This window comes from Aethalodelphis obliquidens, unplaced genomic scaffold (genome assembly GCF_003676395.1).
Source record: "Aethalodelphis obliquidens isolate GAN/ISIS:26980383/991018 unplaced genomic scaffold, ASM367639v1 scaffold43, whole genome shotgun sequence".
In the NCBI taxonomy this organism is placed as follows: domain Eukaryota; kingdom Metazoa; phylum Chordata; class Mammalia; order Artiodactyla; family Delphinidae; genus Aethalodelphis; species Aethalodelphis obliquidens.
Genome location: NW_020837987.1, coordinates 6,963,833 through 7,080,719, shown reverse-complemented (window position 1 = coordinate 7,080,719; position 116,887 = coordinate 6,963,833). Strand labels below are relative to the sequence as shown.

At 37.7% G+C, this 116,887-nt stretch overlaps 2 protein-coding genes across 13 annotated transcripts; both read left to right on the top strand.

Moving 5' to 3' along the window:
• The first annotated feature begins 3,043 nt into the window (after positions 1-3,043).
• LOC113605509 (zinc finger protein 345) lies at positions 3,044-55,227 on the top strand. Of its 7 annotated transcripts, none has more exons than XM_027078894.1 (6): positions 45,068-45,305; positions 47,034-47,090; positions 48,699-48,825; positions 49,109-49,204; positions 52,470-53,741; positions 54,683-55,227. In XM_027078894.1, exons 2-6 carry the CDS (start codon positions 47,082-47,084, stop codon positions 54,691-54,693), a joined length of 1,515 nt encoding a protein of 504 aa, XP_026934695.1. In that variant the 5' UTR covers positions 45,068-45,305; positions 47,034-47,081; the 3' UTR covers positions 54,694-55,227. The 7 variants fall into 7 exon arrangements, with proteins under 7 accessions (XP_026934697.1, XP_026934698.1, XP_026934699.1 ...); XM_027078893.1 differs by having other exon boundaries at positions 52,470-54,077; XM_027078892.1 differs by having other exon boundaries at positions 52,470-55,227.
• Positions 55,228-73,343: 18,116 nt separating this feature from the next.
• Positions 73,344-111,591, top strand: LOC113605507 (zinc finger protein 420). 6 transcript variants are annotated; one of them, XR_003427256.1, is made up of 7 exons: positions 73,399-73,650; positions 75,214-75,264; positions 83,661-83,749; positions 85,018-85,144; positions 97,124-98,650; positions 105,687-105,813; positions 110,786-111,591. XR_003427256.1 is itself a non-coding variant. In XM_027078891.1 (6 exons), the coding sequence occupies exons 3-6, from the start codon at positions 83,741-83,743 to the stop codon at positions 105,707-105,709; spliced, it is 1,686 nt and encodes a 561-aa protein (XP_026934692.1). In that variant the 5' UTR covers positions 73,399-73,650; positions 75,214-75,264; positions 83,661-83,740; the 3' UTR covers positions 105,710-107,893. The 6 variants fall into 6 exon arrangements, 5 of the variants coding, with proteins under 5 accessions (XP_026934688.1, XP_026934692.1, XP_026934689.1 ...); XM_027078891.1 differs by lacking the exon at positions 110,786-111,591 and having other exon boundaries at positions 105,687-107,893; XM_027078887.1 differs by lacking the exons at positions 105,687-105,813; positions 110,786-111,591 and having other exon boundaries at positions 73,344-73,650; positions 97,124-100,161.
• Positions 111,592-116,887: the final 5,296 nt, after the last annotated feature.

Sequence of the window (116,887 nt, the reverse complement as noted above, 5' to 3'; positions counted from 1 at the left end):
ATGTCTTTTAAATATAAGATCATGTCACTCTTCTGTTCAAAACCCACTATTGCTTTGACATCTTGCTAAGACTAACCAAACTTCTTAAAATATTCTCCAAGGCCTTACATAATTTGTCCTCTCATTAGCTCTTTCACCTCATCTACTACTCTCTACTTTGTCATGCTGGCCTACTTACTGCTCCTTGGATACACCAGGTTTGTATCTAACTTATGGCATTTATGTTTAGCTGTTTTCTCTGCTTATAATGCTCTTTATCCAAATATCTTCAAATGTCACTGCTTCTTCCTTTTGTTTTTGATCAAATATTTTCTTCTTAGGAAGGCTTTTCCTAACCATTCTATTTAAAATCACAACTCCCTTGTCACTCACTATCTTATTTTCAAGCTTCCACATAAAGGAAGCTTGACCCAGATAAAGGAACACTATATACTTTATCTGGAACACTATATACTTCATTTACACGTTCACTGGTCACTTTCCCAGACTAGAATGTAAACTCCTTGAGGACAGGAAATTTGGACCGTTTTGTTCACGGATGCTTTCCTAGGGCTTAGAACAGCACCTGGCACAGATAAAGGGCTCCATAAATATCTGCTGAATGAAGAAATACATTTTGACAGCAACAGGAAATAGGCACTTTCATAAATTTTTTGGTGGAAATGGAAAGTGATTCATCTTTTGTGGACTGCAAATACTTATACATAACCTCTGACCCAGCACTTAGAAGAAATCGAAAGATGCACATGCACATCTGTGCAAAGCTGAATATATAAGGATTTCATTCCAAAATTGCATAAATCTGAAAACATCCTAAAAATTCACTAACATAGTATTAGTTAAAGTATGACATTTCCCCAACCATAAAGCATTATACCACCATAAGAAAAAGGAATATATATTAATATGGAATGTCTTCTAAGAAATAATAGTGAGTAAAAAACAAGGTGCTTTATACTATACTAACATTTGTGAAAAATAAAGATATTATATATACAGATATGTTGGTATAATCATAGAATAACTCAAAGTAGTTAACATAAGAAACTAGTCACTGTAGATACATGTGGAGAAGAGAAATACCGAAAGGGAGACTTCTTTTTTCACTATAACCTTATTTAAATTTTTAAAATCGATGAGATGATTCCTTTAAAAACAATTATGAAGTAAAAAACTTGGCAGAGAGGGGAGCTAAGAGGAAAGTAGCAATGATTTCTAAGCTAGCAGCTTCTCGTGGTAAAGGAGATTGCTGAAATATGACTGTGGGAAGTCAATGACAATGGTAAACTATAACCCTGAAGCTTTTAGCAATGGAAAGATAGAAAATGGAATGTAATAAGAAGAAACAGCAGCATGAAACATAAGAGTTTTAAAAGATTACAGATGTATGAAGGACTGACTGCATATGTAGGCTATGAAAATGAAGAGAATATGGTCCTCTAGGATCTGCTTAAATAAAGAGGGCACTGATAGAGGAAGAATGATGAGTGAAGGATTCACATCAACTAAAACTCAAGAAAAGTAGGGTCTATATAGCAAAACCTGGAAAACATTTTATGGTGTAAATTGCCTCACTGAACACCTATCTGTGCTCTCCCTTGTCCCAGGCACATCTGCCTGGTTCCCACTCATTCACTTGTACAGAAAAGGCTCCCACTCCTTTTCATTTCTTCTACTCACCACCTATGGCCTATTTTCTTGTCCTAACTTGAAGATTTCATGCAGTTTGGTGATGTGAGAGCCTGTATATAGGAAAATCACAAAAGGCTTGAATTGAAGCACCATCTCCAAACTCAGACTGACCTTGGGCCTTTAAGGAAATTACCATATAAAGAGGAACAAAGTAAATAACCTTTTGCCTTAAAGGTTGAGCATATACAATCATGTCACAGAGGGCTTGAGAATATCTGAAGCCTACATCTGAAAGCTGAACCCATTATGCCATGTAAAGATTCTAAATATATCAGAGATGTCACTTTACTTTCAAAAGTTGGATTATACGGAGAAGTTATCCATACATAATGTGGCTATGTTGCTCTAGTTCTCCAGCATCATATACCTATACAATTTCCTCTAAACATCTTTTAATTGTGGCTGAGCCTCCTGGTTGAACTGAACAATCACATCTCTGAATATTTACCTCATCAATGTCTCCCAAGGAACAGAGAAGAGAAAAACGTCTGGGGATAAGTTTGTGGACATAACCCAAAACAGGCACCCCCATAATAAAATACACCCTATTTAAAAAGCCATACTGATTCAGTATTCTATTTCAGAACAAAATGTTTGGAATCTTAAGTGGTTATATTAAAATGGTATAAGTTATTTATTATATCAACAGGGAGCTTTTTCTCCTTAAAATTGAATCTACAGGAAGACGTATCCTATTATCTCAGTTTGAAGAGGAAATGAGGCTGAGAGGATTCAGATTCCTCCACTATCTCAGCCACCCATGCAGTGGCCCACAATCACGTGATGACACACATATTTCCATACACACACAATCTTGCCCTACCACGTGCACACACACACAATTACTCCCAACCACACAAGCCCACAATATGACCCTCCATCCTCACAAAGCCACTTATAATCTTGATCCCACCTCTCTCTCACACTCATCAATTTTACCTGCATGCAGTCTCTCTTCCATTCAACTAACCCCTAAATGTAGTCACACACGCAATCTCATCACGGTCTCACACTCGGGCCCTCCTTCACCCACTCTCGCATACGTGACTGGGCCTGTGGATTTCTCCCCTTCAAACTCCCTAGGCTGCTTTGGTCCCAGACACTCACGTCCTGCATTCGGGTTCGCTCTTCTGGCTCCCCGACACTTTCCGCAGCAGCTTGCCTCTAGGCATCTGCGCGCTCCCAGGGCAAAGCGTAATTCCTACCAGCCTCCTGGGCATTTAACTGAGGCCAAGTGCCGCCTCAGCGCCTAGGGAACGCAGTCTATCTTGGCCGGGTCCACTCCGCCGCTGGCAAAGTCCTGGACTACATTTCCCAGCAGGCCGTGAGGCCCAGGATGTTGCAGGGTGAGCGCCAAAACCTGAAAGAACCGAAACTTGAGGCTGGGATGTGTCAAAGAAGTTGCACCACACAAGGTAAACAGATAAGGAAGGCTTATTATAAAGACTATCGCAGTAGGGAAGAGAGATTGAACTCAACTGGGTATGTAACAGTAGCTGGGGATTTATAGCCACTGGGCAGGGTGATGGAGTCAGTGCGGTCGACTTGACTAAAGTTTGGTCGAGGGAGTTCTTGTCAGCTGAAACTCGCGGAAGCCTCAGGTGCGCTGCCGGATCCAGGCTTCCGCGGCCAGGGGGCATCAGGATGAAGAGGAGATAGCTTTTGGTAGCCTGTCGCTTTCTGGACTACATCTCCCAGAGGCCTCTAGGCCTAGTGCTCCTTCCCGCGAGAACTAGACCTTCTCCTGAGGAGTGGACGGGATTTTCTGACGGGTTGGGGCAAACGGCCTCAGGGTGCTGTGCGAGGTGCTGGACTCTATTTGTTTCAAGTAGAGTGGAGCGGTGCTGACCAGACCGGAGGAGTCGTAGGTGAGATGGCCTGGAGCCCGGGGTTGGAGCCGGGAGTGTCTGGAACCTCCGGCCTCTACGGGAGCCAGCTGGGAAGGGGCGATCGTGAGGAGTGTGTGTCTGATTGTGGTTGTGTCTCTGTGTCTGTGTGACCTTGTACCAAACTGTGAGGGCGGGAGACGGGCTTGATTGTGGATTTGATTGTGCAGGTGTGTTGGGGGTTTAATTGTGTGACCGGGTGTGGCACTGTTTGCGAGTGTGAGGTTCCTTGACCGCCGTTGTAAAACTGTGTATACACTTGGGATTTGTGTGTGTGTATTTATGATCATTTGCTGAGCCGTGGGTGTGGGATGGCTTAACTGTGAGATTTGTGTCTGTTTCTCCTTGGGATGTGTGTGTGTGTGTGTGTGTGTGTGTGAGTGTGTGATATTGTTGGTGGTAGGGTGCGTGTGAATTTGTCATTGTGTCCCCATGATGTATGTCACTGGGAATGTGAGTACGTGGGGATGCCTATGACTGCGATTGTGACTGACTGTCCCCGGGGTGTGTATGATTGCGTGGCCGTCTGCAGCCCATTTTGTTGAGGTTTGGGGTGCCTGTGTGCCCGTGGTGTGAGTTCCTATGATTATGTATCCATATAGCACTGTAGGTGTGGGGCGCCTTTGTCTGTGCCTTTGTGACTCCAGCGCTCTTTTACCAGGAGACCTCTGTGAGCTCAGGGACACATTCTGCCCAGAACTGCAAATGACCGTGCTTGTCTGTAATGCTGGTATTGAGCAGGACGCCCAAGACTTGTCTGACCTAATATCTGTAGGTGGTGGGTGGTAGGTTGACTTGGGCTCCCAGAGAGCCTGGTTTTTCCTGACTCCTTTCTCTCTCTCCAACTCTTCTCTGCTTGCAGAGTCTTCCAGAGTGGAGCAAAGAATGGCTGTTGAACATCCACAAGGCACCTGCAAGGTAGCTTGTTGTTTCCCCTTGTTTCCTGAAATCCTCTTTTCTATGTCAGGATATGAATTGGTTTCCTTCTCTTGAAAATTCTTGCCTGTCAGGTGACCTGATCTATGGAATTTTTCCTTTGAGAAATGTGATTTGCTCCCAAACCCAACCCACACACGTGACTTTCTCTTCCTAATTTGACAAATGGTTTAATTTTTCTTTATGCTCTCTTAAAAAAATATATTTTTTTATTATAAAATGAAATTATCTTAAATAATTTCAAAAGTACAATTCCCAATGAAGAAAATTTAAATTCCCAGTTAAAACCAATGCTAACTTTTTGATAATTGCTTCCCAGTATGTTTTATGTACATATATAAAGTGTGATATTTAAAAATTGATTTTACTCAGCATTTACCGTTTTATAGCCTACACTTTCACATAAAATTATATTTAAGTATTTCCCCACGATTTAATATTGGAAACATTTTTAGAGGTGCATATTTATTTGAATATGTCTTTTTTTTTCTTTCAAATTAGATACAGAAATGGCATTTAACACCCATTTGTGCAAATAATTATAAAGACCGATGTAAGGAATACCCAGGTCAAGAAAAAGAATACAGCCATCTCTAAAGCAGCCTCTGATGTACCCCTCCACAATCACAAACAATTATGCTCTTCTGGTGATAACCACTGTGATCATTTCTTTGTCTTTCATTAGAGCTTTGATATGAATTCCAAAACCACATAGATTTAGTTTTTGTCTGTTTTCTATCTTTGTATGAATAGACATTCTTTTGTGTCTTTTTTCATGAAAAATGTTTGTGAGCTTCATTCATATTTCCTATAACTACAGTTCATTTTTTTCCATTGCTCTCTATATACTGTCTTGTATAATAGTATCAGTTTACTACTTATCTATTCTACTCTTCATGGACATTTGACTTGCTTCTAGTTTTTGGCTGCTATAAGCAATGTGACTACAAATGTTTTGTGCACATATTTTGGTACACATGTGCTTGTATTTCTTTAATATATATACTAAAATTGTAATTAAATTGTTGAGGGTTTGGGTTTCACATCTTCAATTTTACTAGACAGTGCCGGACTGTTCTCTAAATATACTATGCAAGTTTTTTACTTGAATCAGCAGTTTAAAAAGGCTCCTTTTGTTTCACAGTCATGCCAGCTCTTGGCATTGTCACACTTTAAAATTTTTGCCAATTTGGTAGATACCTAGTGTTATCACATTTAATTGATATACCTGTATTATCAATGAAATTGAACACTAATTCTTGCCCGCCTGGATATCCTCTTTTGTGAAATGCTTGTTCAAATTTGCCAATTTTTAACTGGGTTGTTTTTCTCTAACTGATTTATAGCAGTTGAATATATATATAAAAAATATATACATAATATGTATCTTCTATATTTTAGTTTACTGTCAGTTGCACATGTGACAAATATTATCTTCTACTCTGACTTGGTTTTTCACTCTGGTGTCTTCAGGTGAATAGAGGTTTTGGATTTCAATGTGATGAAATCTTTTTCAATAGTGCTTGTTTAAGAAATTTTCTGCTACCTCAAGGTAATGAAGATTTTCTTGTGTTCTCTTCTAAAAGCTTCCTTGTTTTTAGCTTTAACATGTATGTTTCTACACTACCTGGAATTGATTTGTGTAGGGTAGGGATTCAATTTCATTTTATCCCCCATGTGAGTATCCAGTTGCTCCAGTATCATTTATTGAAAAGTTCATCTTTTCTACACTGAGCTGCAGTGCCATTGTAGCCAAAAATCAAGTGACCATTATGGCCACATCTGTTTCTGGACTTTATGTTTTGTTCCATTGCTCTGTTTGTCTCCCCTTGCAGCAATACTCTGCTATCTTATTCACTGTGACTTTATAATATTTGGAACAAGTCCTCTTACCTTCTTGTTCCTCAAGAATGTCTTGGCTGTTTGTGTTTCTTTGCATATTCCATACACATTTTTGAAATAGTTTGGTTCCACTCAAACATCTTTTGGGATTTTGATCGAATTGCATTGTGTCTATAATTATGTGAGTAGAAATTTGGGGAATCTTCTAATAACATGAATCTCTCAATTGATATTACATTTTCTGCATGTTTCTCATCAAAGTCTTGATTATCTCCTGTAAATAGTCTTTGGCAGGGACTTCCCTGGCAGTCCAGTGGTTAAGACTCCGAGCTCCTGATGCAGGGGGTGCAGGTTCGATCCCTGGTCAGGGAAGTAAGATCCCACATACGGCAAGGCGCTGCCAGAAAAAAAAAAATAGTCCTGGCAAATAGGAATAATTTAATCCATCGTATATAGTATTTCCCTTTTGCGTTGACTGCCAGGAATTTGAGCACTTCAGAAATGATCAATTGTAGTAATAATCTTAGCCTGGGTTTTTGACATTGAATACCTATGATGTATGACCTTTGTGTATGATTAAAATTTTTTCTTTATTCTTAGCCTCCTCAAATACATTTTTGGAAGCGGGGGATATAAAAATGAGATATAGACTTAGATACAGATGTAGGTATTTATTGTCTAATATTTTTATTTTAATAACATTCTTGTCTAATCAAGTCAGATTTGTGTGGTACCTTTTGCTGTTCTCCCTATATTATATTTCTTTGTTAACTACTCTTTCCACTTCTCTTCCCCAGCCCCCTCAACCCCCTCCCCCACACTCTTCTCCATCAGGCAGTGTCTGCCTCTACCTCTTTGCCATCTATTCTCACTAACACTTTAGTTTAAATGTTGGCTCCCTCAGAAAAAAAAAAAAAACAAATCATCCCTCGGGTTATTTTACCTACACTACTAGTCTCTGTAACATGGTATAAAAATTAGGGATTCTAGTATCAAATGTGACATCTGATCTCAGCTACACCACCTACGAGCTGTTTAACCTGTAAACAAGAGGTTCTCATTCTCAGTGTTGTTGAGAATGAAATAAGATATGTAGAACACTTGGTACACATCAGAAATTCAATAAATGTTAGCTCCCCTCTCCTTTATTTCCCATTCTTGGGACCTCTAAATCAATTATGGTATAAAGTGGTTGCCTAAAAGTCTTTTGGTGGGTCCCAAAGTCTTTTGGTGGGTCCCAAAAGATCTTTTTTTTTTTTTAAATTGCTGAGGTATAATCGACATATAACATTATATTTGTTTCAGGTGTACAACGTAATGATTCAATATTTGTACATACAGTTGACCGTTAATGTGGAGGTTAGGAGCGCTGACTCTGCACAGTCAAAAATCTTCATATCACTTACAGTCGGTCCTCCATATCCATAGTTCCTCTGTATCTGCATTCTCGGATTTAACCAACCACAGATCCTGTAGTACTATAGTATTTACTACTGAAATAAATCTGCTTATAAGTAAAACTACTCAGTTCAAACCCATGTTGTTCAAGGGTCAACTGTATTGCAAAATGATCACCACAGTAAGTCTAGTTAACATCCATCACCATACACAGTTACAATTTTTTTTCTTATGAATTTTAAGATTTACTCTCTTCATAACTTTCAAATGCAATACAGTATTATTAAGTCTACACCATGCTGTACATTATATCCCCAAGCTTTATTTATTTTATAACCGGAAGTTTGTACCTTTTGACCCCCTTTACCCATTTCACCCAACCCCACCCCCTCACCCCCTGTCTCTGGCAACCAACAATCTGTTCTCTGTATCTATGAGCTTGGTTTTTGTTTGCTTATTTGTTTAAATTCCACATGTAAGTGAGATCATAGGGTATTTTTCTTTGTCTGTCTTACTTCACTTAGCATAATACCCTCATGGTCCATCCACATGGTTGCAAATGGCAAGATTTCATTATTTTTCATGGCTGACTAGTATTCCATTGTGCATTGCCTACCTATTGTTATATTATTTGAATAGTTTGTATTATGTATTTGAATTTTTAAATTTTATGTCTCTGTGCTTGTACCTGTGCCATGTTGAGATCATTTCTTTTTTAAAATCTTTGAATACTTGGTCAAATATGTCACTTTTCTGAAGATAGCTGTATACCTTATTTCTTTCATTACAAAAAAATTATTTATTACAACAAATTTGTAAAACACAGAGAAGCACAAATAAGTAACAAAAGTTATCTATAATCCTGTCAGTTAAAGACAACTGCTGTCAATACTGAGAATTCATTTCTAAATGTGATCATACTATGGCTATTGACCTGTAACCTGCCTTTATCATGCCAAAATATCAATACATTGTGAACAACTGTCCATGTCTCTACACATTTATCTTTACCATGAGTTGTAATGGCCTTATCATGTTACCATTTTACCAAGCCCCCTTTTTTGAACATGGTTTGCTTACAAATTATTGCCATTATAAACAATGAGCATCTCCTTAGACCAAATGCTAGTGCTTTCCTTTTTAAATTTTATTTTTAGTTAAATTATATTTAGTTAATAATCATAATTTTGTTATAAAAATAATTTGTATGTTATGAAGGGGTTCAGGTCTGATGTAACTACAATCCCCAATCCAAGGTACTCAAAGTACCCAAAGGTAGCCACTGTTATCAGTTAATTATTTATCCTTTTAAAATATCCTTTTACATGCATACACATGTAAATGTGTATGTGGTACTGTTTTGTCACTTAAAAATATTTCTATATAAAAACGATTATAAGTGTATCCTGCAAAATGTGGAAAGTAAATGAATTATAGAGTGGATCCAAGGATTGAGTTGGTTCACATAAAACACTTAAAAGAGGACCTGCCCATTTACTTAGTGTCAGTTAGTTATTGTTACTGTTTGTGCTTTTTATTCTGTGTGGAGAATTGTTCACTTAAATGTAGAGCTCATTTTAATTGCTTCATGTAAGGCCATATTTTATAATATGAAATCATAGAGATAATAGAGTACACATATTCTAAACTTCAGTAAACACTTCCAGTACACCCAGCTCTCTCTGCTAGAACCTGTGTTTCCACTGCCATTAGGTTACTTTTGGCTGCATAAGGCAGAAAAACACAACTGCAACAAATAGAACAAAGAGTTAATTATTTCATTTAATTTAAGCTGGTTATTCTTAACATTGGTTACTGATGTCTGGGTCCCACTCCCAGCGATTCTGATTTAATTGGTCTGGGATATAACCTGGACATCATCATTTTTAAAAGATCACCAGGTAATTCTAGTGTGCTGCCACAGTTGAGAATTAATGACTTAAAGTCATACAAGATGACAAGAAAAACATTAAGAGTTAATTGGTCTGGAGTGGGGTTCAAGCTTTAGAATTTTTTAAAAAGCTACCTAATTGATTCTAATAGCAATCAATTCAGAACCACTGGCCTAGGCAAATCATGATTCATTTTCTGGAGCTGATGAAAAAAAGCTATGGAAAAAAATTCTTGTAGCAAGGAAGTAGAGGAGGGATGATTTTGAGGGGGGCAGTCAGTAGTATCTGTCATACCTGTGCCCTTACCAGCAATTAACAATAGGAAAATATCACCGTTTGGTCATTTTAGTGGTGTTTTGGGATAAACCCTAAAGGAGATGGTATACATACATGTTTAATCAGCAGTCTTCATTTTTTTTCAAAAGCAAGGTTTGACTTTTGTGAATCTTACATATTTTAAATCTTCATTAATTTTTTTCTGCTTTTTTTTTGAGATTCTTTTGTTGCAGTATTGAATTCAAATCAGTTTTATTTTTTAAAAGGAGTTTAATGTTATTAAATTTTCTTTTTGGGGGGGTAATTTTCTTTCCTATGTCGAGGTGTTTTACATGTATTGATCTCCTTTTCACTTCATTTCTAGGTATTTTATATTTCTATTTAGTTTCATATTTAACATGAGAATTATTTAGGAATATGTCTTGTTTTGGGTAACTTTTAAATTTTGATTAAGTTTCAAACTTGCAGGAAAGTTACAAGAATAGTACCAAGTATTCTTGGGTACTCTTTGCTCAGATTCACCAATTGTTTACATTTTGCCCCATTTGTATTATCATTCCTGTGTGCACTTGCAATTGTTCTGCGTATCTATATATGCATGTGAGGACACACACACATACACAATACACACATTTTATCTGCACCATTTAAGAATAAGTTGCAGACATTTGCCTCTTTACCCTTAAACACTTCAGTGTGTTATTTCCTAAGAACAAGAGTATTCTCTTACATAACCACAGTACAGTCACTAAAATAAGAAATTTAAACAACAGTGCAATACTGTTATGTAACAGTCCATATGCAAAATTTTTTGCTAGTCTCAATAATATTCTTTGTAGCAATTCATCCTACTTACACCACACCCTCTCTCCCTGACTTGCTATCCAGGATACAGTCTAGGATCACACACTGAATTTAGTTATCATGTCTCTTTTTAGTCTTTTTTTTTTAAGATTTAATTTTATTTATTTTTGGCTACCTTGGGTCTTCGTTGCTGCAGGCTCAGTAGTTGTGGCACGTGGGCTTAATTGCACCGCAGTATGTGGGATCTTCCCGGACGAGGGCTCAAACCCGTATCCCCTGCATTGACAGGTGGATTCTTAACCACTGTACCACCAGGGAAGCCCCTTGGACTCATTTTTTAATCTGCTCCTTATTGTGGTTACGTTATTAATTTCAAATACTTCTAGGTTCATTTATTCCCTTTGTATTCTGTTTGATTTTTTAATTAATATTAATCCATTCTTGTTTATTTGATTGTATGAACATGGTTCCAAACATTAAAACTATACAAAAAGATACAGTTAGTGTCACTGCGCTCCCATAACCTTCGTTTTAGTGAATATTGTGCACTGAATTGTGTCCCCCCACCAAATTCATATGTTGAAGCTCTAACCCCCCAGTACTTTACAATATGACTATATTTGGAGACAGGGTTTTAAAAGAGATGATTAAAACGAGGCTGTTAGGGTGAATCCTAAACCAATCTGACCGGTATCCTTATATGAGAGGAAATTTAGACACACACAGAGACACCAGGGATGCTCACACAGAGGAAAGACCATGTGAGAACACAGTGAGAAAGTAACCATCTGCAAGCCAAGGAGAGAGGCCTCAAAAGAAAACAAACTTGCTGACACCTTGATCTTGGACTTCTAATCTCCAGAACTGTAAGCAAATAAGTTTCTGTTGTTTATATCATCCAGTCTGTGGTATTTTGGTTTGGCAGCCCTTGCAAACTAATAGTAAGTTACTTCCTCCTGGCTCATAGTATCTACTTGTTCCTCAGGAACATGCTGAGGTTGGACCCTTGTTACAGGTCTAGTGGCAACAGAATGGTTCTGGTGGGTCATGAGGAGAATTAGCATGCCTTTTCAGGTACTGCTCCAGGTGATGTTATTATAGGGTTTTCAGTCAGAGGAAAGTTAGTCTCCCAGACACTGGATTGCAAGCTTCCTCCACTGGTAAGAGAGGCCCAAAGCAAGTTGGAGGTTAAAGATTGTCAGTTTCATCTGGGTCCCAACCAGATGTCCCAGTTCCATATTTAAGGATATTATTCTTTCCCAATCAAGTCTCTACCTTTCACATGGAAATCATGGCAAGACTATGAATTCCTATTTATTTCCTTCCTGTTTCTTGGTTTACTCCAACAAAACTCCAGATATCAAAATGGGTTTTTGATGTAGATGGTATGTAAGAAGAGATAAATGTGTTAAATTTGTTGTGAGTTCTAGCATATCTGAAAGGGCTGTTTCAACCAGTGCATTGGTTCTTTGGCAGGGCATGGGATTCTAATTATTATTTTCTCTCAGAAATTTGAACTTAGGACTTCTGGCTTAGAATATTTTTGAGAACTCCAAAACTATTTTCGTTCCTGGTCTTTTATTTATGCACTGTGTTTTTACTGTTTGGATTCTTTTAGGGTATTTTCCTTGTTCCTACTGTCCTGGAACCTAATGAAATTATATCTTAGTGTGAATAATTTTTATTTTTTATACTAGGTACCAAGCAAGCCCATTTAATGTGGAGATTTGTGTCCTTCAGTTCTGGAAAATCTTCTTAAATGCTACTTTTAAAAACAATCTGTTTCTGTTTTCTTTCAAAGTTTTCCAACATACAGAAAATTAGAAATAATATTCAGTTCTTTGCCCCATATAGCCATCAGCTAAAATCACCAATTGTTAACATCTTACCACATTTGCTTTATTTTTCTAAATACACACACACGCGTGCGTGTGCATGCGTGTCCATTTTTTTCCCCTGAATCATTTGAAAATAAGTTGGGGACATCCTGACATTTTACCCTTAATACTTTTAGCGTGCATCTCCTAAGTATAAGGACATTTTCCAAACAATAACAATGACATATCAGATCTTTGAAAATTAATATAAACTCACTAGTACCACCTCAAACATTTCATGTTCAAATCTCTCCAGTGGTTCCCCCAAATGTCTTTTTTTAGCTTATGTTATGTTTTTGTTTATTTACTTGGTTGTTTGTTTGCTTGATCTCAGATCCAATCAGGATTCATGTATTATTTTGGTTGTTGGGCTTCATTGGTCTCTTTTAATCTAGAACAGCCTCTCATTTTTGTTTGTTTTATATGACACTGAATTCAAGACAGTTGCCTTATAGAATGTCTCACAACCTCCATTTGTCTGATGGTTTTCTTATGGAAATAGGAGGCTTAGATTCAGCTTACCTATTTTGACAAAGGTAGTATGGTGTATTCTATTGCATTACATCAGAAGGCAGAGTGTCAGGTTGTTCCACTGTTGATGATACCAAGTTTCATCATTTAAGGTTAAATGATGGTACTGAGTACCAAACCTTTCCAGTATAAAGGTACATGTTTCCCTTTTTAATTAGTAAATCATATGTGGATTGATGCTAAGAGACTAAGTGAATATCTGTTATCTTGACCATTCACTTTCTGATTTTAGAATCCATTGAGAATCCTTGCCTGAATCAATTATTAGATTGGTGATTTCAAAATGGCAATTTTCAGATTCCTTCATTCCTTCTAACTCCTGCCTGATACTTGGCAGATGCTTAGCACACTTTCAAGAATGATCTCCCATTAGATGTTGACCTGGCTTGCATGACCTTCCAATGTCTTTCCTATTTTCTGTTCTTTTTTTAATTGAAGTATAGTTGATTTATAATATTGTGATAGTTTCAGGTGTACAGCAAAGTGATTCAGTTATATATATTTATATATATATACACACACATATGTATATATTTCAGATTATTTTCCATTATAGGTTATATAGGAATATACTTCCCTGTGTTATACATTTTCTATTTCCATATTTTTGTACTCTTTAAAGAGATTTTTCATTTATCCTTTAACTCTTCTAATGATATGTTTTTATTCCCACTTTATATTTTCATTTTCTAAGTATTCTTTTTTGCCTCTTATTCCTTTTATGTTATCCTATGCTTTTATCATGTGAAATGGCTTCTCATATCCCTCTGAAGATATTAGTGGTGGCTTCTGGAATTTTGTTTTCCTATGTGGTTTCTCTTCTAAGTTCCTTTGGGCTTTGTTTAATCTCTTTTATGTTATAGGATTTCCTCAAATGATGATATTTGTATCAGTATTATAGAGTACCAGTATTATAGAGTGGACACTGAGAAGCTGATTTAACTTTTTGTATGCCAGTTAGTAGACCTTCTTAAGTATGTAATGCTCCCATTTCTTAAGCCTTTCTGGGGTTTGCAGCATAAATCATCCCCTTCTGGGTTTTCCTTACTTTTGGGTTAGGTTTCATCTTTCTTTGTTAAGTTGTTCGTCATTTCTCTTCATGCTTTCCAGCTTCAAAAGTTTTGTTGCTATTTCCTCTTCAATTTTCTTTGACTTTGTGGGTTCCTTTTGTTAAAAAACCAGTTCATTCCTTTTAGTGAGATTTTTTTGAAGGACAGGAATAACCACATGTGATTCACTTTCACTGTTTGAGAGAAAGTATATCCTTTTCTAGAGAAATATTGTTTTTAGAAGTTTATTTTTAAGAATTATGAATTTTGAGACTAATTTATTATATTAGCCATTCAGTAAATGTATTTTGATCTTTTTGTGTGTGCCAGGGTTCAAGCTGACTAAAGTAACAGACATTACCCTTGCCTTCCTCAATCTTGGCTCTGTGGTAGCAGACAGACATTAAGCAAACATTCAAAAAAATATGAAATTTGCTGGGAACTTCCTGGCGGTCCAGTGGTTAAGACTTCACCTTCCCATACAGGGGTTGCGGTTTGATCCCTGGTCGGGGAGTTAAGATCCCACGTGCCTTGGGGACAAAAAACCAAAACTAAAACAGAAGCAATATTGTAACAAATTCAATAAAGGCTTTAAAAAATATAGAAAATTTTCAATTGTAGGGGATAAATGTGTAATCATTCATTACCAAACACTAAACACAAAGACAGGAACAAAAAAAGAAAAATTAAAAAAGTGCTTTGAGAAATAATGGCGAGATGTGCAAAATTAAGACTGAGTATTCAGAAAAGATATTTATTAGGGTATGCTAGTTAGCAGAGATCTGAACAATGACCAGGAACTTGCAGGTGAAGAGTGGGGGCAGTGGGAAGGGAGGTATGGAAGAATATTTCAAGCAGATTAAATTGTTGGGGGAGGGGCATGTTACAGTTTAGTGCATTTGAAGAACGAAGTAAGGCCAGTGTAACTATGGCTTATTGCTGATAGGAGAGAGGTATCATCTTGAAGAGGCAGGCAGTAGGCAGGTCTCTGAGGAATTTTAAAGACCAAGTTAAGGAGTGTGGATCTTATCCGAGGGACAGTGGGAAACCATTGAAGCATTCTGAGCAGAACAGTGCCAGACTGAATGAATATCACTCTGGCTGTTAAGGGTGCAAAACTGGAAATGCAAGCAGCTAGATAAAATACTGCTTTCATATCCAAGTAAAAGATAATTTTGACTAGAATTATCTACTGACAGTGGGAATGGAAAGAACAATTTCAAGACATTTTTAGGCTGAGCCTAAACAAGCTTGCTGTTTGAGTATTATAGGAAGAGAATGGAGCTGAAATGTTTTCACCTTTTGTGGCTTGAGTTATTTATTTGTTCAGGGTCTTAATTGATGTCTCTGAATCCTTTTATTTTCCTGGTCACTTTTATGGCATATAAGCCTTCCAAAATAATAGCTACCAAACACTGTGGCGTTACTTTATACAACGGTGTAAATATCAATACATTAATGTGATTTCAGAATTATTTCAATAATCATCAGAGCTGGGGTTCAGAGTACTCATCTATCTGCATCCTCCTTGTAATTTTCCAGAAGTATCACATTACCTCCTATCTTCTTGTCCCTTTTCTCTGATTTTAAAACTACATTCTCAATTACTCTGCTTTTGGCCTTTGCTAAGTCCCCTTTTTTGTTCTCCCAAGGTTCTCCCAAGGTTAGCCTCAAGACTTTGGATTTTACCAAATGGCATAAACAAACTATATTCTAACCACAACAGAATCTTCACTCTCTATTGCTCATTCCAGACTTACTCAGTTCATTAATATATATAGATAGATAGATATAGATATCTATTTATCTATCTATCTATATATATTTTTTGTGTGTGTGTGGTACGTGGGCCTCTCACGCTTGTGGCCTCTCCCGTTGTGGAGCACAGGCTCCGGACGCGCAGGCTCAGCGGCCATGGCTTATGGGCCTAGCCGCTCTGCGGCATGTGGGATCTTCCCAGACTGGGGCACGAACCTGTGTCCCCTGCATCAGCAGGTGGACTCTCAACCACTGTGCCACCAGGGAAGCCCCTCATTAATCTTTCATCAAGATACTGCTACATCTGAAGTAACTTTCTCTTCTATCTCCATCAGATTATATGCAATTTATGACCATCTAGCCTAGATTTTTCCGTGCTGGTGTAGTTACTTAAAGCTCCAAACAACCCTAAGAAATGGGTTAAATGATAATTATACTCATTTTTAAATGTATATGACACTAGTTAACAAAATTGAGTTGGGGCCTGGACATCTTTATATTTATTGAGCTCCCCATGTCTTTAGGGTATTTTTATCTAAATCACTATTTAGGAACAATTGACTTAATCTATTTTCCTAAATAACTCCTTCACCTTCTAGTGTTTCTTCTCATTCTGTTTCCTTATCTGTTTGTCAAAATGCCCAATCATATATGAGAACTGTATAAGCCACTCTATATGAAAATGAGTTTCAGTTAAGTCTTTTCCTATCTATTATAAAAGTTTCATTTCTCCCAGAACACAAAAAAAGTGAATGTTTTTATATTTTCTTTCAGACTGTGAATCAATGTTGAGACCAAGAATTATTTCTGAAAAAGGATATTTATGGAATAGAATCATCCTGATGGGAGATAATGGAAAGACTTATAAAAAACAGCATTGAGTGTTCAAGTTTCAGAGGTGATTGGGAATGTAAAAGCCAGTTTGAGAGAAAACAGGAATCTCAGGAAGGACATTTCAGTCAAATGATATTTACTCCTGAAGACATACCCACTTTCAATATCCAGCATCAGAAAATTCATACTGATGAGAAACTCCTTGAATGTAAGGAATGTGGGAAGGATTTTAGTTTTGTATCAGTCCTTATTCGACATCAGCGAATTCATACTGGTGAGAAACCTTATGAATGTAAAGAATGTGGCAAGGCCTTTGGTAGTGGTGCAAACCTTGCTTACCATCAAAGAATTCATACGGGTGAAAAACCTTATGAATGTAATGAATGTGGGAAGGCCTTTGGTAGTGGCTCAAACCTTACTCACCATCAGCGAATTCACACTGGTGAGAAACCATATGAATGTAAGGAATGCGGGAAAGCCTTTAGTTTTGGATCAGGCCTTATTCGACATCAGATAATTCACAGTGGTGAAAAGCCTTATGAGTGTAAGGAATGTGGGAAGTCCTTTAGTTTTGAATCAGCCCTTACTCGGCATCACAGAATTCACACAGGTGAGAAACCTTATGAATGTAAGGATTGTGGGAAAGCCTTTGGCAGTGGTTCAAACCTTACTCAGCATCGAAGAATTCATACTGGTGAGAAACCTTATGAATGTAAAGCATGTGGAATGGCCTTTAGTAGTGGTTCAGCTCTTACGCGGCATCAAAGAATTCATACTGGTGAGAAACCATATATATGTAACAAATGTGGGAAGGCTTTTAGTTTTGGATCAGCCCTTACTCGACATCAAAGAATTCATACCGGTGAGAAACCTTATGTGTGTAAGGAATGTGGGAAGGCTTTCAATAGTGGCTCGGATCTCACTCAACATCAGAGAATTCACACTGGTGAGAAACCCTATGAGTGTAAGGAATGTGAGAAAGCCTTTAGAAGTGGTTCAAAACTTATTCAACATCAAAGAATGCACACTGGTGAGAAACCCTATGAGTGTAAGGAATGTGGGAAGGCCTTTAGTAGTGGTTCAGACCTCACTCAACATCAGAGAATTCATACTGGTGAGAAACCCTATGAATGTAAGGAATGTGGGAAGGCTTTTGCTAGTGGCTCAAAACTTATTCAACACCAGCTAATTCACACAGGTGAAAAACCCTATGAATGTAAAGAATGTAGAAAGTCCTTTAGTAGTGGTTCAGCCCTTAATCGGCACCAGAGGATACACACTGGTCAGAAACCCTATGAATGTAAGGAATGTGGGAAGACTTTTGGTACTGGCTTGAGCCGTACTCAACATCAGAGAATACATATTGGTGAGAAACTTTATGAATGTAAGGGCTGTGGGAAGGCTTTGGAGAGGGGTTCAGAAATTCAGCAACATAAGAAAAGTCATGCTGGTAAGAAGCTCTGTGAATGAGAAACTCTATAAACTGGAACTACATAATTAAGGAACCACACAATAAAGAGAATTCATACTAGTGAGAGTCCCTACAAATGTAATTAAGATACATATACTTATACTTTACCAGTTAGTTAGTCTGAGAAAATTCATACAGAAAATAAACACTCTGAATAAAATATTTGAATATTTTTATCTAAATTCATTACTTTCAGAAAATTCATACTTGTGAATATTATAAGTTGAAAAACCTTTTTATTGTATATTGCATTTATTTTAAGCATCAAAATTTATTTGGGGGCTAACCCTGCTACTTTCTTTTTAATGTTCTTAATTTTTTGTGAAGTATACAGAATTACTGATGCATTTTAAAATTATTTTAAATTATTGAGGGTCTAATTTACCCTTTTTCCCCTCCCCCATTTCTCATACTAACACCATTTATTTAATAACCATATCTATTTTTATATATTTTTATTGCATGTTTGATGGTAAGTTTATTTTTATACATATAAAGCTTCGATATCAGGTCAGTCTTTGTTTTAAAAATTTGCATATCTGTCTATGTATCTGTGTGTCACCCTGTTTGTGTTAAGTTACTGTTACTTTTACATATCCTTTAGTATCTTATGGATATGTACCTTTTGGAAGATTGTTTTATTTTCCCTTTAGAAACTTATACTATTCTTTTTGCAGAACAATTTTCCTCCATAAAAATGTAGATATGAGTAAAAAAAAAGTAGCTACAGTTATCTGTAATCTTACCAGTCATAGACAATCACTGTCAAATTTTTGGAGCAAATCCTGTAAGATTACATTTGGCATTGATTTTGAGAGAAAGTGTGATTATGCTATAACCAGCCTTTAATATTCTTTGTCTGTGAATATATTGTTACTATTCCATTGGCTTAAAAGTATTTACCTGTTTTTATCAAACACCCATTTTGTCAAATACTGAAATTTTTGCCATTATAAAGAGTTACCTTGTTGGCCCCTTTTGAATGTGTCTGCTTTATTTATTTGTTGTCCATTTTAGAGATAATATGTGGCTCTCTTCTGCTTTTACTGATTTATACATTATAGGTAAAATTGTACTTCCCTTTGACTAACATCCCGACCTTAGTTACTTCCCCAACATAACCAACTTACTTATTCTTCCAGATCCTTTTGTATGCATATATGATGTGTTTATGGTAATGTGGGCCTAATTAGTGTACTTCAGAGGTTGGTTATGGGGATTCTACAGTTGTGCCCATCACATAATAAATACTTGGTTAGTTTAGCCATCATCATTGTTATCTTCTCAGTCTTTGTTATTTATGGAAAAACTTTTAACTGTGATCTATACCTTATTCAACATCAAAGACATTATCATGGAAAAAAGACATCTATGTAAGTGAATATAGGAAAAGTTTGATTAACATTTATTCCTTATTGAACAAGGAATAATTCATCTTAAAGAAAAATAAAGACTGTAAACTGTAAGAAGGAAAAATACCTCATGAAACTTAATGCTTCTAAAACTTAAAAAATAGAATAGATCCTTCATAAACATCTGAACACTGAAGAATAACATCAGCCTCATGGTGGCATAAGATGCCCATCAATTTTGCACACACATCCCCTCTTAACAACTAAAACTTGGCATACATCCACAACTTGCCTCTGTGGGTGTTGTGGGATCCAACACTGTATACCAATGGACCTGGGAGGAGTCTCAACAACCTGTGTATCAAGTAATAGGGGACAGTCCTTGGTATGGGCTGTTAAACAAGCAGGAGTCTGTGAACCAGCCCTAGTCCCTCTTGGCTGCAATTAAGGTAAACCTGGAGACTGCTGATTTGAGCAGACACCCACAGATGAGAGAGCCTTTTAGAAGTCCAGGTTTCCTGAGGAGAGATTCCAGCACTCTGTTGAAGCAGTAAAAAGAAAGTTTGAATGCATTGGAAAGAGTAAGATGAACTTTGCCAGCACTCAGGGCTGCATCTGAACAGAGCAAGGGAAGCAACTGCTGGTGTCTGCCTGGGCAGCACATTGGAGACAGCTCAGACCTCTGTCTATAGCTGACATGGGCTGAGCGCCCATGCAGGCCCCCCCCCCTCTTGCTTCAGCGCCCCCGACCTGGGGCAAGGGGCCTGGTGCTGGGAGAGGGGAAAGCACACACCTAAAGAAAACAGAGCCAGCTTGGGCCTGACCCTCAGGACTTCTGCTCCAACAACTTGGAATCAGACCCTGCCCCCAATAGGGCAGTGACAGCTACTAAGCAGAGAAGTCCCACCTCACTCCTAGCTCCAGCTCTAGCCCCTCCATCTCCAGCCCCACCTCCCACCAAAGTGATAGCTGCCAGCGCACACTGAGGAAAGATGTGATTGTGTCCACAACAAATCCAGCTCTCCCACCAAAGGCACTGGGCACCTGCAGTCTGTATAGGGACACTCCCACATAAGAACATCCCTTTAGGACTGCAATAGGTAACTTTCATCTAAGTTTACAGAGGCAGAGAAAGTTAAGCAAAATGAAAAGTCAGAGGGACTTCCCTGGCAGTCCAGTGGTTAAGACTCCATGCTTCCACTGCAGGGGTCATGGGTTAGATCCTGGTCAGGGAACTAAGATCCCACATGCCATGTGGCGCAGCCAAAAAAAAGAAAGAAAGAAAGAAAAAGTGGGATTGGAGGGATTGGTCTCAACTGAAAGAGCAAAAGAAAGCTCCTGAAAAAATAATGAAACAGAAATAATTAACCAGATAAAGAATTCAAAGCACTGGAAATAAGAATGTTAACTGAATTAGGGAAAAGAATAGATGAACACAGTGAGAATTTTAACAAGGAACTGAAAATATTAAAAAAAAACAGAATTGAAGAATTAAGTAGCTGAAATAAACACACTAGAAGGAAGAAATAGCGACTAAATGACAAAGAAGAATGCATAAGGGATCTGGAAGATAGACTAATGAAAATCACCCAATCAGAACAGCAAAAGTGTCTACAGCCATACCACCCTGAATGTGCCTGATTTCAGAAGCTAAGCAGGGTCAGGCCTGGTTAGTACTTGAATGAGAGACTGCCTGGAAATACTGGGTGCTGTAGGCTTAAAAAAACACACACACAGCAAAAGAAAAAGAAAAATTTAAAAATGATAACCTTTATGTGATCTTTTTAAAAAAATATTTATTTATGTATTTATTTATTCATTTATTTAAGGCTGCGTTGTGTCTTCGTTGCTGTGTGCAGGCCTTCTCTAGTTGCAGCAAGAGGGGGCTACTCTTCACTATGGTGTGCAGGCTTCTCATCACAGTGGCTTCTCTTGTGGAGCACAGGCTCTAGGCACGCAGGCTTCAGTAGTTGTGGCATGCAGGCTTCAGTAGTTGTGGCACATGGGCTCAGTAGTTGTGGCACACAGGCTCTAGAGTGCAGGCTCAGTAGTTGTGGTGCACGGGCTTAGTTGCTCCGTGGCATGTGGGATCTTCCCGGACCAGGGCTTGAACCCGTGTACTCTGCATTGGCAGGCGAATTCTTAACCACTGCGCCACCAGGGAAGTCCCCATTTATGTGATTTTTGGGATAACATTAAGCATACCAACATTTGAATTATACAGGTCCCAGAAGAAGGGAGAGAGATAGGGATTGAACATGTATTTGAGGGGCTTCCCTGGTGGCGCAGTTGTTAAGAATCCGCCTGCCAATGCAGGGGACATGGGTTTGAACCCTTGTCCAGGAAGATGCCACATGCCACGGAGCAACAAGGCCCATGTGCCACAACTACTGAGCCTGCGCTCTAGAGCCCACGAGCCACAACTACTGAGCCCACGTGCCACAAGTACTGAAGCCCACATGTCTAAAGCCTGTGCTCTGCAGCAAGAGAAGCCACCGCAATGAGAAGCCCGTGCACCACAATGAAGAGTAGCCCCTGCTCGCCGCAACTAGAGAAAGCCCACATGTGGCAACAAAGACCCAACACAGCCGAAAATAAATAAATAAAATAAATAAACTTTTTAAAAAAATAAATAAAACTTTTAAAAAAAGAAAGAAAATATATTTGAGGAAATTATGGCTGAAAATTTCCCAAACTTGAAGAAACATATCCAAATAAAGGAAACACAGAGGGTCTCAAGATGAACCCAAACAGGCCCACATAAAGGCATAAAATTAAAATGATAAAAGTTAAAGACAGAGGGACTTCCCTGGCAATACAGTTGTTAAGACCCTGTGCTTCCACTGCAGGGGACATGGGTTCCATCACTGATCAGGGAACTAAGATCCCACATGCCTTGGGTCATGGCCAAAAACAAACAAACAAACAAAAAAAGGATAAAGACAGGATTCTGAAGGGAGCAAGAGAAAAACAAGGGTCATGTATAAGGGAATCCACATAAGGCTAGCAGCCAATTTTTCTGCAGAAACTTTGCAGATCTAAAGGGAGTGGCATAACATATTCAAAGTGCTGAAAGGGAAAAACATGTAACCTAGTATACTCTACCCAGCAAGATTATCATTTAGAATCGAAGGAGAGATAAAGAACTTCTCAGGAAAGCAAAAAGTAAGAGTTCATCAATACTAAATCTACCATAAGAGAAATGTTAGAAGGACTTCTCTAAGTGGAAAAGAAGTAAGAATCTATAGGAAAGGGGAAATCCCACTAGGAAAAACAAATATATAGTAAGGACTGAGGGTCAACTACTTAACTAAGCCAAAATGAAGATTAAAAGACAAAAAATTGTTAAAGCAAATATAACTACAATAAACAGTTAAAAGATAAACCTGGAGATGTTAAATATGTCATTAAAAATACAAAATCGGGGGCTTCCCTGGTGGCACAGTGGTTGAGAGTCCACCTGCTGATGCAGGGGACACGGGTTCGTGCCCCAGTCTGGGAGGATCCCACATGCCGCGGAGCGGCTGGGCCCACGAGCCATGGCCGCTGAGCCTGTGCGTCCGGAGCCTATGCTCCACAACGGGAGAGGCCACAGCAGTGAGAGGCCCACGTATAGCAAAAAAAAAAAAAAAAAGAATACAAAATGGGGACTTCTCTGGTGGCTCAGTGGATAAGGCTCTGCACTCCCAATGCAGGGGGCCCGGGTTCGATCCCTGGTCAGGGAACAAGGTCCCACATGCATGCTGCAACTAAGAGCTTGCATGCCACAACTAAGGAACTCATGTGCCACAACTAAGGAGCTAGCAAGCCGCCAGTAAGGACCCCCACCTGCCGCAACTAAGGAGCCCACCTGCTGCAACTGAGGAGCTGGTGAGCCACAACTAAGGAACCTACAAGCCACAACTAAGACCCAATGCAACCAAATAAATAAATAAATATATTTTTAAAAATACAAAATGTGGGTAGGGGAGTAAAAAGTGTAGATCTTTTTAGAATGTGTTTGAATTTAAATGACTCCATTTAAAATAAGTAGATATAGGTCAACATATATGAACCCCATGGTAAGCACAAATCAAAAACCTACAACAGATACACAAAAACTAAAAAGAAAGAAACACAAGCATACTACTAAATAAAATCATCAAATCACAAGAAACAAAATGAAGAAATGAACAGAGAACTACATAAACAACCAGAAAACAAGTAATAAAATGGCAATAAGTACATACCTATCAATAATTACCTTAAATGTCAATGAACTAAGTGTTCCAATCAAAAGACAGGGTGGTTGATTGGATAAAAAACAAGACCCATCTATATGCTGCCTACAAGAGACTCATTTCAGAGCTAAACACACACACACAGACTGAAAGTGAGGGGTTGGGAAAAGATATTTCATGCAAACGGAAATGACAAGAAAGTGGGAGCGGCAATTCTCATATCACAAAAAACACTTTAAAACAAAGTCTATACCAAAAGACAAATAAGGGCATTATATAATGATAAAGGGATCAATCAGAAGAGGATATTACACTCGTTAACATATATGTCCCCAATACAGGAGCACCTAAATATATAAAGCGAACACTAACAGACAGAAAGCGAGAAACTGGTAATAATATAATAATAGTAGCGGACTTTAACACCCCACTTACATCAATGGGCAGATCATCCAGACAGAAAATCAATAGGGAAGCAGTCGTCTTAAATGACACAATAGACCAATTGGATTTAATAGATATCTACAGGACATTACATCCAAAATCCGCAGAATACACATTCTTTTCAAGTGCACATGTAACATTCTCCAAGATAGATCTCATGATGAGCCACAAAACAAGTCTCAATAAATTTAAGAGGATAGAAATTATATCAAGCATTTTCTTTGACCACAACAGTATAAAACTAGAAATCAACAGAAAAATGGGAAAAGAACAAATATGTAGAGACTAAACAACATGCTACCATAAAACCAATGGATCAATGAAGAAATCAAAGAGGAAATCAGATAATACCTCAAGACAAATGAAAATGGAAACACAAGTCTCCAAAATCTATGGGATGCAGAAAAAGCAGTTCTAAGAGGGATGTTTATAGTGATACAGGTCTTCCACAAGAAACAAGAAAAATCTCAAATAATCAACCTAACCAACTATCTAAAGGAATTAGAAAAGGAACAAACAAACCCCAAAGTGAGCAGAAAGAAGGAAATAATAAAGACCAGAGGGGAAATAGATAAAATAGAAACAACACAACAACAACAAAATAACAGAAAAGATCAATGAAACCAAGAGGTGGCTTTTTAAAAAGTTAAACAAAATTGATAAACCTTTAGCAAGGCTCACCAAGAAGAGAGAGGGCCTAAATAAATAAGACATGAAAGAGGAAAAATAGCAACTGATACCTCACAAAGAAACAAAAAATCATAAGAGAATACTACAAAGAATTATATGCCAACAAATTGGACAACATAGAAGAAACAAATTTCTAAAAACACAAACCTGCCAAGGCTGAATCAAGAAGAAACAGACAATTTGATCAAATTGATCACTTGTAGTGAAATTGAATTTGTAATAATAAAACTCCCAGTAAACAGAAGTCTAGGACCAGACAATTTCACAGGGGAATTCTACAAAACATGTAAAGAAGAGCTAATATACCTATCCTCCTCAAACTATTCAAAAAAATTGAAGAGGATGGAACACTCTCAAATTCATTCTATGAGGCCATCATTACCCTGATACTGAAATCAAACAAAGACACTACAGAAAAAGAAAATTACAGGCCAATATCTTTGATGAATATAGATGCAAAAATCCTCAATAAAATATTAGCAAACTGAATCCAACAGTATATAAAAAGGATCATAACACCATGATCAAGTGGGATTTATTCCAGAAATGCAAGGCTGGTTCAGTATTCACAAATCAATCAATATGATACACCACATTAAAAAAAGGATTGTGTCAGTAGATGCAGAGAAACTGTTAGACAAAATTCACATTCACTCATGATAAAAACACTCATCAAAGTTGGTATAGAGGGAACCTATCTCAATAAAGGCCATTTAGCACAAGCCCACAGCTAACATCATACTCAACAGTGAAAGGCTGGAAGATTTCCCTCTAAATTCAGGAACAAGACAAGGATGCATATTCTCATCACTTCTATTTAACATAGTATTGGATGTCCTAGTCATAGCAGTCAGACAAGGAAAAGAAATAAAAAGCATTCACATTGGAAGGGAAGAGGTAAAACTGTCACTATTTGCAGATGACATACTTTGGGTATGTAGAAAACTCTAAAGTCTCCACCAAACTTTAAACTTCAAGTATTGTCATGTAGTTTCAGCCCTATTCCCAAAAGGCACTTACCCTCAACTAATGGCATTTGCTCCCATATTTCCAATTATTTTCACGTTGTAACTTATGAAGCAATTGAATATATATTTGAATATATATTTTTCTTTCTGCACCATTTTCATCACCAATTTTTCAACCTTATTGGGGCTCCTTGTTATCTTATAAGCTTTAAAATAAATAGCACACATACAAACTGCCTTAAGGCAAAATACAGGGTAAGCATGACAGTGTGTTGAAACAGTACATATGCATAACATTCCAAAGAGTGCTGGACAACACTCTCTCTTCACTCTTCTCACCTGCCAAAGTATGCAACAGAATAGTTGAAGTTCATCCAAATGTCACAACATTGTAAATGTGTTCCATATGATGTTCTCTAACTGAAAATGGTTGTATAGAATAAATTGATGTTTGACTTTGTCTAAAACCATACAATGTTCTCATATCAGTTCTTATAATGTATTTATTTAGTATATTTTGGAGTAAAAGTCACTATTTAGAAAGAAGAAAAGCATCATTGTAGAAAAAGTGCTTTAACTTTTGGAAGCTTTTGAATCAAAAAGTCATTACTAAATAGTCATCTTGTGAGATGTTTGTATAAATTTTCATTTTTTTCTGAAGTTAATTTTCTGGGTGTATTTTTTAATTTTTATTTTTTGCCTAGCTTTCTAGTAAGTATTGTTCAAAATATAACAATGTTCCTAATATAATATATTATTAATATTTATATATAATATATTAATAGCATTTTATATTTATGTTAATATATATTATGTGTTATATATTATTATTTTAAAAAAATTTTTAATTGAAGCATAGTTGATTTACAATGTTGTGTCAGTTTTTCTTTTTTTTTTTTTGGTTGCATTGGGTCTTTGTTGCTGCGCGCGGGCTTTCTATAGTTGCAGTGAGCAGGGGCTACTCTTTGTTGCAGTGTGTGGGCTTCTCATTGCGATGGCTTCTCTTGTCACAGAGCATGGGCTCTAGGTACATGGGCCTCAGTAGTTGTGGCACGTGGGTCAGTAGTTGTGGCTTGCAGGCTCTAGAGTGCAGGCTCAGTAGTTGTGGCGCCCAGGCTTAGTTGCTCCACATCATGTGAGATCTTCCTGGACCAGGGCTTGAACCCGTGTCCCCTGCATTGGCAGGCAGATTCTTAACCATTGCACCACTAGGGAAGTCCCTATGTTATATATTATTAATATGTAATATATATTAATAGCAATTTTCACATAGTCAAACATTATTTCCTGGAGAGTCTCTCATGGTCTTCCATGTGCCCACTGCTTCCATCTGGACAGATTTTTCTTTACCTCTGTTTCCTAGCTGTTGTCCTAGTTTTCCTGGTTTATATTTACACTGAGACCTTCTCTTGCCCCTCGGCCATGTTGCTTTTTTCCCCCTGATTCCTTGTGTAACTCTTTGCTCTTTTAGTACTTGATCTTAATATAACACAACCTCTACTACTCTCTTAGAAAAAAGAAGTCCACAGAAAAGACTGAAAGAAAGTATTTCCCTCCCAAAGCCATTCAGTAAAGACTGGAGGAAGAGACTCCTTCAGATGTGAACATGATGTAAGACTTCAAGGAACACACACAAAAACTCAAGGAAACATGATACCACCAAAGGAATACAATAATCTTCCAGTAACCATCCCCAAAGAAATGGAGATCTGCAATTTGCCTGATAAAGAATTCAAAATATTTAGGAAGTTTGGTGAGAAAAAAGAAAACACAGAAACACAATTCAATGAAATAAAAAAACAATGTACAAAAAGTTTAACAAAGAGATAGAAATCATAAAAAAGAACCAAACAAATTTTCGAGCTGAAGCAAGCAATGAATGAAATGAAAAATGCAATAGAGAGCATTCACAGCAGACTTAATCCAGCAGAAGAATGAATCTGTGAGGTCATAGATAGGTCATTTGAAATAACTCAGAGGGGAACAAAGAAAAAAGAATGAAAAAAAGTGAAGAAAATATAAGGTCTGAAACCATAAAACTATTAGAAGAAACTATTAGAAAAAATCATAGGGAATAGCTTCTTGACACTGGTCTGGGCAATGATTTTTTGGATATGACACCAAAAGCACAGACAACAAAAACAAAAATAAACACGTGGGACTACACTTAACTAAAAAGCTTTTGCACAGCAATGGAAACAGTTATCAAAATGAAAAGGCAACATACAGAAGGAGAGAAGATATTTGCAAACCACATGTCTGATAAAGCTATTAATATCCATGATATATAAAGATTTATACAACTCAACAGCAAAAACAAACAAAAAGTGAATAACCTCATTAAAAAATGGGGAAAGGACCTGATTAGATGTTTTTCCAAAGAAGATATATTAATGGCCATCTGGTACATAAAAGGGCTCAACATCACCAATCATTAGGGAAAAGCAAATCAAAACCACATTGAGATATCACCTCATACCTGTTAGGATGGCTTCTATCAAAAAGACAACATAGCACAGGGAACTCTACTCAATACTCTGTAATGACCTATATGGGAAAAGAATCTAAAAAAATGTGGATATATGTATAACTGATTCACGTAGCTGTACAGCAAGAACTAACACAACATTGTAAATCAACTCTACTCCAATGAAAGTTAGTTTAAAAAAATGCAACAGGGACTTACCTTGTGGTCCAGTGGGTAAGACTCTGCACTCCCAATGCAGGGGGCCAGGGTTCGATCCTTGGTTGGGGAGCTAGATCCCGCATGTGTATCACAACTAAGAGTCCACATGCCGCAAATTAAGAAGCCCATGTGCCACAACTAAGACCTAGGGCAGCCTAAAAAAAATAATAAATAAATATTTTTTAAAAAGACAAAAGTTAAGTGTTGGTGAGAATGTGGAGAAAAGGAAATCTTTGTACACTGTTATTTGGAATGAAAATTGGTAAAGCCTTTATGGAATACAGTATGGAGGTTCCTCAAAAAATTAAAAATAGAACTATTATATAATCCAACAGTCCCATTTCTGGGTATATATACAAAGGAAACAAAATCAGTGTCTTGAAAAGTTATCTGCACTCCCATGTTCATTTTTATTGCAGCATTATTCACAGTAAGATATGGAAACAACCTAAGTGTACATTGATGGATGAACAGATAAAATGGATATGAGATATTCGTCACTCACTGGGACCTTCTTTTGCCACTCTGCTGTGTTGATTTTTTTTCTTTTTCTATTGATAGATAGTTAGATATACATACATATAATGGAATATTATTCAGCTATGAGAAGGAAGGAAATTCTGCCATTTGCAACAACATGGATGTATCTAGAGTACATTATGCCAAGTGAAATTGGCCAAAGACAAATACTATATGGTTTAATTTATGTGTATATCTAAAAAAAAAAGAAAAGGTCCAACTCATAGAAGCCGAATAGAATGGTGTGGTTATTAGGGGCTGGAGGGTGGAGGAGATAGGGATATGCTGGTCAAAGGGTACAAGCCTTCATTTATAAGATGCTCTGGGAATCTAATGTACATTGTGGCGACTATACTGTACTTGAAATTTTCTAAGAGAGTAGACCTTAAGTATTCTCACCCCCCCACCTCCAAAAAAAGAGAGGTAAGTATTTGAGGCAATGGATATGTTAAATAACCTTGTTGTGGTAATCATTTCACAAAGTATACGTATGTCAAATCATCACCTTGTATATTTTAAATATGTACAATTTATTTGTCAATTATATCTCATTAAAGCTGAAAAATCTGTTTTAAATAAAAGGAAAAACAATAAAAGAGGAAAAAGAAAGAAAAAGCGTTCATAGGAGATACATATTTGAGCCATTGCTTATCTAGAAACGTCCTATACAACCCTCGCATTAGTGTGAATTTTGGCTGGATAAATAACTCTAGTCAAGAACTCATTTCTCTCTTATTATTGAAAAATTCATCACTTTTTTTGGTTTATTTTCTTTTGTTCACTTGTTTTTTCATTTCAGGGTACTATTGAGCAGGCCATTGTGTTTCTGTTTCCTGGTGCCTTCATGTGACCTGTTTTCGGATTGTTGAAAATGTTTGGGTCTTCTTTATATTCATATTATTGTAAAATTTTATCCTTTGATACCCTGCCAAGGGGCTACCAGTTATTTATAACTTGAGTTTTCAGGGGAGAGGAGGAAGCAGGAGGGTACTCCTCTTTATTGAGAATATACTATATGCCTGTTGGCTTTTTAATTGCGATATTTGTCTTAAATGAATTTAGTATACTTTTAAATTAGAAAGGATCTCAGAATCCTCACTGTGCACAGGAGCTTTTGTCTGAAAGAACTGGGTTGTGTGAGACCTGCTCACTGATTAACACTAACTCGCTATTCTTCACTCACATCACAGGCATTGACCCCAACCTGTTTGCTCTCCATTTCTCTTCTTTCCTGTAAAATTCTCCTGTACTTCCTCTACTTTTATCTTTTTTTTGTCTTTCCTTCCATCTTGAAATCATTTATTTTCATTACACAAGCTTTCATTTCAGGAATTTGTGATATTCAAGGATGTGTCCATAGACTTCTCTCAGGAGGAGTGAGAATGCCTGGACTCAACTCAAAGGAATTTGTACAGATATGTAATGTTGGAGAATTATAGCAACCTGGTCTCAGTCGGTAAGCACAACTATCTCCAAAAAGTCTTAGTTTGCCCTCTGGATTATGTGCTTCCCCCAAGAAGAATTTTTCAATGCTTTTCATATATCCTATGCATTTCTTCTCCCTATTCCTAAAGAAATGGCTTGAGCTTTGCAGAGTCTGGGAAGCATCGTTGGGCCTAAGGCCAAAGTTCCATCTTCTGTGCTTTTTGTGGCCCTTGCAATAGTGACATCCTCCTTTATTTGCTGATCACAGGACAGGATTTGAGTGCTGGAACATCTACAACATAAAAATCTTTCTTCTCTCATGAGTAGGACTTTCCATTCCCAAGCCAGAAGTGATCTCTTTATTGGAGCAAGGGAAGGAGCCTTGGGGTGTTTTTGACAGTGAGCTGACAAGGGGCCTGTATCTAGGTAAGCAACTGATGGTCATGCAAGAGGAGAGAAGTGCAGGATGTAACTTAGTTGTTCAATGAGGAGACCATGTCTTTGAGATATTTTGGGAAATATCCCCTCAGAGGTCCACAACTATATAGAAACGTAAACCTCACTATGAGCTTCCATATGCCCACACCTCCACCTCCAAGATAACCCTATCTCTGCTTCTTTTCTCTCATTTTTCCCTCCTATTCATAGCAGGTGATTCTGATGACAAGCTTCTACCTTTATTTGGGATCTTATTCCTTCTTATTGGTTCACTCTCTTTTATCTTTTGGGTTATATATGTGTCACTCCCTTGGAACGTTTTGGTATTTAGTATATTTAGTTTTTGGATTAATTATTTATGTATTCATTCTTTCAGCCAACACTCCCTTATATTCTATGTGTGGAGGATATTTTTCTAGGAGACATAGAGGTTATAAAATAATATGAACTATTAAGAAATGCATAGCCTGAGGACTGGGAAAGTATCTTTTCAAATCATTCAAAAAGTACAATTAATTGTAAGAGGAGTTCACGTATTGCAACCAGAAGAAATGGCTAAGATTGAAATATGGAAAAGCCTCACAGAGCTATAATAGTTGGAGCCTTGGGAGTGATTGCAGTCACCTAGGTAGAGAGTTTTGGGTGTAAAGGTTATGTACTTGTAATGGGAAGGCAAAGACTGCAGACGAGAAAAGACTGAGGTAAAGGTCAATGATCAAGCAATCGCATTAATGCATGCAATCAACATAAAAGGGTGGGAGTGAAGGATGATTTAAGGCAGAGGGCACAGTAACTACAAAAGTCCTGAGGCAGGCAGGCTCATTGTGTATGAGAAGCACCAAGGGCTAATCTGTCTAAGACAGAGTAAACAAGGAAAGGAGTATGAGATGTGATCAGAGAGGTGTATGTTGGAAAGAGTCAGTTTATGGTGACCTTGTAAATTGTGGTTGAACTTTTTCTGAGTAAAATGGGACATAAATAGAATATTTTAAGTGGAGGCTGTTCCTTTCTGAAGTCAGCAGCTCTTGGAAGGTTTCTGATTAGGACTGTTTGTTGGTCAACAGTTATGTTGACGTGATGGTGACAGTTTGGGATAAACTGGCCAGGTGTTGGACAGGGATAAGAGTTGAGAGAGATTAATGGTCCCTCCCTCTACCCTCACCTCAAAAGGTCTAAGAGTTCTATACCCAATGATCAGGGTTGTTCCTCTTCTACAGCCATATGATCAGTCTCCAACCAGTCCCTGCAGCAATCACTTCATTCTTTTTCCAATATCCCCCATGTCTTATTCATACCATATGGCATAACTCATCCCTAGATGCCTTAGCAGTTTCTTACTATACCTGTGCTATCCTAGAACCTCCTCCACTCCTGTTGTGTGGACCATGCCAGCACCACCTTAAGAGTCATCAGCTCGTGGTGATCATTTTGTAATGTATAGTATATTGAATCACTATGTTGTGCACCAGTAACTAACATAGTGTTGTAGGTCTATTATACTTCAATGACAACAAAAGACAAACAAACAAACTCATAGAAAAAGAGATCAGATTTGTGGTCACCCCAGGCAGTGGGTAGGAGGAGGGGGAATTGGATGAAGGTCGTCAAGAGGTACAATCTTCCAGTTATAAGATAAATAAGGACTAGAGATGTAATATACAACATGATTAATATAATTAATACTGCTGTATGTTACATACAAAAGTCGTTAAGGGAATAAATACTAAGAGTTTTCATCACAAGGAAAAATTAATTTTTTCTTTTTCTTTTGTATCTATATGAGATGATGGATGTTCACTGAACTTATTGTGGTAATCATTTCATGATGTATGTAAGTCAAATATTATGCTGTATACCTTAAACTTATACAGTACTGTATGTCAATTATAGCTCAATGAAACTGGAAGAAAGAAAAGTTAGATGAGGGAAGGGATGGGACAAGGGGAACCCTGAAGGAGTCTAGCTTGCCCCTGCCCCGATGTGAGGAGCAGAGTTACAACTGGTCTCAGCACACAATTTTGCCCCAGCCAAGGGCCCAAGTCCAAAAAACAGGAAGGGCTGAGAAGCTGTGGGAGACAGTTAGTACTGACTGCTGGACATTTACTTCATGTCAGATTTCACGTTATCCTCACAAGCACTCTTAGAGAAAGGTGCTATTAGTCTATTTAAAAATAAAAACTTAGGGAGGGAGAAATGGGGAGGTAATAGTAAAATGGTTCAAGTTTCAGACATACAAGATGAGTAAGTTCTAGAGTTTACTGTACAGCCTAGGGCCTATAGTTAATAATATTGTATTGTATACTTGAGCATTTGCCAGGAGGGAAGATCTGACAGTCTGTGTTCTTATCACACAAAAAATAATAATAAATAAAGAGGGTGGGAGGAGACTTTTGGAGGTGATGGATATGTTTATGGCATTGATTCTGGTGATCATGATCATGATATGTACTTATCTCCAAACTCATCAAATTAATGCATTATCAGTTTTTTTGTATTATATCAATCGTACTTAATAAAGTGGATTTTTTTGGGGGGGGTTAAATATTTATTTGGCTGCACTGGGTCTTAGTTGCGGCATGCAGGATCTTCGTTGTGGCACACAGGAACTTCATTGCGGCATGCGGGCTCTTTTAGTTGTAGCATGCAGGCTCTTAGTTGCGGTGTGCAGGATCTAGTTCCCTGACCAGGGATTGCACCTGGGTCCCCTGCATTGGGAGTGTGGAGTCTTAACCACTGGACCACCAGGGAAGTCCCAATAAAGTGGGTTTTTTTGTTTTTTAAAGATATTAATGTAGGCAGAGCACAGGCTCTGAACTCAAGAGAGAACTGGTTTTGAATCTCAGTCCTTGCCTTAGCTAACATGAATAAAATTTAAAATTCCTCCACTTTGAGGATTTTGGGGGGTTACAAAACATAGAATTTGGGCAAGCATATAGGTGATAAAAGGTGATAAACATTATTTTTCCCCTCAAAAATAAAACAAAAATTTAAAACATCACCTCATATTCATGATCATTATCATCAATATCCATAATTGCTAAATTCAGCAAGTACAGCCAGGAGACAAAAGAAGTACTAGGTTAGAGTTTCCCAGCCCCCTTTTCTCCAGGGGTATGTGTGGAAGGCAAAAAGGTAGAGTGAGAAGTTAATTATGTGGATTGGGTTTCTGACAGCAGTCTGGGCCTCTTCCATCCTCTCCAACCTCATAATTAAACATTCTATTTACATAGAAGGTAACATTTTGGGAGAATTGCCACATTTAGTGCCCAAACTGCCTGTCTTAATTATGTGCTCCACTGGGAGCTGTCTCAGTTGTCCAATTATCTTTTCAGTTTCTCCATCTTTCCATTTTCCATCTTTCAATGGCACCTGCTGCCTGCATATGATACAGGGCATGAAAGGTCCAGTGAATATCCCACGTAGCTGCCTGTTGCAGCATATGTTTTGGTTATAAGGTGGCACTATTGTCTGATTGGATATGTTCAGGGAATCCAAGTAGATAACAATGTAACACATCTATGGCTTAGATGACCATACTATTCCATCTAAGAGTCCTTGCAAAGTATGGCCCCCATCTGCTGTGTGGACAGGTTGGCAGTGCTATACACTGAAAGGGTGTCTATTGCAGTCAATTCCCACCAGTACCTTTGGGTGGAACAGAGAGAGCCTATATGGTCTATTTTCCAGGACTGGCCAGGTCTGGTACCCCTGGCTGTGTGTCCAAGAGTTCTCTTTGCTACTCAACTGCATAGCTGACAGTCTAGGCATGTTTGCTGGGCTTTCCTGACCTCTTATGTTGGAATCGCTATATCTCATTTTGGGGCTCAGTCCTGAATTATAGATGAATTATCTATACACGTGTGTTTGTGAATCCAGGTGGCCATGGCCCTTACCTGGGTCCTTATCTGATGATCTGATAGATTCCATTCCAATAAATTTCTGTTGTTTTAATCCACCTAGTTTGTGGCACTTTGTTGTAGTAGCCCTAGGAAACTAATATACTGGTTGACAGTGTCAGAAATGTGCTGTGTCCAAAACCCAAGGGGATGTCATTGCCTAGTGGACACATTTTTTGCTATAGGCTCCAGTCTGCGTATTGTCAGTTGCTGACACTTGGTCCTCATAAAACCCTTTTCAATGGGCATCCACATGGTTACAACCAAGGGATGTGGGTCTTGTGCAATCTCTTGCCATAATACTTCATCCTCACAGAGGCGGAAACTTAATTATCCAGTTGTCCCACCGCCAGGTACAACACCACATCGCCAGTGCATTGGCTCCTGCCCATGAGTCAGTGAAAATGTAACAAGGTACATTTTGAGGGGTATTTTCCAGGGGAAGCATCACAGCCTGCAGTTCCTCCCATTAAGCAGAGTTCTCTTTTCCATGCACAACTTTAAGCATTTTTCTTTGAGGCTGCACAGCAGCAGTGGTCTAGTACATCCCATCTGTTTTTAACTTAGCTGATATGTTCATGAACCAGGCCCAGGAATACTCAGGAATCTTAGTGTATTGAAGCTCCCTAGAAGCTCAAGGTGCTGGAACAGACACTGCATCTGACATAACTGCATCTGGAGAATGACTAGTCACTTATTCATGTAGATGTGAAATGCCATGAATGACCAGTTTGCTTCTTTTCTGGATATTCCACTTCCACTTAATAATGAATGCTGTTGTACAATATTCACTTTGTTGGTATTCACATTTCTAACCCAGGATAGGGATGTTTGTGTAACACAACCTGTTATTGGTTTGTTAGTCTTCAGTATCCAGTGACTAATAATGAGCCAGTAATTGTCTCCGAAACGGGGTATTTTGTTGTACTGGCTTGAATAGTGTCCCCTCCAAATTCATGGCTACCTGGAACCCATAAATGTGACTTACTTATTTGGGAATACAGTCTTTGCAGATATAATCAAGTTAAGATGAGGTTACACTGGATTAGGGTGGGCCCTAAATGCAATATGACTGGTGTCCTTATTTTTATAAAAGGCAAATTTGGACACAGTGACACAGCCATACAAAGAGAACGCCATGTGATAACAGAGCCAGAGATTGGAGTGATATGTCTACAGGCTAAGGAATGCCAAGAATTGCCAGAAACCACCAGAAATAAGGAAAAAACAAGGAAAGATTCTCCCCTAGAGCCTTCAGAGAGGCCAACACCTTGATTTCAGACTTCTGGCCTTCAGAACTGTGAGACAATAAATTTCTGTTGAGGTACTAGTTTGTGGTAGTAGGTACCAGCTAGTTTGAGGTACTTTGTTGTGGCAGTCCTAGGAAATTAATAATACTCGTTGATGGTGTCAGACACGTGCATGTCCAAAACCCAAGGGAATGCCATTGCCTAGTGACCACATCTTTTTGCCACAGGCTCCAGTCTGCATAAATGTCAGTTGCTGACACTTGCACCTCAAAAGCCTTGTTATGGCTGACTGGCCAGAATGGAAGGGCAGCCTGTACAGCTTGTTGGATAGTTTCTAAGGCCTGTTATTGGACAGTGCCCCTTTTGAGTGATCTTATATAGTGAGTTAGGAGGATCCTCACGTGAGGTATGAAGTGCCTCCAACACCCAAACGTGCCTATCACATGTTGTGCCTCATTTTGTTTGCTGAAGCTTTTAAGGCCAACAATTTTTCTTTAAAAAGCTCAGGGCTTTTTCTCTGGGCAGCCCACCTGGTTTCCAAGAATCTTCCTTCAGTGTTTAGCCCCTGTATCTTATTGGGATCTTAATCTTCCAGCCCTGGTTCAGATAATTGACTCATCTTATGAAAGGCAGTCTATATGCTGTGCTTAGCCCTTCCAATCGGAATAATGCCATCAATGTAATGGTAACAGGACATCTCTGGTGATATTTCAGCCTTTTTAGATCTTGGCCTATTCATTAATGATGAATTGTGAAGAGTTTAGGTAGCCTGTGGCAACATGATAAAATAAAGGTAATTAGAAACTTGTGAAGGCAAATTGGCACTGATTTGCAGAATGCAACAGGATGCTGAGAAGGTATTAGCAATGTCCACCAACCATGGCAAGACAGACTCCTTCAGTCTGCATTACAGACTCTGTGATTGTTAATACTGGAACTGCACGTGTGAGAGAGACTACTGCCACGCTGAGCTTCTGGTAGTTCACAGTCCAGAGCCAGATAACATTGTATTTTTCACTGGCCACTGAGGGCCATTATGTGACATAGTTTCTTTAAGCACCTCTTCCTCCACTAGCTCCTTGATCAGTATAGTGACCTCTGACGTCTTCTACTCCCTCTGTCCTCCTTCCCCAGCACCCTATACTACTTCACAGTAACTACATGACTATACTGAAGAAGTCTAGTAGGCTCCAGGTTGGGTACTTGTGTCACTACCACTGTTCTAATTGTGGCATTTCCCCATTGGGAACATCCCTAATGGTCAAGAGAATTATTACCTATATTTAACACATCTATTACCACAACACATTCAGCAGTATCAGTTACAACCACTTGAATGGGTATTGCTCCAAAAGAGTCCACCTGTAAAGTTATACCAGTCTATTGATCAATCTGGAAATTACTTTCCAAATTATTTCTGGAAGTTATTATCAACTGCTTCAAGTAATTTTTGTTTTTTATTTTTATTTTTTATTTTTTGCGGTATGCGGGCCTCGCACTGTTGTGGCCTCTCCTGTTGCGGAGCACAGGCTCCAGACGCGCAGGCTCAGCGGCCATGGCTCACGGGCCCAGCCGCTCCGCGGCATGTGGGATCTTCCCGGACCGGTGCACGAACCCGTGTCCCCTGCATCGGCAGGCGGACTCTCAACCACTGCGCCACCAGGGAAGCCCAACTTCAAGTAATTTTTTTGACCACACCCAAGGGTGCTTTCTACCACCGCAGTAACTTATGTCCCAATGTCCAAAAGGGCTTAAAATGTTTGGCAACCTTGGTCACTGTCAAGTCCCCAACATACCTTGACCAGTGCAGGTGGCCTTGGGTCCCTCTTAGGGAAGGATGGACCTTTGCCTTTACTCCAGTCCTATTTGTTCTTAAAGGCAGTAAGGAAAGAGAGGCACTATTGAAGGCACTGGATCAACACCAATCTAAACAGTACAGAACTCTACAAGAGGATCCAGATTCTCTTGGTCCTCTTCCTGTTTGCCCAAATTAATACTAAAGCTAGCAGGTATCTTCCCCTGTTACAGAAGATATACAAATGGACACATCAGGTAAATTCAAATGAAAACCACCATGCACCCACCAGAAAGGTTAAAAAGGAAACACATAAAGTGTGTGTTAGGTATACAGAGCAACTGGAACTATAATACATAGCTGCAATCGGAAAACCACTTTGGAAAACCGTTTGGCAATGTATTACTATAGTTAAACATATGCATAACCTATGACCCAGCAATTCCCCTCCAAGATGCACACATATACGCAGCAAAATACACAAATGAGACTGTTCAAAAGCACTATTCCTAGTAGCCCCAAGCTAAAAACAAGCCAAATACCATCAACAATGAGAGTAAGCGAACTTTATCAATTAATCTCACAAACTGAATATTTGGCAAAAGAAGTCAGACCAAAGGGGTTAGAAAGTGTGCATACAATATGACTGCATTTATGTTCAGTTCAAAATCAGGCAAAACTAATCTGTAATATTGTAAGTCATGTGATGGATATCTTTACAGGAGACCAGTAGGGGACTTCTGGGGTGCTAGTTATGAAACTGATCAGAACCCAGTGGGGGCCTCCTGGGCACAAAAACCTTTCTGTGTCCCCAGTTTCTTATTTGCAGGATAAAGGCTTCAGCCTCCTAGACCTTCCTGAATACCAAAGAGCAGATTCAAACAGTTACTAATCAAGGAAGTAAGGGAATGCAGAAACCAAGAATGAGCAGTCAAGAAACTATAGTGCATGGGACTTCCCTGGTGGTCCAGTGGTTAAGGCTCCATGCTCCCAATGCAGGGGGCATGGGTTCAACCCCTGGTCCGGGAACTAAGATCCCACATGCTGAGTGGCATGGCCAAAAAAAAAAAAAAAAAAGAAAAAAGAAACCGTAATGTAACCATTAAAGCAGAATCCTGGTTCCTCCTCAAGGGATATACATAATCATATCTTTGCGTTCTTCTGCAGGAACTAAGGCTCCCACCTAGGTGGAGGAAGGTAACTTCAGGCTGAGCACAAGAGTCCTGGAACACTGCCCTATTACCTCACCACCAGTCAGAAGAAAGTCACACACCCTGAAGCCCTCACCCCAAATTTTGCCTGTTAAAACCAGCAGGGAGTTTGGGGGTTTTGAGCACAAGCCACCTGTTCTCCTTACTTGGACCTGCAATAAACCTTTCTCTGCTCCAAACTCCAACACCTCAGTTTGGCCTCACTGTGCTTCAGGCACACGAACTTGTATTCAGTAACAGTTACTCTAAGTTCGAGCAATTTATGAAAAATCACCCATCTTTAACGATTTGGGCACTTTTTGGCATGTTACATTCAGAAAGTGGACTTTAAACACTTTATTTATTTATTTTTAATCATAAAAACTGTATCAGGAACAGCTGCACAACCACACCCCCAAGGTCACAAACTGAAGCAAATGCACTCACGAGCAGTAAAGGGTCACTCTCCTTACGTCCTCCTCCACAGGCCAGGCTGCAGTAACGGCCTGGAGATTCATCTCCTTTAGCCTCCTCCTCGGAATCCGCTCTATCTTCCCTTCCACCTGCCAGAGCCCTCAGACTCTGTGGCGGTATCCAGCGCCAACCCGTGGTAAGCTGAGGCTGAGAGAACAGGACGACCCCTTTTGGCCCTCTGGGACTCCTAGTCCACACTACATGTCCCCGAAATCCCCGCGGCCGGAAATAAGCTTCCCGTCAGAGCGCGACCGTTGGTGCCAGAGCGCGACCGGAGGTGCCAGAGCGCGACCGACCGGAGGTGCCACGTCACAGCTGGGACGGCAGACGCGCGGAGTGATTTGCGGAGTCGGCGGAGGACCCGCCGCTCGCGGCTTGTGCTTTTGGGACGAGTACGGTTCTGAGAGGGGCTCGGAAGGTTTGGGTTGCTGGCTCTCTCGGATCTTTTGGGTACTGGACTACATTTTCCAGAAGCCTGCGGGTGTAACGTTACTTCCTACTAGGTTGTCAGCGCTGTTAATGCTGGAACGAGCTGAGCTGCGCAGCGGCTGTGGGAGCGCGGACTGTTGATGTGGACCGGTCCGCTGGGACCCGGCAGGACGCCGGAGAAGCAGAAGGTGAGGCGTTTTCTGAGCCCCGGGACAAAGACCGGCCGTGTCTAGAGCCTCAGGCCTTAGCACGCCACTGTGTGTGTGTGTGTGTGTGTGTGTGTGTGTGTGTCTGTGTAACGTGATGTGCCTGTGGGACTGCATGATTTTGTGTGACCACTTGAGAGAGTGGTAATTGTGTCTTCAGACGTGAGAGCGGTTGTGTTAAGCTGCGAGAATGACCAGATAAAGAAGCTTGTCTCCAAGTCACAGACCTGATGTCAGAATGAGAATTTTAGAGCCAGAAACAGCCTCACGTTCGGGGGGCTGAGAAGAGAGGAGGCAAAAATCGAGGTAGTAAGATTCCAGTTTCCCCTCAGGAATCCACCTGGGGAGCCCTATGCGGATTCTCGACTTCCACTCTGGTTCCCAAAGAGGGAGGGCATCATTGCTCAGGTCAGTCGCTGAGCTTCGGCTGAGTGTCTACTTTAACTCGTGGGGTGGGGGCCGTGGGGTGGGGCAGGGAGAGTAGAAGATGTTTGGTTCTAACAAATAAGTCTGCGCTCAAAGGAAGGCTTGGTGTCTCAAGATTATTTAACTCTTACCAACTTCTCTGACACAGGTGACCAGAGAACAAGGGAAGAGTAGCTGTTGGACAACTAAGATTTTTATCCAAGGTAAGTTGTTTTTCTCTTTTTTGTCTCTGAATTGCTTTCTGGATTTTCAGGATATATCTTTCTGTCCTCGAAAATCTATAGCAAGAACCCTTTTAGTGATCTGGTTCTTGGGCGTTGCTATTCCAAAGAATAATGGGGATGGGGGGAAGTTAGAGGAATGGACCCAAAGAAGATGTTCCACTCCATTTCTCTTTTTAACCTGAGGTACACATATTCGTGTGCCAAATATTTTAATGCCGCCTGTATACTTAGTCCTTTTCTAAGATTTTTGAAGGAATAGAATAAATCCCACAGAGTGAAATTTGAAGCCTTTCTTTTAGTATTTTCTTCTCAATTTTATTGTTTAAGAGATGATATTGTAAGTATTTAAAAGGTTCAAAAGAGCATTCAGCAAATTCTCCCTCCCAGCTCTGCCGTTAGTCATGGAGTTTTCCCACTTCAGAGGGCAACCAGTGCGACTAGTTTCTTGAGTACTTCCAGGGGGATTCTATGCATATATTAGTACATGACGGGCTTATTCATTTTTAATAGCTGAACTGTATTCCATACTTCTTCCATGTTTAAAAACTGACCCTTACTAACTTTCAGATGGCTATCAGTCTTTTACTATTGTAAACGGTGGTGGGATAAATATAGATGCTCATTTGATGAGTTTATTAGTAGGATGAATGCTACTTTCTGGGCCAACTTACGTGTGGACTTTAAATTTTAATACTTCTTGCTATATTTTCCCTCAGAGAGGCTGTATCGTTACTTTACTAATCACTATTTTTTGATTTTATGTTTTATCCAAGGTACTTTGCTAGTTGTTGGAAAGCTTAAGAAAATTATTAATATGCTATTGTAGAGTTTTCAAACTATGGTGTTGTTACCTTATTTTTTTTGTGTTTGGTAAAATCAATTCACTGAGCCATGATCAGCATTTTTTTAAACTTTTTATTATGAAAAATTCAAACTGTACAAAAATAGACAAAATAGTAATGAACCTCTATGTACCATCCTTTGTTCAGCTTCAATAATGATTAACTCATAGCTAGTCTTGTTTGATCTATACCTCTGCCCACCCCAGAATTATTTTGTAGCAAATGCCAGATGTTGTTGTATTACTTCATCCATAAACATTTCAGTGTGTATGTGAATGATGAGTCTTTTAAAAAACTTAATCACAATACCATTATTTTCTCTCAAACAATATTTCTTTAATATCAGATATCCAGTTAGAGTTTAGACTGCCTCTCCGGGCATATCTTTTTTAAATTTTAAAATTTCTTTGAATCTGGGTCCAAATAAGACCTATGTGTTGCGATTGGTTTATAATGTATTTGTTGAAGAAACTGGGTGATTTGTTCTGTATAGTTTCCCACAGTCTGGTATCATTAACATGTTTTTCTGTATTTCCTATAGATAAAGAGCCTTAGCCTACATGCACCAATTTGAATTTCCTGGATGGGATCAGAAGGAGATCCCAGATTAATTTTAACACTTTATAATCCAAATTTTGGAGAAGGTTTCCTGGGTAGGGAAAGTTCAGGCTCAAATGGACCACATACCAGGTGGACAGTTGCTTCTCCCATTGGACAATCTATGGTTAATGGGTCTGAGGAGAGTATGTGCCTTCAATCTGACCTACAGCCCTTATGAAATGGCAGCAGGATTGAAAATCCATAAAGTTAGAGGGAGACATTATTATTAAAAGACCTCATATGTGATGAGTCTTCATGTGCATGGAGGGTGAGACATGCTCCCTCTAAATATAGGAAATAGTGATAAGGAGGTTTCCTAAAGTTTCTTTGAGATGTGAGTCAGACAGGAGGCCTTAAATTAAGAGAGATTAAGGCTTGAGGCAAGAGAGAGACACATGTAGGTGTCCTTTTGCCACACTGCCATTTATTTATTTTTCACATCTTTATTGGTGTATAAATGCTTTATAATATTGTGTTAGTTTATGGTGTACAACAAAGTGAATCAGCTATATGTATACATATATCCCCATACACACTGCCACTTAAAAAAGGGAGCTGTTTAGGGGCTTCCCTGGTGGCACAGTGGTTGAGAGTCCACCTGCTGATGCAGGGGACACGGGTTCGTGCCCTGGTCTGGGAAGATCCCACATGCCATGGAGCGGCTGGGCCCGTGAGCCATGGCCGCTGAGCCTGCGCATCCGGAGCCTGTGCTCTGCAACGGGAGAGGCCACAACAGTGAGATGCCTGCATACCGCAAAAAAAAAGGGAGCTGTTTAAAGAGACCATTGTGTCTCTTAATTAAGCCAGCTGCCTGGGACCTATTGGGAGATGAAAGTTCCATTGAATGCCTTTCGCAAGAGCCCAACATTGTGTGTTTTGAGAAGTGAAATGTATGCCTTGGTCACTACTAGTAATGTCTTGAACTCCGAAGGGAATAAGGATTGTCCTGGTGAGTCCTTGTGTATGTAGAGACGAGTGACTTTGATTTATATTTGAGTATCTGTAAGGCAAGAGATTCCCAGATTTCTTTACCCTTAAAGGGACAACTCTTAGGCAATGGCCCAAGAGTTTGTAAAAATGTGCAGATGGGACCATTTGTTTGTCAGGACATTTGTGCAGAGATGACTTCCTAAAGTTTGACCACTTGTTCTGATCCTTGGATCCTGTCCTTTATGGAGGACATCCTAGTTAAGGAATGGAAAGCAGCAACATTCCACTTAGCTCCATCACCTATGATGGAGGCAGTGCTATTCATAAAGTCTGTGGGCTCACATTGCTGTTTACTTAGTTAAATCCCAGGAGGATTCCTAGTCAAGGGCTCTGAGGGAGGGGTGACCTCCTCTAGCACCATGGCATCTGGCAAGGGACTAAGGACAGGGAAGACCACTCCCTCCTGTAGGTGGAACATTCCAGAGGGCTCAGGCTTGGCTGAGCCTATGGGATGTACCTGTGCTGAGTTTGTGGGGGTGCTGCCTCCATGATCCAAGGCATAGTAGGCATCTGGGTTCAGAGAGTCCCAGGCTTAGGGTCTTTGAAAGCCTTTATCTCCAAGAGATCTTAGTATATAGCCAGCAGTTGTCACTCTAGTGGTGTATAGCATAGGGCCAAAAGGGGCACTTTCTTGCATCTTAAGCCTGTAGGCACCTGGTGGCCATCAGAGGGGGTTCAGAGGCATGAGAGGAGGTTGCTGCAGCCTCTGCAGAGGAGTCTCTGAGGGCACTAACAGGAGTGACTGCTGATTTTAATTTGAACAGATTCTGGAGCCTTTTATTGGCAGGGTTCCTTTCCAAGGTGGGATGATTTGTAAGTAACGGCATCAGTGAGATTAACTAAAATTTGTAAGTAAGGAATATGTTGCTTCCAGACCCAAATACGACTGAAAGACATTATGGGTGCTGAGAGATTTTACTGTAGTTTCTTGACAGTGTCAGGCATAGAGTTGCCCTGTTTTACCAATACTTTTCAGGAATTTAATGAAGGTGTCAGGGCTTTGCATTATGTGTGAGGCAGTGGCCTATGTCTTTTTTTGTGAGCTCTTTTGTGAATATTTTTATGTCCTTAATGAGCATGTTAAATGAATCTCCTCAGAGGAGGACGTCGTCCATATAATGTCATACCTGTGCTCCTGGAAAAAGGTGGATGCAGTTAAGACTATGTACAATGGCAAGGCTACTGAGGTATCCGTGGGTAGCCTGGCAAAGGTACATTGTGTTAGACCTTGATAAGAGAGGTATTTAGGGTGTGGGTTTAGCAAACTTCCTGTGAAGAGGAATTGAGAGTTTTTAGCCATGACATCAACATTGGGTCAAGACAGCACTTGTGAAATATTTTATCACAGGCTCGTACCTCATGCCACACACAAAAATTTACTCAAACTGCACCATCGACCTAAATGTAAGAGTACAAGCAGCCAAAGGGGGAAAATATACATAAATTGGATTTCCTCAAAATTAAACTTTCAAGCTTCAAGGGACACCACCAAGAAAGTGAAGATACAGCCCACAAAGTGGGACCCGAAATTTGAAAATCACAAGTTCAGGAAGGGAATTGTATTTTGGAATATATGAGGAATTATTACAACTGAAATAAAAAGACAAATAACCAAAATTTTTTTATTCCTTTTTCCTTTTGGCCACGCCACGACACATTCCCCAACCAGGGATCGAACCCATGTCCCCTGCAGTGGAAGCACGGAGTCTGAACCACTTGGACCTCCAGGGAAGTACCACCAAATTTTTTAAATGAACAAAGAATTGGAATATACATTTCTCCAAAGAAAATACACAAATGACAAATAAGCACATAAAGATGTTCAACATCATTGTGGAAATGCAAATCAAAATCATGACATACCACTTCAGACCCACTAGAATGAATTTAATGCAAAAGATGGCGAAGATGTGGAAAAAATGGAACTTTGATATATTGGTGGAACTGTAAGATGATGCAGCTGCTTTGAAAAAGAGTTGGCAGTTCCTCAAAAAGGTAAACATGGAGTTACCATATGATCCAGCAATTCTATTCCTAGGTGTTTATATCTAAGAGAAATGAAACATATGTCCTCACAAAAACATGTACATGAATGTTCTTAGTAGCATTATTCTTAGTAACAATAAGTGAAAACAATGCAAATGTCCATCAACTGATGAATGGGAAAAATGTGGTGTATCCATACAATGGAACATTATTTAGCAATATGTATAAAGGCAAAGGTACTAATCTATGCTGCAGCATATGCTAACCTTGAAACATTATGCTATGTGAGAGAAGCCCATCACAAAGACCACATATTGTATGATTACATTTATATGAAATGACTAGAATAAGCATATGTGTAGATACAAAGAGTGGATTAGCAGTTGCCAGGGTCTGAGGGAACAAGAGTGGGAAGTGACTGCTAAGGGGTATGGGGTTTTGGATAATGAGAATATTCTAAAATTAGATGGTTGTGCATCTCTGTGAGTATACTAAAAACCACTCAGTTGTATTTTTAAAAGGATGAATTTATGGAATGTTGAGTTATATGTCAGTGAAGCTGTTACGAAAAGAAAGAAGTATAAGGAAGATTCTATAGCCAGTGGGGGCAGAGAGTGGTTAAATTCACAGACCTGTTTGCTGATCACGTAAGTGTTAATTGTATAAAGAATCTAGCGCATAGTATGTGCTCTATGGAAATTATTTGTTGTACAGCCACTTTCTCAAGTCATCCCCAGCCTTACATTTAGAGGCAGAATGATGTTCAGCAGGATAACAAGGGAGTGCTGCCTCCAGAATTCCTGAGTTCAGCTGAGGCCATGATTGGATGCAGCAGGCAGCCTTCTTCTTATTTTGTTTTTAATTTTTTGGCAACGCCACGTGGCATGCGGGATCTTAGTTCCCCAACCAGGGATTGAACCTGCGCCCCTTGCAGTGGAAGCGAGGAGTCTTAACCACTGGACCGCCAGGGAAGTCCCCCTTAAAGGATGTTTTGGGGAATTCCCTGGCGGTCCAGTGGTTAGGACTCTGTGCTTTCACTGCCGAGGGCCCAGGTTCAGTCCCTGGTTGGGGAACTAAGATACCACAAGCCATGCAGCCAAAAAATAAATTAATTAAATAAAACTTTAAAAAATTAATTAAAAACAAAAAGAATGCTTTGGATTTGTTCCTTGGTTACTTGATGAGTCTAGTGTGACTTCGTGTGGCCTGGATGAAGCCTACAATTTGTTCTCAAAATGCTTCTTGCACCTTGGAATGTGAGAACGAGCCAGGGAGGCACCCTGAGCTATTTATATTTAGTGTGTTGAGTCTGGGGGAAAAAGGCAGATCTTAGTTGTGGGAAGTGTTTGTTCCAAGATTTGGCCTACATGGATACAGAGCACTTCTAGGCCTGAGGGCCCCATCAATGTCCTTGAAGCAGGTATGACTTGGATACATTTTGGATCAGAGGCCCCTAGTCTGAAAATATTAACCACTCAGGACAGGTCAGAGAACCCTACGTACATCATAGGAATTGGGTACTGCTTTAGCATAAATTAATTCTTCTGTATCTATGTTTTTTTGGGATTGGGGAAGGGATTTGATTGTTTGTATTTCTGCAAATCTCAGTATATATGTTGGGGCATGGAAGGGACCAGGTGCCATGAAAAGGGAAGGAAATATTTATCTTAACTTAGTCATTTAGAAGGAAGCCTATTCTCATAGTTTCCTTTTTCTTTCCTGACTCTGTATTCTCAGGACTCAGCACTTCTCCAGAGGAGGACTAATAATTTTCCCTTCTAAGCCATGCCCCATGTGAGTTGGTGTTTTTTCTTCTCCTCATCAAATAGTCATTGCTTTCTAGGATATGAATGCTCAATATTCTTATCTCCAGATTTTCTGCCTCACTAAGCCCCACCCCTCTCTTCTCTAGCCATATTTAGGGATCCATTCTGCAAATCAGGAAATGTATTAAGGAAAGAGTAGAACCTCTTATGTCAGAATGTGGTTTAATGAGATGGGACTACACATGCAAAATTCATTCTTTCTCACTGACTTCCATTTTCTGGTTGATGAGGATAGAAAATTGCTGTTTATCTCAGAATGTGGTGAAATCTTTGGTCTGTGAGGCTTTTAAGATTGGAAATGTGATCAAATGTAGGATTGAGAACAGAGAGAGAGCATGTCATGTCAGTGAGTACCTCAGAGGCGAATACCAGTGACAAGGTCCATTTCAAATTTGAATAGAATGTGTAAGTCAGGGGCCACATCTGTGTGAGTTTAGCTCATCTTTCATTGGTTTTCTGTTGCTCAGAATAAGCAAAGTGTACAGTGAGCAATGATGAGTGGTAAAATGATCATCCAGAGGGTTAGATATTTGCGAATTTTAGAAACAGAGCTGATGTTAGAGAAGGAAAACAAACTAAATACTGGAAAATAAGAAAATGATTACAGGGAATTCCCTGGTGGTCCAGTGGTTAGGACTCTGTGCTTTCACTGCCAAGGGCTGGGGTTCAATCCCTGGTGGGGGCACTAAGATCCCACAAGCTGCGCTGTGCAGCAAAAGAAAAAAGAAAAAGATTATAATTATAATATGGAATATTATATACCTTATAAAAATGATGTCTATGAAAGGATTTGCCAGGACAAGGAAGAATATTATTGCTAAGTTATTCTGAGACTTGAGTTGGAAATAAATTCTTAAATTATATAGAAATCTTATTTTCTAAAATAAACATTTTTTTTTTTTTTTGTGGTACGCGGGCCTCTCACTGCTGTGGCCTCTCCCATTGTGGAGCACAGGCTCCGGACGCGCAGGCTCAGCGGCCATGGCTTACGGGCCCAGCTGCTCCGCGGCATGTGGGATCTTCCCGGACCAGGGCACGAACTCGCGTCCCCTGCATCGGCAGGCAGACTCCCAACCACTGCGCCACCAGGGAAGCCCTAAGATAAACATTTTAAAAGATATTTGGAATGGGCCCATCAGTTTTGTTTTTTTCTCTTTTTTCTCCCTCCCTTCCTCCTCCCATCCTCTCTTTCTTCCCTCCCTTCCTTCCTTCCTTTTTCTTATTTTCAATTCTTTAAAGGGAAGAGGGGAGGAAGGAATTTGCAACTTATTTGAGAATTTGCATATGTTATGTGCTTGCACACAGTATTTCATTTAATCAGAGAACTCCACTTACCTGGCTTTTGTTCATTCTTGTAACTGTTCACAAGAAGCTATGACAGAGTAATAGGAATGTTTAGAAACTATTTAGGTGCTCTGCATTTATCACACTCTCTTCCTTTCTGTTACTTAGACATATTGCAAGCTTCCAGCTTCAACATATTTCTGTTTTGGCCACTTTATGTAATACTTTTCTTCTCTCATTACTTCTAAAAAATATTTCTTTATTTACCATTAACCGTGGGTTGTCATTTCAGAGTTTGGTGTCATTCAAGGATGTGGCCATAGACTTCTCACAGGAAGAGTGGGAGTGCCTGGACTTGCAACAGAAGGATTTGTACAGAGACGTGATGTTGGAGAACTACAGCAACCTGGTCTCACTGGGTAATTTTGTCTGTTCCTAATAATTCAGCTTCAGTCTTTGTGAAATTTAGAAAAGTTTCCAAGTGCCTAGCTGAATTTCAGACCCCTAGTCCCAAATAAATTTTTTGTGCTTTATAAACTTTGAAATGGACAGCTCCATTGGGCACTTTTATCTACTCCCTTCTTCAGATATCCTTTCTCTGAATCTTTCTGTAATTGACCTTCTTACTTGATGAACAGTGGACTCAATTTTAATTCTGGACAAACAGAGTGTAACCGTATCTATTTCCATTCTTATAAGCAGGATTTTCCATTTCTAAGCCAGATGTGCTCTCCTTATTGGAGCAAGGGAAGGGCCCTTGGAAGGTTGTACGGGATGTGACAAGAGGTCTGAGCCCAGGTGAGTAAGAGATGATCAGGCAAAGGGAGGCTGTTGTTAAATTCCTTCATAAGTTGGCCACACCTTTGAGTTATTAGCTCCAAAGTTCTCCTCACAGACCCAACCAAGGTCTTTTACTCCTAGGCCTGTAGAGTAAAATCCTGAGCCCTGGAGGACAAAATTGTTTTAGCATCAGTTACCTAAGGAATCCCCTTCTTTGCTCCATTTACCACTTCCCTTGTTTTCTTTCATGTTCCCCTGTATTTTCAAACAGGGAATAGCCCTCCTTTTTCGGTGATAACCATTTTAACATTTTATATTTTTGACCCAGTGAAACCTGTATGAGTCTTTATCCAACAAATATTTTTAAATACCCTCTATATTATAAGTATTGAGAATATAACAGTAAACAAGAAAAATTCCGTATCCCCATTGATCTTTCCTAGCAGAAGAAATAGTAACAAATAGAAATATACAAAGAGTGATGAGTGTTATGAAGCAAAACAAAAAGCATAGAGAATCACAAAGTAATGGGGGGAGGTGTTCTTATAGAAAGAGTGGTTAAGGATGGCTCTCTGAGGTGCTCGCATTTGAGGGGAGACATGAATAGAGTAAGCCATGCAAATTCTGGGAGAAGAGCAGGTTTTTGTTTTTTAGGGTTTTTTGTTTGTTTTTTGGCCACCCTGCATGGCTTGTGGGATCTTAGTTCCCCAACCAGAGATCAAACCCAGGCCCTCGGTAGTGAAAGCTCAGAGTCCTAACCACTGGACTGCCAGGGAATTCCCAAGAAGAGCAGTTAAGGCGGAGGGACTAGCAGTTGCAGAGGAACTGAGGTAGCAGTGAGTTTGATCCTTTTGAGGATCAACAGATAAGTGTGGCTAGGGTGAATCAGGGAGAACAGAAATAGAAGAAAATAATGTATCAATATAGACTCATCAGTTTTAACAAATGTACTGCACCAATGCAAGATATTAAGTTATTACTGATCAGGGAACCTGGAGGGGAAGGAAAAGGGAGCATGTGGGAACTCTCTGGACTTAATTCAGTTTTTCTGTAAACCTAAAACTACTCTTAAGAAATAAAGTCTTAATTAAAAAACATAAGATAAACTATAGCATGGGTTCATAGCAATTCAATTCAGATTCTGAATTATAGGCTTTTTATTTAACCCTTTTTAAGATCTTACAGCTGCATCTATTTTCTCCCATGCCAGGAGTCCCAGTTATCAAGGACACTAAGAATGATGCAATTAGAATATCATATAATTACATATTTTATCCCACATTATACAAGAAGCCTCTAAAATAAGAAGATCAACACTACAACTAACAATATGATTACTCAAAACAGTTTGAGATAATTGTTTTCGCAGTTTTTTGTTCCCTTCATAGGGTATATCACAGTCAAATTACTATGTTTGAAAGTTACTTGAAGTAGTTTCCTTGTATGGTTATGCCACCAATTGTAAATATTGGTTCTTTTTTTTTTCTTTCAATTTTTAAGCTGTGCTTTCTTGTAATTTAATTTTGTTTTATAATTATTTAATATATTTATATACCACCAAAGTCAAATGTACAAAACAAGTTATATTCAAAGAAATCTGACCTCTATTCCTGGCTCCTCCACCTGTTCCTTCCCTACCCTGTAACTATGGGGTTTATTCCTCTCCCTTTTTAAAATAAAAGCAAATGTGTATTATACATTTATACTTCCTCTACCTCCTCTCCTTCCTAAGATAAAAAAGAGCATAACTATACATACTTTTGTTGACATTTCTTTTTTTTTTTCTTAATTAATTAATTTATTTTTGGCTGCATTGGGTCTTCGCTGCTGTGTGTGGGCTTTCTCTAGTTGCGGTGAGTGGGGGCTACTCTTCATTGCGGTGTGCGGGCCTCTTATTGCGGTGGCCTCTCTTACTGCTGAGCATGGGCTCTAGGCACACGGGCTTAGTTGCTCCATGGCATGTGGGATCCTCCTGGACCAGGGCTTGAACCCCTGTCCCCTGCATTGGCAGGTGGATTCTTAACCACTGCGCCCCCAGGGAAGCTCAACATTTCTTTTACAATTAATAGTGTATTTCAATCAGCACTTCATATTAATATAAAGAGATATCCCTTTTTAACTGCTTCATAGTACTCCATGATGTGGATATACCATGATTATTTCAACCAGCCACCTACTGATGGACAATTAGGTTATTAATCTTTTTCTGTAACAAATTATGCTTCAGTGAAAACTTTCTGCATCAAAAATTTTGAAATTTGCTGGTACAATTAAAAAATTTTTTTTTATTGCTTTATTTTTTTGTTTGTTTTTTGGCCATGCCACACAGCATGTGGGATCTTGGTTCCCTGACCAGGGATCGAACCTGTGCCCCCTGCAGTGGAAGCGCAGAGTCTTAACCACTGGACCACCAGGGAAGTCCCGCTAGTGCAATTTTGAGATAGAGTTCACATAAGTATAGATATTTATACATATCTATTTTTTCCCAGCTTGTCCTTTTACTTTCCTTAATGTGTTTTTGACATGCTAACCTTTTCTTTTGTTTTTTACTATAACATGGTCATTTTTTAAAATTTTACTTCTTCTACATAGATAATTAATCCAACATCATTTTTTTTTTGGCCCCACCACACGGCATGTGGGATCTTAGTTCCCCGACCAGGGATTGAACCCTGCAGTGGAAGCATGGAGTCTTAACTACTGGATGTGGGAAGTCCCAATGTGGTCATTTTTATCAAGTTGTGATTTGGAAAAATCTCCCCATTCCTAAGTTACACAAGAAGTCACCCAAGTTTTATTCTAGTTATTTCTGTGTTTTCATTTCTCTGAGTAAGGGTATCTGATCCATTTGGAATTTATCCTACTGTAAGCTCTAAGGTACTAATGCAATTTCATCTTTTTTTCTCTATGTTTATCCTTATGTCGTGTTTTTTTTTTGTTTTTGTTTTTTTAAGGGAGAAGGAAGGTTTCATTATTTGCAGCAAGTAAGGAGAGCACTGGGGATCTTTCCCAAAGCAGTGTCTCCTATGTTTATCCTTATGTTTATCACTTTCATTTATTAAAAAAGAGTCCATCTTTTTCCTACTTGTTTTAGCTGCTACTGTTACTGTATGCTAAATTTGCACTTATAATTGTGTCTATTTATGGATTTTTCTTTTCTGTTCCATTGGTTGCACTGACATCTTATGAGTATGATATTCAGTTTGAGTCCACCATTTCTATCTTAGAAGTTTCATTTTTCCAGGAATATGAAAATAGCATTTGTTTACTTGTTATCTTACAGACTGGGAATCCAGGTGTGAAACCAAGAAGCTATCATCAAAAAGAGAAATTTATGAACTAGAATCATCTCAATGGGAGATAGTAGAACAACTTACAAGCCGTAAGTGTGAGTGCAAAAGTTTTCAAGATGATAAGGAATGCAGAGACCAGTTTGAAAGCCATTTAGGAAATAAAGAGGGACTTTTTAGGCAACTAGTAGTCTATGAAGAAATGCCTAATTTTAGTCAAACCACATCCCTTACCTTACAACAGAGAATTCATTCTACTGAGAAATTCTATGAATGTAAAGCGTGCAGAAAATATTTTATCCCTGGCTTTCAACAGACTGAACATCAGAAAAATCATTCTGATGAAAAATTCTATGAATGTAAAGAATGTGGAAAGGCCTTTATTTGGGACTCACAACTTACTTACCATCAGAGAGTTCATGTTGCTAAGAAACCCTATGAATGTAAGGAATGTAGAAAAGCTTTTATCTGTGCCTCGCAACTTATTTGTCATCAAAGAATTCATACTGGAGAGAAACCTTATGAATGTAAAGAGTGTGGGAAGGCCTTTATTCGTAGCTCTCATCTTACTCAACATCAAATAATTCATACTGGTGAAAGACCCTATGAATGTAATGCATGTGGGAAGGCCTTTTTTCGTGGCTCACAACTTACTTACCATCAGAGAGTTCATACTGCAGAGAAACCCTATCAATGTAAGGAATGTGGAAAGGCCTTTATTCGTGGCTCTCAACTTACTGAACATCAGAGAATTCATACTGGTGAGAAACCCTATGAATGTAAGAAATGTGGGAAAGCCTTTAGTTATGGTTCACAGCTTACTCTACATTATAGACTCCATACTGGTGAAAAGCCTTATAAATGTAAAGATTGTGAGATGTCCTTTATTCGTGGCTCACAACTTACTGAACATCAGAGGATCCATACAGGTAAGAAACCACACGAATGTAAACAGTGTGGAAAGGCCTTTAACTATGGCTCACAGCTTATTCGACATCAGAGGATTCATACTGGCGAGAAACCATATGAATGTCAAGAATGTGGGAAATCATTTATTCGTGGCTCACAACTTACTGAACATCAAAAAATTCACACTGGTGAAAAACCCTTTGAATGTAAGGAATGTAGGAAAGCCTTTATTCGTGGCTCACATCTTACTCAGCATCAGAGAATTCATACTGGTGAAAAGCCCTATGAATGTAAAGAATGTGGAAAGGCCTTTATTTATGGCTCACAACTGTCTCAACATCAGAAAATTCATACAGGTGAGAATCCCTATGAATGTAAGCAGTGTGGGAAGATCTTCATTTGTGCCTCACAACTTAATCTACATCAGATTTTTCATACTGGTAGGAAACCATATGAATGTAAGGAATGTGGTAAGACTTTTATTCGTAGCTCACAGCTAACTTACCATCAGAGAGTTCATACTGGTGAGAAGCCCTATGAATGTAATGAATGTGGGAAGGCCTTTATTCGCGGTTCACATCTGACTCAGCATCAGAGAATTCATACTGGTGAGAAACCATACAAATGTAACGAATGTGGAAAGGCCTTTAATCGTGGATCACAACTTACTCAACATCAGAGAATTCATTCTGGCGAGAAGCCTTATAAATGTAATGCATGTGGTAAGGACTTTAGACGTCATTCACACCTTACTCAACATCAGAAACTTCATAATGGAGAAAAACTGTATGAAAAAATTAATTTAGTAAATCCTTTACCTGTTTGTCCATGACATTCACCTTTGGGATATCAGAAAATTCAGATTATGAATGTGAGAATCCTTTTTTACTTAAACTCATAAGTAACTCACCTTCAGAGAATTCACATTTAAGAAAGGCTAGATTAATATAAGTGCAGAATTACTTTCCATCATATTTCAATCCTAGTTAGACATTAGTGAATTCATATGAGAGCTCAACCCTAAAATGTAGGGTTCTCTTGTACAGTATCACCTGAGCTCCACCATTTAGTATGTGGGTGTTCCTTTGCAAAAGTTACTTAACCCCTGTTTGTTTTAGTTTCCATTAATATCACATATTTCATCATAGTGTTCTGCAATTTAAAGAAGTAAATACATATACCGTAAAGCCTTAAAGCAATGTGTGCTACATAGTTAATGCTTAATAAATGTTAACTATTATTGTAAATGTTACTTTTATTTAGTGTTTTAATCATTACTTTTAATCTTACTTTACAGAATTCAAATGAGAAGGAAACTTTACAAATACAGTACATATGGTAAATCTTTCATCACTCTTACTAAGCCTCAGGTAAATCATTTTGGAACAAAACATTCTAATATTATTAATGTGAGGTTATACCTGATTCTGAATCAAAATTCTTACTAAAAGGAAACCCTAAGGGGAAAAAAGTGTTTTGCCCTTACAAATAAAGCTGCTTGTGAACATGTTTGTATAAATTTGTGCGTGAACATAAACTTCCATTTCTCTGGTCTAAAGTTTAAGAGAGTAGTTTCTGGGTTAAATAGTAAATGAACGTTTCTCTTATAAGAAATGGACAAATCATTTTCCAAAGTGGCTTTTCCATTTTATATTCACACCAGGAACATGAGTGACAGTTTCTCTGTATCTCTACCAGCATTTGGTTTTTTCACCATTTTTTAATCTTAGCCATTCTGATAGGTGTGTAATGATATCTCTTTGTGGTTATAATTTCCATTTCCCTAGGGGCTAATGATGGTGTGCTTATTTGCCATCCCTGTATCCATTGTGGTGAAATGACTGCTTCATTTTTGAATTGTATCTTTTTTTTTAACTGTTGGATTGTGAGAGAGTGCTTTCTTTATTCTAGACAATACTAGTCCTTTGTTTGATATGTAGTTTGCAAAAATTTTCCCCAGTGCGTAGCTTTTCATCCTTTTAGCAGTGTTTTTTGAAAAGCAAAACTTTTTAATTTTGATAAGGTCTAGCTTATTACTTTTTCCTTTTACGGATTTAGCTTTTGGTGTTAAGTCTAAGGACTTGGGCTTCCCTGGTGGCGCAGTGGTTGGGAGTCCGCCTGCTGATGCAGGCAACATGGGTTCGTGCCCTGGTCCGGGAAGATCCCACATGCCGCGGAGTGGCTGGGCCCGTGAGCCATGGCGGCTGAGCCTGCACGTCCGGAGCCTGTGCTCCACAGTGGGAGAGGCCACAACAGTGAGAGGCCCGCGTACGGTAAAAAACAGAAAACAAAAAAAACATATATATATATATATATATATATATATATATATATATATATGGACTCCTTTTCTAGCTCCAGATCCCAAAGATATTCTCCTACATTTTTGCCTGAAGTTTTCATGGTTTTATGTTTTGCATTTAAGTCTGTGATCCATTTTGAGTTAATATTTGCATACATTATAAACTTTAGCTTCATGTTATTTCTTTGTTTTTATTGCCTTATGGGTGTCCAGTTGTTCTAGTACCATTTGTTGAAAAGACTACCTTCAATAAATTGATTTTGTGCCTTTATATTTGTGTATGTCTATTTCTGTATTTTCTCTGCACACGTCTGAGTGTGCCTATCCCTCTGCCAGTACCACCCTGTCTTGGTTACTGTCACTCTATAGGATTTCTTAATATTGGGTAGAGTGATTCCTCCCACTTTACCTTTTTAAAATTGACTTAACTATTCTAGATCTTTTGCCATTTCATATAAATTCTAGAATAAAGTAACCTATATCTACAAAAAAAAGAGTTTGCTGAGTTGTAATAGAATTTCAATTTGGGGATAATTGACATCTTTACGCTCTGAGTCTTCCAATCCATGAACATGATATGTATCTTCATTTTTAGGTCTTTATTATGGGTTTAATTGTGTTCCCCAAAATATTCAAGTCCTAACTCTCAGTACCTGTGAATGTGACCTTATTTGGAAATACAGACTTTGCAGATGTAATCAAATTAAGGTGAGGTCATATTGGATTAGAGTAAGCACTACTCTAATGACTAGTATCCTTAAAAGAAGAGGGAAATATGGACACAGACACATAAGGAAAGCCATGTGAAATCAGAGGCAAGGTTGGAATGATGCATCTACAAGCCAAGGAACACTAAGGCTTATTAATAACTACCAGAAACCGGAAAGGGCAAGAAAGAATCATCCCCTAGCACCTTTAGAGAAAGCATGGCCCTGCCAGTACCTTGATTTTGGACTTCTAGCCCCCAGAACTGTAAGAAAATTAAGTTGTTGTTTTAAACTAAGTTTGTGGTAATTTGTTATGGCAGCCCTAGAAAACTAATATAGTCTTTGATTTCTCTTATTAGGATTTGTAATTTTTGGCATACAGATCACATACATGATTTATAAGTGTATATCTAAGTGTTTCATTTTCTTTGGAAAAGTTGTAAATGGTGTGTTTTTCCTTTTAGCTATTAATCACTAGTATACACAAATTATGTACATATACATATATACAAATCAATATACAAATTATATAATTGGTGAGTTCTACAGCAAAGCCATAGACTAATATCAATATAATTTGTATATGGGTTACAAATAACTTGTATATTGATCTTGTAATCTATTATCTTGCTGCAGAACTCACTAATTAGTTCTGGAAGTTTTTGTTTTGTACATTCCTTGGGATTTTCTACATAGATAATCATGTCAGCTATAAACAGGGACAGTTTTTTTTCTTCTAGTCTGTCTTTTGTTTTTCTTCCCTTATGGTGACTATTACTTCCAGTGTTATGTTGAGTAAGAGTGGTACAAGCATATATCCTTGCCTTGTTTCTGATCTTAGGGGGAAACTCTCAGTCTTTCACTATTAAGTATTATGTTAGCTATAGGTTTTGTGTAGGTGCTCTTTTTTATTTTTTTTATCTTTTTTATTTAACATCTTTATTGGAGTGTAATTGCTTTACAATGTTGTGTTAGTTTCTGCTGTGTAACATAGTGAATCAGCTATATGCATATGTATATCCCCACATCCCCTCCCACTTGCGTCTCCCTCCCACCCTCCTTATCCCACCCCTCTAGGTGGTCACAAAGCACCGAGCAGATTTCCCTGTGCCATGCAGCTACTTCCCACTACCTATTTTATGTTTGGTAGTGTATATATGTCAATGCTATTCTCTCACCTCGTCCCAGCTTACCCTTCCCCCTCCCTGTGTCCTCAAGTCCATTATCTACATCTGTGCCTTTATTCCTGTCCTGCCCCTAGGTTCATGAGAACCTTTTTTCCTTGTTTTTAGATTCCATATATATGTGTCAGCATACAGTATTTTTTTTTCTCTTTCTGACTTACTTCACTCTGTATGACAGTCTCTAGGTCCATCCACCTCACTACAAATAACTCAATTTCGTTTCTTTTTATGGATGACTAATATTCCATTGTATGTATGTGCCACATCTTCTTTATCCATTCATCTGTCGATGGACGCTTAGGTTTCTTCCATGTCCTGGCTATTGTAAATAGTGCTGCAATGAACATTGTGGTACATTGTCTCTTTTTGAATTATGGTTTTCTCAGGGTATATGCCCAGTAGTGGGATTGCTGTGTCATATGGTCATTCTATTTTTAGTTTTTTAAGGAACCTCCATACTGTTCTCCATAGTGGCTGTATCAATTTACATTCCCACCAACAGTGCAAGAGGGTTCCTTTTCTCCACACTCTCTCCAGCATTTATTATTTGTAGATTTTGTGATGATGGCCATTCTGACCAGTGTGAGGTGACATCTCATGGCAGTTTTGACTTGCTCTTCTCTAATAATGACGTGCATTTTTTCATGTGTTTGTCAGCAATCTATATCTTCTTTGGAGAAATGTCTATTTAGGTCTTCTGCCCATTTTTGGACTGCATTGTTTGTTTTTTTCATACTGAGCTGCATAACCTGCTTCTATATTTTGGAGGTTAATCCTTTGACAGTTGCTTCATTTGCAAATAGTTTTTCCCATTCTGAGGGTTGTCTTTTCATCTTGTTTATGGTTTCCTTTGCTGTGCAAAATCTTTTGAATTTAATTAGGTCACATTTGTTTATTTTTTGTTTTTATTTTCATTACTCTAGGAGGTGGGTCAAAAAAGATCTTGCTGCAATTTATGTCATAGAGTGTTCTGCCTATATTTTCCTCTAAGAGTTTAATAGTGTCTGGCCTTACATTTAGACCTTTAATCCATTTTGAGTTTATTTTTGTTTATGGTGTTAGAGAGTGTTCTAATTTCATTCTTTTACATGTAGCTGTCCAGTTTTACCAGCACCACTTATTGAAGAGTATGTCTTTGCTCCATTGTATATTCTGGCCTCCTTTGTCATAGATTAGGTGACCGTAGATGCATGGGTTTATCTCTGGGCTTTCTATCCTGTTCCATTGATCTATATTTCTGTTTTTGTGCCAGTAACATACTGACTTGACTACTGTAGCTATGTAGTATAGTCTGAAGTCTGGGAGCCTGATTCCTCCAGCTCCATTATTTTTCTCAAGATTGTTCTGGCTATTCGGAGTCTCTTGTGTTTTCATACAAATTGAGCAATTTTTTGTTCTAGTTCTTTGAAAAATGCCATTAGTAGTTTGAAAGGGATTACATTGAATCTGTAGATTGCTTTGCGTAGTATAGTCACTTTCACACTGTTGATTCTTCTAATCCAAGAACATAGTATATCTCTCCATATGTTTGTATCATCTTTAATTTCTTTCATCAGTGTCTTATAGTTTTCTGCATATAGGTCTTTTGTCTCCTTAGGTAGGTTTATTCCTAGGTATTTTATTCTTTTTGTTGCAATGGTAAGTGGGACTGTTTCCTTAATTTCTCTTTCAGATATTTCATCATTAGTGTATAGGAATGCAAGACATTTCTGTGCATTAGTTTTTTATCCTGCTACTCTACCAAATTCATTGATTAGCTCTAGTAGTTTTCTAATAGCATCTTTAGGATTCTCTATGTATAGTATCATGTCATCTGCAAACAGTGACAGTTTTACTTCCTTTCCGATTTGCATTCCTTTTATTTCTTTTTCTTCTCTGATTGCTGTGGCTAAAACTTCCAGAGCTATGTTGAATGATAGTGGTGAGAGTGGGCAACCTTGTCTTGTTTCTGATCTTAAAGGAAATGGTTTCAGTTTTTCACCATTGAGAATGATGTTGGCTGTGGGTTTGTCATCTATGGCCTTTATTATGTTGAGGTAGATTCCCTCTATGCCTACTTTCTGGAGAGTTTTTATCATAAATGGGTGTTGAATTTTGTCGAAAGCTTTTTCTGCATCTATTGAGATGATCATATGGGTTTTCTCCTTCAATTTGTTAATATGTTTTATCACATTGATTGATTTGTGTATATTGAAGAATCCGTGCATTCCTGGAATAAACCCCACTTGATCATGGTGTATGATCCTTTTAATGTCCTGTTGGATTCTGTTTGCTAGTATTTTTTTTTTTTTTTTTTTTTGTTTGCTAGTATTTTGTCAAGGATATTTGCATCTATGTTCATCAGAGATATTGGCCTGTAGTTTTCTTTTTTTGTGACATCTTTGTCTGGTTTTGGTATCAGAGTGATGGTGGCCTCGTAGAAGGAGTTTGAATGTGTTCCTCTCTCTGCTATATTTTGGAAGAGTTTGAGAAGGGGAGGTGTTAGCTCTTCTCTAAATGTTTGATAGAATTCGCCTGTGAAGCCATCTGGTCCTGGGCTTTTGTTTGTTGGAAGATTTTTAATCACATTTTCAGTTTCAGTGCTTGTGATTGGTCTGTTTATATTTTCTCTTCCTGGTTCAGTCTCAGAAGGTTGTGCTCTTCTAAGATTTTGTCCATTTTTCCAGGTTATCCATTTCATTGTCATATAGTTGCTTGTAGTAATCTCTCATGATCCTTCGTATTTCTGCAGTGTCAGTTGTTACTTCTCCTTTTTCATTTCTAATTCTGTTGATTTGAGTCTTCTCCCTTTTTTTCTTGATGAGTCTGGCTAATAGTCTATCAATTTTGTTTATCTTCTCAAAGAACCAGCTTTTAGGTTTATTGACCTTTGCTATTGTTTCCTTCATTTCTTTTTCATTTATTTCTGATCTGATCTTTATGATTTCTTTCCTTCTGCTAACTTTGGGGTTTATTTTTTTTGTTCTTTCTCTAATTGCTTTAGATGTAAGGTTAGGTTGTTTATTTGAGATTTTTCTTGTTTCTTTAGGTAGGGTTGTATTGCTATAAACTTCCCTCTTAGAACTGCTTTTGCTGCATCCCATAGGTTTTGGGTCGTCGTGTTTTCATTGTCATTTGTTTCTAGGTATATTTTATTTCCTCTTTGATTTCTTCAGTGATCTCTTGTTTATTTAGTAGCATATTGTTTAGCCTCCATGTGTTTGTATTTTTTACAGTTTTTTCCTATAATTGATACCTAGTCTCATAGCGTTGCGATCAGAAAAGATACTTGATACGATTTCAGTTTTTTTAAATTTACCAAGGCTTGATTTGTGACCCAGGATATGGTCTATCCTGGAGAACGTTCCATGAGCACTTGAGAAGAAAGTGTATTCTGTTGTTTTTGAATGGAATGTCCTATAAATATCACTTAAGTACATCTTGTTTAATGTGTCATTTAAAGCTTGTGTTTCCTTATTTATTTTCATTTTGGATGATATGTCCATTGGTGAAAGTGGGGTGTTAAAGTCCCCTACTGTCATTGTGTTACTGTTGATTTCTCCTTTTATGGCTGTTAGCATTTGCCTTATGTATTGAGGTGTTCCTATGTTGGGTGCATAAATATTTACAATTGTTATACCTTCTTCTTGGTTGATCCCTTGATCATTATATAGTGTCCTTCTTTATCTCTTATAATAGTCTTTATTTTGAAGTCTATTTTGTCTGACATGAGAATTGCTACTCCAGCTTTCTTTGATTTCCATTTGTGTGGAATATCCTTTTTCCATCCCCTCTCTTTCAGTCTGTATGTGTCCCTAGGTCCAAAGTGGGTCTCTTGTAGACAGCATATATACGGGTCTTGTTTTTGTACCCATTCAGCCAGTCTATGTCTTTTGGTTGGCGCATTTAATCCATTTACATTTAAGGTAGTTATCAATATGTATGTTTCTCTTACCATTTTCTTAATTGTTTTGGGTTTGTTATTGTAGGTCTTTTCCTTCTCATGTGTTTCCTGCCTAGAGGAGTTCCTTTAGCATTTGTTGTAAAGCTGGTTGGTGGTGTTGAATTCTCTTAACTTTTGCTTATCTTTAAAGCAAATCCTTGCTGGGTAGAGTAATCTTGGTTATAGGTTTTTCCCTTTCATCACTTTAAATATGTCCTGCCTCTCCCTTCTGGCTTGTAGAGTTTTTGCTGAAAAATCAGCTGTTAACCTTATGGGAATTCCCTTGTATGTTATTTCCCTTGCTGCTTTTAATATTTTTTCTTTGTATTTAATGTTTGATAGTTTGATTAATATGTGTCTTGATGTGTTTCTCTTTGGGTTTATCCTGTATGGTACTCTCTGTGCTTCCTGGACTTCATTGACTATTTCCTGTGTCAGGGAGATTTTATACTATAATCTCTTCAAATATTTTCTCAGACCATTTCTTTTTCTCTTCTTCTTCTGGGACCCCTATACTTTGAAGGTTGGTGCGTTTAATGGGCGGAGTTTAGGAAGGGGTGGAACTTAGGCAAGGGAGGGGTTTAGGGTGGGTGGGGCCTAGGCGGGGTGGGGGTGACGTTTGAGTGTGGAGTGGGGAGTGGTGGGGCAAAGTTCAAGTGTAGGGTGGGGCCTCTGCTTAAGACCTGCACAAAGGGGGAGAGGCAGCACGTCTAATGCAGGGTCTCTGCAGTGTGGGGTTTTGGAGTTTGGAGGTAGAGCCCTGAGTGATGGAGTGTGGGTGGGGTTTAGGCCCAGCTTGTTGCAGGGGGTCTCTGAGTGTAGAGGTAGGGTGCTGGGTGGCGGTGTAAGGGCAGGGCTTTGGTTCTGCATGGCAGGAGAGGCTCCAAGGGCAGAGGATTAGGCCTGGGAGCCCAACAGTCTCCCTGGTGCCTAAGTGGACAGGGAAAGCACTGGCTCTGTTCCCTTCTGTTCCTTTGTGCCCCTCCCCACTGTCTCCCACAGGGTCTCCCTTGTTGCCACTGGACCCCTAACCGTGAGTGGGCCCCACTGGGTGTAGGAACGCCTTGCCTCCCCTAGCCACCCCTCAAGTGTGCTGATCCCAGAGGTCTGGCCTTTACTTTTGCTCCCCCATCCCTCCCTCCCACTCCCTCAGGACGCACGTGGCTGGAGGGGGCCTAGGTGGGCAGAGGATCAGGCCCAGGATCTCAGCAGGTTTCTGGGGGCCCAAGTGGGCAGGGGAAAGCTGGCCATGCTCCCTTTTGATCCTCTGCCTTCCCAGTGGTTCCCCAATTTCCCCCTTCGGGCATGGGTTCCCTTCCCCTCCCCCAGCCGTCCCTCAGGGTCGCCAGTCCCATCCCACCTCCACTTCTCCTTCTGCTTCTCTCCCCTCATGCCCCACGTCCTACCCAGTTGCTGGGGGTTTCTCCCATACCCTTTGGTACCATGGTCCCCCACTGGTGCCTGGTAGGTGCCCTAGTTGTGAAGAGGTGTAAATTCCATGTACTAGTAGCCATTTTGACTCCACCCTGCCGGTGCTCTTTTTAAAATTGAAATTGTTCCCCTCTGTTCCTAACCTCTTAAGGTTTTTTTTTTTTTTAAATCATGAATGGATGCTGGATATTATAGAATGCTCTTTCTGCAGCAATTAAAATTTTTCTGAAGCAGTTGATCATAGGATTTTTCTTCTTTAACATGTTGATATGGTGGATTACATTGATTTTTTTTAAATGTCAAATCTGTCTTATATACCTGTAATAAATCCCACTCAGTATGTTGTATAATTTCCTTGTTGGATTTGATTTGCTAACATTTTGTTGAGGATTTTTGTGTCTAAAATTATGATGGGTTTTTTTTCCCCCCAAGTCTTTGTCTCACTTGGGGATCAGTGTAGTACTGGTCTCATAAAATGAGTTGGGAAGTGTTTCTTCTATTTTCTGGAAGAAGTTGTGTAAGATCTGTGTTCATTCTTCAAATGTTTGTAATAAACTGCCAGTGGAGACACCTGGGCCCCAGGATTTCTTTTTGGGGAGCTTTACAGTATAAATTCAGTTTCTATATGGTTATCTGTTTATTTGGGATATCTGCTTTATCTCAGTTGAGATTTAGTAGTTTGTAGGGTTTTGTTTTTATTTTTATTTTTAGCCATGCTGCACAGCTTGCGGGATCTCAGTTCCCCAACCAGGAACTGAACCCGGGCCATGGCAGTGAAAGTGCTGAATCCTAACCACTAGACCACCTCCCTAGTAGTTTGTGTTTTATGAGAAATCTAGAACAATTAGTTCTACACTTGAAATTTTTCAAAACCCCTCCCCTAATAAAATTTTTGAAGCTCATTCTGTGAGGCTAGTACCATAGCCCTAGTTTCAAAATCAAACAAGAGCAGATAATAATAGATAAATGCTGTAAATGATAATAGATATAAATACTCTACATAAAACATAAATAACATCTAACATACAATTAAAAGAATGCAAAGGAATACCACTTATCCAGAATGTCTGATTTACCTTTTCTAGGTTAATTATAATTCCAGAGATTAGAAATTATATTTCTAAGACTTGTTTATGATGGAAAGATAACTTGACACAGCCTCAAGTCATTTTCGTTCCCTTAGTATATGGTTTTAGAAAATGATGTGTTTCTCAAGCTTCTTTGAGCGTGACCCAAATGAAGAAATACATTTGAAATGTATTTCCAGTACGTAAAGCAATTTAAATTAAAATTTCATATAATACTGTTCCTTGGAGAAGTTCATTGAAACCACATTTTGACTGAATGCTTAATAGCTAAGTTTTAAAATTAATATTTGGCTTAAGACAAATGCACCAAAATAAAAACAATTCTGGTATACAAAAAATAATCTGAAATTTTTTTTCTTGTTTGATAGATTGTGTTAAATGGTTTCAAGTTTTTATTCCATCATGAAATTTTGAGAGTTTTTTCCTTGAGGTAGGAAATCTTTTTTTTTTTTTCTTTTTAGGTATAGATGACATAAACATTATTTTAGTTTCAGGTGTACATGATTTTTCCATATTTACATACATTGCAAAATGATCACCACAGTAAGGCTAGTTAACATCTGCCACCAGATGGAGAGGGTGTGGAAAAAAGGGAACTCTACTACATATAACATAATTTATGACCGTCAATAATAGGGGAAAAGATAGCCTTTTCATATTTTGGGACATTTGCTGCGCATGCACATATAAATTACACTCCTTTATTTTACAGAAAGAGATTGATTCCAAAAGATTTTTTTTTAAGTATTATTTATTTATTTATTTATTTATTTATTTATTTTTGGCTGCATTGGTCTTCATCACTGCGCATGAGCTTTCTCTAGTTGCGGCCAGCGGGGGCTACTCTTCATTGCAGTGAGTGGGCTTCTCATAGCGGTGGCTTGTCTTTGTTGCGGAGCACAGGCTCTAGGCATGCGGGCTTCAATAGTTGTGGCACGCAGGGCTCAGTAGTTGTGACTCACGAGCTCTAGAGCACAGGGCTTAGTTGCTCCATGGCATGTGGGATCTTCCCAGACCAGGGCTTGAACCTGTGTCACCTGCATTGGCAGCCGGATTCTTAACCACTGTGCCATGAGGGAAATCCCCCAAAAGATTTTATAACAACCAAAAATGTGGAAGACAAAACTATAAACCCCAAAAAAAAAAAAAAAAACTATAAACCCTTAAGATAATGTAGGAGGCTAAATTTATGACCTTAGTGTAAGATAATGATTTCTTAAAACACAAAAAAAGAACATTCTTTAAAAAATTTTAATAAATCTGACATTGAACTTCTATTTATTAAAAGATTCCCTAGAGAATGAAAAGACAAGCTATAAACTGGGAGAAGATATTTTCAACACATATGACTAACACAAAAACATCCAAAATATTTTTTATAAAGTTCTATAATTAACAATGACAACCCAAGAAAAAAATGAGCACAGAACTTTAAGAGGCATTTCATGTTAGACAAATGGCCAATAAACATATGTTTCAAAACAAAAAAACTTAACCTTAATCAGGGAAATGCAAATTAAAACCAAAATGAGATTTCATTTCATATCCATATACCAGATTGGCCTAAACTTAAAATTTTCAGAATTTCAAATGTTAGTAAAGAATAAAAATTGAAAAATCTCCTTTGGAAAATATTGCACATTGTCTAGTAAAGCTGAAGATATTTGCATGCTCCAAATACCCTATGTTTAGTGATACCACATTCATAATATATATCCTAGAATAGAGGCTGGCAAACTATGGCCCACTGGCTAAATCCTGCCACTGCCTGTTTTTGTAAATAAAGTTTTATTGGAACACAGCCACACTCATTCTTTTACATATTGTCCATTGCTGCTGTCATGCTACAATGGCAGAACTGATGAGTTGTAATAGAGGCTATTGGACCTGCAAAGTCTAAAGTATTTCCTGTATGTCTTTATATGGAAAAAGTTTGCACACCTCTGCGCTAGAGCAACCTCTGCATATCCATCAGTAAACATGTACAAGAATGTTTATAGCAGCACTGTAATATCAAATTTTGAAACAATCTACATTGCTATTTATAGAAAATGGATTTAAAAACATGATATACTCACTCAATAGAATACCATACAGCAGTGAAAATGAATTATAGCTACATGGCTAAATCTCACACTAATATGTTGACAAAGAAAGCAAGTCATAGGGACTTCCCTGGTGGTCCAGTGGGTAAGACTCCATGCTCCCAATGCAGGGGGCCCAGTTTCGATCCCTGGTCGGGGAACTAGATCCCACATGCCACAACTAAGAGTTCACATGCTGCAACTAAGAGCCTGCATGCCACAACTAAGAAGTCCCCCTGCCGCAAATAAGAAGCCCGCATGCTGCAACTAAGAGCCTGCATGCCCCAACTAAAGATCCTGCGTGCCGCAATGAAGATCCAGTGTGCTGCAACTAAGGCACTTAGCAGCCAAAATAAATAAATATTTTTAAAAAGCAAATCATAGAATGTATATTTATATAAAACTAAAATATATGCATAGATAACATAGTTTTGGAGTACATGGTTCAAACTATAAAGAAAAGCAACAGAATTATGAACACAAAATTCAGGATAACTATTATGGTTGTGGGGAGAGGAAAGGGAGTAGATATGTAGGGGTCTTCAAAGTTAGTAGTAATATCCTCTTTCTTAAAATAGGTAGTTGGTACACAGGTTTTGCTGTATTGTGAGTCATTACACCTTAAATATATTTAATAAATATTCTTTTATATATACCCAAATTTAATAGAAACTATCTTTGAAAGCTACCAGTTAACAGAGGGGATGAAAATTAAATTCTTTTGCTAGGTCATACTGAAGTGGACTTAATTTTAATTTCCCCCATTGTACTGTAGCTTCTAAGGCAACTTTTCAAATAACATTGTAATAATTCCTGTTAACTGGAAAACTGAACTTTATTAGGTAATGGTTTCACCTTGTGTGATTTCTCCTCACTCACCTAGACTTTTGTCGCTTGTCCTTTAACTACGTTTATCTCATGATTCAATAAGGACATTATAATGAGATTAGAACCTAACCATCTTACATATAGCAAAAGATAAGGAACAGGCCAGGCTCTGGCTGTTCAATAACTGAACCCCAATTCCATGGTTATCAGGAAAGCAAGGCCATCCTAGAAAGACCTAGAAAAAAGTGTGAACAGTGGGAAAATATAGCTATGGGCAGAGTTGTCTTTGCACAACTCTGCAAAGCTCTATTTTCTGAGAACATGAACCAAAAATTCAGGCAAGCACTTGGAAAAAACACAAAGGGACAAACAAGCTCCAGATGATAGATTTAAAATTTTGGTAAGAAGATGTCCTTCTCTAGCCAGATGAGATCCCTCTAGTTTTCCAGCACAGAGTTCAATGATCTCTGCTCCTCTTAGGAGAAGTCTTGAAAGTCACTAGCCCTGCAATGACAAATTCCTAATCACCCAAAGCCAAGATCAAGATCTAGGAGATGGCCATCATGAATGAGGAACTATTCAGATATGTTCCAGCATTCTGACAAGTGTAGAATGATTAAAAGAAATTATGATGCTCAACATATTCCATGTAATCTTTAATATACATGTCACAATAAAACATATACCATATTAACAAGTTTTAATAACTCAGTCATAAATACTCAAAATGTATTCCATCATTACTTCAAAACACTAATGGTCTGTTTTTAAATATTATGAACATTTGAAAGTTATATGAATTTCAATGCAATATTTTATGTTTCAAAACACGGAAAAGGCAGATTATTAAACAGTATATAGTATATGACATCATTTTCTGTGACTATATAAATATATAAATGGCACTTGGTAAGATAAACCTAGAATGTGGTTATCTCTTGGCTATGAGATTATCAGGGATTAAGTTTTTTTTCTTTTTAAGTTTATTTCTAAAGTTTTCAATAATGACCATTTATTATGCTCAAGAACATGTATATTTTTCTAACATTTTTATACTTGGTTAAATAGAAGCTGTTTTCAAATAATAAAAAAAATAGAGACTCTGGATAATTTTTAAACTATTGCTATGTTTTTCCTAATTGGAGTTTATTGTGAGTTCTTGAAATTTGAATGAGTGTTTTGTTTGTGAAATATACAGTTGTGTGTTCAATTCCTGCCTAAAACATAATTACTGGAAGTTATTTAAACCTTTTGCTAAAGGTTTAAATACCTTTAATAGTGCTAGTACCTAAAATAGTGCTAGTCTATTTAACTTTACTTCTGAACCAGCCCAATTGGGCCAAACTATCCCAAACAGCTATCAAGTTGCCTTATTCAACTATCTTCAGTTTTGATTTAATAAGGTCATCAAAAGAAAAACTGCAAGTAAAGCTGACCTCACAAAATCCATTACTATCAAGAGATTCTGGGCTTCCCTGGTGGCGCAGTGGTTGGGAGTCCGCCTGCCGATGCAGGGGGCGCGGGTTCGTGCCCCAGTCTGGGAGAATCCCACGTGCCGCGGAGCGGCTGGGCCCGTGGGCCATGGCCGCTGGGCCTGCACGTCCGGGGCCTGTGCTCCGCGGCGGGAGAGGCCACAGCAGTGAGAGGCCGGCGTGCCGCAAAAAAAAAAAAAAAAAAAAAGTCCTTTATATTTTGTACATGAGATAACAGTAGTCCCTGTGGGAAGAATATATCCCTCCACTGAACTTCCAGAACATGTATTTGTAACTTGGAAATGACTTTTATATACTCTTAGAATTACTTCAGTACAGCTTTTATCTTCTTTGCTAGGCTAAAATAACTTTTCATCTTTGTATCTTTCTTAAGTACCTAATACCTTTTATATTATAATGCTTGATAAATATCCTCATCTTTAACCTAACTCTTCATTTTTATTGATTTCTCAGAAGTAACAATCTGACAGGTGCCCATAAGTGAATGCAAAAGAGTGCTGATGGGAGTATCATTTATTATGTTGAAAAAAATGGCAACATAATGTTCATCATAGGGATTTAAATAAATTGTGGTAAATCTAAACAATAGAATAGGACTATCTATCCAGCCATTCACATATATTATATAGCACATTAATAATGAACATGGGTAGATATCACCAATATAATACTGAATTAAATATTTAAGATTCATTCTTGTTAATTTAAAATTTATTATCTTTATAAATCCAAGTTTATTGGATGCATAACATTCCATTGCATGTGTACCACAAATAACTATATCTTTGTTAAGTATATATATTTGAAAAGATCATCTCAAAAAATCTCCTCAGAAAGTGGCTAACTCCAGGCCTGGGACAGAGAATGTACAATATAAGTCTTGAATACCTGTGTCAAAAAGTAAGGAATTGCTCAATGACAAATGGGGATTACAGGAGCCAGCTTGAGAGGCCAAATTTGTACAATTTGAGCAAAACAAAGAATGATGGTAATAAATGGACTAAAATACTTTGTTCCTTGTGCTAAAATACTTCAAATGACAAAAAAAATCCATCAGTCAGAGATAATCAAAATAAAAAACCCAGATATAGAGAAGAAAAGGGGGGAAAGGCAAAGCTTTTATATAAGAGAATGATAAAATTAAAAATCACCACTGCAAGCCCTAATTTTATAACTTATTTAGGCAAGAATCATCAACGGATGCTAAAAACATTAGGCAAAATGTTATATGTGAAATGGTCTCAAAATATTCCTGTCAGATTACTTCTTGACTTACAAAGAAAAAAAGCAACGTTTATTATGGAGAAATCAGGTACACACACTACTCAAATCAAAGTGATCAACTTTAGTATTACCAATAATGGATCAAACTTAAATTATGTGCTTCTTGATGTGATACAATAGGAAGTATACAGCACCACCCCTAGTATTCTTGTAAAATATATTTAAACTTAACCTAATCATGACAAAACAAACAAATCCAGAATGTTAGGCACTGTACAAGACAAACGTTCTAGATTCTTCGACTCTTTAAAATGTCATTGTGAAACACAAAACAGGTAAGGAGAATACTGCTCTACATTAAAAAGATATGACCTCTCTCCACCATGTGAGAAAACGGTGAGATGGTTACCCAGGAAGGGCTCTCACCAGGAACCAAATCTGCCTGTACCTTGATCTTGGAGTTCCCAGCCTCCAGAACTGTGAAATATAAATATTGTTTTTTTTAAAAAGGGCCCATCCAATGCAATATGTGACCTTGATTTGGATTGTGTATTAATTTTTTTTTTTTTTTTTTGTGTATTAATTTTTAAAATAAATTTATTTATTTTATTTTTGACTGTGCTGGGTCTTTGTTGCCGCACGCGGGCTTTCTCTAGTTGTGGTGAGCGAGGGCTACTCTTTGTTGCGGTGCGCAGGCTTCTCACTGTGGTCGGTTCTTTTGTTGCAGAGCACGGGCTCTAGGCGCACGGGCTTCAGTAGTTGCAGCGAGTGGGCTCGGTAGTTGTGGCTCACGGGATCTAGAGCGCAGGCTCAGTAGTTGTGGCACAGGGGCTTAGTTGCTCCGTGGTATGTGGGATCTTCCTGGACCAGGGCTCGAACCTGCATCCGCTGCATTGGCAAGCAGATTCTTAACTACTGCGCCACCAGGGAAGTCCCTGTATCAATTTTTTTTAAATGCACATATAGGATATCAGGGAAACAACAAAGGCAATTTAAATACAGATTATATATTAGATATTATGAATCAATGTTAAATTTCTTACGTGTTTTCTTGATAATGAATACTCATAATGTTGCACGTACTCATAAATAGAGCAAAAAACAAACAAAAATATGTAAATAGGTGTAGACAGAGATTAAGAAAATGGTGAAAAATGTTAAAAACTGGTGAATGTATGTAAAGGATATAGAGTGTACATCATTATAATATTCTCTTGCTTTTCCTATAGCTTAAATTTTTTTTAATAAAAACTTAGTGAAAAATAATTATAAAAACACTAGAGTACCTTAAATACTTTCCTGAGATCACTGATTAAATGTCTGACTCATATGTGCTGGTATAAACCCCAATCTATTGGCAGAAGGTCAAAATCATTGGCCAGCATTGATAAAGATTCTCAAAGAAAATGATCCAATGCCAGGAAAAAGAATATACTCACCAGTGCTGTTCATGGGTAACCACTACCACAGGGCTCTAGTTGCTGGGTTGAAGCAGTACGTAATCCTTAAGGGTCTACAAGGTCAAAATAGGCCATAACATAAATCTGAAACTGCCAGCTGATAAACAATAAGGCACCTGGGGCCTATGAAAAATTATTGCCTGAGTTTCCTTCCTCTCTGCAGTCTTTTGCATGTTTTTCTGGATTTTGTCTGCTTCCACAGAGTTTAGGATTCTTGACTCACTTTCTTGTTCCAAAATCTTCAACGTCTCCATTTTTTTTGAATTTTAAAATTAAAATTTAAATACATGAGTAATATGTTTTCCTTGTAAGGAAAAAATAGATTATCAGTAATGCTTAAAGTCCTCTTTGTCACTTCTTCCCCTTTACTGTAAGTCCTCTCTTCTAGCCTCAAAGGTTACCATTGACAGGAGCCATATCCTTCCAAAAAATATATACTATTTTTTATATTAAGTATATTGCATGGTATGCTAAAAAAAAAGTCCTCCTCAGCTCCTGCAGTCTGTATTTCTAAAGGTCTTCACTTTTTTGGGTCAAAGTACCTCTGTCAATCTGATAAAGCTGCCTATACTTTCTCTGAAAAGAAAAATCACATTTATCTATACATACAAAATGTCACAAGTTTAACATACAATAAGAAGCCCATCCACATGGAACCTATTCATCTCAGGTTAATAATTCCTGTTTTTTACTTTAAACAATAGCCTCCTTTCTCTTGCAAGAAATCATCACAACTACTCAAAAGCCAAATGAGATAACCCAGAATCAAACAGAGATAGCTTGAGATCAATGCATGCTGTCCAATTTGAAACCAGAATGTGTATCTCTTAAAAAAAAACAAAAAACAAAAAACCAATCTACGTCTCCCATGTATACAATGACAAAATTTTTGCTCCACTTTAACACTTCGACTCCCTCTAAGTCAGTGCAATTTGACCATCTTTATTTCACATAGCTATACTGGATCAAGCACACAGGTTCATTCATTCAACAATCTTGGTCACCAAACTTGCTACTCCATTCACATTATTTGGAAGAGATCAAAGTATTTGGTAAATGGTCCTGAAAATCAGACAAGCTTTATTAGCTTTCCCCTCCGAAGGAGTGGTGAAATGACAGCTCCATCTCCTTTGTGTTGGAAATTCACAAGTTTGTGATTATTTTTTTTTAAAAGGCCATGAGGTCTTGACGCAAGCGAAGGCAAGTCCAGGCTTGCCAACAGACCTACAGCCCTAAGTTCTTTGCTCTCTGTGAGCCAAGGTATGTTCAAAAGAAAATGGGGACAAGGGCTTGATCTAGAATTCAGGAAATCTGACTAATGCTGGACTCTAATGAAATTCACTCTTCTTATGCATAAAGTTATTTTATTGTTTTATTAGTTGGATGGCCTCTCAAACTTACCCAATAATATCCGCTTAATAGTAGAAAAGAAAGAATGTCTACTTTGAAGGGCTGTGGCAGAGGAAAAAGCGGTTACCCTAGGGCTACCTTTGAAATTATCTTTCTTAAAAAATAAAACAAAACCCAACTATGTTGATTTTATGCTCTTCCCCATAATATATTTATTTGATCCAATAGAAAAATCATGTCTAAATTATCTGCCAAGTGAATAACCTTTTCCAGATCATCAAGTTAGTGTTCAAGGAAGAAATAATTTGACCAGCCATCGTTTTCTCACAGTCACATATATGCTCTTTTGCTAGTCAAACTCCTAACATTCTGAAGATATAGGCACAAGAAAAGTACCTTTATATTGACACAAATCATCACCAGTCACACAACCACACTCAATTATGGCACAAAACAAACTACAAAAGTAGAAGTCCCTTAATATGTCAGACAATCCCACACAGTTATAAAATGCTATTACCGCGCAGCTTCAAGTACAAATAACCTCACACCCGACAGCATGTAGAATCACGCACAGGCAGCAATAACCATACACTCGGCCACTGAGGGACTCCCAGTCCACCCGAAAATATCTCGCGTTGTCTCACAAATATTCACAAGCACCAAAGGGCCTAACAAGGCACACAGAGGGTCTCATGCCAGTCTGACGCTCAGGCTGGTCCCCTGCACCTGCCCCACCGGCGGGTCCCACTTTCTCCTGACGTGTATAAGACCCCGAGCCCACTCAACACTCGCCGCGGTCTCAGGGGCCAACTGCCCGAGGCGAGCGCGCCCCACGCCTGCGCACTCAGCGCAGGCGGGCTCTCCCAGAAATCCCCGGGGCGCGGCAGTTGGGGCGAGTTAGTTCTAGCAGCGGGGGTCCTCGAACCCAGCGGAGAGTTTGTGGGCTGGGTCTCTTAACGTTCTCGCTGGCCAGCCACAGCCTGCCCGGAGTTGGACTACATTTCCCAGAGCCACCGCGTCCCAAACGCGGCTTCATTTCCGTTTGTTCGCGCGACTTGGGGACCTCGCGTGGGGAGAGGGCTGCGTCTGAGGGAGAGTTTGGCCTGGCTCCTGCAGGGCGGGCGAACCCGAAACCGGGCTGGGATCCCGGGCACCAGGTCCTGGACCCTGAACTGCACCCTCTGTCGAGGTGAGTATGTCCGGAATGCCAGGGTGGAAACGCTCGGAGGAAGCGTCACTGGAATTACGTGGGTGGCCGTGTCTCCTGGTGTTTTGTGTGTGTGTGTGTGTCTGTGTGTGTCTGTGTGTCTGTGTGTGCGCGCGTGTGTGCGTACGCGCGCTCGCGACAGCCAGCCTGGTATTGGTGACTGTATGGGCGAATGGTCGTGTGCTACTGTGGTTTTGTGTGTAAGCGTTTGTGTGAGTGTGAGTTGTTTTGACTCTGAGGCTGTGATAGTACTGCTATGACTTTGTGACCGCGTGCTTCCTTGACTGGAAATATGCTTATGTGACAGTGTAATTGCCTGTGGACTGCGTGCTTATGACTCTGAGGTGTGCGACAGTGTTGTTGTGACAGGGTGTTTGGAAGTGCTTGTGTTACTTTGAGGTTTTGTATGTGTGTTACTAGGGTTTGCCTGTGAGTTCGAAGTGCTACGACACTGTTTCTGTGACACGAGGTTTGTGATTGCTTGTTTCCTTGACCTGGTACTTGGTTGTGTTTTTCAGACTATGTGATTGGATGACTGTGTGCCGTTTTCATGACTGTATGAAGAGAGTAAAAGTGCTGTTGTGAAAGGTTATTTTGGGCTGTGTGTGTCCCCAACAGGGTGCTTGTGTATGCTTGAGTGATTGTGTGTATGCTCTGTGTATGATTGGGTTTTAAGACGAGGTGGTCAGACAGTGTAGCATTAACTTGGTGATTGTGACTCTGGCTGTGTAACTGTGGAAATGTGATTGTGTGTCACTTTGTGAGTCATTTGTATATTTTATAGTCTGTGATCTTATGGGAGTTTAGTGGGGTACAGAGGTAAAATTGCATTTTGGTAATTTCTGGGGTTCATTCTGTGGCTGAGCCAGCCTATGGATTAAGAATCCCTTGTGGCTTTGTCCTTCTCTGAGGACTTGACTTATTTCTCTTTTGATCACAGTGATTACCACCCCCTACCCCCCACCCCCCATTTCACACATTGCCTGTAGTGCTTCATTTTTCATATCCATCCTTAGTTTGCCCTGGGATTGTAGATGCAGCTTCCCTGCTGCTTGCTGGTGCTCTCTCACCTTATAGCATTAAGGGTTTTGGATGCAGAGAAGTGACAGGGAGGAAGAAGTCAGAAATTTGAACCCCTGAATGAAGAGTATTAGTTATTTCTAAGGCACAGATCTGGACTTGAGATGAGAATTTTAGAGCTGATAGCACCTTCAAGACAGGTCACTTGGAAATGTAATGGGATTCCAGGAGTGGGAATACTTCCAGAGAGTGTGCTAGAGGAGTCAGCCATACACTTGAGAACCTGTAGCACTCCCCTTCAGGACTCCATCTCCAGCAGACAGCCTTGAATTGAGAAGCAAATTCTAGCCCAAGATGGCTGTGAACTTGGCCCTTCTTTCTAATACAGAAAGTGCAGAACTGTTCTAGTCTCCTTTTGACTTTCCTCTATGTTAAATGAGGGGTAGATTGGTGGCGTTCTAATTTAGAGTATACCCTAAGAAAGGCCCAGTATCTCATGATTCCTTTTTCTTTCCCTGAGAATAGCGCCCAGAGGAAGAAAGAATGGCTGTTATACAATCAGAAGCAAGCTCCAAGGTGCGTAGATGTTTTCTCTTTGTTTCGTGAAATGCCTTTGTTTTTTCAGGACATAGGAATCTTTGGGTTTTTGGGGTTTTTTTTTTTTGTTTCTTTATTTATTTTTGGCAGCGTTGGGTCCTCGTTGCTGTGCGCGGGCTTTCTCTAGTTGCCGCGAATGGGGGCTACTCTTCCTTGCGGTGTACGGGCTTCTCATTGCAGTGGCTTCTCTCATTGCGGAGCAGGGCTCTAGGCGTGCAGGTTTCAGTAGTTGTGGCATGTGGGCTCAGTAGTTGTGGCTCAGCTCTAGAGTACAGGCTCAGTAGCTGTGGCTCACAGGCTTAGTTGCTCTGCGGCATGTGGGATCTTCCCCGACCAGGGCTCGAACCCGTGTCCCCTGCATTGGCAGGCAGATTCTTAACCACTCTGCCGCCAGGGAAGTCCTGAATCATTGCTTCTTTTTGCAATTTCCTAGGTAAGCCTTCTCAAATGATGGAGGGGCAAGGCAATTTTCTGTAGATTGAGAGCAAGGAATATGTGCAGTTAATTGTGATAGATGCTTCCCAATAGCGGTTAAATTAAGGAAGAATGGATTTGAGTTCCATAAATTTAAAAATGAAGAGCTCTTTTGTGTTATTTCTGACATAGCAGCATTCTGTTTTTTTAACTTTTTTAAATGTTTGTTAATTTTCAGAGGTACACAGAAGTGTACCTCTGTACTATCATATGCCCAACTTAAAAGTTATCACTTGCCAATCTTATTTCAGTTATTCTGCCTTCAATTCAAAATACCTCCTAATTTGCCTTTTTATTTCTTCTTTGTCTTATGAGTTATTTAGTAACATGTTATTTAGTTTTCAAACATTTTAAGGATCTTCCAGAGGTCTTTCTGGTACTGATTTCTATTTTCATTGCATTTTATTCAGAGAATATACTTTGTATGACTTGAATTCTTTTAAATTTATTAAGATTTATTTTATGACCCAGAATGTGTGGTCTATCCTAGTACATGTTTGGTGTGCACTTGAAAAGACTGTGTTCTGCCACTGTTGGGTGGAATGTTCTATACATATCTGCTAGGTCAGATGGATTGGTAGTGTTTAAATCTTCTGTACCTGTATTGAATTTGTTGGATTTACCTCTTTCTCTTTGTACAGTAGTTTCTATCAGTTTCTGCTTCATTTATTTTGAAGCTCTGTTATTAGGTACATAAATGTTTCAGATTATATGTCCTAATGTTGAATTGACTCCTTTATCATTATGAAATGGTCTTGTAATATTCTTTGCTCTGAACATTTACTTTATCTGATATTTAATATAGCCACTTCAGCTTTCTTTTCATTAGTGTTAGCATGGTATATCTTTTTCTCTACTTTTACTTTTAACCTATTTGTGTTCTGATAAAGTACATTTCTTGTAGGCAGCATTTAGTTGGATCTTGTGTTTTTATCCAGTTTAACAATACCTGTCTTTTAATTGGAGTGTTTTTACCATTTATATTTAGTGTGATTATTGGTATACTTTGGGTCAAATCTGTCATCTTTCCATTTATATTTGTTCCATCTCTTCTTTATTTCTTTTTCCATATTTTCTGCTTCCTTTTGGATTGAGAGAAAGAGTTTCAAAATAACAATACCAAAGTTTTTACTAATCTTATGAATATAGAAAACAACCAAGACTTCTTGGAGTTCAATGGGATATAACCCACTAAGGATCTATAATCAAATTACTGTGTTTTTAAAGTCACCTATAATAACACCTTTCATATAGTTAAGTCATCAACTTGAGAGACACAGGCTTATTTGTTTCACCTTGCTTTCTACTTTTAGGGATTGTTTTCCCACCACTTTGATTTAATTTTGTTTTAAAATTAAATAAGATATTTACATATTTCTAAAATAAAAATTGTAGATCAAGGTGAATTTAGAGAAGTCTAGCATCCATTCCTGTCTCTTCCACCTTGTTTTTCTTCCCTCTGTAGATAACTACCTGTGCTTCTCTTTGGTTTATTCTTCTATTTTTCTTTCAAATGAGATATATATATATATATATATATATATATATATATATGTGTGTGTGTGTGTGTGTTTGTATGTATATGTATTTTTTATCATCTTCATTCTTAGTCAAAAAGGAGCATTCCTTGTATGCTGTTCTGCACTTTCCTTTTTTTTCCTCACATATTTAATGTATCCCAGAGATCACTTCATAAGCAGCCTATAGAGATCCTCCTCATTCTTTTTAATAGCTTCATTTTATGTTGTGTGGGTATACTGCTTTATTCAGCCAGTCTCCTACAGGTGGGCATTGGTGGTTTTTTCCCCAATGTTTTGTTGATAATTGTGTATATTGTTTCTATGGTTTATCTTTGGAGCAAATTTCTAGAAGTAGCCTACTTTTAGTTTATTTTAATGCTTTTGACATAAATTCTACCCAAATCACAACCTTGAGGAATAATAAAATTGGCCCATTTCCTCATTTTTCCCCTTTCTTACTTTTTTCTCCATTACCCAAATTTTCAAAAAAAAGTCTTAGAGTCTGTCTTTATACTGTTAAATATTCTTTTTTCTCTGAATTTATTAAGAATTTCTCTTTTTCACCATAACATGCCCTTGTTTTAAATTTCAGGAAGCTATTATTTCCTAGTTTTATGACATCAAAATAGTACATGTTTGTTGGAATGATTTAGAAAATACAAAAGGAAACAAATAAGGAAGAAAATAAAAATTACTCAGAAACCCTCCTTTGGAATGAATCATAGTTCATATTTGGAATCTATCCTTCAAGTCTTTCTTTTTTACTTCTTATTATGGAAAAATTCAAACATATACAAAGCTAAAAGTACAGTGTAAGGCACCCCTGTGTACTCTACCCATCACTCAGCTTCAACAAATATCAGTTTAAGGCTAAACATGTTTCATCTATGGTTCTACTACTCTCTCCCCCGACCCAAAAAAGCATGGATTATTTTGAAGTAAATTCCAGATATATAATTTCATTCACAAGTATTTTAGTGGGTGTTTCTAAAATATAAGGACTTTTTATTTTACAAACAAAACCACAATGTCATTACTATTAAAAAGAATTCAGTACTCTCTTAATGTCATAAAATAGCCAGTTAGTGTTGTTTTCCCCGTTGCCCATAAATATTTTTTTATGGTTTGTTAGAATCAAGATCCAAACAATGAGCTCGGTGCTTGTGATGACCTAGATGGGTGGAATGGGGGGTGGGGGTGGGGGGTGGGGGGTGGGAGGGAGGTCCAAGAGGGAGGGAATGTAGGTATACATACAGCTAATTCACTTCATTGTACAGCAGAAACTAACACATTGTACAGCAGAAACTAACACAACACTGTAAAGCAATTATACTTCAATAAAAAAAAACCTGTCCAAAACCAAGATCCAAAGAATGTCCGTTTAATGTAATAAGAAGATATATTTCTTAAATCTTTCTTTTTCTCTTTTCTTTCAGTTTTATTTGTTCCAGAAACAGAGTTTCTTACAGAGTTACCCATATTCTGGATTTTGTTGATTGCATATATGTGGTGTTATTTAACATGTTCCTTTAACCCTGTATTTCTTGTAAACTGGCATTTGTAGAGGCTTGATCAGGTTCAGGTTTTTTATGTTTTTGCTTGTTTGTTTTACGCTAATCCTTCATACATAATCATATATACATCTATGAAGTAGTGAATATTTGTTTTCCTTTATGTGATGTTAGCAGTGATTGATAATCTTTATTTGGAATCCATTATTTTATCAGAAGTCACAAAATATTATTTAATTCTATCATTTCTTCTGCATTTATTAGCTGGGATACTTCTGTAAAGGGACAGCCATCCTCTCATCAATGTCTTGGTTACTCTGAAGTATAGCTTATGCAAAAAAAGTAGAATAAAAGCTTGATTTTACTCTCATTTTTCAGCATCTTCCAAAGTTTATCGTGTGTTTTCCTTTTAAATTATCATTATGAACTTGTAGATTCAAATATATTTGCTATGTTTCAGTCTATAGCAGTTATTCTTATTAATACTCAAACTGTCCATCTGTTGCCAGTGGGATCCTCTTTACTACCTCCGATTTGGCTCCTTTTGAATTCCTTTTGATTACTGTTGGAATTTGTGGTAGATTCCAAACTTTCTGGTGTGACAAGATGTTCTAGGCCCATCTTGTCCATTTTCCTATGTTAAACATGAAATCAGCCACTTCTCTGTGGAGCCCTGGTTCCTTTTAGTGAGAAGTGATTTTAAGAAGCCACAATTAGGATAGTTGGAGTTCTCATTGCTTCTGGTTGTTATTGCTTGTAGGTCTTTACAGAGTTGGTTAAATATGTATTTTTTAGAAGGAGAAAAATACATCCTGAGTTTATAATGATATTTCCAATTGAATTTAAAGGTTATAGAGTTTTTCTTGATTTTTACATTTGTATTTCTTTTTGTACTCTGAAAATCTTTATTCTTAATAACGTTAAGATAATTACATACTTGCTTTATTCTCATTGATGTATGTGTGTGTAATCATTTCAGAATTGTCTGTTTTAGAATAACAATGCCAATATTATTAACAATTTCTTTTATTTTATAAAACTTTTGTTAACATTTAATAAATTTATTATTTATTAATATTAATAATACTATAGTTACTGAAAAACAGCTATTTGGTTATCTGTTATTAGTTATTTGGTCTGTAGGTTATATTGCACTAGGAATCTAATGTCAAATGTACATATTTGAAAATTCCTTGAAATAACCACTTCCTTTCTGTGTTTACCCTGCTAGTATTTTGAACAGGTAAGTTTGTTTCACTTTGCTTTCGGTTCTTAGGGATTTTTTTCCAGTTTGATTTAATTTTGTCTTACAGTTATACAAAACATACTCACAGTTCCAAAGTCAAATGGATTCTATTTGATACCACCTTATAATATTTTGTGTGTGTTCACGAGAGATATTGAGCTAAAATTTTTTTCTTGCAATATTTTTGTCAGGTTTTGATATTATGGGTTTTTTGCCTCAAAATGTAAAAGAGATTGTCTACTCCTTTTCTTATTTTCTGAAAAAGTTTGTGAAGGAATAGTATTATATCTGCCTGGTAGAACTTACTGGTGAAGCCATCTGGGTCTTCTCTGTAGACAGGGTGTTTTATTTTGTTTTACTAAAAATTCGATTTCTGTAATATCTATGGGGCAGTTTATATTTTCTATTTCTTCTTGTGTGACTTTTGATAATTTGTGTTTTAAGGAATTTGTCCATATCGTTCATATTGTCAAATTTATTGGCATAGGGTTGCATTATCCTTTTAATGCCTGTAAGATCAGTATTCTCTTCTCCATATTGGTAATTTTTTTTCTTCATAGACTTGCTAGGAGCTTATCAACTCTATTAATCTTTTGAAAGAACAAGTTTTTTGCTTTGTTGATTCTCTGTTAAAATCCATTTTGGATCAATTGTGGATTTTGTGTTTATTTCTATTATTTCTTTTCCTCTTACTTTGGGCTTCATTTGTTCTTTAGCCAGCTCCTTAAGGTGGGAACTGATGGTACACATTCCTTTTTTCCTACATTTAAAGCTATAAATTTTCCTTTAAATACTGTTTTTGCTGCAGCCCACAAAATTTGGTAAGTTGTGTTTTTATTGTCATTCAGTTCAGCATATTTTTTAATGTCTTTTGTGATTTCTTCTTATGAGTTATTTAGAAGTGTGTTTAATTTGCAAATATTTGGAGGTACTACTAGACCTCTTACTGTTATTTCTAATTTAATAGTGTGTGGAAAAAGACCAGAAAATATACTCTGAATGATTCAAATTTAAAATATTTTTGGTACTTTGTTTCTTTCCCACACCTGACTTAGTGCCTAGCCATGCATTGCAGTATCCTAAGGAGTTGCAGTCCAAGGACTCAGGCCTCCCAGCCAGCCATGCTCTTATGCACATCTGCCTTCCTACCCCAAGTGCCTCCATTACAATACCTCTTTATCAGGCACCGACTTCCTTATCATGTATATGGAGGCAAACCTTTTTCTTATCTTCCTTATCATGTATATGGAGGCAAACTTTTTCTCCACTGTGACTCAGTACTCAATACTTTTCTACTAGCCCTTCCCCCATCTCTCTCTCCATGAAGTGGGAGGGGTCTTTTGTTTGGTACTCCCTTGGCAGTGAGATGGTTCCATAAACCTGTGTTTATCCATTAGACCTTCTCTAGGTGCTGTTCCATGGGGGAAAATGGAACAGTGGGGGAGTCAGCACTGTCTCTGGGTTAGCCTCTTGCTTATACTAGCTGATTAGTAAGTAATTAAACATTAAAGGCTTGACTGGTACTGTCATTTGGCTGTTGTCTTCGTCAGCTTTTCTGACAACCAGCAGCTCAGCTCTATCTAGCACAGCTCAGCTCTTGACAGTTGAGTGTGGTATTCTTGAGAGTTGGGTATGGTATCAGTTATATCATGGTACTTGATAGTGTTGTATGAATCCTCTATATTGTTACTGATTTTTAAGAATCTACTTGTTGTATCAATTACTGAGAGAAAGATGTTAAAACTTCCAAATCTGATTGTGGATTTGTCTCTTTCTTCCTTTAGTTCTTTCAAGTTTTACTTTATATATGTTGATACTCTTTTGTTATATCTTTACACATTTAGGATTGCTGTGTTTTCTTGATGAATTTATCATTTATTGCCAGTGTTACTCTTTATTTTGCCTTATATTAATACAGGTACACAAGCTTTCTTATGCTTAGTGTTTGTATGGTGTATATTTCTGCATTTAACTTTTTTCTAATCTTTATTGGAGTATAGTTGCTTTACAATGTTGTATTAGTTTCTTGCTTTCTCCATTTAACTTTTAACCCATCTGTTTATGTTTAAAGTGCATTTCTTGTAAAGAGCATACAATTGGAATTTGCTTTTTTATCTTGCCTTGACATTGTCTTTTTATTGGAATAGTTGGACTGTTTACCTTTAAGTTAAGTAAAATTTAGTTTAAGCCCTGCCAGGGATGGGAGCATCCATATACATGTCTTTTATGAAGAACTTGGCACTTTTTGGAGTTTAATTCATTTAAATGTATTTGTGTCTTCAGCTCTGTGATGATTTTTTTTTTAATTCTGAATTTACATCTTATCTGAATTCTTTGTTTATCGTTACGATGGGCACAGTTATCGTAGCTGGAAGAAGTGGAATTTCTAATTAAATATTTATTGATCACCTATATCAATGATTCTCTGTAGGGGCAGTGACTTTCCCTAGGGGTGTTTTCGAAATATATCTGGGTTCTTTTGAATGTTTAAATAACTGGGTTGAGGGTGAAGGCTTCTGGCTTTTGAAGGACTGAAGCAAACCATGGATCTAGATCACAGCTTAGAAAGCTTTTCTGTAAAGGGCTAGACAGTACATATTTTAGGCTTTATGGGCCATATGGTCTCTCTTGCAGCTGTTCAACTCTGCCATTATAGTGTGAAAGTAGCCAAAGACAGTATATAAGTGAATGAATATAGATGTGTTCCAGTAAAGCTTTATTTTTAAAAATAATTGGTGGGCAGTAGTTTGCCAACTTCTAGATGTCCTGAAGTGCACAACAAAGAAATTGTCTGTGACCTGCAAAATGAGGACCATAGCTGGGGGTAAAATGTGTTTATAATTATCTGGGTCTGGCACCTCTCACGTAAAGCATTTTTTGCCTGATTTTTTTTGAATTGCTGCACTTATCTATTTTACTATTATTGCATGGTTTTACTGTCAGCTAAATCTTCCAGGAATGCTACCATAGTTTGATTGAGAAAAGATTGTACTTTGTTTTATTCGGAAATTTACTGAGTTTTTTTAAACCATTTTAAAAAGTTACAGCACTGATGGCAACACTGCTTGTGATAAGACTTGCTAGTATCACATACTTGTAGAAGTCTTCATTTGTAGTAATGCATTTCATTGATTCTACACACACATACACACACATACATACATATATGGCCTTTTTTAAAAATGTCAACTATAAATAAAAGATGTCAACCATATTAAGTTAAATATTGTAATCTTAAAAATCTAAATGTGTTCATTTTAAGTAGTTGTAAGCCTAAGTATTTAACTATTTGAGCCTTCTATGTAGTTGTATATGGTTATTAACATATTAAAGTTTAACAGTTGGTCATTATCTCTGTTTTTGATATAATGTATATGTGTGTTTTATTACCTATAAGTTTCATTTCAGAAACAGTAAAGACGTTGTAAATGTTTCCTCTTTGTATATAGAGAGAGCATTGAGTTTGACCAGGGTAAGAATCACCACCTGTATCTCCACTGCTTAGTGTATATTTTGGGGATGGGAGAAAGAGACAGGAAGAGGAGAACAACAAAGATAACTCTAACTTACCCATTTGGAGGTTTGCAAAAAGCATGGTCTCATGGTTCTGTTTCTCCTCCCCAGTACTGCCTTTTCCAGACTCTGTGCTTCTCTAAGATAGGAACCCAGAAGATGATTGATCATTTCTTGCAGCTGTAAAAACCATGGCTCAGGTAAATCAGTGTTTCCTTGTGCCCTCTTTAAATAATCACTTTTTTACAGAATACGTGCATGTTTGCATTCCTTATTCCTAAAAGTTCCTTCCTGACTCACCCCATTCATGAATGTGCTTTCCAGTTTTTTCCAGTCTTATAAGTGATAGTGTCTTCCCTAAGTATGTCTTTCTAATCTAACCTATATTCACATACTTACGCAAAAGTCCAATGAGCATCTTTGACTGGGAACACTGATATAACAAAAGCAGAGTCCCTGATTTTTTAAGATTTGTACATACCACCCATGAGAAAACTTTGACCTTCTCTTTAGACCTACATTTCCTGGTTAGACAAGATAGGATTTGGTCTTGACTGGGCTTAGTGTCCATACATGGCAAACCTCGTGCTTTGTGAGCTTTTAAGATAAGGAACATATTAGGGATTGAATACAGAGAGATCAGGGATCTTCCCTGGGAATCTGTGATTGACGAATACCAGTAACATGGATCATTTTGAGATTCAACATTTTGTGCTAATCTTGAATGTGTAAGTTTAGATTATCTTTTCTACCTTTATGTTGCTTAGAATAAAGAAAAGGTAAGTTTTTAAGTGATTAATAGTAACAAGAAAGATCATTATTCACGTGATGATGCCGTTGAGAATTATAAACTCCCAAAATTAAAAAATGCTTACTTTATGTAACCTAAAGTGTTCAATGATGCACACTTATTAAGTCAGATATATTCATTATATGGAGCTATTCTACAGTCTGTTAAAAATATTTACTAAATTATTGGTAACCAGGAAAATGCTTATGTAATATTCTGATATAATGGTGAACCTGAGGTTTCAATAAATTCTTTAATTTTATGCAAATCTTATAAGATAGAGATTTTATAAGGTTTTACAGAAAACTATACCAAATTTTTTCTTTCTTAAATAGAGAAGAAGAGAAACTTGCATTTGTTGAGAATGCATGATATGTAAGACACCTATTGTACAGGGTGCTTGTGTATGCTATTTCTTTCAATTGGGACATTGCATTTACTTTATTAATTCTCAGATTTATGTGTAAAATGAGATATTCTATATGCAGGAAATATCTACAGCAACAGGCATAAAAAGGAACTTCAGAAGCACCAATTTCTTTAGTGTCTTATCCATGTAAGAGGCTTCCCAGCCTATTTGCTCTGTTGCCTTCTTCGTGGAGAGCTCTCTATCATCTCCCCTTCCATTGAAAAAATATTTTCTTTATTTCCACAACTAGTATTATGTTTGTGTTTCAGAGATCAGTGATGTTCAGGGATGTTGCCATTGACTTCTCTCAGGAAGAGTGGGAATGCCTGGACTCTGCTCAAAAGGATTTGTATAGAGATGTGATGTTGGAGAACTATAGTAACTTGGTGTCACTAGGTAAGGATATCTACCCCTAGTATTTCAGGATCTACCTTTGGAATGGCTGCTTTCTTTTCTGTTATTTCAATGTTGTTTTTAAGTGATTAACTGAATTTCTTATTATTCTCCAAGGAATAGTTTCAAATTACTGGAAGTAGACATGGATGGTTTCATTGGGCACATTTATCTTCTCCAGCCTTCAAATATAATTGCCTGTCTTCCTTCTGTCTTGATTTTCCCATCTAAATGATGACTTTAGTCTTTGGACTCTTCAAGTCGCTGGAATATAATTGTCTCTTGCCCCTTCACTTCTCTTTCCCCCTGTAACAACCCTTTTATGTAAACTTGGGAGTCATTTCCTTTCCAGATTTTTTTTAATATTTAGATTTATATCATTTGTCTCCATTCTTTAAAATGTACTCATTTATTCAAAATATATTTATTTATTGAGGGGCCTATTCTATGCCAATGACTGTAGTAGGCATTGGAGAAATAATGATCTAAACAAGGTTCCTATTTTGGTGAAATTTACATTCTTGTGGGAGAAATACAAAATAAATAAGGAAACAAAAATATATGTGTATGTGTGTGCATATTTATGTGCATATATTTATTTATTTAATAAATATAAAAATTGCAGGTAGCAATAAACAGTATGAATAAAGGCGAAGTAGAATAGGCAGAGAAAGAACTAAATGGGGAATGGGGGGGTAGGTTATTTTAGATAGGTAGATTTTGTAGAAACCTCTCTAAGAAAGTAATATTTGAACAAAGACTTTACCAAAGTAGGGGCATGAATCAGGCCAGTATCTGGAGGAACAGTATTCCAGGCAGTTGGAATAGTAGGTGTAAAGGACTTGGGCTGGGCATTAACTTTGTAGGAGGAACAGAAAAACATTATATCTAAAGAAAAGTGAATGATAGAGTAATAAGAAATAAGGATAGTTAAAGAATAGAAAAAAAGGAGTTGAAATTTTATTCTCTAAGGTGGTGCCCTCTGAATCCTGGCCGAAGCAAATGCAAATTCTCTCTGGAGGAAAGTAAGAGGGCTTTTAGAATTCTCACAAATTAATCAACAAAAGATGAGCTCACAAAGATCATCAAACCCACGAGGAAACAGGTCACAGGTGAGTTGATAAGTAATCTAAGGAAACAATAGATCGCATGGTAAAAGATTTAACATATTGGAATTTTTAAATGTAAATATAAACTATTGGTGAAATACTTAAAGAAATAAACTAAATTACAAAAATGAAAAGCAATAAAAGATTTTTATAAAGGAACAGATGTGAAAGAGAACTAAATTGAACATTTCTAAAGGTTCTGTTCTTTTTAAAAATAATTATTCTAAGGTTGATAAATTTGCATGAAAATTATTCTCTCTATAAAAAGACGTCATAAAGAAAGTAAATGACAAGCCGTGAATTGGGTGAAGATAATTGCAATGCATATTGACAAGAATTAAGTTAGTATCTAGAATATAAAAAGCTCCTATAGAGGTAAATAACCTTTTTTGGAAAATTGGGTAAAAGACATTTATAGGCAGTTCAAGGAAAAGGAAATGCAAATAGCCAATAATCATGAAAAACTGTTCAACCTCACTAGCAATCAGGAAATGCAAATTAAAACCACAGTGAGATAATTATTTCACACGCCCTAGATTGGCAAAAATTGAGAAGTATGACAGTACCAAGTGTTTACAACTTTTAAATGCGTAAGTGCTATATACCTCATTATTCATAAAAGCCAAAAAGTGGAATGACCCAAATGTCTATCAGCTGATGAATAGGTGAGTAAAATTGGTATATCCTTACAATGGAATATTAGCAATAAAAAAGAATGAAGTTCTGATACATACTACAATACAGATGAACCTTGAAAACATGCTAAATGAACGAAGCCAGACACAAAGACTACATATTGTATAATTCCATTTATATGAAATGTCCACAATAGACAAATCCATAGAGACAGGAAGTAGATTAGTGGTTGCCCAGCACTGAGGTGGGAGCTGGGAGGTGAGGGTGGATTGGAAAATGAAAATGGGGAAATTGAAAATGACTGCCAATAGGTATGGGGTTTCTTTTTGAGGTGATAAAAATGTTATAAAATTTGATTGTGGTGATTATTGTACAATTCTATGAATATAGTAAAAACTGTTGAATTGTATGTACTCTAAATGAATGAACTGTAGGTATATGAATTGTATGTGAGTAGATCTGTTTTTTTAAGTGTACTGTACCTTACTGATGTCAGTATCAATTGGCATAATCACTTTGGAAAAATATATAGAAATTATTTCTAAACTTTTACAAAAGTATTTATTTATATTTATTTGGTTGCACTGGGTCTTAATTGCAGCACACGGGATCTTCATTGTGGCATACAGGATCTTTAGTTGCAGCATGTGGAATCTTCTAGTTGTGGCATGCAGGCTCTTAGTTGCAGCATGCGGGATCTAGTTCCCTGACCAGGGATGGAACCCAGGCCCCTTGCATTGGGAGCATGGAGTCTTAACCACAGGACCACCAGAGAAGTCCCTATTTCCAAATTTATATGCACTTTGGAAATAGCAGGAGTCCTTTTAAAAATTCCAGATCCCAGGCCACATCCCAGACCAATTAAATCACAATCTATGGACACGGGACAGAGATATTATTTTTTGAATTTCCCTAGGTTGTTCAAATAAATGTTCAGCCATGTTTGGTAACTACTGTAATATGATATTATCTGAGAATTTATTTTTAAAATTTAATTGTTATTGCCGGTATGCTTGGATTTATTTCTCTCCTATTTTATGCTTTTGGATTACTCTGTTGATCTTCTTTGCTTCCTTTTAAAATCTTTCCTTAATCAGGATGGGTACAGTTTTTTTGTTTTTTGTTTTTTTTAAACTCCACTTCCTCCCTTGTTTAGTTTGGAAGGTATACACTATTTGTATGCTTTTACTGGTTATCTTTAATTTTTTATCACATGCATTTTATTCATCTTAATGCAAATGCAGTTTTGTAGTTTCTTAAATTATAATGATGTTAGAAAAAATATACATTTTTAATGGAAATTAAATATTTTACTAGATATTAATTGTTTTTATTAATAATAAAACATAGTTATTCAAGCCACATATAATATTTGGTCTGCATACTACTTTGTAGAGGTCTTATAATAAACTGTATGCCTCACTCTCATCCCTAGGATTTCAAGGCCAACAAGTTAAAAAACACAGATATCAAGGACTGTATCTACCTTGAAATAAATTGGTGGCTGCTGTGGCAGTGAATTGAGGTTTATAGAGAGATGTGATATTTTCATCTCTATGTCAAATACATATTTTATTTTCACAAAATTCTTGTCAGGCGTGTACCAGCAGTGTATGACTTACTCTTTTTCTACACTTTGACCAACACTAGATATCATCACTTAAAAATATCTGTAAATTTGTAGATAAAAAATTGAATAACATATTGCCGTGATTACTGGTGAGTTTAAATATTTTGAGAGTATTTCTGCCTGTTTTGGTCATTTAATCATTATCATTATTGTTTGTGTCACTTAACAAGTACATACTTAAGAAAGGCTATAGTTAATGTCTCCCTTCTCCCAGGACAATATAAAGAATCTTAGAATGTTTTAACTTTGGTTATTCTTTCCTATTTAATATGTTATTGTTGACTAATATTTTAATTCTGTTTTCTTTTAACCTCCCAAAATGGGCATTATTTTTGTTTTACAAAATGGCAATATTTGGTTGTAGATTTATTCACATGAATATCGTTTTATTTGCACACTATTCATCTTCCATCATTCCTTCATACTGCGATCATTTTATTTATCATGAAATACATTAAGCAAGACCTATTGTTAGTAAATACTCTTCATTTATATTTCTGTTGTTGCAATATAACCTTGTTTCATCTTCATTCTTGCCTGATGATTTAACTGGGTATGGAATTCTATACTGACAATTATTTTTTTCTCAGCGTTCTGTAGATATTATTCCACTGTCTTCTGGCTTCTGTTGTTGCTCTTGAGAAGTCTACCATCTGTCTCATTGTTGTTCCTTTTGTAAGTAATCTGTATTTTCTCTCTGGCTGTTTTAAGATTTTTTTTTAAGATCTTAATATAATTGATTATATTGTTTTATTTCTAGAACTTGTTATTTTCCCTCTCCCCTAGATCTTATTTTTCTTCTATATATTCTCTTCCTCATGGTTTTGATTTTATATTTTCATATATTTTAAGCATTTATATTACATGTGTCATTCAACAATTACAATTTCTGGGGAACCGGTCTAATTCTGCAGTTTCTTGCAAGCATAGGGGCTCTTGTGTAATGATGAATTATCCATAGCATTTTTTCTTCTTTTCATTGAGAGTCTAGGGCAAGACAAAAATGTACCTTGTCATTTTCCTTTGAGATCAGATGGATTTTTCTTTTCCTTTGTCTGAACTGTAGGCCTTGGACAGTTCTGATTTTGTGAAGAGGTTCAGTGCTAGTCCTTGACGTTTAGTGGGCCCAAGGCTTTTTGTCTCTTGGGTTTTTTTCATTCCAGTAAGGTATAAACTTTTGGGCAATTGAAGTCAACAAATGTCCTGAGGGTAGCTGTGACTTCAGAGCATGCTGACCTCTAGTATCTGATGATCTCTTCATTTTGCCCCCTTTGGATCTGCTTTATTTTCCTTTAAGCATGGCATACTTGTAAAAGGGTATTTGATATATATTATCTAGCATTTCATGGTGTTTTGGGGAAATCTGATGCACCATTCACATACTTTCAATATTGAATCCTTCTTTCTTTGAACATGCTATATCTACTTTTCTTTTTATGTCCTTCTGTAAAGTTTCATTGCCTTTTTAAAAGGTCTTGCACATTTCTTGTTAAGTAATTTCCTCAGTACTTTATAAATTTTGTTGATATTATAAATAGAAATATTTTGTTCTCAGACAAAAATCATATATATACATACATATATAGGTAGAGCAAAATATTGCTTTCTGTAAATTGATAATAACCTTATAGAAATATCTAATAGTTTTGTGATGGATCATGTTGGATTTCTAGGTAGATAATTTTGCTCTCTACATATAATGTGTGATCCCTTTCTTTTCTATTTGTACCATTTTGTGAAAACTAATCAGTAGGAGCTGAATATTTGACTGTATCACAATTTGAAAACAATTATTGTCTTTTTTCAGACTTTATTGGGAGTGCTTCTAATGTTTAATTTAAAGTTTTTTTATTAAGTATGTTTCTGTCGGTTTCTGGTAAATACCCTTAATTAGGTTAAGGAAGAGCCATTAGAGTTTTTAATAGACGGTCTGAAAATACATTTTCTGATGTTGAACTATTTCTGCATTTGTGGGGTAAACCTTATTTGATAATGATGTATTAGTCCTTAAATACACAGCTGGATTCTATGTTGCTAATATTTTCTTTTAAAAATTTACCTATGTTTGTGAGATTGGATTAGTTTTCCACAGACTGGACTGTTTGTGAGCTTTCTTTGTCCAGTTTTGTTACCCGAGTTCATTTAACTTTGTAAAATGACTTGGGTGGATTTCCATGTTTTTTTATGTTCAACAACAGTTATATATGATCTTGCCAATAATACCATCAGTCATCAGTATCTGTTGCTTTTTAGGAGCACAGACATTGAACTCAAATTTTAAATTCTTAAACAAGTGGCCCAAATGGTCAATTATTGAAATCAATCAAGATCTCTAAAACAAAGGAGCCTTAGTGTGGGGAGACAGCCTGATTCAGCCTGCCTCTTTATCTAATCATGTGCCTGGCAATGTGTTTATTTGATCCAGACATGGTTGAAGTGAATGCCTTGACAGTCAAAGCTTAAGTCATACTCTTGCATTACAAAAAAGAAAAAAAAGCCAACTGTAAGGCTTAACACTATAGGAAGGCATGGAGAAGAGTTGCAGAACTTCTGTGCCCTCTCCAGGTGCACCACCCTTCTAGCACTTCAAAGTGTTCACTGACCCAGAAGCTCTCTGAACCCCTCCTGTTAGGATTTTTCATGGAGGCTTCATTATGTAGGCATGATTGATTAATTCAGTGGCCATTAGCAATTAATTCAAATTCCAACCTCTCTCCCTTTTTCAGAGGTGGAGAGTGGCTGAAAGTTCCAATGCTTTAATTACATGGTTGGTTCCCCTGGCAACCAGCTCCTGTCCTTGGGGGCTTTCCAAAACTCACCTCATTAACATAAACTCATGTGGTTGAAAGGGACATGTTATGAATAACTAAAAACATTCTTTTTACCTTTATCACTCAGGAAATGCTGAAAGTTTAAGGAGCTTTCTCCCAGAAAACAGGGACAAAGTCCAAATATACTGCTTCTTATTATATCACAATATTATAGTCCTCTACTTTGACTGTGGATTTATCAGTTTCTCTTTGTAAGGCTATCAATTTTTGCTTATTTACTTCAGAGCTAAGTTGTTAGTTGCCTAAGGCCATGGCTGTTCTGATTCCTCTTGCCTGACTCTAAGATGATTGCCCTGAGCTGATTTCACTGGAAACTGATAAAGAACTCCTACAAACTTAAGCTTCATCAATCTACCTCCCTGCACCCATAGTCATTCTGCCTCTTTTCCTATTATCATAGATGAATTTCTGTGCTTTTATCTAAGTCCAGTACCTCCACTTATATACTAAATGCCAGTCCTACTCATCTGTTTGAGGACATTGTTGAAGTGATTGCTCTCTTAGTCTCCTGAAACATCAGCTTGTCTATATCTGTTATAATCGTTTTTATCAGCATGTTACCAAACTCAGGTTCGGCTATTCACCACTTGAAAGCTAATACTTGAAAGACAAGTGTTGGTTAGAAAAGAAAAGGTTGCTTTATTCAGGAGGCTTGCAACCTGGAGAGAAGGAGGACTTGTGTCCCAGAACCAACTCCGAAGATTCTGCTTGGCCATGAAAGTTTTTAAAGGGATAAAAGGGGAAACGATCTCAGTTAATCATTAAGGTAGCGGGTCAGATTCCTAGTCATTTTCCATTACGTGCAGACTTACTGACTCTTGTGATCTTCCTTTAGATGCTATCTTGTTCATGTAGTTTGCTCGTGGGATTACTGAAAGGAAGGCTGGGGAAAGGATCTTGTCATCCGTTAATTACTTATTCTTCATTTCTGCTTCTTTAAGGAAAGAATCAACAGATTAGGCAGGGCATTGTGTGATCAGTAGATTTCAAAGGTGTGATTGGGCTGGAGGTTAGTTAAGCATGGGGGCATCTGGTGTAAAAGTTAGTTAAAATATAGCTTCACTGAAGTGACAAGGCAAAAGGCCTTCTGCAAAGTGCTGGTTCCTGCAAAGAGTTGTTTCTTGCAGAGAGCTACTTAAAAGCACACAAACATGTAACTTAGCTCATCTTAAAAGGAAAAACAAAACAGACACAAATCTCTAAACACATATTTTCCTCTTGCTACAGCCCTATTTCTCTGCTACTTTCTACAACAGAACTTCTCAAAAGAATTTTCCACGCTCCCTACCACCAGCTCTTCTCCCATGCTCTCTTAAATCTGCTTCAATCAAAATTTATCCCCATTTCTCCACCAAAACTACCTAGTGAAGATCACTAGTATCCTCCATATCACTAAAGACTTTGTTAAATGAGAAGTCACCATTTACCTCATCTTTCAGCATGTGACATAATTGATCATTCTTCCTTAAAACACTTGCTTCACTTGGCTTCTGGGATTCCACACTCTCCTAATTTTTCTCCATCTTCCTTGTCATTGGCTGCTCCTTTATTTTTTTTTCTTTTTTTTGGCTGCTCCTTCTTAATCTCCCTTGCTAGTTTCTTCTCATCGACCTGACCTCTAAATGTTGAAGTGCTCGAGGGCTCAATCCTCAAACTTCCCTTATCTTTTCTTCCCTTCTCTTCCCATCTCTTCTGTGTCCAAAGGCTCCCTGGATGATTTCATCAAATCCCATAGTTTTAAGTGTCATCTATTTGTCGACGATTCCCAAATTTATAAATCTAATCCATGTATGTCCCCAGAACCCCATATACGCCTGTCTACTCAACATCTTTACCATGTAAAGTCCAAAACCAAATAGTTCAAAACCAAACTCTTGATATTCTCTCCCAAACCTTCTACTATAATGAGAAGTTCACAGTAAACAGCACATTTATTGTTCTGGATGCTCAGGCAAAATACTTAGAGTTTTCTTTGACTTTTCTCTTTCATATTGCATGTCCAATCCATCATCAAATCCTCTTCATTCAGAATATATCCAGAATGCAATGACATCTCACTTTCTCCACCCCTTCCTCCACACTCTAGCCTGAGCCATGTGGATTATTGCTATAGCCTCCTAACTTCTATCCACCTAGCTTCTGTATTTTCCCACTGACTATCTTTTTTTTAAAATTTAAACAAAATAACTAGAAGGATCATTTTTAAGCAAAGTCAGAGTTTGTCATGCTGCTTCTCACAACCTTCCAATGACTCCCCATCTCAGAGTAAAAGATTTCTTAAAATTGCTAAGACTAAGATTTCCTTGTCTTTTTCCTTTGACTCCAGAGGATTTTTTTCCTCCCTCTGAACTGTAGGCTTTGGATGGTTCCAATTTTGTGAAGAGGTTTATTTCTAATCCCTGACCTATTATTGGTCCAAGGCCTTGTCTCTTGGATTTTTTTTTTTAATCATTAAGATTCAAATGTAGGCCATTGAAGACAGCAAATGTCCTGAAGATAGCTGTGGCTTCAAAACATGTTTACCTCTCTAGTTTCTGTTTTTTATTTCATTGTGTCCCCTGTGGATCTTCTTTACTTTCTTTTATGCTTGGCTTACTTTTAGAAAGTGGTTTGTCATGTTTTATCCAACATTTTTTTTGTGTGTTCTTCAGGAAATCTGATGCACCATTACATATCAGGTGTATCCACTGTCACAGTCATAATATACAACAGTTGCATTACACCCTTAAAATCCCTCATGCTGTCTCTTTGTTGTCAAATCCTTCCTCCTTCCAACCTATGTAAACTGACCTATTTTCAGTCCTACAGTTTTGCCTTTTCCAGAATATTATACAAATGAGAATCAAAATTTATAGCCTTTGGGGTCTGGCTTTTTTCACTTAGTAAAATATATTTAGGATTTATCTATATTATTGCATAAATCAATAGTTTGTTTCTGTTTATTGCTGAGTATTGTTCCATTGTATGGAAATACCAGAGTTTGTTGATTCACTCACCTTTTGAGGGACATTTGTGTTTCCATTTTTTTGGCGATTATGTATAAAGCTACTGTGATTTTTGGTGTACAGATGTTTATCTGGATATAAGTGTAAATACCTATGATTGCTGGATCATATGCTGCGTATATGTTTATCTTTATAAGAAACAACCAAATTGTTTTTCATCATGGTTGTACTGTTTTGCATTCCCATTATGTAATGTATGAGAATTTTGTGTGTGTTCTTTTTCTTGATCTATATTTCCATCCAACCTACTCTTTTTAAAATAGAATACCAGGAACTTTATCACTCCAGACTCTTTCCCTTATATTGAATAATTGCTTTTTTTTCTCTCCAACATCCCCAGCATTCCGTAAGATTACAGAAGCCTTTTGTTATGTCTTTGACCTGTAGCAGTGCCTGAGAAATGATAAAAGATATTCTTCTGGGATGAACAAATAGACTTGCCTTGGATAGAAGAGTAAATAAGAAAAAACATGAGAGGGCATAAAGAAACAAAACAGGGTGAACTAAAAATAAGTAAAAGCAACTTGGTATTTTCATTGGTTAGGATAGGGAGAACTAAAGAAGATAACCATGGTTAGTACCTAGGAAGTAGTATGCAAGAGGCTAGGCAATTGGAGAGGTATATGATCACTTTTTGCATTTTTATCTTAAATTTAGTATGGATGTACTTTTGTTTGCATCTGTAGGGAGGTATTGGGGAAGACACAGATCAGTGGTTTCCAGGCATCTTCCCCTAGGGTGAAGAGAGATCTACTGCAAAGGGATGGCACAAGAGTATCTAGGAATAGTAGAACTCTTGTTGTTTATCATTACTGTGGTGATGGATACATAACTACAGCCCTCATAGGTCCGTTTCTTTTGTCTTTTTTCTCCTGATTTTTAGTTAATTTGTCTTTTATCCTCATTTACCTGGTCAATTTTTATTGAGAGCTAGACACTGTAAAGAGAAATTATAAAAGCAATTTTAAGCCTTCATCTTCAGTGAAGATTTAGGTTTGCTTATGACAAGCGATCTTGAATTACCTCAGTCCAGATATCTGAGTTTGAGATGATTCAAATATGATTCATACTTCAGACCCTGCCCAGACTGGTCTACTGTTTCTCCCTATTCCTCATTGTAGCCCTCTGGGCTCCCAACCCAAAGTATGGAGAATTTATGTTGAGTCTTGTTCTCCAGTTCTTGTCACCCAAGACCCATGAAATGGTCCAAAACACTGTTTAGTTTCTCCACATCTCACTTGCCTTTTCTAGAATTGTAAGACCTCCCCAAATGGAAAAGTAGCCCCAAATGTTGGACTTATTTCTCTGAGTTTTCATATCTTTCAACTTCTAGCCCACCAACTCTTTATTCTTATATGAATTCTCTAATGCCTTCAGTCAGGTGCCATTTATATTTTGTCCAATTTGTATAATTGCTCTCGTCATTAGAAAGGTTCATTTAAATTACCTAGTCTTCTGTTACCAGAAATAGATGTTTAAGATTCAGGAACTGGCATTTAAATTGAGACCTTAGGTTGAGAATTGGCTTATATAGAGTATCTCATTCAGAACAGTCCAGAGACCTAGGACAGGCTCTAGGTAGTTGTAAGTTGAAATAGGCTTTGTGATTTTCAGAGCTAAAAGGAAGCTAATATGTTTGGCAAATAGTGAGCAAAGCTGAGAAGGCTCATGGGGAATCAGATACTTAGGCAGGAACCATGGAGAGCTTCCTCAAAGTCATGGAAGGCATTTGGATTTTATTTTAGAAGTTTAATTTGGAAGCTATTTTAAAATTTTAGGCAAAGATAGCTAATCATAATCTGAAGTTGAATCGGAATCTGTTAGTGGAAAGCATTAAAACTAGAGATTTCCAAGCTCTTTTTTCTGATTCACTAGATTCAGATTCAGTTAGTCTTGTGTGGTTATTTGGGAATCTTTAAGGCCCCTAGGTGATTTTGATCCCCACCAAAATTTGAGAACTACGGACCTATAAGGTTTTCTTAATCTCTTCCCTTATCTTCTTTTTTTAAAATTAATTAATTTATTTGTTTATTTGTTTTTGGCTGTGTTGGGTCTTTGTTGCTGCACAAGGGCTTTCTCTAGTTGCAGCGAGTGGGGGCTACTCTTCGTTGTGGTGTGTAGGCTTCTCATTACAGTGGCTTCTCATTGTGGAGCATGGGCTCTAGGCACATGGGCTTCAGTAGTTGTGGCTCGCTGGCTCTAGAGCACAGGCTGAGTAGTTGTGCATGGGCTTAGTTGCTCCACAGCATGTGGGATCTTCCCAGACCAGGGATCGAACCTGTGTCCCCTGCATTGGCAGGTGGATTCTTAACCACCGTGCCACCAGGGAAGTCCCTTCCCTTATCTTCTAAGTGTAGTTTTCATTATTCTCTGATCACTCGTGTGCCTTTATACATATTAATATATGAAATCATTCTAAACTAATGTTTTTTCAAACTCTGGGTAGCAACACATTACTGCAGCATGAAATCAGTTTAGTGGTTTTTGACTTTTTGTGTGAGATAGAGAAGGTGGGATGGAGAGAAAAAGATGACTAGAATAGTGTAGTGTAGAATAGAATAGAAAACAATAGGTATTGTTTTATGAAACTTTGCATGTATCAGGTCGTGATGTGAAAGGCAAGTAGTACACAATGTTTGAAAAACTCTGAGGTAAGCCAGTTATTTTCTATGGATATTATTTCCATATATATTTTCTCACATATAGTTTTTTCTACTGTGGAAGGTCTTTTGAAAGACAAAAGAAATTTTTGATGTTCTCTTATTTTTCAGACTTGCCTTCAAGGGGTGCAAACAAGGACTTAACTCCAAAAGAGGATACTTATGAAACAGAATTATCCCAATGGGAAATGAGTGCCAGGCTTGAAAACTGTGATCTTGAGGAGTCCAATTCCAGAGATTATTTGGAAGTCAAAGGCACATTGGAAAAGCAACAAGAAAATCAGGAGGAATATTTCAGTCAAGGGATGATCATATATGAAAAAATGTCTATTTTCAATCAGCATACTTACTTATCTCAACTTCCCAGGTGTCATTCTACTGAGAAACCCTATAAATGTAAGGAATGTGGGAAGGCTTTTAGACGAGCTTCACACCTAACTCAACATCAGAGTATTCATACTGGTGAAAAACCCTATGAATGTAAGCAATGTGGGAAGGCCTTTAGTCGTGATTCACAACTCAGTCTTCATCAGAGACTTCATACTGGTGAGAAACCCTATGCATGCAAGGAATGTGGGAAAGCCTTTACTCAGAGCTCACAACTTATTTTACATCATAGGATTCATACTGGTGAAAAACCATATAAATGTGAAGAATGTGGGAAAGCCTTTATTCGAAGCTCACAACTCACCCGACATCAAAAAGTCCATACTGGGGAGAAACCTTATGAATGTAAAGAATGTGGGAAGGCCTTTACTCAGAACTCACAACTTACTCTGCACCAGAGACTTCATACTGGTGAGAAACTCTATGAATGTAAAGAATGTAGAAAGGTCTTTACGCAGCTCTCACAACTTATTCTTCATAAGAGAATTCATACCGGTGAAAAACCCTATGAATGTAAGGAATGTGGCAAAGCTTTTATTTGTGGCTCACAGCTTTCTCAACATCAGAAAATTCATAATGGGGAAAAGCCATACGAATGTCAGGAATGTGGAAAAGCTTTTATTCGCGGCTCATTACTTATGCAACATCAGAGGATTCATACTGGTGAAAAACCCTATAAATGTGAAGAATGCGGGAAGGCCTTTATCCGTGGCTCACAACTTACTCAACACCAGAGAATTCATACCAATGAGAAGCCCTATGAATGTAAGGAATGTGGAAAGACCTTCAGTCATGGCTCACAACTTACTCAACATCAGAGGATTCATACTGGTGAGAAACCCTATCAGTGTAAGGAATGTGGAAAGGCCTTTAATCGTGGCTCCCTCCTTACTCGACATCAAAGGATTCATACTGGTGAAAAACCCTATGAGTGTAAAGAATGTGGAAAGACCTTTAGTCGTGGCTCAGAACTTACTCAACATGAGAGAATTCACACTGGTGAGAAACCCTATGAGTGTAAGGAATGTGGGAAGTCTTTTATTCGTGGCTCACAGCTTACTCAACATCAGAGAATTCATACTGGTGAGAAACCCTATGAATGTAAAGAATGTAGAATGGCCTTTACGCAGAGTTCACATCTTTCTCAACATCAGAGACTTCATACTGGTGAGAAACCCTACATATGTAATGAATGTGGGAAGGCCTTTGCTCGTGGCTTACTACTTATACAGCATCAGAGAATTCATACAGGTGAGAAACCATATCAGTGTAAGGAATGTGGGAAGGCCTTTATTCGTGGTTCACAACTTACTCAACATCAGCGAATTCACACTGGAGAAAAACCCTATGAATGCAAGGAATGTGGGAAGGCCTTTAGTCACGGTTCTCAACTTACTCTACATCAGAGAATCCATACTGGTGAGAAACCCTATGAATGCAAAGAGTGTAGAAAAGCCTTTACTCAGAGCTCACATCTTTCTCGACATCAGAGAGTTCATACTGGTGAGAAACCATATCAGTGTAAGGAATGTGGGAAGGCCTTTACTCGTGGTTCACAGCTAACTCAACATCAAGGGGTTCATATCAGTGAGAAATCTTTTGAATATAAGGAATGTGAAATAGACTTCAGTCATGGCTCACAAGTTTATATATGAATTATCTGATGCTTGTGACTAATATAGAGAGCCTTCTCTGGTCATTAATTCATTATCATCAAAGAATTCTTAAAATGTGAATATGCAAACACATTTGCTTCATAAAGTTCAGCATCAGTGAATTTGTATGGGGGAAAGATAATGATAATGTAATCCATGTAGAAAAACCTACTAAACTTTAGCAAATTATAATAGGGAATAATTCTGTTAATGTAAATGTAGGAAGACTTTTAGCCATAGCATGTCTTTTTCAACATTATCTTGACTCAGTTGATTTCCTTCGTGACATTTAACATGATAATTAACCACTGCTTTGGTTTAATCAGTTATCAGATAGACCTAAGACTAATTCCTTATAAGATTCTTGGAAGTATTATGTAAGTAGTTACATAATAAAGTTCTTAGGACAGTGCCTTCAACATAGCATATCACAGATATAAGCTACCATTATGACTCATGTCATTTTAGAGAATTTGCATGAGAGGAGGACATTTATTAGTATAATGAATGTTGAGAATCTTTCATTAACATTTAACCCTGATTTTTTGAGTGGGAGGCACTGTATGCTATAATGAATATGAGAAAGCTTTCATTCACATCTCATCCCATATGCTGTACGAGGAAATTCATAGAGTAAAAAAAAAAAACCACCTGTACATTTAATCAGTGGATTGCTGAAGAGGTGTGAAGTGAATTGTAACAAAGTCCAAAAGCTCATATTTTCTACCATCTCTGACCACAGTTCAAGAATGTTACTTAGAAATGAAAAAAATTGGATAGCCAAAATAAATCTTTATACTAGGAAATTTTTAAAAACTTGAATGCACGGCTTTTGAATTAAACCAAAAAACTGACATTTATAGACTATTTTGCTATGAAAACTGATAAGAATCTGTGTCAGAGACTGCTGTTTCCCTACCCAATATTCATTTTCCCTTCTTCAGTAATAGAATTCTTGGCTGAAAAGCTATCTCAGCCTCCCTTGCAGATCCATAAGATGTAAGTGGTATTTGTATGAATAGGACATTTAAGAAATCCTTATTTCCTCCCTGCACTTTTTTTGTTTCCCTGCCTACAATGTGGATATTTAATCTGCACCTCTGGCAATTTTATGGGGACCTTGAGAATGGTATCTGGGTATTAAGGATGTTGGAGCAGAAATACAGAACACGTCTACACCTATGCTGATTTTATGAAACAGTCATACCAATTTGGGTCTGCCTGCCTTCTGTATTTCTTTATATAAAATTAAACTTCTTATTTGTTGATGTTGTTGTCATTTTGTTATTGACATTAATAATTATTATGGATATAAAAGTTTGTACCTGGAAGTGGAGTGCTGTGGGTAAAAGAAATCTCAAATATGGCATTAACTTAGGGTGATGGAGAATGAGGATCTGCTCATTTCAGGCTAGGAAACTGAAATGAGCAGACTCCTTACCATCTTACAAGGAAGATCTTGTACCAATTAAGGCTGTAATGTTAGGGGAAATGGAAGGAGTGATTCAGAATGTGTGTGTTGGATGTTTCTTTCTGCTTTCAGTAATGTCCTGTGAAAGAGATGAATTTAGTGTACAGTTAGCTACAGAGAGGCTGCTAGCAGAGATTGAAAGTGACATTGCTTTGTTAAGAGATGCTATGTCAGGCCTGCAGGTGCTCAATCCAGGTTGATGGTAAATTCACAGTTTTGAAACTTATGGGATTCAAAACACCAAACCGATTCTCTACCCCCAACTGAAGCCATTTATAGTGATTTAAAGTAGCAGTCTGAACAAAAAAGTGAGACCATTGCCCCAACCATGCAAAGGCAGTGAGCCTCCTAGCAAAGATGACTTTAAAATGCTTTCCCCACCCACGCCTGTCATTCTAAAATTAGTTATATTTATTAAGTATTTACTGTATTCCAGCTACTATCATAGGTGTTTAGGATATACTGTATTAATGAGCAATTCTAGCAGGAGGAGATGGAATAATAATAAATTGTAGAATATGTTAGAACATAAATGATATGGGGGGAGGTCATTCAGAAGGAGTTGAGAGGAATATGATAATATTTTTTGCTGTATGAAATAAAATGATCAGAGTCGACCATGGAGAAGGAAAGATTTGAGTCAAGATTTGAAGGTATGAAGGAGTAAGTCTGCAGTTATCTAAGGGAAGAGCATACCAGACAGAGGAAAAAGCTAGAGCAAAGGCTTCACAATGGGACTATGCTGGTGTATTTGAGGAATATCAGGGAAGCTACTGTAGACGTCTGTGCAAGGAGATGATTGATAGAGGAGGTCAGATAACAGGGCCATATCTTGTAAGGCCTTGTAAGTCATTGTGAGCATTTTGGATTTTATTCGGAGGGAAATGGGCAGCCCTTGGAGAGTTTTGAGCAGAGGACATGATCTGACATGTTGCTATTAAAACAAACAAAAAAACTAAGTGGGTAGGAGGCTATGGCATTAATTCAGATGAAAGATGATGGTGGCTCAGACCAGGATGGTAACAGTGGTCAGAAGTGGTTGGATTATAGATATATGGTAAATGTGATGGAGCAGGCAAGATTTGTTTAGGGACTAGATGTCAGTTGTGAGAGGAAGATAAAAGTCCAGGGTGACATTAACTCAAAGGTTTTGGTTCCTAGCAACTGGAAAGATGTGTTTCCATCAGCTGAGATATGGAAAGCTACAGTTCCATCAGTTTTGTGGGAGAAGACTGGGAGTTCAGTTTTGAATGTTTGAAATGTCTTTTAGACACAAAATGACAATGTTGAGTGGGCACTTGGTTGTTCTAGCTTGTACTATGGTAGAGATTATATTAATTTGGTAGTTATTGCCTATACTTACTTAAAATAAGGAGGCAGGCTAAGATTTTTAAGGACCTACATGTAAATGAGAGAAGAAGAATAGCAAAGACCGATCCACAGTGTGTTCCAGCATTAAGAGTTCAAGGATAAAAGGACAGACCAGCAAAAGACGCTAAGGAAGACCATGAGATGGAAGGAAAACCAAGAGTCTGACATTACAGAAGCCAAATGAAAGTGAGTCAAAGGAAGGATAATCAATGGTATCTGTTGGCAGGTTACATAATTAATTGTGCAAGGCTTGAGAATTGGCTACTGGATGTAGCAATATTGATGTTACTGTTGACCTTGAAAAGAGCAGAGTTATTTTTGTTGTCTTTGTTTTAGAGTGATTGAAGTGAAAGCCTGATAAGAGAAATTGGATACACTGTTTGGAGATGTTTTGCTGCAAAAAAAGCAAAGAAATATGTTAATAATTAGTGTAGCAGTAGGAATAGGAGTATTTTTGTTTGTTTTCAGGATGGGAGAATTAATAGCAATTCTGTATGCTGATTGGAATAATCCAGTAAGCCGGGGGCGGGGGCGGCAGCGAGTGGATGATTCAGGACAAAGAAGTGAAAATTACTGGAGCAATGACCTTATATAGGTAGAGGGGATAAGATTAGTGGATGGAAGGATTAGGTTTTTAGGTGATACCATGGGAGGCTTATTCCTGGCAATAAAATGACAGGATATGGGGTGCAGATGATGGGAAGTGAGTAAATGACATAGAAGAAGTCTTGGGAAGTGTTCCGATTCCTTCAGTGCTTTCATGAAGTGATAAGCAAGGTTAGCTGAAAGTATGGGAGATGAGAAGTTTGGGGTTTAAAAGAAAAGAGAGAGGAAATAGTCACTAAAATGAGATAGTTAACGTACAGTATAATTAATTGTTGCCTGGGAACTTTAAAAGGCTAGAAAACTGAAAGAGCAAGGGGGCCAGTAAGCAAAAGAAATCATCAGGCTTAAAACTGTATTTACGCAACGATCTTTGGCATTGTAATTAAACAATAGCAAGTAGTTTGAAAGCTTCCTGAGGGAAAGCTTTGAGGTAAGTGTTCTGTTAATGAAACCCTAACCTAGCCTGCAAAAGCCTATGACTCAAATCCCCCAAACAGTCTCCAGGCTATGGTACAAATCCATCAGGAAATGACCTATTTATGTAAATTGTCCATATGAAACTACATATGTTATGAAAATATATATACATATATAACTCGAATGTAATCTTTTTCTATTTGTTTTTTTAAATATATAAACTATATATATGTATATTTTTAATGTGCCTTGCTTTTTCACTTAACACGTTTTGGCAATCGTTCAAGTTTCTATTGCTGCGTAATGCCTGCCCCAAACTTGGCTTAAAATACAACAATCATTTAGCTCACACATCTACAAAAATTTGCACAGGGCTTGGCAGCAACAGCTCATCTCAAATGGGGTGGCTTGAAAGCTACGAGTCACTTGATGGCTGAAGGCTAGAATCATCAAAAGACTCACTTGCTCACATGCCTGGCAGTTGATTCTGACTGTCAACTGGACTGCAGGATGGTCAGCCACAATACCTACATGTGATATCTCTATGTGGCTGCTTAACATGATGACGGGTTCCAACAGTGTGTCCCAAAGAAGAAGAAGTGCATGTAACTTTTATGATCTAACCTCAGAAATCACATAACATCATTGTGTCATACTCCTTTGGATGAGGCAGTTACAACTCAATGAAAGAAGTGTCACAAAATAAGAAGAGCTAGTAGAATAGGATATGTTGTGGCCATTATTTGGAAAATACAATATGCCATAAAGATGTTTCCAGGGGACTTCCCTGGTGGTGCAGTGATTAAGACTTCGAGCTCCCAATGCAGGGGGCCTGGATTCGATCCCTGGTCAGGGAGCTAGTTGCAACATGCATGCGGCAACCAGTAGTTTGCATGCCACAACTAAGGAGCTGGCAAGCTGCAACTAAGAGCCCACCTGCCGCAACTAAGGAGCCTGCCGGCCGCAGCTAAGGAGCAGGCGAGCTACAACTAAGGAGCCCACCTGCCGCAACTAAGACCCAGTGCAACCAAATAAATAAAAAGATGCTTCCATACCTAGTCTTGGAAGTCACATAATTTCACTTCTGCCATTCTCTATTGCTTTAAGCAGCTACACCTTTTTTAAAATTTCTGAAGCACTTATTTTTTATTATTGAAATATAGTTGACATACAATAAATATGTTGTTTCAGGTGTACTACATAGTGATTTGGAATTTGCATACATTATGAAATGATCACCATGATAAATATAGTAACATCCATCCCCATACAAAATTATTATTATTGACCATATTCTTTATGTTGTGTATTGCATCTCCATGGCTTATTTATTTTGTAACTGGAGACTTGTACCTCTTTATCCCCTTCACCTATCCCCCTGCCCCAAACACCCGTTCTCCCCTCTGGCAACCACCCATTTGTTCTCTGTATCTATGAGTGTTTTCATTTTGTTTGTTTTTTAGACTCTACATATAAGTAAGATCATATGGTATTTGTCTTCGTCTTATTTCACTGAGCATAATACCCTTTAGATCCATTCATGTTATCAAAAATGGCAAGATTTCGTTTTTTATGACTAATATTCCATAGAATATATATACCACATATTCTTTATCCATTCATCTATCGATGGACACTTAGGTTGCTTCCATATCTTAGCTTGTAAGTAATGCTGAGGTGAACAACTGGGAGCATATACCTTTTTGAATTAGCGGTTTTGTTTTCTTTGGGTAAATACCCAGAAGAGAAATTGTTGGATCATATGGCAGTTCTATTTTTAACTTTTGGAGGACTTTCCATACTGTTTTCCATAGTAGCTGCATCAATTTACAGTCCCACCAACAATGCACAAGGGTCCCCTTTTCTCCACATTCTTGCCGACATTTGCTATTTGTTGTCTTTTTGATGATAGCTATTCTGACAGGTGTGGGGTGGTATCTCATTGCAGTTTTGATTTGCATTTCCCTGATGATTAGTGATGTTGAGCATCTTGTCATATGTCTATTGGCCATCTGTATGTCTTCTTTGGAAAAATGTCTATTCAGGTCCTCTGCCCATTTTTTAATTAGGTCATTTGTTTTTTTGATGTTGAGTTGTATGTGTTCTTTGTATATTTGGGGTATTTACCCCTTATTGGATATATTATTTGCAAATATTTTCTCACATTCAGTAGGCTTCCCTTTTGTTTTGTTGATAGTTTCCTTCACTGTGCAAAAGCTTTTTAATTTGATATAGTCCCATTTGTTTTATTTTGGCTTTTGTTCCCTTGCATGAAGAGACAGATCAGAAAAAATATTACTAAGATCAATGCCAAGGATCATACTAGGCAGGCATATCTTGATGGGAGAGTGTCATGTTTTAAGAAAGCATATAAGATGGGATATATTTCAGTGGGCATTCTCGGAAAATATATTTTGTCCCTGAGAGCTTCTCAGATATGAAGAGTTCTTTGTTCTTATGGTGGCATATAATTCTTATAGCTATATATTATTCTTTTGTTGATGTACCATAATTCTGACAGAATTCCAAAATTCTCATTTTCCTCCTGGGCACCTGGCTACCCAGCTCGATAACAAATTTCCCATTCTCCCCTAACAGTTATGGCCCTGTGACTCAGTGAAACATTTTCAGAAGTGATATGCAATTTCCCTCTCATTTGCTCAAAGATTAATTTCTATAAGAGTGTAGAAATAAATCCTAATGCATCATTAATTCCAGTTAAGGTAAATATTTAATGTGGCTATTAAAGGATATATTTTACTTCCAGTTCTAGATCAAGATGGAGTATAAAGAAATATCAAACTGTGGTAGAAGAGTAACTGCAAGATGTAAAAGAACTCTGAAGAGTACCCAAAGGCTGAGCAAGAATATCAAAGAAAAGATAAATTTTGAAGGTGGGCCCCATCTCTAACTCTGGGGTTCAGTTCAAGTTTCACAGAAGGTGTGGTTTCAGCCCACTGGATGGTGGAGAATTTGGGTGGGTTTCCAGGGCCAGAGCTGATCTATAGTCATCGAACAAACAGGAAACAATCCTTTGGGACACAACTGAATTGCAAATGGTATAGTTGAGGTACTGGTACAAGGTTTGGAGAACACGGTGTCTGCATTGAAAGGGCCATGGGAAACTGCCGAGGCATAAGTGACCCACAGCTTGTGTGTGGGCACCTAGGGAGAGTCAGAAGCTGCTGTGGCCCAAGGACTACAGTTCACATCTGCATGAGGAAGTTAGTCTGTTGGCCTTGGCTGGGCTGCAGAGTTCCAAGAGACTATATGCTCTCTAGGTACATGGCTGGGGCAAAACAGCACTGAATGTTCTCACATACCTGCACTACTAAACAGTCATACAGGAGGAGCAAGAAAAAGCAAAACACTGCACACCAGGTCCAGTAAGAGAAGCCTATTGAAAAGCTCAACATCATGCTCACTCTAAAGGAGAAAATGCTTAGAAGCCAGTCCATTATAGTACAGCAGGTACTGAAAGTTAAATTTGGAGCTTTGAGGCAATAAATTGATAACTGGCACAAGGGTGGATGAATATCTTCAAAATGCAAACTCCTTTCAGTCAGAAAAACAAATAAGTGAGTTGAAAATTGTAGAAATCCATACGCATTTTACAGAAAAGAAAACCTAAATTATCAATAAACATAAGAAAAATTGTTCCTCCTCATTAGTAATCAGGGATGTGAACCAGAACTACACAGACACCTGCTCACAAATGTCTATTGGCAAAAATAAAGTTGGCAAGTATCAAGAGTTGGTGAGGATTTGGAGAAATGGTAATTTCATCTGCTGGTGAGAGTGAAAATCATAACTACTTTGGAAACATAGGCAATACCTATTAGCTTTAAAGATGCATATGCCCAATGACTTAGTATATAGACATATTAAGCATATAGATATAGAATAGATATATCCCCTATAGAAAACTTACACAGATATACCAGAATATAAATACAAATATGGTCCTAGTGACATTGTTCGTTTTACTTTTATTCAGTCTTAGAACTATATAATTAAATGTTTACAGAACATTCCACCCACTAACAGCAGAATATACATTCTTTTAAGGACTCATAGAGCATTCACCAAGATAGATTGTATGCTGAGTCATAAAACAAACATCAACAGATTTAAAAGAATTGAAATCATATAGATATGTTCTCTGACCATAATGGAATCAAACTAGAATTAATAAAAACAATAAGAAAACATCAAACACTTGGAAATTAATCCACACACTTAAATAATTCATGGGTCAAAGAGGAAGTTTCAAGGGAAATAAAAAATGTATTGAACCGTAAAATTGAAAGTCCACAAATATTCGTAACAGCCTTGTTTGAAATAGCCAAAAACTGAAAATAATTCAGATGTCCTTTAGCAAGCGACTGGTTAAAAAAACATGGTACATCCACACCATGGAATAATAATCAGCAATTAAAACTTTAAAACAAAGAATGAACTATTGACACACACAGCAACTTGGATGAATCTCCAGGGAATTATGCTGATTGGAAAGAAAAAAACAATCTCAATAGGTAGCATAATATATGATTCCATTTATATAACTTACTTGAAATGCTAAAATTATATGATGTAGAAAATATTAGTGGGTGCCAGGGATTAAGGATGGGGGAATGAAAGAATAGGAGGGATGTGGGTGGTTATAAAAGGACAATTCAATGGATTCTTGTGATGAACTGTTCTATATTTTGACAAAGTTGGTGGATACACAAACCTACATGTGATAAAATTGTATAGAACTAAACACACAGAGACATGTGGATACACATACAAATGAGTACAAGTAAAACTGGGAAAATCTAAATAAGATAATCAGATTATATCAATGTCAATATCCTGGTTGTGATATTGCCTTATAATTTTGCAAGATGTTATTTTGAGGAAAACTGGGTAAACCATTGGATATGTATAATATGTAATAATATATAATAAGTATATTAAATGCTGACTTTCAGTCATTTTACTGGTTTTCCCAGTAAACTTTTTTCTAATATAAATTGATTTATTTATTTTTGGCTGCATTGGGTCTTTGCCGCTGCGCGCGGGCTTTCTCTAGTTGTGGCGAGTGGGAGCTACTCTTTGTTGCGGTGCTCAGGCATCTCACTGCAGTGGCTTCTCTTGTTGCAGAGCTCGGGCTCTAGGCGCAGGGGCTTCAGTAGTTGTGGCTCGTGCGCTCTAGAGCACAGGCTCAGTAGTTGTGGCGCACTGGCTTAGTTGCTCCACAGCATGTGGTATCTTCCCTGACCAGGGCTTCAACCCATGTCCTCTGCATTGGCAGGTGGATGCTTAACCACTGTTCCACCAGGGAAGCCCTCCCAGTAAACTCCTGATTGGATGAAGCTTGCCCTCTCATAGATTTCTCCAGAAGGACTATGGGAATGCACACATATTGAAAACTATTTTTCTATGGCCTTGTACTGGAAGGAAAACTTGGCTGGATACAAAATGCTTGGTCCACACTACCTCTTGAGTTTTTTAAAAATGCTGTCCCTTCTTTGCATTTCTTTTTAGTTTTCGAGAAGTGTAATGTCACTACCCTCTCCTCCCAAATGGCGAAATTAATAAAAACCTATGATTATGCTAGAATTTTGAGAATATTTGCTTTACATTTCTAACTAGTTTCACTATTTTATTTTATGTATCTATTTATTTTTGGCCTCACTGCGAGGCATGCAGGATCTTAGTTCCCTGACCAGGGATCGAACCCAGGCCACCTGCAGTGGAAGCATGGAGTCCTAACCACTGGACCGTCAGGGAATTCCCTAGTTTCACTATTTTATATTTTTACATTTTACACTCTTCTGGCCTCACCAATTAAACTATGATATGCTTTAGAACTAATTCATATCTTTTATCTCTCTTTCCATACTGCTGGTCATAATATCTGGTACCAAAAAAAAAAAGAATGTAGCCAATATTGTTTTATTCAATCCAAGTAAATACCTTTTTAAAAAAGATACAAGTTGGGACTTCCTCGGTGGTCCAGTGGGTAAGACTCTGTGCTCCCAGTTCAGGGAGCCTGGGTTTGATCCCTGGTCAGGGAACTAGATCCCACATGCCAGCCTGCGTGCTGCAAATAAGACCCGGCGCAGCCAAAATAAATAAATAAATATATTTTTAAAAAGATCTCCCATTAAAAAAAAAAGTGATACATGTTAATGGTGTGTGGAGAGATATTTCTTAAAACTTTGCTAATTCTTTGAAATTTTAAAATATATGTATCTCTAGAATTAAAGATATAAAAAGGCAATTTCCATTGGTAAATAAGAATTTATAATAAAAACATATTTAAGAATGTATTTGATGGGAACTCCCTGGCAGTTCAGTGGTTAGGACTCAGTGCTTTCACTGATGTGAGTCTGGGTTTGATCCCTGGTCGGGGAACTAAGATCCCACCAGCCACGCAGCACAGCCAAAAGAAAAAGAAAAAGAAAAAAAAGAATGTATTTGATGAAATAAAATTTATATTTTAAGGCAGGAGAAGAAATCTTAAACAAAAAATTCTCTCTCTCTCTGTCCATTTGGGCCGCCTTCCCCCCTCTGTAACGTGCAGTGTGCATCTGCTTTGTATTTAGTTAAATTTTTAGTAGTATATGACTGATTCTCTTTTTTCCTTTTCTGTATATTTTTAGTTACTTTCTTAGTGTTGGCCTTGGGGATTACAATTAACATCTTAAATTTTATAACATAGTTTGAATAATACCAACTTAGCCTCACTAGTATATAGTCTGCTCCTATACAGCTCTTTTCCCCCTCTTTATATTATTGTCACAGGTTATACCTTTGTACACTGTGTATCCATTAACATAAATTTATTCTTTTTTATGCTTTGCTTTTAAGTCATAGAGAAAAAAGAGGAGTTCCAACCAAGTACAATAATACTGGTTTTTATATTTTCCTATGTATTTATGGCTTCAAGTTACTATCTACTGTCCTTTCATTTTAGACTAAAGCATTTCTTATAAGGAAGGTCTTGAGAGTTTAGCTAAACTATTTCATAACATTGCTGCCTTGGCATCCTTTTGTGTAGTCAAGTGACCTTCAAGGGCCTTGAATTAACAGTAGCTCCCCCACCAAGCACATGCCATAAGTAACTACCCAGAGAGTCACAAGTAAATGTAAGTTCATGATAGGATCACCCCCCAATGGTCTTTGTAATAATCAGACTCCCCTGCCTCCTAGGGCCTTACCCTTGTGTTCTCCTTTGATAAGACCTCCACAAAGCTTACTGAAACCCCATTCTTTTTGGTTTGAATCAACCAATCTGGCCTTAGCATGGGAACCCCAAAACACTCTACCCACAGACCCTAATAAAGACATGTGCCCTACAGCCTGCTGTGCCCTCTGCCTGCACCCTTGACTTCCCTGCATGCCCCCTTGAGGTGTGCTGTGTACCTCCTCCAGGACCTGTGAGTAATAAACTTCTCTATTTCAATTCCTTTGTGACCCTTTTGTCAACTGCAGTTCACCATCCAACACCCTGGGGCTCTTAAGTAGCCCCAAATGTTAATTTAACGAAGTCACAACAGAAGGTCTACTAGTAAACTCCTTCAGTTTTTATCTGGGAATATCTTAATTTCTTCATTCTTTTTAAAAATATTTATTTATTTCAATGCTCTGGGTCTTAGCTGTGGCACACAGGATCATCATTGCAGCATGTAGCTCTTAGTTGCAGCATGCGGTATGTAGTTCCTTGACCAGAGATCGAACCCAGGCCCCCTGCATTGGGAGCACAGAGTCTTAGCCACTGGACTACCAGGGAAGTCCCCTCTTCTTCATTCTTGAAAGAAAATTTGCTAGCTATAGAACAACTGTCAACATTTTGTTTTTGTTTTTCTCTTTCAGGATGTTAACTATACCATCTCACTGTCTTTCATGGTTTCTGATAAGAAATGAGCTGTTAATCTTATTGAAGCTCCCTGGTATGTGACAAATTGATTACCTCTTGCTGCTTTCAATGTTCTGTCTTTTCTTTGCTTGTCAATAATTTAAATATTACATGTCTCAGTGTGGACCCCTTTGAGCTTATCCTACTTGCAGCTTATTGAGAGTCTTGGACGTATATATTTCATTTCTTCATCATGTTTGGGGAGATTTTGGCAGTCATTTCTTCAAATATTTTTCCTGTTCTTTTCTCTCTCCTCCTTCTGGGCTCCTATTATACATATAGTGGTATGCTTGATGTCGTCACACAGGTCTCACAGGTTTTCTTCATTTTTCTTCACTCTTTTTTCTTTGTGCTCTTCACACTAGATCATTTTAATTGCCTTATCTTCAAGTTCACTAAGTTTCCTGCCTCCCTCAGATCTGCCATTGAACTCCTCTAGTGAATTTTTCATTTCAGTTATTGTACTTTTCAGTTCCAGAATTTCTTTTTAGTTCCTTTTTATAATTTCTATCTTTTGACTGACATTCATATTTGTTCATATATTTAAAAAATTTCCTTTAGTTTTTTTTGTCCATGGTTTTCTTTAGCTCACTGAGTATATTTGAGATAGTTGGCTTAATGTATTTGACTAGTAAATCCAATGTCTGGGTTTCCTCAGTGATAGTTCCTGTCAAATTCTTTTTTAACATATGAATGGGACATACTTTTCCTTTGTCTTTATATGCCTTGTAATTTTTTGTTGAGATGTGGACATTTTGACTTTTTTTTCTTTTTTTGCGGTACGCGGGCCTCTCACTGTTGTGGCCTCTCCCGTTGTGGAGCACAGGCTCCGGACACGCAGGCTCAGTGGCCATGGCTCATGGGTCTAGCCGCTTTGCGGCATGTGGGATCTTCCCGGACCGGGGCACGAACCCACGTCCCCTGCATCGACAGGCGGACTCTCAACCACTGTGCCACCAGGGAAGCCCTGAGATGTGGACATTTTGAATAAAATAACGTTGTAACTGTGGAAATCAGATTCTTCTCCTCCTCAGGGATTTCTGATTTTTTTGTTGAGGACTGCAGCCATCGATTTGTTTAGTGACTTCTCGAAACTCTTTTTGGAAAGTGTGTATTCCATGTTGTGTATGGTCGCTAAAGTTTCTGTACTATTATCTCTGAGGTCAGGCAGAGATATTGATTAAAGATTCAATCTATCAAGTAAATATAACAATTATAAACATATATGCACTGTCTTAGTCAGCCTAGGGTGCCATAACAAAATTCCATAAATTGGGTGACTTAAGAAACAGAAATTAATTTTCTTATAGTTCTGGGGGCAGAAATTTGGAGATCAGGGTGTCAGTATGGTCACTTCTTTGTCCAAGCACAGAGAAATAGAGTGACCAACCTCTCTGATGTCTCTTCTTATAAAAGCACTAATTCCATCATGAGGTATCCAGCATCATGACCTCATCTGACCCTAATTACCTCCCAAAGGCCCCATCTCCAAACACTATCACATTAGAGGTTAGAACTTCAACATATGAATTTAGGGGTCACACAAACATTCTGTTCATAGTATACTCCTACAAACAGAGCTGAAAATTATATGAAGCAAAAAATGACATGATTGAAGGTAGAAATTTTTACACAATAGTAGTTGGAGACTTCAATACTCCACTTTCAGTAATGAACAAAACAATGAGACAGAAGATCAGTTAGGAAATAGAGAACTTGAACAACACTTTAAACCAACAGACATATACAGTACATACCCAATAACAGCAGAAAACTCATTTTTTCTCAAGTGCACATGGAACATTCTCCAGGATAGATATATAGTAAGCCACAAAACAAGTCTTAGTAAAATTTAAAAGACTGAAAATATACCAGGTATATTTACCAATCACAATGGAATGAAACTAGAAATAACAGTAGCAGTAGGCAAGTGGGAAATCCACAAAAAATGTGGAAATTAAACACACTCTTAACCAACGTATCAGAGAAGAAATCACAAGGGAAATTAGAAAATATCTTGAGACGAATTGAAATAAAAACACAAGATACAAAGACTTACAGGATGCATCCAAATCAGAGGGGAAGTTACAGCTATAAATATTTACATTAAAAAAAGAAGAAAAACTCAAATCAATAACCTAACTTTAGGGACTTCTCTGGTGACACAGTAGTTAGGAATCCACCGGCCAATGCAGGGGACATGGGTTCGAGCCCTGTTCTGGGAAGATCCCACACGCTGCGGAGCAACTAAGCCTATGTGCCACAACTACTGAGCCTGCACTCTAGAGCCCGTGAGCCACAACTACTGAGTCCATGTGCCACAACTACTGAAGCCCGCATACTGAGAGCCTGTACTCCACAACAAGAGAATCCACTGCAATGAGAGGCCACCACAATGAGAAGCCCGTGCACTGCAACAGAGTAGCCCCCGCTTGCTGCAGAGAGCCCGCGTGCAGCAACAAAGACCCAACTGCAGCCAAAAATAAATAAATAAATAAATTAAATTAAATAATAAGAAACTAACTTTACACCATGTGGAAATAGAAAAAGAACAAGCTAAACCCAAAGCTATCAGAAGAATAGAAATACTAAATATTAGAGCAGAGATAAACTAAATAGAGAATTCTATGTAAAAATAATCAACAAACCCAGAAGTTGGTTCTTTGAAAATAACAGCAAAATTGATAAACCTTTGTCTATGAGTATAAAGAGAGAGACAGAAGAATTAGATCACTAAATCATTTTCCGAAGTGAAAATAGGGATGTTACTATCGATTTTACATAAATGAAATGGATTATAGGGCTTCCCTGGTGGCACAGTGGTTGAGAATCCGCCTGCTGCTGCAGGGGACACGGGTTCGTGTCCCAGTCTGGGAAGATCCCACATGCCGCGGAGCGGCTAGGCCCATGAGCCATGGCCACTGAGCCTGTGCATCCGAAGCCTGTGCTCTGCACATGGGAGAGGCCACAACAGTGAGAGGCCCACGTACCATAAAAAAAAAAAAAAAAAAAAAAAAAAAATTATAAGAGAATAATACAAACAGTTGTTGGCCAAGCAAAGGGATAACCTTGATGAAATGGGCAAACTCCTAGAAATACACAAATACAAAAACCAGCTCAAGAAGAAATAGATCTTAACAGACTTATAAAAAAAAGGCAATTAAATCAATAATCACAAACCTCCCAACAAAGATAAGCTCAGGGTGGCTTCACTAGCGAATTCTAGAATAATGAACACCAACACTTCTTAAAGTCTTCCCAAAAATTGACAATTGAATTTAAGGGAAAACTTCCAAACTCATCCTATAGGTGGTCAACAATAGCTTGATATCAAAGCCAAAACCAAAACCAAAAAAAAAGTCCTAAAAGCCAGTATCCCTTATGAATATAGATGCAGATATCCTCAACACAATACTAGCGATAATATGCTAGTTATACACAGTGGCCAAGTGGAATTTATCCCAGTCCTGTGAGGGTGTTTCAATATATGAAAACCAATGTAATGTCCTACATTAATAGAATGAAGAGGAAAATCTGAATAATCATATCAATTGATGCAGAAATATGTCTGAGTTAAAACTATAAATCTCTTAGAACAAAACATAGGTGTAAATCTTTGTGACCTTAGATTAATGGTTTCTTTGATATGATACCAAAAGTATAGCAATAGTAGAAAAAATAGACAAATTGGAATTCTTCAAAATTAAAAACTGTTTTGCCTCAAAGGGCACCATCAAGAAAGTAAAAGGACACCTACAAAATGGGAGAATATGTTTATAAATAACATATCTGATAAGTAACTTGTCTGAGTCCTTTTGCTATAAGGAATTCCATAGCTGAGTGGCTTTTACACAACAGAAATGTATTTCTCACAGTTCTTGAGGCTGGAAAGTACAAGATCAAGGTGCTGGCAGATTCCATGCCTGGTGAGGGTCCACTTTCTGGTTCTTAGATGGATGTCTTTTCACTGTGTCCTCACATAGCAGAAGGGGCAAGTGAGCTCTCTGGGCTCTTTTATAAGGGCACTAATTCCATCTGTGAGGACTCTGCCCTCATGACATAATCATCTTCCAAAGGCCCCACCTCCAAATACCATTACATTTGTCATTAGGGTTTGACATGTGAATTTTTGTTGGGTGGGGGACACACCAACATTCAGACCATAGCAGAATTTGTATTTAGAATATATGAAGCACTCTTACAGTTCAACAATAAAAAGAACCCCACTGTTATGGACTGAGTGTGTCCCCCACACCACCAGATGCATATGTTGAAATCCTAACCCACAACTGGAAGGTGCAGCCTTTGGGAGGTAATTAGGTCATGAGGGTGTAGTTCTCATGAATGGCATTAGTGCTGTCAAAAAAAAAGAAACAAAGAGATGAGTTTTCTCTTGGCTATGTGAAGGTATAATGAGAGGGTGGCCATCTGCAAACCAGGAAGACTGTCCATCCCAGACATCAGATCTGCCAGTGCCTTAATCTTTGACTTCTAGCTTCCAGAGCTATGAGAAATAAATGTTTGTTGTTTAAGTCACCCAATTTATGGTATTCTGTTATAGCATCCTGAACTAAGACACCAATTTAAAAATTTGAAAAGGATTTGAATAGACATTTCTCCAAAGATATACAAATGGAAAATAAACATGAAAGGATGCTCAACATCATTAAGGAAAGGCAAATCAAAACCATAGGTAATAAGTACCACTTCACACCCACCAGGATGGTTATAATCTAAATGATGAACAATAATAAGCGCTGGTTTAGATGTGGGGAAATTGGAACCCTCATACATTGACACTGAGAATGATGTGGTAACTAGAAAACATTTTGGTAGTTCCTCAAAAAGTCAGATGTAGAATTACCATATGATCTATGGGACTTCCCTGGCGGTCCAGTGGTTAAGACTCCATGCTTCCACTGCAGGGGGCACTGGTTTTATCCCTGGTCAAGGAACTAAGATCCTGCATGCCACTCGGCATGGCCGAAAATGAATGAATGAATTAATTAATTAATTTTAAAAAAAGAATTACCGTGTGATCTAGGAATTCCACTCCTAGTTATATATCCAAAAGAAATAAAAATATATTTTTATTTTTTTGTCCACACAAAACTTGTACACAATGTTCAGAGCAGCAATATTCGTAATAGTCAAAATGTGGAAACAATCCAAATGCCCACCCACTGATGAATGGATAAATAAAATGTGGCAAAACCATGAAGTGGAATATTTGGGGCAATAAAAGGGAATGAAGTTCTTACCATATGATTCAGTAATTGGGTTCCTTGGTATTTACCCAAAGAATCTGAAAACTTATGTACACACAAAAACCTGCACATAGATGTTTAAAGCAGCTTTATTCATAATTGCCAAAACTTGGAAGCAAGAAAGATGTCTTTTGGCGGGTGAATGAATAAACAAACTGTGGTACATCCTGCCAGTGGAATATTATTCAGTGCTAAGAAGAAATTAGTTATCAAGTTATGCAAAGACATGAAAGAAATTTAAATTCATATTACTAAGTGAAAGCAGTCAGTCTGAAAAGGCTACATACAGTATGATATCAACTATACAACATTTTGGAAAAGGCAAAACGAAGGACACAACAAAAAACTTATTGTTGCCAGTGGTTAGTGGGCAGGGATAAATAAATGGAACACAGGCAGTGAAACTACTTTGTATATTATAATGGTGGATTTGTGCCATCATAACGTTATCCAAACACATACAATAAAAAATACCAAGAGTAAACTCTAATGTAAACTCTGGACTTTGGGTGATAATATGCCAATGTAGGTTCATCACCTATAACAAATGTACCACTCTAGTGGGGAATGTTGATAATGGGGGAAGCTAAGCGTGTGTGGGGGTGGGGGGTCATATGAAAAAAATCTCTGTACCTTTCACTCAATTTTGATGTGAACCTAAAACTTCTCTAAAACATAAAGTCTATTTTTTTTAAAGGAGAATGAAGTACTGATACATGCTACAACATGGATTTTGAAAACATTATGCTAATGGAAAGAAGTCAGTCATAAAACACAACATATTGTATAATT

Bases quoted from the DNA above. Each gene is read 5' to 3' on its own strand.
- LOC113605507 (XM_027078887.1), top strand. The intron at 85,145-97,123 runs GTAAGGATATCT...CTTATTTTTCAG, and splicing joins TAGTAACTTGGTGTCACTAG to ACTTGCCTTCAAGGGGTGCA.
- LOC113605509 (XM_027078898.1), top strand. From the start codon at position 16,794: ATGGAAAGACTTATAAAAAACAGCATTGAGTGTTCAAGTTTCAGAGGT. The intron at 18,208-52,715 runs ATAAGAAAAGTC...CCCTTACCTTAC, and splicing joins GGGTTCAGAAATTCAGCAAC to AACAGAGAATTCATTCTACT.